General features: G+C 46.1%; 2 protein-coding genes across 6 annotated transcripts in view; one reads left to right on the top strand and one right to left on the bottom strand.

The window, feature by feature from the left end:
• The first annotated feature begins 44,784 nt into the window (after nucleotides 1–44,784).
• Nucleotides 44,785–103,822, top strand: PRR36 (proline rich 36). Of its 3 annotated transcripts, none has more exons than XM_075346325.1 (6): nucleotides 44,785–44,922; nucleotides 60,387–60,554; nucleotides 77,456–77,519; nucleotides 85,676–85,722; nucleotides 87,726–92,393; nucleotides 102,976–103,822. In XM_075346325.1, exons 2-6 carry the CDS (start codon nucleotides 60,398–60,400, stop codon nucleotides 103,293–103,295), a joined length of 5,256 nt encoding a protein of 1,751 aa, XP_075202440.1. In that variant the 5' UTR covers nucleotides 44,785–44,922; nucleotides 60,387–60,397; the 3' UTR covers nucleotides 103,296–103,822. The 3 variants fall into 3 exon arrangements, with proteins under 3 accessions (XP_075202440.1, XP_075202443.1, XP_075202442.1); XM_075346328.1 differs by lacking the exon at nucleotides 44,785–44,922 and adding an exon at nucleotides 59,022–59,106; XM_075346327.1 differs by lacking the exon at nucleotides 44,785–44,922 and adding an exon at nucleotides 59,328–59,431.
• Nucleotides 103,823–143,380: 39,558 nt separating this feature from the next.
• LOC142304190 (cAMP-dependent protein kinase catalytic subunit alpha) overlaps nucleotides 143,381–144,179 on the bottom strand; it is a 120,798-nt gene continuing 119,999 nt past the window's right edge. For all 3 annotated transcript variants that reach the window (XM_075346323.1, XM_075346324.1, XM_075346322.1), the window contains exon 11: nucleotides 143,381–144,179. This exon is cut by the window's right edge and continues 1,506 nt beyond it. The gene's annotated coding sequence lies outside the window, so the exon portion shown is untranslated.

Genomic DNA, 144,179 nt, shown 5'->3' with positions numbered 1-144,179 from the left:
TGAGCACCAGCACACATCAGCGCCGGTCGTCCCAGGACACAGCAGCGCCCGCTGCCGCAGCACAGCGCCGCAATGAGCATCTGGGCCCCACTATGCACCGTCCACAGCATTGACCTGCTCCACCACTGCCGCTGCCTCCTGTGACCCCCGCTCCTCCACCAATGCTGCTCCCCTCTGGTAAGACATCACCGGATTATAAAACGGACCATATATATTTTTTTAGCTGTAAATTTGGGGTGCGTCTTATAATCCGGTGTGTTTTATAAAACAAAAAATATAGTATATAACATTAAAAAAAATATGATGAATTAAAAGTACTTATACTACAAGTATCCAAAATGCGTCAGCACTTCACATATTCCTAAATTTTTCGCAATAACATGAAAAATCTAACCTGCTACTTTTGTGGTAGACATTTGATGGCAGTTGTGTAATTTATACTCAAGCATAAAAAGCTTTTTTATCTTTGTCCATAACAACAAAACAACCACAATGGGAATCTAGGTCTGGGGTTATTTGTCATAATGATACGAGTTCTGTTTAGTGGTTGTAGTCTCAGCCCAATCGTAATGATCAATTCTGTGCTTTTGTTTAATAATGGCTATTAACCCCTATGAAGGACAAAAGAAAACACATATAGGGACAGATGTGGCCAAGAGACTCTATATGATTAATGTGGCAAAGTATAGTGTTACTGGGTAGCATGTGTGTGCAGGCTGCACTTCCAGTAATTCCATCGATTAAGTTATGTGATAGATCAGTGTACGTTCAAAAAAGTCCCAGCCCATTCCAGTGATCGAAATTATATTTATTTTTATTAACGTTTGTGAAAACAATAATAAAAACTGAATTAACTGCATAAAATGAGACATTTTGTTCTTTCCACAATTATATTTCGCACGTTATAGGTCCATTAGAGAGAGTGTATAGCGACAGTAAGAAGGTCAAAATAGGAGAACAGTTCTGCTTCAAGTTTGTTCAATTCCCACAACGGACACGTAGACAAAAGGAGATCACTCTACCTCTCGCATTCTTTTAATCTAAACATACAGGCGTTTATCAGCAAATTAGAATATCATCAAAAAGTTAATTTATTTCAGTAATTCAATACAAAAGGTAAACATATATTATATAGAGTCATTACACACAGAGGAATTTTTCAAGTGTTTATTTCTGTTAATGTTGATGATTATGGTTTACAGCCAATGAAAACCAAAAAGTCATTACCTCAGAAAATTAGAATAATTACCACAAAACACCTGCAAAGGCTTCCTAAGCATTTAAAATGGTCCCTTAGTCTGGTTCAGTAGGCTACACAATCATGGGGAAGACTGCTGACTTGACAGATGTCCAGAAGGCAGTCATTGACACACTTCACGACGAGAGTATGTACCGCCCCGAACTCGGCTGCAGCCGAGCTGCTCGGATCCGGGTTCATTGGTGGGTGGCTCGAGCGCCTCCGGACCCGGGGTCACTTCGCTCTGAAAGGGTGCTGGCGCTACTTAGGGGGGAGGTAGGTAGGTGTATGGCCGGAGCAGTATTTGAGTTCATGACGCCACCCACGGGATGTGGTGAAGGTGTAGACACCACCGCTGCGGTTACAGAGCACCCGGGGGAGATGCTGATGCAGCAGGTGTGGCGCCCCTGAGGCTTCCGTCGCCACAGAGACATTGCACCTCAGCCAGAGGTGTGAGGTCCCATCCTGGGTAAGGACAAGGGTAAACGCCGGTTCACAGGCAAATTCTCACTGCACCTATTGTTAGGCATATATTGGGACCGGGGATAGTGGTGTGTCGCCCTGGGCAAGCCAGGGGACACAGGTCACAACACCACCACACCCCACACTCCAGGTAGACACATCACAGCTAACCACAAATCCTTGTTGCCTTCCTCCAGAGGTTGATGATGCACACCAGGGGGTGGGCCAGGCGGTTGGCTCCGCCCACCGATGAGCTCACAACACTGGAGGCAGGAAGAAACCAGGCAGTTAGCTCAGGGAGGAGCAGGAGTGAGGAGCTAAGTGAGAAAGTAAACAACTAAGTGAAAGTGAAGGAAGGAAAGTAGTAAAGGAGGAAAAGCAAGTAAAGTGACAGAAGAGAAAGACAGCCTGAAGGGTCCAGCTTTGTGAGGGCCAGAACAGCAAGGTCAGCAACGGCGGTGACTGTCTGGAGGGGGACCGTTTGGAAGTTCCTGGAAGGACCCCGTTGGCTGTGTGCCCGGTGGTCTGGAGCAGTGTTCCGAAGGACAGTCAGCACCAGGGCAGGGGCCTCTCGGACCCCGGCAAGGCTAGGAGTCGCCAGATTTGCCAAATCCGTCAGTGACGGGGACGCAGATCCCCCAACAACCAATTCCCGATTGAAGGCAACAGCCCAACCCGTATTGGAGAGACACTGCCACCGCCACGGCACCAGTTTCTCAGGGCCAGCGCCTGCGGGCAAAGTGTAGAGCTCCTCCGGCCCAGATTGCAGTCGGGGAGCGGGTAACCGGAGGGAATCCACCGCTACCATCAGTCAACATAGGTGCAAGGAAGAGAGACATCACCGTCACCTACCGGGAGTGCAGGTGCAGCCGTCTGTGGGACCGTCCTACCAGCCGTTGGTTTACTGTACAAACTGTGTCCGTGTGTCAGGCTGAGTGAGTACCATAGTGCCGCAAGGCACAGCGCTGCCCCCGCGTCCCTGCGCCCTCCAGGCCCTACACTTCACATCTCATCACCGGGCCCCGGGATCACCAACCCCTACCCACGGAGGGGCAACAACACCTGGCTGCTCCGCATCACCATCCCCGGGACCCCCACACTGAGCAGCGGTGGTGCAATCACCACAACCGTGGGTGGCGTCACGAACTATAACAATCCCTTCACCCAACAAACACCCCCTTTCACTCACGGGCGAGGAGTGTCGCTCGAGAAACCCCGGGATCCGGCCCACAGCTCGAGCCACCAGGAGCAGCTGCCGGACCCGAGCAGAAGGGGTGAGCGCGGTGTGCTGACACCCTCCTCCCCGCCCGCGACAACTTGGCGTCACGAACAGGATCTTACCGCTCTGCCGTCAGGTAGAGGTGCGCCTTGTTACCGCCGGAGGTATCCGGCAGAAAAATTTCAGAAGCCGCCATCTTTGGCGCGAAAAGTTCCCGCTCGAGCGTCTTCTCGAGCAGTAGAAGCGCGAAGGCCAAAACTCCGCCCCGAGAGAGGAGGGGCCGGAAAGAGCTAAGGGGGACGGAAACAAGATGTCTGCGCCCGACGGAGCCGCTGGAGGAGCGGTGGTCGCAGCCGCAGCGGCACCCGAGGATGGGAATGGGCCTGCCCAGATCCCGGTCGTACCGGCGGGAGGTGCCGCGGCCCCCGCGTTTGCTCAGGTCATGCCATTCTCCTTGCCCTATGCGCCCGGAGCTGCCTGGCTACCGCGGTATGACGGGAAACCGGATGCCCTACAGGCCTTCCGGAAAAAGCTTAACCCGTTGCTAGAGCTGTATCCCCTGACTGATAAGCAACGTGCAGCGATAGTGCTAGGCCAGTTAACCGGTGCGGCGGAGCAGGAGGCGGAGACCTGGGCCGAGGGGGACCGGCTCTCTGTAGCCACCATCTTCGAGAAGCTACAGACTGCCTTCGAGACCCGGACTGAAGCTGAGCTGAGGATGCAGTTTTACCAGTGCCGGCAACGAGCTGGAGATAGCATTCGGGACTATGCTCTACGTCTGCAGACCGCCCTCCGCACGCTGAAGCGGGTGAACTCTATTAACGAGGCGGATAGCAACAAGATGTTAGTGGAGCAATTTGCGCAGGGGATGAGGTCCCCTGAGGATCGTAAACAACTCCGGCTGTGGGCCCTGGAACACCCTGATGTGGACTTTGCTGTGTTAAAGGAGCGGGCTATCAAGGCACTACAGCCCCCAGCTGCTGAAGTCCTGGAACCCGTCCCGTGGCCCGTTGAGACAGCTCCCGTTGTGGCGACCCCGGCCAAACCAACCTCCTTAATACCTGCAGCCCCGAGCAGCACCGTGGAAGAGCTGGCAGCCCAGGTCCGTCGCCTGGACGGAGACCTTGCCAAGATCCTTGCTGCGCTACAACCTCTGACCAGATCTCAGCCTCCAGCGCAGATACAGCTTGCTGACAGTCCCGAAGATGTTCCCTGGATGCAGCGGAGAAGCGCTAACTACCCGCGGAGCAGACCTCCAATCTGCTACAAGTGCCGTAAGCCGGGCCATTATTACCGACAGTGCCCGTTAAACGAGCAACCCCTGGGGCCCCGGGCCAATCCTCAGGAGTAGAACACCGTGGCCCCCCGGACTGGCGAGACCGATATGTCGGGGCCCGCCCTATCATCCCTGTGGCTGTGGACGGCATACCAGTGATGGCTCTCTTGGACACTGGATCACAGGTAACTACCATACCGTACACGTTGTATCGGCAGTATTGGGCCACAGACGAGCTGGCGCCTCCAGACAATAGTATAAATTTGATTGCCGCTAATGGACTTCCATTGACCCAGGTGGGGTATAAACAAGTGGCTATGACAGTGGGGCAAGCTGAATTGCAACACCAGGGTATGATTGTGATCATGAATGAACCCAGTGATCATAACCCGAAAATAGTGCTGGGAACCAATGTGATGGAACACTGCATGGCTGATGTGTTGAACCTATTGCAACAGCTAGCCGCCACAGCGGCGGGGAGCCGGCAGAGGGCTGTGCAGCGTGAGATCCGCGCCCTGATGTACCGCCAGCATGTAAGCTCAACAGGAGGGGAGATTGGTGGAGTGAGAGTGATGGATGTTGCTCCATTGACTGTGCCCCCTAGGAGTGAGGTGATGATCTGGTGTAGGGCAGCAGTAGGGCCTCAGGGGCGTGACTACCCTGCGATGATGGAGCCCATGCCCTCCGAGCACTGGCCCACTGTAGTGGCCGCCCGAGGGGTGGTAGATGTGAAGAAAGGGAGAGTGCCCGTGAGAGTGTTGAACTGTGGGGAGGAAGAAGTCAGGCTCCCCCGGTATGCCACCATTGCCAAGCTGCTCACCCTGGACCCTCACACTATCCAGGAAGCCAGTCCATCCACACTCCCATCTACCCCCAGCACTTCCCCACCCCAGGGGGACACAAAGGAGTGGCACCAACAGCTCCATGTAGGCACTGATGATACCCCTACACATCACAGGGCCGGGGTACACAGGGTGGTGCAGGAGTACGAACAGGTTTTCAGTAAGCACCCCCTAGACTTTGGGCGGATCAAGGGGGTTCAACACCACATTCCCACAGGTGAACATCCCCCTATCAAAGAGAGGTATAGACCTATTCCCCCTGCACATTACCAGTGTGCCAAAGATATGTTGAGGAATATGAAGGAGGCAGGGGTTATTCGGGACAGCTGTAGTCCCTGGGCCGCTCCGTTGGTACTGGTCAAGAAAAAGGATGGTACCATGCGGATGTGTGTGGACTACCGGAAGATCAACCAGATAACCCATAAAGATGCCTATCCCTTACCCCGTATTGAAGAGTCTTTGGCTGCACTGAGAACCGCAAACTACTTCTCGACCCTTGACCTCACCAGCGGATACTGGCAAGTGGCCGTGGCCCCAGAGGACCGGGAGAAGACCGCCTTCACCACCCCGATGGGACTCTGCGAATTCAATAGCATGCCGTTTGGGCTGTGCAATGCCCCTGGGACCTTCCAACGGTTGATGGAGTGCTGTCTGGGACATTTAAACTTCGAGACCGTCCTGCTGTATTTGGATGATGTGATTGTTTATTCCCAGACGTATGAAGCCCATCTGGAGCACCTGGCCGAGGTGTTCGCGTCCCTTGCCCAGTACGGGATGAAGTTGAAGCCCTCAAAATGCCACCTGCTGAAACCCAGAGTGCAGTATCTAGGGCATGTGGTGAGTGCGGATGGTGTCGCCCCCGACCCTGAGAAGATTACTGCCATCCAGAGCTGGCCAAGACCAACTACAGTGAGGGAAGTAAGGCAGTTCCTGGGTCTGGTGGGGTACTATCGGCGCTTTATAAAGGGATACACGAAGATGGCTGCCCCCATGCAAGATCTCCTCGTGGGACAGACCAAAGGTGGTAGACCCATTGGGGCCCCACTGTCGTGGGAGGACAAGCATGAGGAGTCCTTTTGCCAGTTGAAGGCGGCCTTGACCGGAGAAGAGGTCCTGGCGTACCCTGACTATGGGAGCTCGTTCATCCTCCACACGGACGCCAGTAATGTGGGGCTAGGAGCGGTCCTATCCCAGGTCCAGGATGGAAAGGAGAAGGTGATTGCCTACGCTAGCCGAAAACTCCGGCCAACCGAAAGGAACCCTGAGAACTATAACTCCTTCAAGCTTGAGCTATTGGCGTTGGTGTGGGCTATCACGGAGCGGTTCCGCCACTACTTGGCGGCAGCCAAATTCACAGCGTTTACGGACAACAACCCGCTGACTCACCTGAACACGGCCAAGTTGGGCGCGCTGGAGCAGCGGTGGGTAGCCCGGCTAGCCAACTATGATTTCACCATAAAGTACCGAGCTGGTCGTGTCAACATAAATGCTGATGCACTCTCCCGGATGCCCCATTTGTCAGAAGAGGGGTGCGAGGATGACGACCTCGAGGAGATCGAGTTGCCTGCGTTTCACCAGCTGCCTACTGAGAGGGTACAAGTCTGTCAGCAAAGGGTGGATCTGGACCCGCGGCCCAGTCAAGAGTGGCAGGACGCCCAGGACCAAGCGCCGGCTGTCCGCCTAGTCAAGACTCTGGTGGAACAAGGTGCTATGGGAATAGACCCTGCCGCTCCAGCCGAAGCTCAACGCTTGTGGAAAGAACGAAAACGGCTTTACCTACACCAAGGGAGGCTGTACCGTGAGCTGATCAACCCGAAGACCCATGAGAAGATATGCCAGTTGATCGTTCCTCAATCTGAGGTCGCTACTGTCCTGCGGGCATACCATGATGGTGCTGGCCACTTCGGGTGGAAGAAGCTGGAGATGCTGTTGAGGGAGCGGTTCTATTGGAGTGGGATGCGTGAATCGGTGGAAGCCTGGTGTCGAGAGTGTGGTCCTTGTACACTGAGGAGAAAGGACGAGACTAGCCAGAGGGCACCGTTACATCCCATAGTCACCCATCAGCCGCTGGAGCTGGTCGCCCTGGACCATGTCAAGCTCGCCCCTAGCCGAAGTGGGTACACCTACGCATTGACCATGGTAGACCACTACTCAAGATTTATGGTGGTAGTCCCCGTTAAGGACCTAACTGGTCGAACCGCTGCTCGAGCGTTCCAGGCTTATTTCTGCCGACCCCATGGGTACCCCGAGAAGGTGCTGACTGACCAAGGCCCGGCTTTTGAAGCAGAGGTGTTTCACGAATTCTGCCAGTTGTACGGCTGCAAGAAGATCCGGACCACTCCGTACCACGCCCAAACCAACGGCATGTGCGAGAAAATGAATCACTTGGTCCTGGGGCTCCTCAAGGCGCTGCCGCTGGAAGAACGGAACATGTGGCCGGAAAAGCTACCTGATTTGGTCGACATGTATAATAATATCCCGTCCAGCTCGACGAAGTGCACCCCAGCGTATCTGATGAGGGCTCGGCCTGGCCGCCTGCCGGTGGATCTGGAGATGGGGTTGGAAGCCCCGGAAGCACTCCCCTCAACGGCAGAGTGGGAAAGTCGGAGGAGGGCACAGTACCGGCAAATCCAGGAGTATGTGGAGAAAAACCTCAGTCGAAGTCGAGAGCAGCAGGAGCACCGGTTCAACCAGAAGGCGCCCGCAGGTCCTTTCCAGCCAGGGGATGTGGTGCTGAAACGGAAGAGGAAAACCCACAAGCTGGATGATCAGTGGGAGCAAGTCCCTTATGTCATACAACCCACAGAATGGGGAGACGGGAAGACTTACCAGATCAGTCGTGACCAAGGGGACACCCTAGCCACAGTTTCCCGGGACCATCTAAAAAAATGCCCCCCAGCGCTGAAGGCAGAGGCTGAAGTACCGGTTCCTCCACCAGTGGAGAAGGCAGCAGAGGTAATCCACACTGTAATGGGTGACTTCCCAGCAGACTGGCCTACACAGGACGGCGCGGTGATTCTTCCAGTGATACTGTTCCCACAACCCGTGGATGAAGGAGTAGTGGAAGCGGTCAACCGTGAGCCAGAACCAGTGCCGGTGCCCAGGGATGAACCTGTACCCAGCCCCCCTGCACCTCCGCCTGCTCCACACTATAGCAGGGAGGAGGAACCGATTGTTCCCTCTACCCCACTGTTTATCACCACTGACACCGGGCCCCGAAGGTCCACCCGTTCCAACCTAGGTAGACCCCCACTTAGGTACAGGGAGACCGTTCTATGAATGAAAGGGGTCCGCAAATGTAAGAGCGTTGCTGTTTGTTTGAAAAGAATGATAAGTGAAATTATACCGAGTACTTCACCAGATTTGCTTTGTGATTTGCAACCGGCAGGAGCCGGCACCATTGTCCCCGTGGGGATCGTTTAAAGTTTATTTGCATGGGAACTATCCATGGACAAGCCCGTGAACTTGCAGGGCACCACAAACGTTAAGTGGCTTGTAAATATGTTGGGTACCGTTACCGTTTCCGCAATGCCGCCTCCGGAGAGGCAGGTTGGAGGGAGGGCCCTGAGCAGAGCAGGCTAGGGCCCAGCCACCAAAGGAACCGGTGGCCACCCTCTGGAGGGGAAGGACAGATCCCGCTCGGGTGACTTGTGCTGGACTGTGGGTCAAGGGGTGCTGCCTGGGTTTTAGGGGCAGCATCAGGGCCAGGTTGCTTGGGTGGGAGAGAGCGGAAACCGTGACCGTACACCGTTGCAACGTTTAAGTAAATGTGCCTCCCGTCTTGGGAAGAGTTATTAAAAATGTATTTATGTTTGCTTAACCCTGTTATCCCTTTTTTACAGAAAAATAAAACCGGTGTAGGACGGCAGCCCGCGGACGGTCTGCATTTTGCTAAGGGGGAATGTGTCGCCCTGGGCAAGCCAGGGGACACAGGTCACAACACCACCACACCCCACACTCCAGGTAGACACATCACAGCTAACCACAAATCCTTGTTGCCTTCCTCCAGAGGTTGATGATGCACACCAGGGGGTGGGCCAGGCGGTTGGCTCCGCCCACCGAGGAGCTCACAACACTGGAGGCAGGAAGAAACCAGGCAGTTAGCTCAGGGAGGAGCAGGAGTGAGGAGCTAAGTGAGAAAGTAAACAACTAAGTGAAAGTGAAGGAAGGAAAGTAGTAAAGGAGGAAAAGCAAGTAAAGTGACAGAAGAGAAAGACAGCCTGAAGGGTCCAGCTTTGTGAGGGCCAGAACAGCAAGGTCAGCAACGGCGGTGACTGTCTGGAGGGGGACCGTTTGGAAGTTCCTGGAAGGACCCCGTTGGCTGTGTGCCCGGTGGTCTGGAGCAGTGTTCCGAAGGACAGTCAGCACCAGGGCAGGGGCCTCTCGGACCCCGGCAAGGCTAGGAGTCGCCAGATTTGCCAAATCCGTCAGTGACGGGGACGCAGATCCCCCAACAACCAATTCCCGATTGAAGGCAACAGCCCAACCCGTATTGGAGAGACACTGCCACCGCCACGGCACCAGTTTCTCAGGGCCAGCGCCTGCGGGCAAAGTGTAGAGCTCCTCCGGCCCAGATTGCAGTCGGGGAGCGGGTAACCGGAGGGAATCCACCGCTACCATCAGTCAACATAGGTGCAAGGAAGAGAGACATCACCGTCACCTACCGGGAGTGCAGGTGCAGCCGTCTGTGGGACCGTCCTACCAGCCGTTGGTTTACTGTACAAACTGTGTCCGTGTGTCAGGCTGAGTGAGTACCATAGTGCCGCAAGGCACAGCGCTGCCCCCGCGTCCCTGCGCCCTCCAGGCCCTACACTTCACATCTCATCACCGGGCCCCGGGATCACCAACCCCTACCCACGGAGGGGCAACAACACCTGGCTGCTCCGCATCACCATCCCCGGGACCCCCACACTGAGCAGCGGTGGTGCAATCACCACAACCGTGGGTGGCGTCACGAACTATAACAATCCCTTCACCCAACAAACACCCCCTTTCACTCACGGGCGAGGAGTGTCGCTCGAGAAACCCCGGGATCCGGCCCACAGCTCGAGCCACCAGGAGCAGCTGCCGGACCCGAGCAGAAGGGGTGAGCGCGGTGTGCTGACACCCTCCTCCCCGCCCGCGACAACTTGGCGTCACGAACAGGATCTTACCGCTCTGCCGTCAGGTAGAGGTGCGCCTTGTTACCGCCGGAGGTATCCGGCAGAAAAATTTCAGAAGCCGCCATCTTTGGCGCGAAAAGTTCCCGCTCGAGCGTCTTCTCGAGCAGTAGAAGCGCGAAGGCCAAAACTCCGCCCCGAGAGAGGAGGGGCCGGAAAGAGCTAAGGGGGACGGAAACAAGATGTCTGCGCCCGACGGAGCCGCTGGAGGAGCGGTGGTCGCAGCCGCAGCGGCACCCGAGGATGGGAATGGGCCTGCCCAGATCCCGGTCGTACCGGCGGGAGGTGCCGCGGCCCCCGCGTTTGCTCAGGTCATGCCATTCTCCTTGCCCTATGCGCCCGGAGCTGCCTGGCTACCGCGGTATGACGGGAAACCGGATGCCCTACAGGCCTTCCGGAAAAAGCTTAACCCGTTGCTAGAGCTGTATCCCCTGACTGATAAGCAACGTGCAGCGATAGTGCTAGGCCAGTTAACCGGTGCGGCGGAGCAGGAGGCGGAGACCTGGGCCGAGGGGGACCGGCTCTCTGTAGCCACCATCTTCGAGAAGCTACAGACTGCCTTCGAGACCCGGACTGAAGCTGAGCTGAGGATGCAGTTTTACCAGTGCCGGCAACGAGCTGGAGATAGCATTCGGGACTATGCTCTACGTCTGCAGACCGCCCTCCGCACGCTGAAGCGGGTGAACTCTATTAACGAGGCGGATAGCAACAAGATGTTAGTGGAGCAATTTGCGCAGGGGATGAGGTCCCCTGAGGATCGTAAACAACTCCGGCTGTGGGCCCTGGAACACCCTGATGTGGACTTTGCTGTGTTAAAGGAGCGGGCTATCAAGGCACTACAGCCCCCAGCTGCTGAAGTCCTGGAACCCGTCCCGTGGCCCGTTGAGACAGCTCCCGTTGTGGCGACCCCGGCCAAACCAACCTCCTTAATACCTGCAGCCCCGAGCAGCACCGTGGAAGAGCTGGCAGCCCAGGTCCGTCGCCTGGACGGAGACCTTGCCAAGATCCTTGCTGCGCTACAACCTCTGACCAGATCTCAGCCTCCAGCGCAGATACAGCTTGCTGACAGTCCCGAAGATGTTCCCTGGATGCAGCGGAGAAGCGCTAACTACCCGCGGAGCAGACCTCCAATCTGCTACAAGTGCCGTAAGCCGGGCCATTATTACCGACAGTGCCCGTTAAACGAGCAACCCCTGGGGCCCCGGGCCAATCCTCAGGACTAGAACACCGTGGCCCCCCGGACTGGCGAGACCGATATGTCGGGGCCCGCCCTATCATCCCTGTGGCTGTGGACGGCATACCAGTGATGGCTCTCTTGGACACTGGATCACAGGTAACTACCATACCGTACACGTTGTATCGGCAGTATTGGGCCACAGACGAGCTGGCGCCTCCAGACAATAGTATAAATTTGATTGCCGCTAATGGACTTCCATTGACCCAGGTGGGGTATAAACAAGTGGCTATGACAGTGGGGCAAGCTGAATTGCAACACCAGGGTATGATTGTGATCATGAATGAACCCAGTGATCATAACCCGAAAATAGTGCTGGGAACCAATGTGATGGAACACTGCATGGCTGATGTGTTGAACCTATTGCAACAGCTAGCCGCCACAGCGGCGGGGAGCCGGCAGAGGGCTGTGCAGCGTGAGATCCGCGCCCTGATGTACCGCCAGCATGTAAGCTCAACAGGAGGGGAGATTGGTGGAGTGAGAGTGATGGATGTTGCTCCATTGACTGTGCCCCCTAGGAGTGAGGTGATGATCTGGTGTAGGGCAGCAGTAGGGCCTCAGGGGCGTGACTACCCTGCGATGATGGAGCCCATGCCCTCCGAGCACTGGCCCACTGTAGTGGCCGCCCGAGGGGTGGTAGATGTGAAGAAAGGGAGAGTGCCCGTGAGAGTGTTGAACTGTGGGGAGGAAGAAGTCAGGCTCCCCCGGTATGCCACCATTGCCAAGCTGCTCACCCTGGACCCTCACACTATCCAGGAAGCCAGTCCATCCACACTCCCATCTACCCCCAGCACTTCCCCACCCCAGGGGGACACAAAGGAGTGGCACCAACAGCTCCATGTAGGCACTGATGATACCCCTACACATCACAGGGCCGGGGTACACAGGGTGGTGCAGGAGTACGAACAGGTTTTCAGTAAGCACCCCCTAGACTTTGGGCGGATCAAGGGGGTTCAACACCACATTCCCACAGGTGAACATCCCCCTATCAAAGAGAGGTATAGACCTATTCCCCCTGCACATTACCAGTGTGCCAAAGATATGTTGAGGAATATGAAGGAGGCAGGGGTTATTCGGGACAGCTGTAGTCCCTGGGCCGCTCCGTTGGTACTGGTCAAGAAAAAGGATGGTACCATGCGGATGTGTGTGGACTACCGGAAGATCAACCAGATAACCCATAAAGATGCCTATCCCTTACCCCGTATTGAAGAGTCTTTGGCTGCACTGAGAACCGCAAACTACTTCTCGACCCTTGACCTCACCAGCGGATACTGGCAAGTGGCCGTGGCCCCAGAGGACCGGGAGAAGACCGCCTTCACCACCCCGATGGGACTCTGCGAATTCAATAGCATGCCGTTTGGGCTGTGCAATGCCCCTGGGACCTTCCAACGGTTGATGGAGTGCTGTCTGGGACATTTAAACTTCGAGACCGTCCTGCTGTATTTGGATGATGTGATTGTTTATTCCCAGACGTATGAAGCCCATCTGGAGCACCTGGCCGAGGTGTTCGCGTCCCTTGCCCAGTACGGGATGAAGTTGAAGCCCTCAAAATGCCACCTGCTGAAACCCAGAGTGCAGTATCTAGGGCATGTGGTGAGTGCGGATGGTGTCGCCCCCGACCCTGAGAAGATTACTGCCATCCAGAGCTGGCCAAGACCAACTACAGTGAGGGAAGTAAGGCAGTTCCTGGGTCTGGTGGGGTACTATCGGCGCTTTATAAAGGGATACACGAAGATGGCTGCCCCCATGCAAGATCTCCTCGTGGGACAGACCAAAGGTGGTAGACCCATTGGGGCCCCACTGTCGTGGGAGGACAAGCATGAGGAGTCCTTTTGCCAGTTGAAGGCGGCCTTGACCGGAGAAGAGGTCCTGGCGTACCCTGACTATGGGAGCCCGTTCATCCTCCACACGGACGCCAGTAATGTGGGGCTAGGAGCGGTCCTATCCCAGGTCCAGGATGGAAAGGAGAAGGTGATTGCCTACGCTAGCCGAAAACTCCGGCCAACCGAAAGGAACCCTGAGAACTATAACTCCTTCAAGCTTGAGCTATTGGCGTTGGTGTGGGCTATCACGGAGCGGTTCCGCCACTACTTGGCGGCAGCCAAATTCACAGCGTTTACGGACAACAACCCGCTGACTCACCTGAACACGGCCAAGTTGGGCGCGCTGGAGCAGCGGTGGGTAGCCCGGCTAGCCAACTATGATTTCACCATAAAGTACCGAGCTGGTCGTGTCAACATAAATGCTGATGCACTCTCCCGGATGCCCCATTTGTCAGAAGAGGGGTGCGAGGATGACGACCTCGAGGAGATCGAGTTGCCTGCGTTTCACCAGCTGCCTACTGAGAGGGTACAAGTCTGTCAGCAAAGGGTGGATCTGGACCCGCGGCCCAGTCAAGAGTGGCAGGACGCCCAGGACCAAGCGCCGGCTGTCCGCCTAGTCAAGACTCTGGTGGAACAAGGTGCTATGGGAATAGACCCTGCCGCTCCAGCCGAAGCTCAACGCTTGTGGAAAGAACGAAAACGGCTTTACCTACACCAAGGGAGGCTGTACCGTGAGCTGATCAACCCGAAGACCCATGAGAAGATATGCCAGTTGATCGTTCCTCAATCTGAGGTCGCTACTGTCCTGCGGGCATACCATGATGGTGCTGGCCACTTCGGGTGGAAGAAGCTGGAGATGCTGTTGAGGGAGCGGTTCTATTGGAGTGGGATGCGTGAATCGGTGGAAGCCTGGTGTCGAGAGTGTGGTCCTTGTACACTGAGGAGAAAGGACGAGACTAGCCAGAGGGCACCGTTACATCCCATAGTCACCCATCAGCCGCTGGAGCTGGTCGCCCTGGACCATGTCAAGCTCGCCCCTAGCCGAAGTGGGTACACCTACGCATTGACCATGGTAGACCACTACTCAAGATTTATGGTGGTAGTCCCCGTTAAGGACCTAACTGGTCGAACCGCTGCTCGAGCGTTCCAGGCTTATTTCTGCCGACCCCATGGGTACCCCGAGAAGGTGCTGACTGACCAAGGCCCGGCTTTTGAAGCAGAGGTGTTTCACGAATTCTGCCAGTTGTACGGCTGCAAGAAGATCCGGACCACTCCGTACCACGCCCAAACCAACGGCATGTGCGAGAAAATGAATCACTTGGTCCTGGGGCTCCTCAAGGCGCTGCCGCTGGAAGAACGGAACATGTGGCCGGAAAAGCTACCTGATTTGGTCGACATGTATAATAATATCCCGTCCAGCTCGACGAAGTGCACCCCAGCGTATCTGATGAGGGCTCGGCCTGGCCGCCTGCCGGTGGATCTGGAGATGGGGTTGGAAGCCCCGGAAGCACTCCCCTCAACGGCAGAGTGGGAAAGTCGGAGGAGGGCACAGTACCGGCAAATCCAGGAGTATGTGGAGAAAAACCTCAGTCGAAGTCGAGAGCAGCAGGAGCACCGGTTCAACCAGAAGGCGCCCGCAGGTCCTTTCCAGCCAGGGGATGTGGTGCTGAAACGGAAGAGGAAAACCCACAAGCTGGATGATCAGTGGGAGCAAGTCCCTTATGTCATACAACCCACAGAATGGGGAGACGGGAAGACTTACCAGATCAGTCGTGACCAAGGGGACACCCTAGCCACAGTTTCCCGGGACCATCTAAAAAAATGCCCCCCAGCGCTGAAGGCAGAGGCTGAAGTACCGGTTCCTCCACCAGTGGAGAAGGCAGCAGAGGTAATCCACACTGTAATGGGTGACTTCCCAGCAGACTGGCCTACACAGGACGGCGCGGTGATTCTTCCAGTGATACTGTTCCCACAACCCGTGGATGAAGGAGTAGTGGAAGCGGTCAACCGTGAGCCAGAACCAGTGCCGGTGCCCAGGGATGAACCTGTACCCAGCCCCCCTGCACCTCCGCCTGCTCCACACTATAGCAGGGAGGAGGAACCGATTGTTCCCTCTACCCCACTGTTTATCACCACTGACACCGGGCCCCGAAGGTCCACCCGTTCCAACCTAGGTAGACCCCCACTTAGGTACAGGGAGACCGTTCTATGAATGAAAGGGGTCCGCAAATGTAAGAGCGTTGCTGTTTGTTTGAAAAGAATGATAAGTGAAATTATACCGAGTACTTCACCAGATTTGCTTTGTGATTTGCAACCGGCAGGAGCCGGCACCATTGTCCCCGTGGGGATCGTTTAAAGTTTATTTGCATGGGAACTATCCATGGACAAGCCCGTGAACTTGCAGGGCACCACAAACGTTAAGTGGCTTGTAAATATGTTGGGTACCGTTACCGTTTCCGCAATGCCGCCTCCGGAGAGGCAGGTTGGAGGGAGGGCCCTGAGCAGAGCAGGCTAGGGCCCAGCCACCAAAGGAACCGGTGGCCACCCTCTGGAGGGGAAGGACAGATCCCGCTCGGGTGACTTGTGCTGGACTGTGGGTCAAGGGGTGCTGCCTGGGTTTTAGGGGCAGCATCAGGGCCAGGTTGCTTGGGTGGGAGAGAGCGGAAACCGTGACCGTACACCGTTGCAACGTTTAAGTAAATGTGCCTCCCGTCTTGGGAAGAGTTATTAAAAATGTATTTATGTTTGCTTAACCCTGTTATCCCCTTTTTACAGAAAAATAAAACCGGTGTAGGACGGCAGCCCGCGGACGGTCTGCATTTTGCTAAGGGGGAATGTGTCGCCCTGGGCAAGCCAGGGGACACAGGTCACAACACCACCACACCCCACACTCCAGGTAGACACATCACAGCTAACCACAAATCCTTGTTGCCTTCCTCCAGAGGTTGATGATGCACACCAGGGGGTGGGCCAGGCGGTTGGCTCCGCCCACCGAGGAGCTCACAACACTGGAGGCAGGAAGAAACCAGGCAGTTAGCTCAGGGAGGAGCAGGAGTGAGGAGCTAAGTGAGAAAGTAAACAACTAAGTGAAAGTGAAGGAAGGAAAGTAGTAAAGGAGGAAAAGCAAGTAAAGTGACAGAAGAGAAAGACAGCCTGAAGGGTCCAGCTTTGTGAGGGCCAGAACAGCAAGGTCAGCAACGGCGGTGACTGTCTGGAGGGGGACCGTTTGGAAGTTCCTGGAAGGACCCCGTTGGCTGTGTGCCCGGTGGTCTGGAGCAGTGTTCCGAAGGACAGTCAGCACCAGGGCAGGGGCCTCTCGGACCCCGGCAAGGCTAGGAGTCGCCAGATTTGCCAAATCCGTCAGTGACGGGGACGCAGATCCCCCAACAACCAAGTCCCGATTGAAGGCAACAGCCCAACCCGTATTGGAGAGACACCGCCACCGCCACGGCACCAGTTTCTCAGGGCCAGCGCCTGCGGGCAAAGTGTAGAGCTCCTCCGGCCCAGATTGCAGTCGGGGAGCGGGTAACCGGAGGGAATCCACCGCTACCATCAGTCAACATAGGTGCAAGGAAGAGAGACATCACCGTCACCTACCGGGAGTGCAGGTGCAGCCGTCTGTGGGACCGTCCTACCAGCCGTTGGTTTACCGTACAAACTGTGTCCGTGTGTCAGGCTGAGTGAGTACCATAGTGCCGCAAGGCACAGCGCTGCCCCCGCGTCCCTGCGCCCTCCAGGCCCTACACTTCACATCTCATCACCGGGCCCCGGGATCACCAACCCCTACCCACGGAGGGGCAACAACACCTGGCTGCTCCGCATCACCATCCCCGGGACCCCCACACTGAGCAGCGGTGGTGCAATCACCACAACCGTGGGTGGCGTCACGAACTATAACAATCCCTTCACCCAACAAACACCCCCTTTCACTCACGGGCGAGGAGTGTCGCTCGAGAAACCCCGGGATCCGGCCCACAGCTCGAGCCACCAGGAGCAGCTGCCGGACCCGAGCAGAAGGGGTGAGCGCGGTGTGCTGACACCCTCCTCCCCGCCCGCGACAGTGGCAGCTACCCCCATGCTGCATGCTGGGGGGCATGGGGGGCCATAAGTCCCATCTCTTTTCCCATAGAGTGGGGCCTAGCAACAGGGAAAGTGGGAGGAGCCAACAGAAAATAAGAGCCGATACAGGAAGTTCAAAGTTAGTTCAAAGTGACAGAGAGTGAAGCTTCCTGGTGGAGACCCTGGGGCCCAGCTAGGCCTAGGTGACACCACAGACAGTAAAGAAAGGATTCCAGGGCCACGGAAGGCTTTCAAGCTCGTGCTCTGTTCCACTAGAACATCGGGTGGAGGGATCAGGCTGCATCCAGGGACGGTCCCTAGAAACCAAGGGAAGAAAGACATTCCTAAATGTAAACACCGAAGGCCCAGGGTGGTTGCAAGCGCCCGGGGCCACAACCCACCGTAGCTCCCCTGGGAAGAGGGCAAGATTCCATCCAGGCAAGCCTTCTTGACCAGAACCTATGGTGGAGGCCGAGACGAGTTTATCTACAAAGGTCAAGGCTTTGAAACCAGTCTAGGAAGGAGACACAACTAAGGGTGCACCGGCATTTACTTTAAGAACTACCCGGGATCGGCGGAAGTCCCTGACAGGAGATCCCAGCGCACCAGTGGGCAACCAGTTTGCTGCAGCCCTGGAACAGTGAGTAAAACCTTGAAACTGCACCCCCTGGTGTTGCCTCCTTTATTTCGCCCTGCACCGCATCATTCACAAAACCACCATAGACTCCTACAAGCACCAACGGTGGCCCCGGGGTACCGCTCCACCTGTGGGGAGCAGAACCATCCCAGCTGCCATTACATCAGCCCCGGAGGCCCTATCCAGCAGTGGCGGCTCCATAGCCGCAATCCACAGGTGGCGTCACGAATATAATTCCCATAAACTTTATTATTGACCATCACCCCCACATCAGCCATATTAGTTGACCCCGCCAGGGTCACAGAGTCGGGCCCTGCCACCGCTGACTACCCCGGACTAGTCCGGCCTGGCACCGAGTGTGCGGCCAGATGGCACTGTGGTACTCACTGTTATTGACACACACAAGTCTGGTCCCCCAGCCGCTCGGATCCAGGCTGATTGGTGGGTGACTCGAGCGCCTCCGGACCCGGGGTCACTTCGCTCTGAAAGGATGCTGGCGCTACTTAGGGGGGTGGTAGGTAGGTGTACGGCCGGAGCCGTGTTTGAGTTCGTGACGCCACCCACGGGATGTGTGAAGGTGTAGACACCACCGCTGTGGTTACGGAGCACCCGGGGGAGATGATGATGCAGCAAGATGTTAAACCCTCCGTGGGCAGGGATGATGGCCCCGGGACCCGTTGTGGAGAGTAGCAGGGCGGTGCGCGGCCGGATGGCACTGTGGTACTCACTGTTATTGACACACACAAGTCTCTGGTAAACAAAGTTGATGGTGGTCGGTGCCCGCAGTCGGCTGCGTCTGGTCCCCCACTCGGTTCGGTGGTCTTTGCCTTTCTCCTGCACCGTGTAGTGTATGTGTAGACTGCTTGCGCTTCAGCGACGGGACTCCGCTCCCCGGCTTTGTGTATGTCGGAGGAGCCCGTTTGCCCGCAGACGCTGGCTTGTAGGATCTCTCTGCCTGTGCAGTGGCTTTCTATCCCCCTCGGTGGGCTGTTGTCTTCAGTCGGGACTTGGGTGGGAAAGGACCTATAGTCTAGACCGCAATCAGTAAATTAACTCAGTCCAGTCGGTTCTGGACCTCGTTTCAGGGTCTGAGTACCCCCCTGTGTGCTCCGGTTTCCGAGTCGGTACCGGTGGGCTACTACCCTGTCCCGGTTCCACCGAGCCGTCTTCCCGGCTCCTGTCGGCTAGGCCACCGTATGCCTCCTAGCCAAGGTACCAGGGCTCCGACCCCGGCACCTGTCAGACTGCTGCAGACCTGCTACACAGGCCTGCTTCCACTCACTACTGACAACTAAACTGAACTCCACTCAACTGACTGTTTCCTGCCTCAGGCCCTCTGAACCTGGCTCCGCCCCCTGGTGTGTCCATTAAGCACTGAGAGAGGTGACTAGGGTTTATGGTTTGGCTGGTGTTACCTTATGTGGGACTGGTGTTGTGCGGGGCGCTATCTGTGACTACCTGGCTAGTCCAGGGCGTCACAGGTAAGCCACAAAAAATAGGCCTAAAGTGAGGAACAGTACAAGTCAGGATATAAATTGTCTCATAATAGAAATCAGTCAGTAGTAAGAAAGCAGAACACTTTGATTTTCAACCTCTGATATCACACTGGATTTCAGCCAGTAGGTGTCAGTGCATACTAAGTTCTTCTCTCACCCAGGAAAATGCTAAAGACTCAACCCAGTAGCATGTAGAATGGACTTTTCCTATCTCAGGCTATGTGCGCATGCTGCATGTTTTTCTGAGTGCATCTTTTATCCTGTGGTTACAGAAACGCAGCTTGTGGCCTAAAAAACACTACGTTTTGCCACTTTTTTTAATGTGTTTTTAAAGATGAAACAAAACATGATAGAATAGGAAAATTGATAGAATAGATAGATAAATAGATATAAAGGATGGATAGATAGATTGATAGATAGAGGGATAGATAGATAGATAGATAGATAGATAGATAGATAGAGGGATAGATAGATAGAGGGATAGATAGATAGAGGGATAGATAGATAGAGGGATAGATAGATAGAGGGATAGATAGATAGAGGGATAGATAGATAGAGGGATAGATAGATAGATAGAGGGATAGATAGATAGATAGAACATATAGAAAAGTGTGAAATGCCGAGGGGAGAAGTATTAGAGAACAGGTATGTTTCTCCTCGGTTCATTTCATATGCCTCCATGTACTGATTTTGACAGAGTTCGGGCCCAGTTTTCTCCAGAGTAATCAATAGGAACAGCAGCGAGACTGGTTGCTCCCCGCTCCTCATTCAGTCCAGGTTTTGTATGCTGACATTTTGCACTGGACCAGGTGAAATAATCAGGAGAGCAGGCTAGGATGGGGTGAGAGGACACAAGACCACTTGCTTTGCTGAGGAGCCGACACAGTAAGGCGGCTTTCACACTACGTCTTTTTAACATGCGTCCTGAACGTTTTTTTAACGCAGAAACGGATCCAGTGCAAATGCATTTTCATTTCAATGCATTTGCAATGGACTCGCGTTAACATGCGTTCACCTGCGTTTGCGTGCGTTATAGTGAGGATCCAGCGACTTGCAGTTTTTTAACATCTTTCAAAAACACTACTTGTAGCGTTTTTGAGCTGCGTCCAACTTCTGCAAATTGCTGGATCCTGACTAAACAGCACGCAAACGCATGTGAACGCTGGCGTGCTGATAGGCAGGATCCTGCTTGCTCTACTGAGCATGCCCAGAAGCCAGCCTCCGTGATCAGTCTCTCTCTCTCTCCCCCTCTCTCTCCTCCCTCTCTCTCTGTCTCTCCCCCTCCCTCTCTGTCTCTCTCCCCCTCCCTCTCTGTCTCTCCCCCTCCCTCTCCCCCACCTGAGAGCTGCGGACGCTCGTAACCAAGGTAAATATCGGGTAACCACTTATCTTAGTTACCCGATGTTTACGTTGGTAACGTGTGCAGGGAGACCGGCTCCTAGCAGCTGCAGACGCTTGTAACCAAAGTAAATATCGGGTATCCAAGCAAGTATCCCCGATGTTTACCTTGGTTACGAGCCTCGCAGCTGTCAGATGCCGGCTCCCAGTCTGGCACGTTTAGTTCCCCTCACTCCCGATCACATGACTCCAATGCCCGCCCCTAAACATCCAGTGACAGGATCCTGCAAAATAAGACATGCGTTTGCATGCATTTTTTGCTGTAAAAGCAGGATCCGCTTTTGCAGCAAAAAACCGTTCAGGACGCATGTTGAAAAGACGTAGTGTGAAAGCAGCCTAAGATGTTACTGTTTGTTTGTTGGGTACGTGTTATTTTGTAGTCAGCAAACTAATATTAGTGGCCAGACAACCTTAAAGGGAACCAAACATCAGCATTTTCCTATATAAGATAAAGCCAGTGCAGTACTGGCACTATCGGGCACATTGTGTACATACCATTAGTGGGCAGCTCGGATGTGTATGCTGTGAAATCCAAGTTTATAAAGTCTGAAAATTCATCATCTTTTTGATTGACGTGCGCAACTCTGCTGCTAATGTCCGGGCGGGTTATGCACGTGTATCCCCGCCCCCCCCCGCCGCGTGTTCCTCCCTCCCTCTGGCTGTATGTAAATTTCTAATCTTCTGTTACAAGATGTTGGCGATAGCGCTTGCGCATAGCGTGTTTCTAAAGCCCACAGTATTATTGTGCATGAGAGGGCGGCGCATGCGCCCTCGCTTCTTCAGATCTGTTGTGACCGCGGGAGCGCGCGTGGTCACAACAGGACTGGAGAACAGCTGATCTTACCGATTAGCTGCAGCAGACAATATCGTAGCAGACGTCTGCTGCAGCTAATCGGGGTAAGATAAGCTGTTCTCCAGTCCTGTTGTGACCGCGCGCGCTCCCGCGATCACAAAAGATCTGAAGAAGCGAGGGCGCATGCGCCGCCCTCTCATGCACAATAATACTGTGGGCTTCAGAAACACGGCGCCGGAGATGAGCGCTATGCGCAGGAGCTAACTCCGACGCCGTGTAACAGAAGATTAGAAATTTACATACAGCCAGAGGGAGGGACGAACAGGCGGCGGGGGGCGGGAATCCACGTGCATAACCTGCCCGAACATTAGCAGCAGAGGTGCGCACGTCAATCAAAAAAATGATGAATTTTCAAACTTTATAAACTTGGATTTCACAGAAACACATCCGAGCTGCCCACTAATGGTATGTACACAATGTGCCCAATAGTGCCACTACTGCACTGGCTGCACCTTATATAGGAAAATGCTGATGTTTGGTCCCTTTAAGGCCCAGTCACACACAATGACTTACCAGCGATCCTGACAACGATATGACTTGATAAGGATCGCTGGTAAGTCGCTGGGAGGTCGCTGGTGAGATGTCACACAGTCAGACCTTACCAACAACGCAGTAACGATGAGCGACCTGTATAACGATCAAACACAGGCGTGAAACACAGCGGTGCGTCCTGCCCATCAGGACATCACCTTTGAAGAAAATGGTCCGAAGCATTCGGCAACGACTAGCGATCTCACAGCAGGGGCCTGATTGCTGGTAGGTGTCACACATAAGGAGATCCCTCGTGAGATCGTTGTTATGTCACAGAAACTGTGACTCATCAACAATCTCGTTAGCGATCCCGTTGTGTGTGATGGGGCCTTTAGACATTTATTTTCCTGTTTTGCATGTGTGACACAGAGATACTGTAAGTGTACACAATAAACACAGCCAAGGCCGTAACTGTATAGAGTCTGCCAGTCTGCCTCTGTTATCTGTGACTCCATAGCCACTTGCTTAGGGTACCTTCACACTTTAGCGATGCAGCAGCGATCCGACCAGCGATCTGACCTGGTCAGGATCGCTGCTGCATCGCTACATGGTCGCTGGTGAGCTGTCAAACAGGCAGATCTCACCAGCGACCAGTGACCAGCCCCCAGCCAGCAGCGACGTGCAAGCGACGCTGCGCTTGCACGGAGCCGGCGTCTGGAAGCTGCGGACACTGGTAACTAAGGTAAACATCGGGTATGGTTACCCGATGTTTACCTTAGTTACCAGCGCACACCGCTTAACTTAGCGTGTGCAGGGAGCAGGAGCCGGCACTGGCAGCGTGAGAGCTGCGGAGGCTGGTAACGAAGGTAAATATCAGGTAAGCACCTTGGTTACCCGATGTTTACCTTGGTTACAGCTTACCGCAGGCTGTCAGACGCCGGCTCCTGCTCCCTTCACATTCAGGATTGTTGCTCTCTCACTGTCACACACAGCGATGTGTGCTTATCAGCGGGAGAGCAACAATAAAAAAACGAACCAGCTCTGTGTGTAACGAGCAGCGATCTCACAGCAGGGGCCAGATCGCAGCTCAGTGTCACACACAGCGAGATCGCTAATGAGGTCACAAAAAACGTGACAGCAGCGATCTCAGTAGCGATCTCGCTGTGTGCGAAGTACCCCTTAGTCCAAAGCAAAGATACCAGATGAGCTATATCCCCCATTCCACAAAAAGAAAGAAACTAAGAAAGGATAGATAGAAATAACAGAATAGATAGATAGCTAGATAGAAGGATAGGTAGCTTGACCAGCTGTTTTTTGAATTATTTTTTTGGTAAAAAAAATGACGTTGGTTCCCCGCCATTTTTCACATCAGGCACAGGAATAGCAGCAGCTGCAGGCTGCTACCCTCAGTTGTCTGCTGACCCATGGTTGGTTATGAAAAATAGAGGAGATCCCATGCTTTTTTTTTTTTTTAAATTATTCGATTTAAAAAACAAAAAAAAAAACCCAAAAACTATCCATGGGGTCCCCCCTATTTTTCTAAAACCAGCCAAGGGTCAGTAGACAACTGGGGGCTGATATTATTAGGCTAGGAAGGGCCATGGTTATTTGACCCTTTCCAGCTTAACAATAGCAGCCCACAGACGCCCCAGAAGTAGCACATCCATTAGATGCACTAATTCTGGTGCAGGATTCGGCTCTTCCCGTTGTTCTGGTACAGTGGCAATTGGGGTAATAAAGAGTTAATGGCAGCCCACAGCTGCCAGTAAGCACTAGATTAATAATGGGAGGCATCTATGAGACCCCCCCATCACTGATCTGTAAGTGAATGAAAATAAACAAAAACACCACAAAAAATATTTAAAAGCAAGCGCATCTTACTGGCTCTGGCGCAGCTGCAACTGCTCCCACGGCCTCTTTTTTACTTCTTGGGTTGCTCATTATTGCTCATGTATATGCACTGCTTTCCTCGCCCACAGGCCTTCCTAGCGTTTGTGATTGGTTGCAGTCAGACTCGCCCCAAGCCTGTGTGACAGCGTCTGCCTGCAACCACTCACCAGCGTTGTCTGCAGGTCAGTATTGTGGTATAAAAAATAAAATATTTGGCGTAGGGTCCCCCTGTATTATAGACACCCAGCACAGATAAAGTATACAGCTGCAGGCTGCAGCCCCCCGCCGTGCGCTTATCTTGGCTGTGTATCAAAATAGGAGGAAACACATGCGGCTTTTTTATTTAATTACATACATAAATAAAAACGAGCCAATTCCCAATCATTAGTCCCCCCCCAATTTTGATACCCAGCCAAGATAAAGCCAGACAGCTGGGGGCTGTTATTATCAGACTGGGGAGGCCCATGGTTATTGGGCCACCCCCAGCCTAAAAATAGCAGCCTGAAGCCGCCCAGGATTGTCCCATCCATTAGATGCGACAAGCCCAGCACTTTACCCGTCTCTTCCCAATTGCCCTGGTGCGGTGGCAATTGGGGTAATATAACAGATTAAAGGCAGCCAACATCTGCTACTAAGCCCTAGATTAGTAATGACAGGCACCTATCAGACCCCCAGATTACTAACCCGTAAGTGAAAGTAAATAAACACAAAACACAAAAAAATCCTTCATTTGGAATAAAATACAAAATATACCCTCTTTCACCAACTTATTAACCCCCCAAAACACCCATGCTACATCTGAACTGACAGAGTGCGATCATGGAACATGACTGCCCACTGTGAGCTCCAGGGAGAGAACGAATGAACCGCAGCTATTAGTGGTGAAGTCACTCACGTTAGTTGCAGTCACAGCTGGAGTGCTCCACCTGTGACTGCAGGTAACCAGACCTCAAAAGACCTCAGGTGACCTCATTAAACTCAATGAACTCACCTGCATCTACTGGCAGAAAACCAAGGATTTTTTGCCAAGAGTTGCAGATTTGGTGCTTAAATTTTTATACCATATTCCTGCACCCATTCTACACCTCCTGGCAAAAAAAATCACATCACTACTGCATCATACTTTGACGCCCTGGCCGGGCCAGATAGTCACAAATAGGCCCCTGCACAACACCGTTCCCTCACAGGTGACATAAGCCAACCTTTAAAACCCTAGTCACCCCCCTCGGGGCTGAATAGACACACCAGGGGGTGGAACCAGGCGGTTGGAAGACGCCCACCAAGGAGTCTAGACAGCCTGAGGGTGGGAAAGTAAACAGTGTAGTGTTGGCGTTCAAGTTGGAGAGGAGTGTGGGCTGGAGCTGGGTGCAGCTCCAGCAGAGGCAAATACCCCAAATTGAACGGCGCCAGGGTAGGAGCCCTGGTGCCAGTGACTAGGAGGCAGATGGCGGTCTCCGTCTGCAGGAGCCGGGGCGGGGAAGACGGCTCGGTGGAACAGAGGTGGACCGGGACAGGGTAGTGGCCCGCTGGTACCGACACGGGGAACCGACTCGGAAACCGAAGCACACAGGGGGGTACTCGGACCCTGAAGCCAAGTCCAGAAGCTACTGGCACTGGTTAATTTAGTGAGAAGGAAAAAAAGTGATCCAGCTCAACTGGGGCAAAGTCCGACATGCAAGGATAACACTCTGGCAGTGCAAGGGTCCAATAGAAGAAAGAAAAATCCAGCTTTCGGAGTAGTAGTAAAACTGATGCAAAATTTTATTAAAGGACGTAAAAATTAATGTGATGACAAAAATAGAGAGCCCATATGCGGCGTAAGGCTACGCGTTTCGAACGCTGCTTGCGTTCTCTGTCAAGCCTGAGACTCAGTCTTGACAAAGAACGCAGGCAGCGTTCGAAACGCGTAACCTTACGCCGCATATGGGCTCCCTATTTTTGTCATCACATTAATTTTTACGTCCTGTAATAAAATTTTGCATCAGTTTTACTACTACTCCGGAAGCTGTTTTTTTCTTTCTTCTGCTGGTTAATTTACCGATTGAGGCCAGGACTAGAGAGGTCCTGTCCCACCCAAAGTCCCTATTAGAAGACAACAGCCCACCGAGGGGGACAGAAGGCCACCGCCAGGGCTCAGAGATCCCACGGGCCAGCGTCTGCGGGCAAGGGCTCCTTAGGCCATATCCAGCCGGGAGCGGACTCCTGAAGTTGCAAGCACAGGCAGTCCACCATTTCACAAAGGTGCAGGAGAAAGACAGAGACCACCAGCCAGGTGGGGGACCAGAACGCATCCGGCTGCGGGCACCGACCACCATCACCTTGGTTTACCAGAGACTCGTGTGTTTCCTTCAATAGTGAGTACACCAACACACTGCGGTCGCCCATCTCCCTGCACCAAAATGCCCCAACGGGTCCCGGGGCCACCATTCCTGCCCACGGAGGGGTTAACAACTTGCTGAATAACATCTCCCCTCTCCCCCGGGTGCCCCGCAACTGCAGCGGTGGTGTCCAACCTCACCACATACCATGGGTGGCGTCTGTTTGTGACAAACTTAATACGGCTCAGCCTGTACATATACGTCCTACATCCACCACTACTGTTTATTTACTTTCACTTACAGATTAGTAAGGGGGGGTCTCATAGACCTTCCCCATTACTAATCTAGGGCTTAATGACAGCTGTGGGCTGTTATTAACCCTTTATTACCCAGATTGCTACCGCACCAGGGCAATCAAGAAGAGCTGGGTAAAGAGCTGGGATTGACGCATCTAATGGATGTGACAATCCTGGGTGGCTCCACGCTGCTATTTTTAAGGCTGGGGGTGATCCAATGAGCATGGGCCTCTCCAGCCTGAGAATACCAGACCCCAGCTGTCTGGCTTTATGATGGCTGGATATCAAAATTGTGGGGACCGCATGACGTTTTTTTAAATGATTTATTTAAATAATAAAACAAAAAGCTGCATGCGGTTCCTCCTATTTTGATACACAGCAAAGGTAAGTGCATGGCTGAGGGCTGCAGTGTTATGATCCGGAACCATGGAAGACCACCATAAATCATTGGTAAAAGGTGACAAGAGCATTGGCAACTAATCTGGCCGCCATCCTCTTACTAACCATCAACACTAGAAGTAGCCGAGGGGTCAACTAACATCCTGTGCACCGCGAACCCAGCCGGAGAACTAGCTATCCTAAAGTAAGGAAAGATGAATAACTCTCTGCCTCAGAAAATAGATTGCCAAAGAATAGCAAGCCCCCCTGTCACAAACCACCGGGGGGGTCACTCAGAAATCCCCCGCGCTGGCTACCAGTACGTCACAATCGGGGGGTAACAAGTGGGGGTCACCCCTCCTTTATACCTCCCGACCGACAGACAGAGCACGTGACGCGCTCTCTAGCGCCCCTCTTATAGTCAGGCCAATTATGGAATTGCCCGACAATAAGCAAGGAGGCCGCTATACTACTTATGCCGATTATTGAAGGGTCCCCGGTGAGAGTAGGGTATATATTCCCCCGACCTCCGCGGGCGGAATATATAATATCTTCCCGAATCTCACTGGCCTCCCCACAATAATCCTTGGCACAACTCGCTGCCACCAACCGCTTCACGGTAACTATTAGCCGAACACACAGACATGGGATTCAAGATCGAGATAACAGAACAGCCCAAGATTAATTATATAATTTAATCAGCCTAAAGCACACTAGAAACTACAATATATACAATAGGGAATCTACAGAATATACATATGTCAGAGTACAGTTACAATCAAAGCATGGGTTACAAACAGGCATACACAGTTCCAGCAGTTACCTTGTTGCGTCTGGCCACAGGGGGGCGCTGTAGACCAGGTTTCCAGGAACTCCCTCACAGGTCTTTCCCAACCAGGCCCCCGAGCAGAAGAACACTGGAAAATGGCCGAAGTAGGGTTATCAACCTGGGCAGATCCAGGTCCCCTCCTACCTTAGTGACCTCACAGGGAAGCACTGCCACTCCCCCTGCATGGATCAGAATTATCCAGCAAAGGGGATATTGGCCATAACTTTGCCTGGGAGCGTCGTAGGCAGACGCCAATGCTCTCATTGTGACAGTTATGAATTTAGCTACAGAACGAGGGGACTCATGACCTGTCTGCCAGTTCCCCATTGGCTGATATCACGCCTGGGGCATTTCCCAATGTCCTGCTCCCATAAAAAGGGGGTGCCGGCATCGTCCACATGCGGAGACACCATTTTTATGGTTGCCATATTTATCGGAAATATGGCTTGCGAGATATGAACCATTTTTTACTGGAGTCGTTCTGTCTGGCTATTTCCATAGCCTTGCTAACTAGCTAGCAGCTCCTACTACAGGGTGACGGCAGGGAGTCATCCTGTGTCCATTGTCCTAAAGCCACCTAATTTCCATATCACAGGACATGGCCATGGGATTTGTTGCTAAACCAGTTGTGTGAAGGAAAGGGGGGTTGACACCAGGAGAGGGCTTCCTGACATACTTGAATATCATGATTTATCGTCATCTCTCCGGATTTACCTCACACCTCCCCCCTTTTGAGGGCGCTAGGGGGCAGCACACTCCGGTGTTCCCCCGTGTGCCCGCCCGCGACCTCTCCTTGTCGGGACAGCCCGTCTGCGTTACCGTGGTCACGGCCCCTTTTGTGGCGAATGGTGAAGTTGTATTGCTGGAGCGCAAGGCTCCATCGCAACAATCGCCCATTCGTCCCAGAGACTGTGTGCAACCAGCTGAGGGGATTGTGGTCCGTCTCCACGATGAAGTGGCGCCCGTATAGATAGGGTTGCAGACGCTGCAGGGCCCACACTATGGCCAGGCACTCCTTCTCCATCGTGGAATAGGCAACTTCCCTTGGTAACAGCTTCCTGCTCAGGTACAAGACCGGGTGCTCTTGGCTCGCAGAGTCCACCTGGCTGAGCACCGCACCGAGGCCGAAGTCACTGGCGTCGGTCTGTACTACAAACGGCCGCGTGAAGTCGGCTGCCTGTAGCACGGGCGGGCTGGACAGGGCGTCCTTTAGGGCCCGGAAGGCTGTCTCGCAGTCCATTGTCCAATCGACTGCAGAGGGCAGCTTCTTCTTGGTGAGGTCCGTCAAGGGCTTTGCCAGGCTACTATAGCATGGAACAAACCTCCTATAGTACCCAGCGGTCCCCAAGAAGGACATCACCTGCTTCTTGGTCCTGGGGGTGGGCCAGGATGCGATGGCCTCCACTTTCTCAGGCTCGGGCTTCAGCGTTCCCCCACCTACCCGGTGACCGAGGTACTGGACCTCGCTCATGGCCAGCTGACACTATCCCGGCTTGATGGTCAAACCTGCCCGGTGGATCCGCCTGAGCACCTGTGCTAGATGCTCTAGGTGGTCCTCCCAGGTGGGACTGAAGACGGCAATGTCATCCAGGTACGCGGCCGCGTACCCTTCAAGTCCCTTGAGCAGGGTGTTGACCATCCGCTGGAAAGTGGCAGGGGCATTCCTCATCCCGAATGGCATCACCGTGGACTCGTACAGTCCAAATGGGGTAATAAAGGCAGAGCGTTCCCTGGCCTTGCGAGTCAGGGGGATCTGCCAATATCCCCGGCTCAGATCCATGATGGTCAGGTACTGAGCCCCGGCCAACTGATCGAGCAGGTCATCGATGCGTGGCATTGGGTACGCATCGGCGACCGTGACCGCATTGAGCCCCCTGTAGTCCACGCAGAACCGAGTGGTTCGGTCCTTCTTAGGGACGAGGACTACAGGCGAGGCCCAAGCGCTGTTGGATGCCTGGATCACCCCCAGGTTCAGCATCTCGTCAATCTCCTGGCGCATGTGTTGCTGCACCTCCAGGGAGACCCGATATGCTGAACGCCGGATCGGGGGATGATCCCCAGTGTCCACGTGATGGACAGCCAAGTCAGTCCTTCCGGGCTGGTTGGTAAACAACCCCCGGAAGGGGTGTAGGGTGGCCCACAGCTGGGACCGTTGGTCCTCCAAGAGCTGGTGGCCAACCTCTACATCCTCAATGGATCCGCCTGCCCTAACCTGGGCTAGCATATCCAAGAGGGTTTCCGCTTCTCCCTCCTCGGGCAGGTTGCACACAGGGAGTGCACATGCCTCCCGCTCATGATGTGCCTTCATCATGTTCACATGGAAGGGCTTCCGCCTTCCACGGGCAGGGTCCAGGGTGACCAGGTACGTCACAGGGTTGAGCTGCTGGTACACGAGGTATGGGCCTTCCCAGGCTGCCTGAAGCTTGTCCTGTGGTACGGGGACCAGTACCCACACCTCTTGACCCACTTGGTAGGTCCTCTCACAAGCGTTCTGGTCGTACCAACGCTTCTGATCGGCCTGGGCTTGAGCCATATTGTCGTGTACCAGTTGCGTCAAGGCCTGCATTTTGTCCCGGAAGCGCATGACATACTCGATAACCGACACTCCAGGGGTGGCCAAATCCCCTTCCCAAGCCTCTTTCACCAGAGCCAGGGGGCCCCGCACACGTCGCCCGTACAGGAGCTCAAACGGTGAGAATCCTGTTGAGGCCTGTGGAACCTCCCGGTAAGCAAATAACAGGTGTGGGAGATACCGCTCCCAGTCACGCCCATGGGAGTCGACCAACATCTTAAGCATCTGCTTTAAGGTGCCATTGAACCGCTCGCACAGGCCATTAGTCTGTGGATGGTACGGGCTGGCCACCAGATGTCGCACCTGGACTTGCTTACAGAGGGCCTCCATCAGCTGGGACATGAATTGGGTCCCCCGGTCAGTGAGCATTTCCTGGGGAAAACCCACTCGGGAGAAAATCTCCAGCAATGCGGTGGCCACCTTGTCAGCCCGAATGGACGACAAGGCCACTGCTTCTGGGTACCGGGTGGCATAGTCCACTACCGTCAGTATGAAGCGTTTCCCGGAGCTGCTGGGGATGGCCAGCGGGCCGACCAGATCCACAGCCACCCTCCTGAAAGGCTCATCGATGATTGGCAGAGATACCAGTGGGGCTTTGGGGCGTGGCCCCGCCTTCCCCACTCTCTGACAGGTTTCACACGAACGGCAGTAGGCAGCCACATCGGCCCCCATTTTTGGCCAGTAGAAATGCTGGTTTAACCTGGCCTTGGTCTTAGCGATCCCTAGGTGTCCGGCCATCGGAATCTCATGTGCGATCCGCAACAACTCCGTCCGGAACGGATAGGGTACCACCAACTGTCGGTCCCTGGGCCACGCCTCCGGTGAACCCTGCTGGACCGTGGCCCGGTACAGCCGTCCTTGGTCCCAGACCACTCGCTCCGGGTCCGAGTCCGAGGGAGGCTGTGCCGCCTGCTCCTTTAGAGCTTTCAGGCTGTCGTCAGCTTCTAACGCTGCCTGAAACCCCTGACCAGATGTGGCCAGAATCGACGAGACTGTCACATCTTCGGTCAGTACCCCGGGACCTGTGTCCTGGCCTCCACCTGACTCGGCTGCCACTTGGTCAGAAGGGGAAGAGCTATCGGACCTCCGGGAGGCCCCTTGGCTTCCAGCACTCCCACTGCGGGTGACAGCGGCCACAGCCGCTGCGACCGTGGGTCGTGCCTGCTCCTCCTCCGTTCCTGACCAAGTCGCCGGTTCAGGCAGACCTACCTGGCTTCCTGACACCCCGGTTGTGGGGGAACCCTGCACCGAGATCTTACCTGGGAGCACTTCCGCTCCTGGACCGGCCCCAATCTCACCTGCCTGTTCCCCCCCTGCAGCAACAGAACCCCGCTGTGAAATCTCTGGGGACCCCACATTTGCTGTGGTAGCCCCCACCCCACACACTGGTCCTCCCCCTGCAGCACCCTGCTCTCTGCTTATCCCTGCAGAGGGCAGCAGATCCCAGCTCACAGGCTGGTTACTTGTAGAGGCATTGTCACACCTTTCTCTGACCCCCTCCCCTGTCACAGCTGCAGCTGTGTGTGTGTCTATGGTGTCTGTGCAAGCAGAAATATCAGAGTTCACTCCCCCCTCTCTCACATCATTCATAGATAACACATTAACATTGTCAGGAGTCATGTCAGTACTGGCTGAAGGTTCAGCCATTGGTTGGGGCCCGAACTGGGAGGTTATCTGCCCCAAATCTGTCCCAAGTAGCACGTTTGCAGGGATCCGATCAGTTACCCCCACCTCCCTCACCCCCCGCCCTGCGCCCCAGTCCACATAAATGTCAGCAACAGGCAGCGCCGGGTCAGTGCCTACAATCCCGGAGACAGCGAGGGTTTTTCCAGGGATCAAGTCTTGGGGGGACACCATCTCAGGCCGCACCAGAGTCACCTCCGAGGCGCTGTCTCGCAGTCCTATGGTCACAGACCGGCCGACGGTGACAGGTTGGAAGCTGTCCAGGGACCTACCACCACCCCCACCCACACAATACACCTTGGGCGGCCCTTGGGACGGGGACGGAGCCGGGGCCTTGGGACGCTGAGGGCACATGGCCTTGAAGTGTCCAGGTAGGTTGCACTGGTGGCACCGTCTTGGTTCCGCCACGGGCCTGGAGAGGGGAGTTGAGGGGGACACCCCCTGCAGTCTAGGGGCAGGTGGGGCAGTCGCAGAATTCATCTTACCCCCTCTCCAGGTGCTGCTGGTGGCCGCTCTCCTGGCCTCAGGGGCCCGGTTGTTGGTGTAGTCATCGGCAAGGGCAGCTGTAGCCGTGGACCCCTTTGGCTTCTGGTCTCGGATGAACTGGCGGAGATCCTCAGGGCAGTTCCACAAGAGTTGCTCCGTGATGAACAAGTCCAGGATCTCCGGTCCGGTGGAAAGCTGCAGGCCTTGGGTCCAGTGGTCGGCAGCTCGGGCAAGTGCCCGCCGGTGGTCAGCCCAGGAGTCCTTTGGTCCCTTCTGTAGGCTCCGGAACTTCTTGCGGTAGGACTCTGGAGTGAGGTTGTACTGTTGGATCAGGGCCCGCTTGATGGTGTCGTAGCCCTGATCTGCCTCAGCAGGCAAGTCCCCAAGGATATCCAGGGCCTTACCCCTTAAACGGGGGGTCAGGTATTTGGCCCACTGGTCCTTGTCCAGATGGTGCTGCAAGCAAGTCCGTTCAAAAGCAGTCAAGAAAGAGTCCAAGTCTCCATCCTTCTCCAGCACTGGGAAGTCCTCAACACGGACCTTTGGAAGTTTGGTGTCTCGAAGGTCACATGTGGCTGATGAGGGCCGGAGCTGAGCTAGCTGCAGCTGGTAGTCACGGTCTGCCTGTCGCTCTCGCTCTTCACGCGCTGCCTGCCGCTCTCGCTCCGCAGCCTCACGCTCTGCGTGCCGCTCTGCCCTGCGCTCTGCCAGGAGTTCCTTGTAGCCCTTCTGGTCTCCAGCCTGGAGAAGGGCCATAGCCATTTGAAGAAGGCTATCCGAGCCTCCCAGGCTCGGTGGAATGGCACGTGGTGATCTGCGGCACGCTGCGGAGCCTGGTGATTCACTGTCCCTTTCAGAGCGGAGGGCTGGCATCTGGCTCGTTGAGGAACCTTGGGTGAGCTCCTCCTCATCTTGTCCAGCAGTGCCAGGTTGCGCAATGTCCTCGGCAGAACGGTTTTCTGGCGTCGAGCTCCTGGAGGACTCGTGGGCAACCTCCTCATTGCTGTCCACAGCACCGTCCTCCCTCTCTTCGGCTCCTGCCTTAGCATTGGCCAGTTGCATAGCTCTGCTCCTGGTGCCATCAGCCATTCTTGCAGACTTTTGGTCACTGACACAGAACTGACACCTGATGCCTCCACACACCTTACAGTATCTGCACTCTGACACTCTAGTGTTGAGCTAGTCTGAAGACCCCAGCAGCCACAGCTGCTGCAGGCAGTCTTTAGTGTCTGGGAGTATGGGTCTCACACTCACACACACTATTATCTCGATCCCACCGCTATGCCACCAATATGTCACAAACCACCGGGGGGGTCACTCAGAAATCCCCCGCGCTGGCTACCAGTACGTCACAATCGGGGGGTAACAAGTGGGGGTCACCCCTCCTTTATACCTCCCGACCGACAGACAGAGCACGTGACGCGCTCTCTAGCGCCCCTCTTATAGTCAGGCCAATTATGGAATTGCCCGACAATAAGCAAGGAGGCCGCTATACTACTTATGCCGATTATTGAAGGGTCCCCGGTGAGAGTAGGGTATATATTCCCCCGACCTCCGCGGGCGGAATATATAATATCTTCCCGAATCTCACTGGCCTCCCCACAATAATCCTTGGCACAACTCGCTGCCACCAACCGCTTCACGGTAACTATTAGCCGAACACACAGACATGGGATTCAAGATCGAGATAACAGAACAGCCCAAGATTAATTATATAATTTAATCAGCCTAAAGCACACTAGAAACTACAATATATACAATAGGGAATCTACAGAATATACATATGTCAGAGTACAGTTACAATCAAAGCATGGGTTACAAACAGGCATACACAGTTCCAGCAGTTACCTTGTTGCGTCTGGCCACAGGGGGGCGCTGTAGACCAGGTTTCCAGGAACTCCCTCACAGGTCTTTCCCAACCAGGCCCCCGAGCAGAAGAACACTGGAAAATGGCCGAAGTAGGGTTATCAACCTGGGCAGATCCAGGTCCCCTCCTACCTTAGTGACCTCACAGGGAAGCACTGCCACTCCCCCTGCATGGATCAGAATTATCCAGCAAAGGGGATATTGGCCATAACTTTGCCTGGGAGCGTCGTAGGCAGACGCCAATGCTCTCATTGTGACAGTTATGAATTTAGCTACAGAACGAGGGGACTCATGACCTGTCTGCCAGTTCCCCATTGGCTGATATCACGCCTGGGGCATTTCCCAATGTCCTGCTCCCATAAAAAGGGGGTGCCGGCATCGTCCACATGCGGAGACACCATTTTTATGGTTGCCATATTTATCGGAAATATGGCTTGCGAGATATGAACCATTTTTTACTGGAGTCGTTCTGTCTGGCTATTTCCATAGCCTTGCTAACTAGCTAGCAGCTCCTACTACAGGGTGACGGCAGGGAGTCATCCTGTGTCCATTGTCCTAAAGCCACCTAATTTCCATATCACAGGACATGGCCATGGGATTTGTTGCTAAACCAGTTGTGTGAAGGAAAGGGGGGTTGACACCAGGAGAGGGCTTCCTGACATACTTGAATATCATGATTTATCGTCATCTCTCCGGATTTACCTCACACCCCCACATTCAAAGACTGCGGTGATATAGGAAAACACAATACACAGATGATAGGATTAGCAAACGTAAGGCCCTACTGACTAAATAGGGCAGGATAGGAAAGGGACTGATGGTGGCCAGAGAAAAACCCTACAAAAATCCAAAAACCTGATAGTACAAAAAGCCCTCAGATCGCTAGATCTGAACTCTGTCCTATACCAGGCGCTCTTGTCATAGCAATGAACAGAAAGCAGGAAACATACAAATTCAAGAAGCAACAAACACATGGACTTATAGGAGCAATACTCCAAACATAGCTGCAGGGAGCTTCCCAGCTAAGCAACTGAGAGGGAAGATTCCTGCATGCAAATAAACTGACAATAACCACAGTAAATGACAAACTCAGATAAGAGCAAAAAGAACCAAACAACAAATAAAGAGCCAAGCACTTATCTGGGGTAGATGTGGTCTGGAGCAGGATGAAGCAGGCTGGTGTACAAAGAACAACTGACATCCGGCATAGCCTGCTAGCAGACCAGGGTTTAAATAGGCTGAGAGTTAGCAATGGAAACGCCCATTGCTCAACACACCTGGTCTCTGTCCAAACCATTCCTGTCCACAAGAGGGAGCCTCACAGCAGCAAAAGCATAACTGACATTCACAACAGTACCCCTCCTTTGAGGAGGGGTCACCGAACCCTCACCAACGCCACCGGCTTGCTCAGGATGAGCATGATGGAAGGCGCGAACCAACCTGTCTGCATGAATGTTAAAAGCCACAACCCAAGAGTTATCCTCCTGCCCATAACCCTTCCATTTCACAAGGTACTGAAGCTTTTGCCTACTGTGACAGGAATCCAGAATTTTTTTAACCTCATACTCCAGATCCCCTTGAACCAAAACAGGGTCAGGAGGTACTGCTGCAGGAACTGTTGGCTCCACATGTCTCTTCAACAAGGACTTATGGAAGATATTGTGAATCTTAAATGACACAGGCAGAGTCAAACGGAAAGATACAGGGTTGATAATCTCTGAAATCTTATAAGGTCCAATAAATCTGGGCTTAAATTTAAGAGATGGAACTCTCATAGGAATATTTTTAGAGGACAACCACACCATGTCCCCCACTTTAAACGGGGGACCAACAGTCCGACGCCGGTTGGCAAATTTCTGGGCAGATTTTTGGGATTGAAAATTTATCCACTACCTGCCCCCAAATCTGCTGCATTGTATTTACCACCGAATCCACCCCTGGACAATCAGACGCCTCAAGCAGCCCCGAGAGAAACCTGGGGTGATACCCAAAATTGTAGAAAAATGGGGACAGCAATTTGGTAGAGCTAGCTCTATTGTTAAGGGCAAATTCAGCCAAAGGCAAAAACAAAACCCAGTCATCCTGATCCGCAGAAACAAAACACCGTAAATAAGTCTCCAGGGTCTGGTTAGCCCTTTCAGTCTGACCATTGGTCTGAGGAGGAAACGCCGAGGAGAAAGACAGCTGAACACCCAATTTGGAACAAAAAATCCTCAATCTGAATACAAACTGCACCCCTCTGTCAGAAACAATGTTTTCGGGAATACCATGCAAACGAACAACATGTTGGAAAAACAAAGGCACCAACTCTGATGAAGACGGCAACTTAGACAAGGGAAACAAGTGGACCATCTTGGAGAATCTATCACAGATCACCCAAATTACAGTCAGGTTCTGAGAGACGGGAAGTTCTGGTATAAAATCCATAGAGATGTGCGTCCAAGGTCTCTTAGGTACAGGCAAAAGCAATAATAGCCCACTAGAACGTGAACAACAGGGCTTGGACCTAGAACAAACTCCACACGACTGCACAAAACTACGGACATCCCGGGACAGGGAAGTCCACCAAAAAGAGCGGCTCAAAAGATCCCGAGTACCAAAAATGCCAGGATGACCTGCCAAAACAGAGCAATGAACCTCAGAGACAACTCTGTCTCTCCATTGGTCCAGGACAAACATTTTCCCCGTAGGACATCTCTCAGGCTTATCCCCCTGAAATTCCGCCAGTGCCAACCGCAGATCAGGCGAAATGGCCGAGAGAACTACACCCATCATTCAGGATAGTAGACGGCTCGAGAACCTCCGAGTCAGCACAGAAACTCCTGGAAAGGGCATCGGTCTTAACATTCTTGGTGCCTGGCAAAAAAGAGACCACAAAATTAAACCGGGTAAAAAACAAAGCCCACCTGGCCTGCTGAGGATTCAACCTCTTGGCAGATTCCAGATAGGTAAGATTCTTGTGGTCCGTAAGCACCACAACTTTATGTCTAGCCCCCTCCAACCAATGCCTCCACTCTTCAAATGCCCACTTCATAGCCAATAATTCCCGGTTCCTCACATCATAATTCCGTTCAGAAGGAGCAAACTTCCGAGAGAAAAAGGCACAGGGATTAAGTTTACCCGAAGTAGCGTCTCGTTGAGACAGAACAGCTCCTGCTCTGATCTCTGAGGCATTGATCTCAACCTGAAATGTGACCTGGTATCGAGCGTTGTTGGATGAGGCCCCGCCCCTTCTGGTCACATGGGTATAACCTCACACAGGTCCTGCAAGAGAAAGTGAATCGTTTGTATAATACTTATACTAATTCTAACAGGGGGAGGGGATAACTATGAATATATTATCTGCTCCAGTGCAACTGTCACTCAACAAGCAGCTAATTTTATAAACTTTACTGTTTTGGATTTCAAAACCTAAACATCCAAGCTGACCACTACAGGTATGTAGAGAATCAGCCTGATAGTGCCAGTACAGCACTGGCTTTAGGCTATATATGAAAATCCAGGTGATTGAGTATTTGCAGCCTTTTTTTCCCTCGGTTTTATTTGTGACGCCCCTGCGGTAACCAGGTGTCGCAAAAACAAAATAACAACACAGTAACAGTTCGGGTCCTACATGACTGTGCCAGTCAGTTCACACACTAGCACACCAGGACACTTACACTCATAACCAGGGCAGGAGACCCCCCTTAGAACCAGGGGACAGGGCTGGGCACTGTGAGATAACAGGCAGCCAACTGGGAAGGGAGGGACCAGACCTGGGGGAGGAGAGAGTGACCTGGGAAGGGTGGCTAGTATGCGGAAGACAGTGAGAGACAGAGGAAGGAGTTGAAGAGAGAGAAGTGAGCGGTAGTGTAGGGGGTGGGCAGACCCCTACAAAGGAGCCCGGAATGTTGTTGCGGTTTAATAAAAATGTTTTTATCATTGTTATATGTTTTAGTGGGATCCCCTAGTGGCCGGGTGGGACGGCTGTCACCACAGTGGAGAGGAGGAGCCGGCAGCAGAAGGGGGAGGGAGGAGAAGTGTTGTTAGGGAAAGTGTGAGATTGGAAGACAGTTGGTTGTGGGACAGGAGAGAAGAAGCAGAGCAGGGGCAGAGTGTGGGAGCTGGATAAAGGAGAAGCCGGAGAGTAAAGGAGCGGGCAGAATCTCAAGAGCGAAGCAGACCGGTGTGGGTCCGGTTTGTGGGTAGCCAATAGTGGGAGCCGGGTGAAGCAGAGTAGCCGGGCACATCCCCACTGGAGAGGACGTCAAGGGCAGGTTTCCCCCCAGCTACAGCAGTGTACCGCCATCTATATCTGCATGTCTGCCGGTTGTGTGAAGAAGCTGTGAACAATAAAGCTGCTTTCTGATTTCACTGGAACACGTCTGAAGAGTGCTTTATTACGACGGACAACAGTTGCACCACCACACTCTGCCCCACCATGACATCTCCTGTCCCCAAGTGACGGCGGAGCCAGGGGTAAGCCTGATTGCAAGGGCCACGACTACAACCCCGGAGGCCCCCCTGGCACCCCGTTACAGTAGTAAAAGGACAGGTGTCAAGACAAACAAAGGACTCTTGAGACACAGAGGAAGAAGTAAAGAACAGCGCAAAGATCTGAGTAGAAAGATCAGCCACTCAGAGGAGAAACGTAGCTGGAGAGCGAGAGAGCAAGCACCAAGGACAGAGGGAACCTGTGGGGTGGACATCCAGGGCTCCCAGTACTTTGCACGCATGGGGTGCAGATCCCAGAACAGACCAGGACTTCAAGTCATCTGTTAACTCTGCCAGTCGGGTGGGTTTCCAGGACTCATATGCCACCACTAATGTCCGAGGCATGAGCAGCAAAGCAAGGACCGGGACATACTCCCTTAAATAGTCCAAGCTGCCTGCGGCAGGACCCAGACACCAGGAGGACCGACAAATACACAAGAGTGCAACGGTGGAAGAGTGGCACCAGGTTGGCTGGCACAGTTATATAGGACATGGGCGAACCAGGGATCTAGCACGTCCCCAGGGCGTGAATCCAGTAAGTAAAGACAATCAAACTGCACTCCCTGTCTGGATTGACTCATTGCACTGCGCCTCCACGTTAACCCTTCACCTACCCCTGGGGAAAATCCCTGCTCGCTGAGGGCTCCATCATCCATGCTGCCACCATCCATCATCCCCAGTGGGAACCTGCAGCGGTGGCCCTATCATCCCTGGCCGCAAACCACGAGTGGCGTAGTTGGACTTTATTTTTCTTTTCATTTAAAACTGGTCGACAGTGCCCCCGGATCCGGTACCCCTTGAGCTACCGATCTTCTGGATCCAAGCATCCCGACTGCCCTGGGGCGCGACATATTTCTTCACAAAAAATTGCAGCGTTCAGTCATAATGAATGTAATTTCCAAAAATCTCATCCACATGCTGTATTTTTATTTTTTTTTTTAACCATTATTATATTTTTCAAAACTGAAGTGTCAATTCTTTCAGCGTTTTTGCAGTGTTTTTCACCCATTCAAATGAATGCCAATAAAAAGGCATAAAAGAAAGCATGAAAAACATGCATAATGTACACAGCCCTGTGTGAATGGGTCCTGAAGGTCGGACACTCACCGATCAGATTTGGATTTAATTTTTTTATTTAAGTAACTCATCCTTAAAAAAAACACATTTAAGCTAATTCTGGTGACTGCTGTTGCTCATTGGTGTTTGCTGGTGACCGCAGGATTTGTGAGCTGGGATGGGGTTATCCTGGTGATGGCGGTGCCCTGTGGTTTATGTGCATCCACCCTGCCGCCGCCTACTGGTATAACGACTCCTAATTGTGACTGTCACATTGTCCTCTGGGCATCGTCCTGCTGCCAAAAACTGGCAACATATTAGCTTTAATAGAGAATACCAGTGAGACTTGCAATACACAAGCAGCTGGCACAAAAAGACAATGTATACAATTACCACTGAAACCATGACCAGGGGCCTCGTCCTGCTGAGCCGCTGGATCTAATCCCATCAAGGACAACAGCAGAAAGTGCCCAACAGTACTGAGAAAAGGGGACTGAATTTACGTGATCATCATTTATCCTGATTTTAATTACCGTAGTACTGTTAATTAAACATTGCTTTTCCATAACATGTGGAAGAGAGAGATGCAGGTTAATTTGAGGTTCCCAGTCTTACTGGCCCTTTAAGGAATTTCAATAACATAAAAGTGAAAACACGTTTGTACAGTAACTTACCATTCAGTGATAAAATGTGCATGATATACTGCAGCACCGGACAATTATAGAAAATAGAGGATGGGACAAGATGTAGCTGAGCCAAGGTTCAAACGCTCAAAACACAAGATGTAGCAAAAAAGAAAAAAAGCAGCATAACTGTTCCTGTCACATGTAACAAAGCAGAGTTTGGCATTGAAACGCGTGCATGAGAGAGATTTCCATAAGTTGGTGGTGACGTCGGCTCATGGAAATCATGTTAACAGCCCACAGTGGCGTCATAACACAGAAAGAGGGCAGACTAGTCGGGATTAGTGTTGAGCGGACCCGAACTTTAAAAATTCGGATCCGCGCGGTTTCAGCGTCCAATCCGGGTCCAAGCCGGACCCGGGAATCCAGCTGCACGATCCGGATCCGGGATTTGTTTTGTTGTTTTTGTTTTTTTACTTTTCTCTCCCTCTCCCTCTCTCTCTCTCGTCCCCGGATCCGCAACCCATTCACTTATATAGATCGGATCCAGACTTCTTTGTCAACCCGCGGCTGATCCGCCGGACCCGGATTATTGTCAGTCCGCTCAACTCTAGTCGGGACGAAACAACGACCTTGCGACTAGTCACAGCCCTAATTAGCATAGGAAAAACGTAACTTATAAATCCTTTTTTTAAACATTGCTTTTACACAATATTATTAGACAGGGATAGTTAGGCAGGGATTTTTGGCCCACACATATCCCCTGCTGCTAGGTTAGAATGCATATGGGACCTGACAGGTTTCTTTTAAAGGGGTGGTTCACTAGTTAGCTTTACTGGCCACATCGTTAGAACGTTGAGAGACAAGGCTTCTCTAAAATACCTTGTGTTGCCAATAGTGCCTGTGAGCGGCGCCCACTCATCCCCATGCAGTGACTCCCCGCGCTCCGTGACCTGTGATGTCATGTCAACTTCCAGTTGACCTAACATCACCGCGGCCGGCCTCAGTCATCTTGAGTCACTGAGCTGTGTGCGGCGTTTCACTGTTCATCACAGCCCAGCATCTCCCTACTCCCTCCAGAGCACCACAAGCAGGAGCGATGCTGGGCTGTAACATGCGGTGAAACTCCGCTCACAGCCCAGTCATTCACGAGGACACTGGGTCTCGCATCGGTGATGTCAGGTCAACTGTAAGTTGACGTAACATCACCGGACATCAGAGGTCATAGAGCCCGAGGGTCACGCGGTGGGAGTGAGTGGACCGCAATAGCGCCGCTCACAGTCACTATTGCCAACACAAGGTATTTGAGAGAAGCCTTGTTTCTCAATGTTATATCGATGTGGCTTAGAAAAACTAAGTAGGAACCCCTCTTTAAACGTTTTTGCCTTTTTTTTGTTTGTAATGTTTTAAATCAAGTTGCTTTGTTTAAAATACTTCCTGATATTTGTCTTTAATAATAATTTATGGTTGGACTTTAATCATTTTTACCTGCGAATGTTCCGCATTGTATTGAAAAAATCCACACAAACCTCAGCGTACCCAGAAGAGACATTATGTTATGCATTTCAAAAGCACAGTGGCCATGAGATTTCTATATATCCTACCAACTTTTCTGAATCTGTAAGACACTGCATTGTTTGTTTTTTTCTTTTTTGCCCAACAACAATACACAGGGTCCAAAACTCATCAAAAATGTATCATGGGAATTTAACCTAAAAGTTTCATGTCAAAATCTCTCTTGAATGATATTTCACCACCCTGGAGCTGCCAACTACCAATACCAGACAAGCTAAAGTGCACTTCATAAATGAGAAGTGGGGGAAGGGATGTGACAACTGCTCTCTGAAAGTCCCCAGCTTAGAAAATTGGTTGCCACCATTAAAAAGTATAAGAAACTCTGTTATCATTATTACTGTAGAACTTACTGCTATAAAACTGCCTTCTATTGACCTGCTCCGGAGTAGAGGTCCAATGTAAACCATATATCTAATATATAAAGCTGAGTGTATGTATGTATGTATGTCTGCTAATGGAATCTGCACTGTCGCATTTACAATCACGAAATTTTAGCAAAAAAAAAAAAAGAGAAAAATTCTGTACAACGACCAGATTGTAAAAGGATTAAATTTTATTAATGAAATAGCATAAAAGCAAATAGACAATATAGGTATAAAATTGCAGAGACAGATGGTGAGTACCAGTAGATGGCGCCCTCACCCCACAATAGGTACATGGTGGCACATGTTAAAGACAAACACAGCACCTAAATGGCTAAAAAACCAGATAGTATACAAATAAAGTGTGCTGAAGATCATATAGTGCCTTTTTGAGAGCACAGATCCCCGACCTATAGGTTTCGGTGTGACTCCTTCTTCCGGGGGGAGGTCCAATGTAAACCATATATCTAATATATAAAGCTGAGTGTATGTATGTATGTATGTATGCCTGCTAATGGAATCTGCACTGTCGCATTTACAATCACGAAATTTTGCACAGACACCGCATGTGACTCAAGGGAACGTAATAGACTATGTTTTGATGGGAAAATTTAACCCTGCACTTTACAGTTACTCTCCAAAAAAACCTGCCTCCATTAAAGTCAATGTAGCTGCGAGCCACAGGTTATTAATAGCAGCTCTGATTGGTTGTTAAAAGAATGAAAGACATTCATAGTATAACAAGCTTATGTGTGACGTAATATGATGTCGGTGGGGAGACTGATAGAGACAGAGACAGACAGAACTAGGCACAGACAGAGTAAGAGGCAGACAGGGAAAAAGACAGACAAACAGAGAGACAGGGAATGATACAGAGAGAGAGAGAGACAGACAAAGAGACAGGGAGATAGATAGACAGGGAAAAAGAGAGAGAGAGACAGACGGGGAGAGAGACAGACGGGGAGAGAGACAGACGGGGAGAGAGACAGACGGGGAGAGAGACAGACGGGGAGAGAGACAGACGGGGAGAGAGACAGACGGGGAGAGAGACAGACGGGGAGAGAGACAGACGGGGAGAGAGACAGACGGGGAGAGAGACAGACGGGGAGAGAGACAGACGGGGAGAGAGACAGACGGGGAGAGAGACAGACGGGGAGAGAGAGACGGGGAGAGAGAGACAGACGGGGAGAGAGAGACAGACGGGGAGAGAGAGACAGACGGGGAGAGAGAGACAGACGGGGAGAGAGACAGACGGGGAGAGAGACAGACGGGGAGAGAGACAGACGGGGAGAGAGACAGACGGGGAGAGAGACAGACGGGGAGAGAGACAGACGGGGAGAGAGACAGACGGGGAGAGAGACAGACGGGGAGAGAGACAGACGGGGAGAGAGACAGACGGGGAGAGAGACAGACGGGGAGAGAGACAGACGGGGAGAGAGACAGACGGGGAGAGAGACAGACGGGGAGAGAGACAGACGGGGAGAGAGACAGACGGGGAGAGAGACAGACGGGGAGAGAGACAAACGGGGAACGAGAGACAGACACAGAGATAAAGAGAGACTGATACAGACAGAGCGATAGAAATAGACAGAGACATAGAAAGACAAGGAAAGAGACAGACAGAGAGACAGACAGACAGACAGAAACCGGGGGAGAGACAGTGACAGTTACTATCCCGGGCAACGCCTGGGTACTACAGCTAGCATATGTGTATATATTTTTATTAGTCTCTTAAGGGAGGATGGAGACGAACCCTAGTGCAATCTATTGGAAGTAGGAAATGTATATATACACACACATGTATCCATACACACATTCACATTATATATTGGCTAATGATTTACAAAAGTTTTTGGTTTCTGATCAGTTCCAGCGAAAATGCAGAACACATCATATATAGAAGTCTACTTTTCAATACAATTTTCACTGGTCACCTCAAAGAGGTTTCAGTGTAAATCAGGGTTCATGCACACTTGCAGATTTCTCCCTGGAGACTTATAAATTTCTCTTCTTTCCTCCTTATTTCCATGGAGATGGAGGTGGGGGTAGCACAGTACTCTGCAGGGGTTAATGACTACATCTGCAGAGAGCAGCGCTGCCACCTGGTGACCACATACGTGAATAGACATGCCATGTCACCTTGCGCAGGGAGGGACAGGGTCTATAGATTATAGGTTACTCCTGTGTGTGTCATTTTTGTCGCTGTATGATATAAATGCCAACATGATGTGACACGATTGTCTAGATGATCCTGTTGTGTGACCCAGTTCTGAGTACGAGGTGGAGCTGGGAGTGAGGGGAAGACGTACGCATTGTGCTCGCTGTACCTGAGCTGTATTTACCTGGAAGGTATTGCAATATATGAGGGGGAGCTGATGATAGGGTAGCAGTATATACATAGATGCTGTGTTTATGACTGCGGTGGGGGAGGGGGTTGAGATAACGTCTGTATGTGGTGGTGGCACCGGCGGTGTTGATGTGAGTGGGCGGTGGTTCTCCTGATGAGATGTGTTTTATTATACGGCATAATATTTGTCTAGATTGTATTGCTATACTGTGTAGGATTTTGTATTCCGCTATTACGTTTGGCCAATCTTCCCATCTGTATCCTCACCTCACACTGCTATATCTACAATACCTTTCTGTAGAAGAATCTACAAGGACACAAGTAGGGAGGTAATCAGAAGCAAATAGTCCTGATCTCATAGTGGGGTCCAGGTATCCATAATGCTATACATTTTGCTGTATACGTATGTGAATGCTTACATTAGCGTGCCCTATATACTGTGGTTCATTAGCGCCGTCCCTTTTTTGAGATTTAGGGTACCATGTTTTGGAGAGGATTGGTATAAAAGGAGTATATTTCTCCATTTGTACATTTTTTTCATTCAATTTTTGTGCAGCAATTTTTACGTAACTGTTTGTGTTATTAGTAAAATCTGTACCAAAACCCAAATGCGACAGGTGAAAGTCAGAGGTTCTCTTTGATCCCAAAAAAACATGTGCAGCACAAGTTTTCTGTTACCCCATCTGAGAACTGCGTAATATAAGGACAGAGACCCTGATTCCAATGATGTATCACTTACTGGGCTGCTTGTTGTAGTTTTGATAAAAATCGCACTTTTCTCTGTTACAGATCCATCAGTTCCCTGAATGCTGAGCTCTGTATCGCCCCGTCCTCACCACTAATTGGCAGCTTTAGGCTTGCGGTCATATGACCGTGGATTCTCTCATGTGAGAGAATAGGATCGATTATGCAAATGACACTCTGATCAGAGTTTGATCACAGTGTCAACTAAAGCGGGTTTTACACGCTACGATATATCTAACGAGATGTCGGCGGGATCACGTCGTAAGTGACGCACATCCGTCATCGTTAGTGATATCGTAGCGTGTGACAGCTATGAACGAGCAGAAATACTCACCTTCTCGTTCATCGCTGACACGTCGCTCATTTTGTAAAAATCGCACGTCCTGTTGTTCATTGTTCCCGAGGAATGAGGAACACAGCTTACCTGCGTCCCGCCGGCAATGCGGAAGGAAGAAGGTGGGCGGGATGTTTACATCCCGCTCATCTCCGCCCCTCCGCTTCTATTGGCCGGCCGCTGTGTGACGTCGCTGTGATGCCAAACGTCCCTCCCCCTTCAGGAAGTGGATGTTCGCCGCCCACAGCGAGGTCGTTTCGAAGGTAAGTACGTGTGACGGGGGGTTACAGCATTGTGCGACATGGGCAAGAAATTGCCTGTGCCGCACAAACGATGGGGGCGGGTGCGATCGCAAAACAAATTGCAACGTGTAAAGCAGGCTTTAGGGTGGTCCAATTCTGTCGTATGTGAGAATTTTAGCACAGGTCAGGAGAAGATGGAAAACATAATTCTCCATCTTCTCCATTCTGTGAGTCGGTGGAAATTGTACAGCAATCAAATGTCATCCACTGGTTTCCATGCGCCCATAGACTTGAATGGGTACACGCCATCCGATTTGCGCTACCACTCACAGCAGGCCGAACTGGCATGAGAACAAAAAAGCGCTGAACGGCACTACCCCATTGCTGATAAAACATGACATACCACTCTTCCAAGTTACAACTCATGTGATGCAGCCTTAGGCCTCACTCACATGTCAGTATTTTAGTATCAGTATTTGTATGCCAAAGCCAGGGGTGGAACTTCCAGAGAAACACTATAATTGAATGATTGACATCTGGTTTTGGCATCCAAATACGGATCAAAAATACTGATGTGTAAAAAGAGGCCTTATGTGTATACTGTGCATAGGCAGAAAGCACCTACTTAGCGGTGGGGGGGCAAAGTTGGACTACATGGCAGCAGGTTTACAAGTCCTCTAGTGATAATCTCCTGTAGATAAAACAATGATTTTATCAAAACTACAGCAAACAGCCCAGTAAGTGACATATTGCTGGAATCAGGGTCTCTGTCTCTACGTTATGCTGTTCTCAAATTAGATAGTAAAAATCTGGTGACAAATTCATTCTGACATATTACTGATACATAGACAATTGGCTAACATGGTACAAAGACATGTTTTACCTGTATCAGAGTAGAAAGGTAGCATTTGTATTAAAAAAAAAAAAAAGATTTTTTTCCTTAATTTTAGACAATCCTCTTTATATTAGTATGATATTGAAGAAAAAGCTGTCCATTTTCACAGTACACGTGCTACCATTCATTATAGTCATGCAAATTTTTACATTGGTCCCAATTATTGGATACCAAATGTTTTCAGACTAGAGACCGTCCAATGTCACTTTTTTTGGATATATTTACAACCGAGTCCTGTAGGCCAGTGTTTCCCAACTCCAGTCCTCAAGACCCACCAACAGTGCATGTTTTCTGGATTTCCTTAGTATTGCACAGGTCATGGAATTATCAACTGTGCAGGTAATTAAATTATCACCTGTGCAATACTAAGGGAATCCTGAAAACATGCACTGATGATGGGCCTTGAGGACTGGAATTGGGGAATACTGCGGTAGGCGATGGATACCAGCGCAATCTGTCACAGGCTTCTATTAAACATACATAACGACAGATTTCCCAAATTATTTGATTGATGGAGGTAAAATAGGAGAAAATGTATGGAGGGGACACACTACAGCTACACATTATGGCTTACCTCTGAGATTTTAATAAAGTCTGTGAGAACCTATTATGCTTGGGGAAGGTCCGGAGCCACAGCAAGGCACGATAAACAAGGGGTTCACCACAACAAACAAGGGCTATACCAGGGACACTTTAACTATGGTGGGCCCTGGCGCTAGGGAGGGGGGGTTATGGGATACCTCTTGCCCTAACCTGTATGGTCTTTACTGGGGGGCATGGATCACTGCATTCTCTGGGGGCTTTCTTCAGGCTGCTCTGCATAATTAACCAGTCAGCAACACCTCCATGGACAATCCATAAAAAATAAGAATACCTATATCGCTGGAACCATATGGCAAACTAAAAAAAAAAACACCAAATACCCCCCCAAAAAAACAGAAGAGCTGGAAAACTAAAATAAGATCAAAAGCTGCCCACTTTTGACCAGGTAACAGATCCTCTTTAAGGGACTATGACACAAGTCACTCTGGACAGATCAGATACACACCCTATAGGTTATTTTCATATTTCATACTTTTAAGCCTTTGTGATCTGTATATTGAGGGTTGGGTCTTACTGGTCTGTTCCCCAAGGATTCAACTCTAATAGTTTCCCTCCCATCCTTTATACAAACTACCATAACTACTGGCACTTGAGAGGTTCAGCAAAGGCATGAGTAATGGAGGCATCTTCACATAATATAGCATGGATCATCATGCTAACACCACTGAAGATGATTTAGGGTGTGGGCTGCAGCACAAAGGTTTTGTTTACATATTCTATTTCTTTTTTGTTTGTGCTAACCTGGAAAAAAAAAAAGTCTTGAAAATAAAATAATATTGTAGAGCTGAGCCCAAAGGTTAGTTAAAAAACACAGAATAACTCAACATACACTGTATATACCTATTACAAAAAAGGCAAAAAAATGACATTGTAAGTAAAAATGGGCAGACTCGCAGATAATCAGGACTGGCAGACCTAATTGGAATAAGCAAAAAAATTTTTAAAAAAATCCAATTTGGGTCTGGAATTGATCTTGGTTATCTGGCTGGACGCCAATCCTGATTTTAGTCTAAGGGGACCAGAATCCGGTTATTACAAAATGATGGAAGAAGGGATTGGGGGCTAGGAGCAAGTGGGCTGTACTTAGCAAGGCTCCGGCGCGGCTGTACACTGCTTCCGCGGCAGCTCAATCACTTCTGGAGCTGCTCATTTACCTTCAAGCATATGCAATGTTTTCCCCACCCACTGGCGTCTATGATTGGTTGCAGTCAGATGTGCCCCCACGCTGAGTGACAGCATGTCAGCTGACTGTTTCCAATCCCAGACGCTATGCACGTCTATCATGGTTTAAAAATAAATAAAATTGGCATAGGGCCCTCCCATATTATGGTACCAAGCATAGATAAAGCCCACGGCTAAAGGCTATAGGCCCCAGCGGTGTGCTTATCTTGGTTGTGAAACAAAATAAAAGGAACCGCATTTGGCATTATTTAAAGAAATAATTTTAAAAAACATCGTGCAGTCCCCTCCAATTTTGATACCCAGCCTGGTATTCTTTTTTTTGTTTTTAAAAACATATTTTATTTGATGTCAGCAAGCACATATCATCAACAAGAGAACATGTTGTTACATTCCATAAAATTTCTCTGGATCGTACAATGCTTCTGTTGATTCATTTGCAAAATGACTGCATCCTTTGGATCTTGGGTAAGATCTAAAAGGTAGGTATCCTCGGGTGTCTATTAAGGAGGCCAACAAACATCTTTCTATTGATAATCCCCTTTTCAAGGGCTCTCTCTAGGATTGTGGCGAGTTAACTGGAAAATCCAATCAGGGGACTTGAGGACAATTTTGTGTAGGTCTTCCTATCCCGCAATTGCCTCAATACCTCTCGCTCGTATTTCTCATATGGTAGCACCACTATGTTTCCCACCTTGTCTGCTGGTTTTATCACTATGTCCCTACAGTCCTGCAGTTCAGTAAGAGCCGTCCGCTGCAACTGGGTCAAATTGTCTCGTTTGCAGTTTCTTGGGACGTTTTTGAAGTCGTCACTTACCAACCGGGTAAATATCTCAACAGCAGGGCTGAGGGACAACGGGGGGAACTTTTTAGATTTTTGCATAAGGCTACCTGGAAACGTATCTGTTTAGGGGGTTTCCTGTTCTTGGAGTAGGTCCTCCAGATTCTGAATCTCCTCCCTTTCAGTCTGGCTGCCAGATGCACCATCCCGCTTATAAAAAAGTTTTTTTAGAATTAATTTTCTAGAAAACAGGTTGAGATCTTTTAAAGCCGTAAATAAATGGAAAGAATTAGAAAGGGAGAATGTGAGGCCCCGTGAAAGAACCTCCACCTGAGCATCAGTGAGCACACGTGTTGACAGGTTTATTACCTGCAGCTTGTTGTTCTGGCGTTTGTTTTTTCCATACGTGACAGGCTGACGAGCCCTTTGTTTCACACGTGCTCCAACCGTTTCTGCTGTAGCTGCTGAGCTTACCGATGCTCCGGATGAGGACCCAGCATCCGAGGTCTGTGACACCAATGAGGAAGATCTCGAACGTTGGTTATTTTTGGAATAGTTAAATGACCGTCCCTTCCCGGTGTCTACTCTCCACCTGTACGCCTTTCGAGTTGAATAATCCAAAATATCTCTATTCAACTTCTTAATTTTATAGGCTTTAATCTCCTGCTCCCATTTACCCAGCTCTTGGTCCATTAGGGAATTAAAGCGGCTCATTACAGCAGGTGTGCACCTCTCAGTGAGACTGTTTCAAGGGATTCTATATGGGTACGTTCCCATGATCAGTGTTATTTACATTCTGGATGTAGTGTACTTTTGGTGCATCCAAAACACTGTGTTTTAAAGTACAAGCAAAATGGATGGGATTACTAGATATCTCCTGCCCATTGTGCTTTGTTACGCTGTGTAAACTGACCAACAGTGCGGTTTTCTAAGCCGAATTATATCAATTTCTCTTGTGGGAACGTTCAGTTTTCTGTGCGGATGTTCCCCATAGACTTGCATTAGATAAGGAAAATCCGCAGGGTATAGGACACACATGAGTTTCTGGTGCATTTACGCTGCGGAAACACACCAGAAATGCATGTAATCCATACCTAATGATGTCAATACGTTTCAAAAACAAAACAGCTTTATTTAAAGGATGACACATTAAACACATTAAACGGAGCCAAACAATGCAGCTCCAAAAACGCAATAAAAATGCAGCATCAAAAACGCAAACTAAGGCCCCTTTCACACGTCAGTGATTCTGGTACGTTTGTGCTTTTTTTTTACTACGTACCAGAATCACTGACATACGCAGACCCATTATAATGAATGGGTCTGCTCACACGTCAGTGATTTTTCACTGCACGTGTCTCCGTGCAGCGTACCCGCGTGTGCGTGATTGCCGCACGGAGACATGTCCATTTTTTTCTGGCATCACTTATGTCCCATGGACCACGCAGTGGTGTGGTCCGTGAAACACGTGCCAGAAAAAAACGTGCATATAAAATAAAAATCATTTTTACTCACCCGGCTCCAGCGATGTCCTCTGCAGCCCGTGCAGCTTGCTACTTCTGAGCCGGCTCATTACTGTCACGCATAGTCATGATGCACGACACAGCTGACCCGGAAGCCGCTGCTGCGGGGGTCAGCGCCAGCCGGATGCTGCACAGCGGGAGCGATCAGCACCATGGAGAGCGGGAGCGCGCACAGGTGAGTTGATCTCTAAGTGCAATCACGGGCCACGGAGAACGGAGCCCGGATTGCACTTAGACAACCCACATGTGCCATGATTCACGGCACACGGAGGGACATGTGCGTGTTTTACACGCCAGTGAAAAACGTCAGTGTTTTTCACTGACGTGTGAAACGGGCCTAAGGTGTGGAGATGGTGCCGAAATTCTGCAACGTCAAAAACTCAACTGAACCTGAGAATGTGACCTAAGGCAGCCCAATAATGATGACCTGCTAGCTCATGCTACATGCTAGTACTTACATTAGCACAACACATATAGGTAGGCTGAGAGGAGCCCCTGTTCCTCATGCCGGGAAGGTGGCAGCTGTAGTGTCACCATGTAGGAGCACTGACGGGTAGTCAAGCTTTTAGTAGCAGAACTCTTAGATGAAGACGGGGCCTGACTTAAGGGGCACCTTACTTTGCTTTGTTTTGATTGCAGTTCTCTTTGACAGGTCAGCTCTCGGTTTATGACAAAAACCATGTTCTGCCAGAGAAGTTAGATATAGTCATAATGCCAATGTGATTTGCTCTGTTCATGGACCTCACTTTTTGGTGGAGCAGATACCCTAAAAAATAGCTAATTGCAATGGAATGGACCCAAAGTTCCTGTATTATATAGAGGCACACGTTGTCAACCTCCATAGATTTACATATGAGTGACATCAGCAGCTTGTCTTATAAATTTGCATCATTTTTCTAGTTGGATGGTTGGTGTCTCTTTAATTCAGAGCGGAATGGATAGCAGACACATCACCTCTAGAAGTACTACACTGCGCTCTCAATGACAGTATTGTCAGTTGCTTTGCATAACTAGCAACTTGCCAACCTCTGAGACGGGTGCTTTGCATGGCAGCTGCCTGTTCACACACATGTATTTGTAGCATCCAGTCCACAAAGGAAGTAAAATGCATCTATGTATGTGTCTCATAGACAAAAAGCTTATTATTCTCCTGCTGTGAGCTAATATGCTGTCTGAGGGATAATAAGCAAACGAATGGCAGGAGATGACATATTGTTTGGGGTGACATCATGGACATGTTCATATTTGTTCAGAGAACATGTCATTTTCCATAATTTCGACTCAATTGAAAAGATCTCCATTCGTGAGTTGTTGAAAAGGCAAAGCGTATAACATGGCAGAACACAATCCAATGTTTTAACAGATAGCATTCAGCCCAGTGTTATACTATGGGGCATTGCAGATCAGCAATTTGCAGATAACAGCATGTTGTGAGTGCATCCGAGTCAGATGATACGCACCCATACAAGTCTATGGGTGCATGGAAATGATCGTACTGCACTGATGTCATCTGAGTGCAGTCCGATATACACTGACACAGATAAGGGAGAAGATGGAGAAACGAAGGGGTACTTTGCACACTACGACATCGCAAGCCGATGGTAGCGATGTTGAGCGCGTTAGTCCCCGCCCCCATCGCAGCTGCGATATCTTGTGATTGCTGCCGTAGCGAACATTATCACTACGGCAGCTGCAAATGCACTTACCTGCCCTGCGACGTTGCTCTGGCCGGCGAACCGCCTCCTTCCTAAGGGGCCGGGTCGTGCGGCGTCACAGCGACGTCACACGGCAGGCGGACAATAGAAGCAGGGGGTCGGAGATGAGCGGGACGTAAACATCCCGCCCACCTCCTTCCTTCCTCATTGCAGCCGGGACGCAGGTAAGGAGATGTTCCTCGCTCCTGCGGCTTCACACACAGCGATGTGTGCTGCCGCAGGAACAAGGGACAACATCGTAATATTGGTCCTTCCGAAATTATGGAAATGACCGACGCTACACCGATCATACCATTTCTTCGCTTTTGCGCTTGTTAATCGTAGTAAAAAGGATTCACATACTCCGATGTCGACAGCGACGCCGGATGTGCGTCACTTTCGATTTGACCCCACAGACATCGCACCTGCGATGTCGTAGTGTGCAATGTACCCCGAAGTTCTCAGTCTCCTTTATACCTGTGTTCCGATTCTCTGTCTGTGAGAGAATCTGAGCACTATGAATGAAACTTGGCTCACACTCTGAATATCATTAGTATAATCGGCCCAACTCTTTTCCATGAGAGAAAAACGCCTATGTGACTCCAGCCTAACTTATTTACGGACACTTTTTTTGTTCAATTAAGTCAACGACTTGTTTTATACATCACTTGCGTGTTCTATTGATCGAACCTACTCAGATTGTGTTGACAATTGAGCTCTGCATTCAGAGATATCTAGTATTTCTAAGCATCGGTCTTGACTGATTATGGTGAAAAATTGCTCTTACTGTCACAATTCCTTTTATGTGTATTGAGTCAATAGTTGACTGCTGCAGATGTTCTGAGTTATCAGTATGCTGATTGATAGCTCAGTTGTCATATTTAGTGCAGGGGTGTACTGAGCTGTTATTGTGTTCAGTCACAGCTCAGCCGTTTAGTCTGAGAATGGGAGATTCTGAGTTTTCTAGATGTGCCCAGTTCGGTTTGTTTGCTCAGCTGTTTAGCTGAGCAGTCAGTCCCAGAAGGCTGCCAGTCCTAGTTTTCTGCTCAGTTGTGCTAGTTGGCCTCTTGTATCTATGCTCTGGGAATTGATCTTGAGCTTTTGCCTTGTCCCTCTGCTTTGATCCGCTTCCCTCCAGGCATACTGACTCCAGATCGATACTTGACTATGTCTCTGCCTATCCCCTTAAACTTGACATGATCTCCTAGTACCTGAACCTGGAACATTTGACTATCTTGCCTCACGACTAGCCTGTGTAGTGACTAGCATCAAACTTTGACCTTAGTGAGACCAGCTTACCATCTAATGTATAATGGGACCTTGTGACTTTCTCACATGCTGGATAAATGAAGAATTGAGCTTGTTGACTTTCAATGCCCAATCCTTCTTTTCCCTTCACAGTTGTCTGAAAACTGCATACTTAACCTTCACCATGGAAAACTTTATGTATGCTTTGTTATACAAATCTAGGGCTTGGTGGCAGCTGTGGGTTGCTATTAAACTCTTATATTACCCCGATTGCCACCGCACCATGGCAATCGGGAAGAGCCGAGTAAAGTGCTGAAATTGTCGCATCTAATGGATGTGACAATTCTGTGCTGCTACAGGCTGCTATTTTTAGGCTGAGGGGCTCCCAATAACCATGGGTCTTCTCAGTCTGAGAATACCAGGCTGAACATTCGCACAGTGTTAGCGGTACTAGATGGAACAAAAAGACCGGGCCTGATAAAGGGGAACCCTGCGTTGTTGGCCTTAGACGCGGAAAAGACCTTTAACAATGTAAATTGGCATTGGTTAGGGCTATTATTAGATAAATTTGGCATAATGGGTACTTTTCGGAACTATATGGAGGCACTTTACGCTACGCCTGAAGCTAGAATTTCCACAATGGGCTTTCTGTCAAAATCTTTTCAGCTACAGAAGGGGACTAGGCAGGGGTGCCCCCTGTCCCCTCTTCTGTTTGACTTGGCCCTTGAAGCACTAGCCCAATACTTAATAAAATCAGAAGATTTCTCAGGAATCAAGGTGGGGAATAGTGAGATAAAATTAACCTGTTTTTCAGACGATATGCTTTTATTTATGTCAGACCCAGACAACCATCTGAAGAACGTAATAGACAAACTGGCGTACTTTGGCTCTTTTTCAGGCTACAGGATAAATATCAGTAAAAGTCAGATTCTATATTTGACACCCCTGGGAAACAAGCAATGTGAGGGAATAGAAGTAGCCATAGCATTTTAATTCCTTGTGGGCTACATCACTTATTTAGGAATTAAAATAGGCAGAGACTCAATGTCATTATATAGACTTAACTATCCACATCTAATTGAAAAAATAACTAAAGAGCTAGATAGGTGGAAAAATCTTTCCCTGTCCCTGTTTGGCAGAGCACATCTGATAAAGATGATCAGCTTCTCCCGTTTGCTCTATCCTCTACAAACTATTCCCTTACTGCTGAAACACACCGATATCAACAAGTTGCAAAAAGCGTTTGTAAAATTTTTATGGCAGGGAAAGAGACCAAGAGTATCCTACTCAAAGCTGTGTCTACAAAAAAAGATGGTGGGGTACAAATGCCCATGATTAGATTGTACAACTTAGCGGCGCTTGCCAGACATATAAAAGACTGGATCAATGGGACAACCTTCTTTTCTAACGTTCAGCTGGAGAGGGAACTAACAAGCCCTTTTAACTTGGTAGCGGTATTACATATGAAGCTAGATAAAATACCAACGTACGTGAAACAGAGCTGTTTAATAAAGGACACGGTGGGGGCCTGGAGAGCACTGAGAAAACTGTATAGACTCCCTTATTGTCTTTCAAAATTTACCACGTTGTGGGAGGATCCAAATTTTATTCAAGGGTCTCAAAACAAATTATTTCAAGGATGGAAGCAGAGGGGGATTCGGAGGTTGGGTGATTTACTGAAAACGGAGGAGGGGAGAGTTCTGAGTTGGGCGGAGGTATCGGAAAAATTTAACATGGAAAATCACCATTACCTACAATATTTACAAATAACACATTACACATCAGTGGTAAAAGAGGTCGGGAAGGCTGAGAAGAAGGGGAGTTTTGATGTATTGATTGGTCAGGGAGCATGACATGAATCCCTTTCGATCATATACCAACGATTGAGAGATCAAGTACAGGGCCCCTGGAAAGAGCAAATATTTAAAACCTGGGAGACGGCTCTGGGCGATCCGGACATCTATGATAAAATTCTAAGGGGGTTGGAATATGTTAAGAAAGTAATGATAAACGAACAATGGAGGCAGATGCAATTTAAGCTAGTACACAACGCAAGTTACGCCTTTAATATACCACATAGCAACTTACAAGTGCATTTCTTGGACCATTGCCCTAAATGTGGACTCCATAAAGCAAAACTGTTTCTCTGCATATGGGAATGCCCACAAGTGAGGGGGGTATGGGAGGAAGCGGTGGCGTACATATTGAGGATTTGGAAAGTAGTTATACCCGTCACCCCTCAGGCCTGTTTGTTTCACTGTATAGAAGCCCCTACGGAAACTGACAGAGCAAGTGCTCACATTCCAGGTGTAATACACGTAGTATTGCGTGTAGAAAAGAAATGTCTACTTAGGAACTGGCTGATAAGACTCCGAGAAATCTGTCTGGCGCAGTGTGAAACCAAGTGGATCGTGACTCTGGACACCTTGGCTCCCAGGGGTCTAAATGAGGCAGTAAGTTATGCTTCATTCCTGTAGATCTCTATGGTTGTACCCTATTCCTTGTCCTTCCAATTTCGGTTTTATTTCTTTTTCCCTGTTTTTGAGTAATATGGTGGATTACCAGCCTTTGTTGTCTTAATAAAGGATATGTCCGTACTGGCAATTTTGTCATGGAATGTTGACGGAATATGCTGGGATTTGTCCTCATCTGGATTAGTTGTGTCATTTTCTTCCCCCCCCCTTTTTTATTCCCCTCCTTCCCTATCATCATTTTATATATTTTTGTTTTTTTAAATTTCCTCCAATCATGTCGGTAGTGTGACATACATGTATATATATTATATATATATATATATATATATATATATATATATATATATATATATTTTTTTTTTTTATTATTTTTATTTTGCTTGTAGATAATAAAGCACAATGATGAGAGACCAATAGTGAATGGAGAAGCCATGAACATCACATTACATGAAGATTTTTATGTATACTTATGTATATTTATGCTTGTGTATTTTTATCTTCATGTGCTATCCATAGGGTTAAAAATGTTATTGTCTTCCTATTGGTTTTTGCATTGTGCAGCCCCAAAGAAAGAAGGGTAGGGGAAAAAATAAATAAAATACATGTTTATTTAAATTATCCCGCCCTTCTTGAACATCTGATCTGCTCCTGGCTCTATTTTGCTTGAAGGCTGAGGCTGCATGACGGGCATGACGCGACGGCCGAAGTCTCGCAAGATGTGAGTAGGGAGCTGATGTGGGCGGGATGATGGTGTCCCTGAACACCTGTGGACACTGCACATAAAACCGGCAGTCTTAAAGGTTAGACTACCTCTCTATCCCCCTGATGAAGATTGGTGATCCCAATAATTGAAACGTACGTAGGGCGTTTCTGAGGTATTTTTTCCTGGTTGGTGATGTGTGCATGGGAATTACGGACTGGTTCATGCATTTTTATTAACAATGTAAAAAAGCTATTGTTCTATGTTATCAGCCCCAGCATAGGATTTTATGCTGTATCCTAGATTGTGTGCTGCAACCTATGTAAGTGTACACTAGGTCTATAAAAATTGTACTAATATGCAATGGTGGCACTCTGCGAGGATCATCATTAACCCTATACCATGTCATCTGCCGTCCAGTGAATTTGTAACATCTTTTAATTATTGATTTTATGGATTCTCATCACTTGTTTTCCAATAAATGTATTTGATTTTTTGCACCTTAAAAACTCGTTTTGTTTCTCCTTTAACCATATAGAATATTGTAAACCCCTATATAAAAAGTCAAAGTAAGTACAGGGCATTCCCAAATAACGAAAAACCTATATAAAAAGAATGGACCCAAAAATCCCCTTAAAATAGTAGACTTTTATGTCCTAATTCATCAAATAAACAACAAACCATATCCAATAAAAAACAATGTAGCATATAAATCTATACCAAAAGGGACCAAGCCCAATCCAGAATACAAACCAATTATACACAGAATGCTATAGCTGTCCAAAGTGCAGTTGACCACATAACTAATCAAGTATAATGAATGTTCATAGCCAAAAAGGTGTCTTACGGAATAAAAGATAGTGGGTAGGGAAATAAAAACTGAGTGGAAGTAGACGGAATCTCAATGAGTATGTTCACGTTAGCGTCTTCCAGGTATCCACGCCATCCACATGCAACCCTGACTGTGAGGTGCAGTTACTTTGGGGAGCACAAAAGCGTTAAGAACGCGAGATGTACTAATCATCGCCCAGTATAAAAAACAGATACAAAATGCAAATCCAGAATAAGGTCAGGGAAAGGTGACGAGTGGCGGACGATAATTTGCTTGTTTCTTGCTTTTTATGAGTCAGCACACAGACATACAGTAGGATGAGTGCGCTCGGAAGAGTGAGACTTGTACTAGAATTTGTATTGCTTGAGTGGAGCTTAGAAGTTTATATGTTTTGACCTGAATTGATACCTATATGTTATATATCTTCTTCCTTGCTCACTCATCCTATATGACTGTGTCCTGACTCATTGCCTACCCTTGGTATATTAGGGGTTGGATAACAAATACCCTTTATAATGAAAGGTGGAGGCAATCGTGGCCCATCTCCATGAATCCCAGTCATTGGCTGCCTGGATTGTGTACTTAGCATCATGTAATAATTACAGACGTTCTCATCTTCTCCTCAGTGCAAGGAATGAGCCTTTGTGCCAATTTGTATGACAAGAAATTAAGCTTCTATGTGAAATGCTAAAAGTAAGAGATGAAAGCCTCTTATTGTAAACAGACAGATGATTGTTGCCAGGCAGCCTGGCATTGGGGGTGGTGGTGGAGCAGCTTGCGGGGTGGGTAGCTTGGATATGGGGGCTATTCTGCGCTATGTTTCAGTGTAGATTGTGCGTTGTGCAGTGTTGCTGCTCGTGTTGGTGCAGACAGTGCCCCTCTATCTGGGCTCTGCACCGTTCCAGCGAGGCTGCTCCAGCTGCTGCTGCTCCTTTGAGTAAGTGCATGGGGTATTGTGGTGTCGTAGAGGAAGCTTTATTGATCTGCTCAGCCGTCTCTTTTGACGGATAATAGAAAGCGTTAATCTCCCCTTGGGAGGGTATGAATATTCACATCACCCCCCTTAACAAGGGAGAGTGGGGGGAGCATGTCCAGGAGCAGCTTACCAAAAGCTCTGCTCGCCTCCCATTGGACTCTTTCATTATCTGTGGTACCCTGTTCTCATCTATCTCTGCTTCTTCCCCCTGTGACACTTGTGAGCAGGGACAGAGGGAGTGACTAGCAGACACACTCAGACACACACACCCGAACAGCACAGAGAGGTACGTGCATTGGTACGGCGTTGTCTTGGAGAACATTATATATGTAATTATATATATGTATGCAGGGGCGGACATATCATTGGTGCAACCTGTGGTTAAAGAGCCACTTCTACCTCCAAAGCTTTATGATGAGATATTGGGCTGAAAAGAACCCATATACTGTTCTCGCACAGTCTGTATGCCAGTGTGTATCTGTGTCCGCCAGTATGTATGTGTGTGTCTGTGTCCGCCAGTGTGTTTGTGTATGTGTATGTATGTATTTATGCTCTCCTTTTGTATAATGTGCAACTATCTTAACACGTGCATGCTTAATTATGGATCTATCCATGTACTTTCACGTTGTCCTATCATCTTTTTGAGTCTCTGTTATTACATGGTGTAATTTTGCATTTAACCCTTGTGATGATCTTTATACTGAGTGCGTATGATGTCAGCGTATGAGGCAGCCTGGGAATCAAGGCTGTGTCCTATGTCCCAGGGTTTTGTGTTTGTGCTATGGGGGGATGGTTGCACCCATTCAAATGCAAACTACTTGAATTGAAATGAGGGTCCTGCTCCAGCCCTGACACTTGTGAATATGGGATTGTGTGAGTGCAGGCAGCGACCATGCCTTTCTTTGTACATTACAGACCTGTCATAAACATGTATCAGCAGAGATGAGGATGTAGGAGTAGGGATAGCTCAGCACATTGGTGACTGTGGGAAGTGTTTAGGAGGCTCAGGCAGCATCTGGCTTTCTCAGCATAATTAATACCTCAAGGACTAGAGAATACAACGGACCTGGGTTATTAAAAGGAAGATGAGATGCACAGTGTCTGAGAGTTAACCCTAAACCTCTAGGAACTGGTTAAACATAATTAGAAGGTCACATTTTATCCAAAGAGGAAAATCAGTCTAGAAGCCGATAGATGTCCTCCATGCTGTAGTTAATAACCAATATCTTCCCTCTCTGCAGGCTAAATCACAATGGACGCTTCCACCAGCGGGAAACCAAAGGGGGGAACCCCAAATAGGCCTCTAACTTCTAGACTCTCTTTGTCTAGAAGTACAAAAACCGGAAGCCCCACTCAGTCTCCAAAAGCAGCCACAGAAATCCCCAAGCCAGCAACCTCAAGGGGTGTAGGTGAGTAGCTGGCACAATCCATTATATCGCACTGAAATATAATATAACGAATATCTGTGATACTAAGAGATCGGATACGATCAACATAAATTGTATGGTTATGACATAGCAACATTTTAGTTTACTATAACAATGTTAATGTCATAAATGACAGTTCACTGAAAGGTACATTGAATGTTTAGATCAGAATTCTCCATCCCATGTGCTCACCACGTGTTTGGAGCTGAGCTGCAAAACCAGATACAACCCATAGACAGGTGAGGGGCTGTTTTCCCAAAAAAAAGTAGCAAAGGTTTTATCATTTTAAACAACCTCTTAAAGGGAATCTATCAGCAGGTTTGTGCTATGTAATCTGAAGACTGCATGCTGCAGGGTTTCACACAGATTTCAGAGATGCACCTCTTCACACTGTGTTGTGTTTACCTGCAATGTTTGTTTTTGCATCAGATTATCATTGCCAGACTAGGTCAGCTAGTCCGTCACGCCCCCTGCTGTAATTAGCAGCTCACTGTCTATATACCTTGTATATATAGAGCTCGGTGTGGGCGGGGCTGCTAAATAGAAGAACTCTTATTGTGTCAGAACCACTGCATGCAGTAATCTAAGTGATACATCAGTGGATGCAGGGTCTCTTTGCCTACATCATGCTGCATTCAGATGAGAATGCAAAAACCTGCTGACAGATTACCTTTTAAAACAGGATAGCCGTGAAAACGGTAACAAGAAATAGCGTATATTTGTGTCTGGAATTATACATGAGGGGCCTACACCTCACCTTGCAACAACATAAGTGAATGGCATAGCATTAGGGTAAAATGTTATCCAATTATGCAAGAGAGTTATTCATTACAGTTAAATTGATGAGTTCACACTGTACTAATGTATCCAAACACAGATACCTGACAGCTATTGCTCCAGACTCCCCTATATTTTAGTGTATTTTCAATGAGGAGAGAGGAATAATGACTCCCATACATATTCGATAGCTGTGGGCAAAACCATGCTTAAGCCAAATCAACTGACAGCCATCTCTCCCATATACAGGAGCGCTTGTTCCGCCAATTGCTCCTGCTTTCTCTATGAGAGAGCCACCGACAGACATCTCAGTTGGCGCACAAAGCGTCAACATCTCTTCCAACAACACAGGTCTGCAGGGGTAAAATTTGTTTGAAAAGAGATGGTTTTCATATACTTTCGATTGCTGAACTCCGTAGAAATATCAGAAAAATTCCATCATGTACAGTTTTTCCACAAACACTGACTCCATAGGCTTTTCCTTTTACCATACTTTGACCTCTTTGTGTGACCTTTGGTGGGTGATTTTGGTGTCATTAGATTGGCTAAAAATGGACGCTGCGCTGCGATTGGCTGCTGTGGGCAGAATAGATTTTCTTAACCCAGCCTCCAAAGAATGTGGTGGTGTCCATAGCATCCAACCAGAGAATAGCTTTCATTTTACCTCAGCAGTATTAGAAATAAAAGCTGCGCTGCTATTGGTTGGTATTGCCATAAAGGCAGATTTTCTTTTAGACAGAGTTCATAAGTGTCATGATTCGCCTCCCTATCCGCATGGCTAGGGGGCGGAGCCTTCTCTCGGGCCTCACTTCCGGCCCCTGGATGCCTTAAAAGCTGACACTTCCAGTGAACCAGCCCCGGCTATAAGCTTATCTCTGCTTTGCCTGTGATTGCTGGTCCTGTGAGTGATATCCTGATCTGTCTGTTCCTGTGCCCCCGTGCCCTTGTCTGTGTTTTGTCCCCTTGTCGTCCCTCCTGTCCTGTGTCCCCCCTCCTATTCCCCACTCGGTTGCTTCCTCCGGTACTGACCTTAGCCTGACTTTGACTTCGCTTCTGCTTGCTCCTCCGGTCCTGCTTCTGCCCGTACGGTGTTTGACCCAGCCTGTCTGACTATTCCTCACATACCCTGCAGTTCTGCCTCTCAGCTGTGCTGATTAGGCAGTGCATGAGAACGCTGTGCATTTCCTTCCTGGTTATCATTGCTCTGTGTAGTGTCGTCTGCTGCAGAGCTCTGGCACCCCCTGGTGGCAGCATTACAATAAGAGTGAGGTGCTGTGGTTACCACGATTCCTTTCAGTATTTAGTAGTTGTAGTGGATTAAGCTTCTGCTTCTAACAACGTGATCATAATGGCTACAAGGAGGTGTCGTAATTCACCCGACAATTTTTGCTACATTTGCGATTGTTTTGTAGTGAAGAAACAATGAAGGAACATAACGGTCTTCGTTAGAAAAGTGTATCATGCATACATTGGTGTAAAACTAGGTGATCTGGACAAGTCGTGGGCTCCACATGGAGTGTGTTCTGATTGTGTAGCACTGAAAGAGTGGTCAAAAGGGAAAAAAGAGCTTTTGTTTTGGTGTACCTATGATCTGGTGAGAACCGCAAAATCATAGTGATGACTGCTACTTGTGTACGTGCAACGTAAAGGGATTCAACTTTAAAAATAGGAAGGAAATTATATACCAAGACCTCCCATTAGCGCTTTGCTCCCTGCCACACAGTCCAGGGATACCGGTCCTTCACTTCCGGAGAAACTTGAAGACACACCTGATTCAGAAGATTCAGAACATGAAAAGCAGGATTCTTAAGAAGACTTTCACACTAGTCCCAATGAGATACAGATTTTTTTCACAGCTTTAATTAAAAGGATTTAGCCAGGGAGTTGGAACTTCCTAAACATTATGCAGAAATGTTAGGCTCTAGAGACTAAAGGAAAAGAACCTGCTAGCTACTGGTACCGGTTTTTCATGGTACAGAAGCAGAGAAAAGGAATGCCTTCCATACTTATCTCAAGATGCAAAACTGAAGAAAGAAATGTTTCCGTATATTTGAAAACGTGTGAAGGACAACATGTTCTAAACAAAAATGAAAGCTGTTCAGAAAAGGGCTTGGGATTCTTTTAAAGAAGTCATAAAGAAATTTCTAGGTAGCAACAAAATCCAAAATTAAAGTCCATTGTGAAGAACATGCTGAAACATTTCAAAGCCTTGGGTTGTCTGATGAATTTGATATTACATTTTTTACATTCCCATTTGGACTACTTTCCTGAAAAACTTGGTGCTGTTATCAAAAAGTAAGGAGAAAGATTTCATCATAATATCAAGGATATGGAATGACAATACCAAGATAGAGGATACATGAACATGATGGTGGACGACTGCTGGAGGCTTCACAGAGAAGATGCACAGCCTTCTATCAGAGAAAAGTGATCAAGAGAAGATTTCAAGATAAAAGGAAAAGGTGCAACAGTTAATTTCCAATAAAAATGCAGAATAAATATTCAGTACATTTTTATATATAAAATTGTGTACATTTTTGGCTAAAATACAGTTTTTGTTTTTTGTTCATCTTGCTTGTACATAATTCCACGTGCATTTCGTGCAAAGTCCATAGGTGATTGTTTAAAACAAGGTTTTTTTTGTATTTTTTTTAAATCAGAGCATAAGAAAATATAGAAATTGGTCATTGGAATTGAAAAATTTTCATAAACCCAAATTATGCATACCTGTGTAGGCACTTGACCGGCGGCCATATACACATTAGAGTCTAATGTGTATGGGGGCTTAAGGTGTATCTACTACAAGAACAAATTGGGCATGCTGAAATCTATTGTTGCACCCATGGGGCGGGGGGTTTAATACTAGTCACCGGGTCGGTGATGTCGGGTCAGGGGGATGTCAAGGGTGGCCCTGCCCGGCTTCGTGGCCGCGAGGTGTACAATAAAAGGGAGGAGAATGGAGGAGGGGATGATGGTGGGATGATGGAGGTTGAGGAGGTTGGGAGTTGTAGTTGTCTCGTGACGCCACCTGTAGTACACGGCCAGAGATTAGCCGCCGCTGCGTGTGATGTCCTCTGGGGCTGGGGGTGTCGCAGCAAGGATGGTTCTGCTCCCCACAGGTGGAGCAGGCCCCGGGGAGGATAATAAGGGCTGTAATGGCTGTTGGTGCCGAAGCGCGGGCAATAAGAGACTGGGTAAAAAAAAAAAAATAGACCTAGAACCGCAGCAGCTGACTAAGAGTTCAAGTGCTGTCCTCAGGGTACCAGTCTCTGATGTCATGGGCCCCAGCCGATCCCGGATAATTCGGAGGTCACCGCCAGTGTTCCCGTTGTGTCCTTTCTGGTAGGGGTCCCTCCAATCCTGCGGATGGAATGTGGAATGGGCTGCGTGTGTTTCCTGCATTCGCCGCAGACCCTGGAATTCCCGGTAGCTGTAGAGAACCCGGGCTGAGCTGCCTGCTCTAAGCCACGGGTCTTGTAATGTTCCCAGAGGTGTGAAGGTAGAGAGAATATGCTTGGACCGCTGCACTACCACTGCTGTTTCAGCCCATCCAGGACCAAAATCAGGCATCCTTTTCCTCATATCCCCACTCTGTCACAGCCTCCCTCCATCACTCTGACAAAGTATACTGCAAAATGTGATGCTCTCAACCTAACTTCAGTGACGGTTGTCCAAGGTGACGCATGCATCATAGCATCTTTACATTAAGCAACTACCTTGATAATGGTGTTACAACCGAAATGTTGGTGTTGCTACTGTCAGGGTTCACATTTTTGCAGTCTGTCAATAAAATACTTGCATGAAAATTATCCCTCTTCTTGTCCTTTGAGTGCTTAGGTTCTTGCTATTTTCTGGGCCTAAGTCCCGACTGTGCTCCTCACCCCAAGCTGTGCCCGGGGCTAACTATGTGTGAAGATGCTTCTTCCTTTTCCCCAAGTGGTGCCCCCCCCCCAGGTGGTTGTCCTAGTGACCGGGAAAGTCTCATGCCTTGTGATGGCCATACCCTGTCTAACCCAGGCCACTCCCAGTGGGAAAGCATCTGACTGTGTGGTTTGTGAATGTGAGAAACACCAGCAATTAACCTCTTCCCTACCCGGGATAAGTACCGCATGTTAAGTGAGCTGCAGTACGCTGTGGCGACTGAAGCCTCAGGGGCCCAACACTATCATGTCCAATACTTTTCCTCCATATCTGCTGTCAGTAGATTCCCTAACACACAAAAGATTATTTAGAGGTAACCGAATCTTTTGCTCCTCCAGAACTTTCCTGATCTGAACTGTACTTAAAATTCAGCTATAATTACACAGGAGCCAAGATTATATTAGCCAACCTGAGAAAATTATCTGTGACCCCCCAATAAGCTTGACATGGGTATAAAAACTATTTGAGGATCAACAGCAATCGCAGCTGAACTTTCACATTTTAATGGATCTACTATGTATTGCAAATGAAGGCAGTAGATAGTTTCAAACAGAACATATGGCAAATCATCCAGGCTATTTATATTGTAGACTCAAAATCTGGATACTGTCGTGAAAAACTCACTGGACATCAGAATGAAGAGATAATGTAATCAGATACTTCATTAACATCTGTTGTGCTCTCGTACACTGGATGTTGGCTGTTTAATGACTACAGGACAACTGCACTTAGCGAGATCGCTGCTGAGTCACAGGTTTTGTGACGCACCAGTGACATCAGTGATCTCGCTGTGTGTGGCACTAAGCAGCAACCTGGCCCCTGCTGTGAAATCGCTGATCGTTACACACTGTTCTGGTTCATTTTTTGCTCCCGCTGTGCAGCACACATCGGCATGTTTGACTGTGAGAGACCAACAAGCACCGACTCTGTAAGCAGCGTACGCTGGTAACCAGGGTAAATATCGGGTAACTAAGCAAAGCGTTTTGCTTAGTAACCCGATGTGTACCCTAGCTACGTATACAGGGAACCAGCGCTGGCAGCCTGTAAGCGGTGTACGCTGGTAACCAGGGTAAATATCGGGTAACCAAGCAAAGCGCTTTGCTTAGTTACCCGATATTTACCCTGCTGGTTACCAAGCACAGCATCGTTACATGAGTCGCTGGTGGCTGACTTGTGACAGCTCACTAGCAACCCTGTAACGACGTACTAACGATCCTGACCAGGTCGTATCGTGGTCAGAATCGCTGGTACGTCGTTTAGTGAGACGGTACCCTTACAATGGTTCTGTGAACAGGTCCTATTTACACAAGATGATGTGCTGGTGAGAACAATTAATTGTAAGCAAGTGTTTTGCTTGTTCTATGAGAGATTGGAAGCCGGTTTGCACTGGCTTATTATCAGGAACCAGTGTTCTGAGGAACGCTCATTCCTGACAATCGGCAAGTGTAAAGGCACCTGTTATAACTGAGCCCTATCACTCATACAGGTATGAACAACCCAGTAGAAACAGGACCTTCTTTGGATTTGGAGTAGACCTAAATTGGACCTTGATTTGTACCTTCCTGATCACGGACATTGGCACCCTAATAATACGTAATGGTGCCCTCACTCAATGTTGGCTGACCCTGAGTGTCCTTAACTGCACCCTTAACTGTAACACAAAACTGCACCCTTAAAGTGTAACACAAAACACCATAATCATAAAACAAGTGCATACAAGCAGAGGGTGAAACACAGAGCTAAGAATGTATTCACACAGTCATACAGATGCAACCTTATTGAGTGAGGCTGTGCCCTTCTAATTGGATTATGGCCGAGAGTCTGCGGATCCCGTACTCACGCCCACATGACCACTGTTCCCAGTTCTGACTTCAAAGAATTCTCAGGGCACAGTGTGGCAAAAAATCTGTGGTTACATGGAGTTATACATAGAGGGACTGCCGACATGTGGATTTAGAATGGAAAACCCCTTTAGGCCTCCTTCACACATCCGTGTCTCCGGTACATGTTTGGTCCATTTCCTCAAGTGTCGGAGACACGGGCACACGTAGAGCAATTAAAATCAATGGGTCTGCACTCACATGCATGTTTTGCCATGGACCCTGTGTCCGTGTGAAGCATATGTCACACCCTATTCAGGTAGTCACAGAGTACTGCACAAACTGCCCTTCCTGTGCAGTATTCAAATCCCTCATGGTTCTGGGTCCCCATCTTGCAGTGCTGCCTCCAGCAGCAAATCAAATCCTAAATACACCGTGTACCACACCCACCAGGCACACCAGGGAACGGCTTAAGCTGATTAGGGTCACCCACCTAGGGGTCAGTTAGGGGAGGTGAGGAATGTAGAAGAGAAGTGGGAAAGAAGAAGTGTGGTAGCCCTTGAGCTGGGAGGAGCTCAGAGGAAGCTGGGAGTAGTGGCTCCCAGGGGAAGCAGACTAGGGTGCAGACGGTGGTCTGGACCTAGAGGGGTCGGACCCCCGGTCACAGGGGATTGAGGTTAGGTGCCTGGGACCTGTCAAAGAGGATGGTCAGCAGCCCGGTCCTATCACTGGTCCGGGACTGAAGGCACGGTGGGGTACACGGACCCTAGGTCGGGGAGAAGCTTCAGGCAACCCGGTAATTAACCTGTGGAGAACGGAACCTTTATGGACTGTTCCCACTAGCTACAGAATCTGGGCACTAGCGCAATGAGGGGGATAGGGCCTTCCAAATAAGCAACCCACCGAAATCCTAAGCGTGAGCCCAGAGAGCAGGCTCTCTCACTTAGCCACAGTGGGGAGCGGGGCCCGGCAAGTTTCAAGCTACCGGACCACTACAGAGAATCTAAACTTTGTGCCAGGAGGCAGGTCACAGATCACCAGGCAGCACTGCAGGGGACAGGAACCCGGACAAGCTCCCCTTTGAGAGGCAGCGCCACCCTGAGACTTGGTTTACCCGGTTGTCAGCGTCTGCTTATTTGCTTAGTACCAAGAACCCCCCCCCCCTTCACGGCAACCCATAGCACTATCCAGAGTCCCAGGGCCTGCCCCTACCCGTGGAGGGCAACGACACCTTGCTGTCCCATTTCATCACCCCGGGTTCTCCCAACGGCAGCGGTGTTACTCCCAGTTACCGCACACCACGGGTGGTGTCACGAACTGTAACTTCCGTGTAAATACCCCCTTTCACTATAGAGTGTGGCCCTGAGCCCCCGGGTCCGGAGACCCTCGAGCCACGAACGGACACTGATCCCGGATCCGAGCGGTTCGATCCGCTGCCGGGGCGGCACACATACGTGTGCCAGTGTGCTTCACACATAGACATGTCCATTTTTCTCCGACATCACGGGTGCCACACGGACCGCACGGATGTGATCCGTTTGACATGAACGGGAGAAAACACATGTGTCTGTGAAATAAAAAGAATTTCTGTACTCACCTCCTCCAGCGCTGCTGTCTCTGCCACTACTGTCACTTGCTTCCAACCCCCGCTCATTATGCTCATCGCATATTCACTCCACTGTGGGCTGGAAGCAGCAGCAGCGGGGAGTTGGCAGGACTGGAGACCATAGATTAGCACCACGGACAGCAACGCCAGGGACAGGTGAGCACAAAGTTCCTGTTCTTCGTGTGCTATCCGTGATAACACCCGTGTGCCATAAACACGACACACGGAGGGCAATACGCACCTTTGACACGTCCGTGAAAAACGTACATGATTTTCACGGACGTGTGAAAGAGGCTTTAAGCAGAGAATGGATCTGGGGTTGGAAGTGCTGTGTCCCGCTTAAAGAACGTTTAAAGAGGGTGTTATGTGCCGCCCCGCGATAGCCGACGGGCTGCTCGGATCCGGAGTGGCTCGAGGGGTCTCCGGACCCCAGGTGGGGTCGCGCAGCCACTCGAAATGAAAAAGGGGGAAAAGATATTTACAAAAGGGGGTGAAAGGATTGGATAGTGTTCGTGACGCCACCCACGGGTCGTTGTAAGGTGGAATACCACCGCTGCTGCTTTTGGGGGAGAGCGCCCGGGAGCGATGGGATGGCAGCTTGTGATGTTAACCCCTCTATGAGCAGGGGGATAGAGGGGCACAACGTACTCACACAGTCCAGAGATGCTGACACCGACACCGGGTAAACCAAAGTCCTGAATGCCTTGCCACTTTTGGGTGAGCACGCTGGGTCTTTTGGCATTGCTGGTTGGTCTGAAGCCTTGTCCCTTGGCACGGTGTTTACTCTGTGTGGATCCCTTTTGCCTGAAACTACTCGGGTCCTGCTCACCTGCGTGGCTAGCAGGGTGAGCTTGCTCTCAGGGTTCACGCTTGGGATTTTCTGGACGGACTTGGGAAGTCCTATCCCCCTTGTTGCGCTAGTACCCCGATTTTGGAGCGGGTGGAGAACGGTTCGTGAAGATTCTGTCCTCGACGGGTGAATTACTGGGCTGCATAAAGCTCCTTCCCAGCCTAGGGTCCGTGTACCCCGTCGTGTCCTGGCCCCTGCCCGGTTGTAGCACAAGGCCGCCGATCTGCCCTCCGTGGCAGTACCATGCCCCCTGTCACTACCCCCTGTGACCAGGGTTCCAGCTCCTTCCAGGCCAGGCCAACGTCTGGCACCTGGGACGGGTACAGGAGCCCAGCTCCGCAGCGTGACCTTGTCCTGTCACGGCTCACTGACACTCTGACTACTCCTGACACTTCTGGCCCTCCTTCTACCATCCCTCCATCTGGGTGGCCCTATTCCCCTCAGGCCGCCCAATGGGTGTCTGGTGGGTGTGGTGCAGAGTGTTCCTCAGGATTTGTGTATACCTGTTCTTAACAAAACAAAAGGGACAGGACCCATAACCAAGGAGGAGCGGGTACCATGCAGAAGGGCAGATTGCACGGCACCTTTGTGACGACCTGATAGGCCAGGGCATCACAGTTACACGCAGTGATATCGCTTGCAATATCGCTAGCAAGCGTACCCGCCCCCGTCGGTTGTGCGTCACAGGCAAATCGCTGCCCGTGGTGCACAATATCGTTAGGAGCCGTCACACGTACTTACCTGCCTAGCGACGTCGCTGTTGCCGGCGAAACGTCTCCTAAGGGGGCGGTTCGTGCGGCGTCACTAAGCGGCCGCCTAATGGAAGCGGACGGGCGGAGATGAGCGGATGTAACATCCCGCCCACCTCCTTCCTTCCGCCTTGCCGGCGGCCGCAGGTAAGCTGTTGTTCATCGTTCCCGAGGTGTCACACGTAGCGATGTGTGCTGCCTCGGGAACGACGAACAACCTGCGTCCTCTACAATCAACGATTTTTGCAAAATGAACGTGTCAACGATGGACGATTTGGTGAGTATTTTCCATTGCTAACGGTCGTTCGTGCGTGTCACACGCAACAACGTCGCTAACGATGCTGGATGTGCGTCACGGAATCCGTGACCCTGGCGATATATCGTTAGATCCGTCGTTGCGTGTGATGGGGCCTTTTGAAACAAAGCAGCATTTTTGTTTAATAAAAGGTATGAAATCACTTGTGTTCTTCTAACCTACACAAATTAAGTTGGTTTGGGAAGATAGAATGAGATGACAGAGTTCCTTTAAGAAAAAAGGAATGACCTGTTGAATTCTTATAGATGTTTCTTCTTTTTCCTAACCTTTGCAAAGTTGAGACGTCATCATAAGAACTAAGATGGTTAGCTGACCCTTCTGAAATTTTTGGGATAAGCTGACATTCATCTAATATTTAAAGCTGCATTTACACTGAAAGATAATGGTGGACAAGCGTTCATTGTGCATCGCAAAAGATCATGGTTCTCTGCGGCCAGGCTCAGACAGACCCACAGGAGAGCAGGAGAATCCTCTGGTGGAACCCTTTGCAGTAGTAGGTCACTTACTCCCCCAACACTTGTTTCACTATCTAGAGATAAAGGAAGATTATCATCTTTTATTTTACAAACTACCCAGTATGTTTTTATTATATAGAAACTTAGGTAAATTTGTGAATATAATATTTGCATGGCATGTAGTTGATCAGTGGGCCCCCAGAGTCAATGTTACTGGTAGGCCCCTGGCGCCCCAATCTGACACTGTCTGCGGTTTATCATTCTGTATAAACAGGACACACACTGCTGATAACACTGGCAGCCAATGGGACCAGAGTGATATATTAAAGATCACTAGGTAAGCAGAGCCTAAGCCCACCTTTAGTAACCTGGAAGTGTGGGGGGCGATCAGTATGATCAGGGGCGGACATATCATTTGTGCAATCGGAGGCCCAAGAGGATGGGGGGGCCATTTCTCCCTCCAAAGAGTGGAATTTTGCATTATGATGAGTTTTAGAGCTACAAAGGACCCTTATAACGTTCTTGCACAGGGGCCCTATTCTGTCTCTGCCAGTGAGTACGATCACACCATAACTCTGTAATAGACCTCAGGGCAACTACTACTTTTTCTCATTTCAACTTTACCAGGCTCATAGCATCAATGTGCAGGCTATTTACTTAATCCATAGACCATACAATGAGAATTAATAAATTCCCTTTGTCGCCGTGCTGCACTATGCTATTACACCATCCAAGATCTACCATCAAATTATTCAACTGTGCCAGCCCCTGAGTAATGGCCTATTACAGAAAAATAGCGCCTCAATGTTATAATAACCCCATTATACATAAGTCTTACTATGCTTATGTTATTTAACTGCCAAATTGTTGCATCCTAATTTATCTATGGACATGACGTATTATTATAGTAAACAGTTAAAAAAAAAAATCCCATGTTTCATGTCCAATTTCTGACATGTTAGAAATACTGTATTATTCCATAATCTTTTATTAATTATGTAATATATATCATTACTGCAATTTAGAACCTTTTTATGTTAAAGTGTAAGTATCATTTTGTAAATCTTACTGTATATTACAGGCTTTGATTAGTCTTCCTGATAGGTGAGGTTCGCGTCCTGAGACCTCCACACATAGGTAAAACTTTTGCTCTGAGGTTCACAGCTACATGAGCTGCAGATTTATGGGTCTGAACATTTTTGCTCATAGATTACGACGGACCCTAACACCGTTCATGCAGGAATTGCACACTTCAGAGCTGAACTTTTCCTGAACATTATTACTCAGACACCGACTACACTACACCTATAACATAAAAAGCTTCATAAATCTGCACCCACTCTCCCCGGGTCACAGCTGCAGACTGCCGAGCAGCCAGCACAGCTCACACTGAACACTGTGCTGGCTGTCAGCTGCTCTGCACATGTGACCGGCCGGCGTCTGCTGTGAAGGAGGAGGGAGCCGCGGGGGATCAGCGCTGCGACCGGACAGGTATGTATGACACCGGGGGGAATTGGGGTGAACGGGCAGGGCCTGGGGGGCATTTTTCTGTCGCATGTGTTATTGCACATGCGACAGAAATCATAGGAGCAGGGCGGCCGATGCGCTACTGTGCGCGCGGCCATGTTGGATTTTCGGGAGGGGGGTCGGGGGTCGGGGCGGGCACTTTGGCGACACCGGGGGCTTTGCCAGGAAGTGAGGTCAACAGGAAACCTCTTGACCTCACTTCCAGGTAAATGCCTGCGTTCTGGCGTGCCGACAAAGGCCGCGGACCGCAACAAAAAAGCAGGTCCATGCGCTGTAGCTGCGTTCTGACCCCACATCATTGATTTCAATGGGGGAGAGAACGCAGCCACAACGCACAAAAGAAGTGACATGCTGCTTTTCTTTCCGCACCGATTTTTGGCATCCAAAACGCTGCGGAAAGAAACGCAGCGTGTGCACTGATTTTTCAGCTTTCCCATACACTTTGCTGGGAAAGCTGAACGCATGCAATTTGCCACTGAAACGCTGCGGTTCAAAACGCAGCGTTTCCGCGGTAAAAAACGCAACGTGTGCACACAGCCTAATACTATAGTTACACTTTAAAGTCCATATTTGAAGAGCTTTTCACTAAACAAAACCTATTTACATACACTCTATTAGTGAATTATGACGTAATCGTGGGGGATACCTTGTTGAGGATCATCATTTCATGGCCAAAAAAATACAGTGGTTATAAAGAGGGTATCGCACTTTAGGGGAGTTGTTCTGTTCAGTCCTACATTAAAAGAAAAATATGATTTAGATCTGTGAAATGCTTAATTTTCTGTGTGGTGGCGCTGCAAGAAAGCTGAACACTTACTGCAAGTTTTTTCAACAGGTAACATCTGATTAATGGGGATCTCAGAACAGGGACACCTTGTAATAGCTTATTGTCAAAGGACCCTATTAGCGGGGTTTCCCCTTTGAAAATAAGACCTATCCCAAAAGTAAGCCCTAACAGGATTTTGGCTTTTTGGGAATATACTTAAAATGTAAGCCCTACTTTAAAAATAAGCCTTAGTTGTGATTCATCATACTAATAACACCCTGAAATAGGGCTTGTGCAACCCTTTCACAATATGTACCTTTTATTGCTGTATGTTGCCCTGTTGTGCTGCTGTAAGCTCTGGAAGATGTATGTCATGCACCTGCTGTTAATGAAAAATGAATATTCACGGCTTCCTCAGCCTCTAATCTCGCTTACCCCTCTGCACCAGTATCAGTTATCGGTGCAGTCAGACTGCTGTTCTCACCTGCTGGTAATACAAAATGAATATTCACCCCTTCCCTGCACAACCCTCTTTGCTGGCGTTAGCGTTTGGGGCAGTCAGACTGCTGTTCTCGCCCACTGTTAATACAAAATTAATATTCACCCCTTCACATGCCCACCCTTCTGTGTCAGGGTCAGTGATTCAGTCAGATTACAGTATTCCTCACCCGACGATTGCATTGCAATCCTCGGACAGGCTGGCGGCTCTCCTGACCCGAGCATGACTGCATGTATTTCTATGCAGCTGTCAAGCTTGGGACAGGAAATCAACTGGTCAGTCCGAGAATTGCAATGTAATCAATGGATAAGGAATACAGCAGTCTGACTGAATCACTGATGGCACAGAGGGGGGGTGGGGGAAGAGGTGAATATTAATTTTTTACTAACAGCGGGCTACAGCAACACAATGGAACATTCAGCAATAAAAAAATATAAGACATCCCCTGAAAATAAGCCCTAGTGCATCTTTCGGAGCCAAAAACAATGTTTTTCAGAAAAATATGGTAACATGTAGGAATTATCTCTATTTTACTCCTCTACATCCCTTCCACACATGCATTTCAGTGTTATCCCAGCTCTGTACTTTTACCTTTTTTTCCCTTATCGATCCATAAATTGAACCCCTCTACACTAGGTAACCAATTGCTATACCCCTTATTCTGGATTTGAGCTTAGCAACAGCAACGCCTATATATAACCTGCATCAGACAATCCTATCTGTCATTTTGCAAAGGTAAATAAACTGCTCAAAGAAGCACAGACAGTATTGGAACTGTGTGGATGTCTGTGCTTATTTCAAAGGCGGCTATCATCATGAATGTGCTAAATAGGGGGACAAAATAATATGATGATTCATTCCCATACAGTTTGCATATTCTTGGTAGCACATCCTTTGTTTACAGAAGGGAATATGCTGTCAAAAATAAATTTTATGACTAATTAGAATATGGAAATAGGTGCAGAATATTACTGTCAGCACTACGGAATAAACCCTCTGGAGTACATTACTGAAAATATACTGTTTATCTTATTTTACAGGTTAGATCCTATATCGGATGTTATAACATGACAAAATAAAAGTCATATGCACCAGCCGATTAGGGTGGAATCTAATGTGTATGTCCCAACAGATTGCTTTGACGAGAATATAAGGAGATTGGACGGTTGGAAATTTATTATTGGATCCTCCTTGTTAAGTGATTGTGGCAGCGGTTCTCTCAGAGAGCCAAACCAATTATTCCTGTGTGTGGAGGAGATGGAAAGAGCTGTCGGCTGATCAATAGTTTGGCCAGCTTAAAGGCCTCCATATACATAAGGAGAGTCATGCCAATGCTTTCCCCAACGTTACATGTCTCTCATAAAGGTCGGGTAGTTTGGATTTTAAGGTCAGCCCTATTTGTTATTCAGGAAATAAGCCATTGTGAAGAGTCGATAATTCAGCATCTGCAGTAAAGATGGATAAAACTTCACATATATTTAGAAAAAATGAAAACACAATTATGTTAAAAACAACAGAACATGTCGGGAAAACACCAATTCTACGCGTTTCGAGCCCGTACTGGGCTCTTAACCATGATGAACATCCCAATATGTAGATTAAAAGTAAAATTGGCTCATTTTAATTATTTCTAAGTAAATGTGAAGTTTCATCTGTCGTTACTGCGGATGATGGATCTTTGCCTCTTCACTAGTCTGACTACATTGGCCAAGAGCCAGCTTGTCTGTGAATCACACCCTGAATGTCTTAGGATTTCCTATAATTGGTGACCTGATGAAAAAACTTTTTTCTTTTGATTGTCAAGACAGTCTGGTAGCGGCTTTTTGCCCTCTCCCCCTTAAAACTCTTGAACTCTGAGCATACTCAAATATTCATGTGTATGGCGGAGACCAGAGAGATAGCGGTTAGCTGAATGATTTACTGTGTATGGGCGAGACTGGAGAGACAGCAGTTAGCTGAATGATCTACTGTGTATGGGGGGTCTTTTTTCCAGAAAATATATGTGTCCAAAAAACACATACACATCGGAGTATAAATTTCCAAAAATGGAAATTGGAAATTTATACTCCGATGTGTATGTGTTTTTTGGACACATATATTTTCTGGAAAATTGCTGATGGAGTTGTTCCAGTTATGAATCCGTATATAAGGGAATTTAAGAAATTTTCACTAAAATGATACAGTATTTCTCCCTTTGGTCTTTGATCTTGTCCATTGTGTATGGGGGTCGTAAGACTAAGATGAAATGTTACTTCATGATAACACTGCACGACTTAGTGCCAACTAGTCACATTGATAATATCCTCTTAAAATTTCCTTCCCCTGAATGCCATTTAATCCTTTTAATATTCCTCAGACCCTAAGTATGCCTTAGGACAACATTCTAGCTCTCAAAAATACAAGCCCCCAGCCGTATTGTGCCGTCGCCAACCAACTTGTTAATAATGTATTACCTCTGTAACATCTTATTAGGTCTTTAGGGCATCTTATTAATGTAGCATGAGTGTCTCATTATTTCTGTAGTATCTTATTACATATTATTGATTTTATCTGTATTATGTAGTGGTGACCGTCATACTAGGTCAGCAGCCTGAAATGTGAACAGCACGCTGCATGGATTTGTCTTTAGTTATTTACCCAAATACCTAATAAACGAAGAAAAGTGCCGATCCTGTGGCAGCGTATGCTTGGGAACAGCCAATGAAGCAGTTCCAGGAAAATTTCTTGCACTGTAAATTTTGACTCCAGGATGATTTGTAGCACTTGCTACGACATCTATAAACTAGATTTTTCTCAGCAGGAGTGTACACTGTAGAACCCCATTACAAATCTCACAATGGGTCTGCATTATGCTCGTAAATGCAACTTGTTTTCTTTTTCTTAATATCTTAGTGCACACAAAAAAAATCAGAATATAGCTCTCTCCTGGTAGGATTCCATCTAGAGATGAGTGGACCTGCTGAAGTTTGGTTCTGTGGGTTTAACCGAACTTGAGATACAGCTCAACTCAGGACCCGGTCTTGACCTGAACCCCATTGGAAGTCACTAATTGGGCAGTAAGGTTCTCCACCCACATGCAGCCAGCTATTAACAGAGCACATCCAGGGAAGGGATGGTGCAGTTTTTTCCTTTATTTTCACACATTACATCCGGTAACGCTGATTTTTACCTCCAGTAAGAGCCAAACACTGCAAGTGGCTCGCACTGGGACGAGCACCAAGCGTACCCGAGCACAGCAATGCTCTCTTGAGTGTTTAGCATACGTAAAACACCCAAACTACAAACTCAATCAATTTTTTTTTGTTAAGTCCGTGTTTAGTACGAACACCGAACTTTACTGTCCAATTTGCGTTTTTATTCTATGGTCTTTTGTGTTCTTCCAATAAACAAAGAAAATAGATGTGTAAAAAAAAAACACGTGTAATTGCAATTATTTTTTTTTAGGAGAAATACTTCATTTTCTGTAACAATTTCAAGGGTGCCAACACTTTCAGCCATGACTGTATTGTATATATGTTCTAGTGTTATTCCTATAATAAGTTGCATACTTTTGTATGTAACATTCTATAACTCCTGTTTTATTGTGTTTTCCAACAGGGCCAATATCTAAAGTGGGCACACCTGTAAAGGAAGCAAATGCTGTAAAAACCAACAGCATCAGGTACGATCTTCTGTAAAACGTGATATAATTATACAATGGACCATCCATATTGGTAAATGGCTTCAGATCTGTAGCTCTATATCTGGCGTAAGTTGTGGGAGTAAAACCCACGATACACTTTAGATCTGCCTGCCATCTGTAGTATCATGGTTCGTTCATCCGGCAGTTATCTCTCCCAACTTTTCATACCCATTACTTCTGGGATGTACCCTCATTTATTAGCACATGACCCAAAATACACGGTCCAATAAAATTAGATAAAATATACTTTTTGATGTAAAAATGGCCACAGCTTTGATTTAAATTCACATGAGTATTCTTAGAGGCAGGTGAAATCCTTAGTAATTACATTCTGAGATATACAGATACAGAGAGATCCCTTTGATGTCTGCCATACAGCAATCGGCAGGCAACAATCCAGGGGTAACACGTGCTGACTTGCCACAGTAGCAAATCCAGTCCAATTCAAGAACACCAATGACCCTACCAGAGATCCTCATTCCTGTGCTTTACAGCTAAGCCTATAGATGACATTACCATTATTACAGCCATGAAGCTGGCCACCAAAGCTCAGCCATTCGCTGGGGCTGAGTACTCTAGTGTTCTCTATTAGAGAGCTTCTGGCAAACACTTTTAGTGGCGGCTTATCGCTTGTGGAAAAAAGGATCTGAAAGTCCGAAATCAAACGTTCTGATCTGTACCTCGATTGACAATCATCTGTTTGTAGGCACCTATACACATTAGACTGTCGGCGCAACCCATCAATATCAGTGGATTCGGCAAAGTTAGTCTAATTAGTATCTGGGCCTTAAAGGGGTGGTTCACCCATATTTTTTATTGTCTAGATCGATATTATATTGAGAAACAATGTTTCTCTCAAATACCTTATGTTGGCAATAGTGCCTGTGAGAGGCGCTACTGCAGACCGCTGTTCCCTGCTCCGTGACCTCGGGGATTCGGTGATGTCACGTCAAGTTCCTGACACCGCGGCCAGCCGCAGTGTCCTTGAGTGATGGGCTGTGGGCGGTGTTTCACCGCTCGTCACAGCCCATCAGCTCCCAGCTCCCTCACAGCAAAGTGCTGCAAGCAAGAGACACGCTGAGCTGTGACAAGTAGTGAAACACCGCCCACAGCCCAGTGAGTCAGGAAGACTGGGGCCGGCCGCATGGATGTGATGTGTCCGGAACTTGACGTGACGTCACCGGAGCGGGGAACAGCATCTGCAATAGCGCCTCTCACAGGCACTATTGCCAACATCAGGTATTTGAGAGAAACATTGTTTCTCAATATAATAGCGATCTAAAAAATAAAAATATGGCTAACTTAACATGGACAGATAATTCTGTACATTCAGAAAAATATCTGATTGAGATCTGTCTCATGTACCAGAACACTGATTTGATGTATATAAAAAGGTTGTCTACCAATCAAAATACTTGTAGAGTATAAACAGTATTTGAAATAAGTCGGAAAGACATGTTCATTACTAGAAATTATTATTATTATTATTGTTTATTTATAGAGCACCATTGATTCCATGGTGCTGTACATGAGGGGGTTACATACAGAATACATGTACACGTTACAATAGACAGACTAGCACAGGGGGAAGAGGGCCCTGCCCTTGCGGGCTTACATCCTAAAGGATTTTGGGGAGGAGACAGTAGGTGGGGTGTAGGTGGGGCGGCAGCTCCGCACGGTGGTGGGGCGGCAGCTCCGCACGGTGGTGGGGCGGCAGCTCCGCACGGTGGTGGGGCGGCAGCTCCGCACGGTGGTGGGGCGGCAGCTCCGCACGGTGGTGGGGCGGCAGCTCCGCACGGTGGTGGGGCGGCAGCTCCGCACGGTGGTGGGGCGGCAGCTCCGCACGGTGGTGAAGCAGTGAGGTCATTGAAGGTTATAGGCATTTCTGAACAGATGAGTCTTTAGGTTCCGTTTGAAGCTTGCGAGTGTAGTAGATAGTCTGACGCGTTGAGGCAGTGAGTTCCAGGAGACTGGGGATGCTCGGGAGAAGTCTTGGAGTCGGTTGCATGAGGAGCGAATGAGAGAGGAGGATAGAAGGAGATCTTGGGAGGACCGGAGGTTACGTTTTGGAGTGTAGCGAGAGATTAGTTCAGAGATATATGGAGGAGACAGATTATGGATAGCTTTGTAGGTCAGTGTTAGTAATTTGAATTGGATACGGTGGAAGATTGGGAGCCAGTGGAGGGACTTGCAGAGAGGAGAGGCGGGGTGGTATTGAGGAGAGAGGTGGATCAGTCGGGCAGCGGAGTTAAGGATGGACTGGAGAGGGGCGAGTGTGTTAGCAGGGAGACCACAGAGGAGGATGTTGCAGTAGTCGATGCGGGAGATTATGAGGGCGTGCACTAGAATTTTTGTAGATTGGGGATTGAGGAAAGGGCGGATTCTGGAGATATTTTTGAGTTGAAAACGGCAGGAGGTGGTGAGGGATTGGATGTGCGGTATGAAGGACAGGGCAGAGTCAAAGGTCACTCCGAGGCACCGAACTTTGGGTGCTGGGGAGAGCGTGATGTTATTAATTGTAATGGATAGATCAGGTGGAGAGTGCAGGGGAGATGGAGGAAAGATGATCAGTTCAGTTTTGGCCATATTGAGCTTTAGGAAGCGAGAGGAAAAGAAGGAAGATATAGCAGATAGGCACTCTGGGATTCTGGACAGCAGAGATGTGACATCTGGACCAGAGAGGTAGATCTGAGTGTCATCAGCATATAGGTGGTACTGGAAGCCATGGGACTTTATGAGTTGTCCCAGGCCAAATGTATAGATAGAAAAAAGTAAGGGTCCCAGGACAGAGCCTTGAGGGACACCAACAGAGAGAGAACGGGATGAAGAGGTTGTGTGGGAATGGGAGACACTAAAAGTGCGGTTGGAGAGGTATGAAGAGATCCAAGAGAGAGCGAGGTCTCTGACACCAAGGGAAGAGAGGATCTGTAGTAGCAGGGAGTGGTCAACAGTGTCAAAGGCTGAGGATAGGTCTAGAAGTAGGAGTACAGAGAAGTGGTTGTTAGCTTTGGCGGTAAGTAAGTCATTTGTGATTTTAGTCAGGGCAGTTTCAGTGGAATGATGTGGACGGAAGCCGGACTGTAGGTTGTCAAAGAGAGAGTTAGAGGAGAGGTGGGAGGAAAGTTCAGCATGGACATGCTGTTCCAGGAGTTTTGAGGCAAGTGGGAGTAGCGATATGGGTCGATAGCTGGTAGTAGAGGTTGGGTCGAGGGAAGGTTTCTTTAGGATAGGTGTGACTGTTGCATGCTTAAAGGCAGAAGGGAAGGTACCAGTTGTTAGAGATAGGTTGAAGAGATGGGATAAGGCGGGAATAAGGATAGTGGTGAGGTTGGGGAGGAGGTGGGATGGGATGGGGTCAAGTGCGCATGTAGTGAGGTGCGCTTTTGAGAGAAGATGTGCAAGCTCTCCTTCGGTGATAGTGGGGAGGAAGTTTATGGGGGAGGGGCAGTGGTCTGTTATATAAAGGGGTTGTGGTGGTTCAGCAGAAAAGACTTGTCTGGTTTGGTCGATCTTTTCTTTGAAATATGTGGCAAATTCTTCTGCGGAGATGAGGGAGGTTGGAGGGGGCAGCGGTGGGCGAAGGAGGGAGGTAAAAGTGTTAAATAGCTGTTTGGGGTTGTGTGTTAAAGAGGATATGAGGTTTTTGAAGTAATTCTGTTTAGCCGAGGTAAGGGCCAAGCGAAATGTGTGAATTGCATTTTTGAATGTGGTGAAGTCTTCCTGGGAGTGCGTTTTCTTCCAGCGCCGCTCTGCGGCTCTAGACACTTGCCGTAGTTTTTTAGTGAGGCTGTTGTGCCAGGGTTGTCTATTGATTCGTCTTGCTCTGCCGTTCACAAGAGGAGCGACTGAATCAATAGCTGATGTGAGAGTGGCGTTGTAGAAAATGGTGGCACTGTTTGTGTCGTGGAGTGAAGATATGGAGGACAGCGGTAGGATAGAGTCAGAAAGGGTGTGTATGTTGATGTGTGCAAGGTTTCTGCGGGGGTGTGATATGTGCTGGACAGGGGGGGCAGGTGAGGAGGACAGGGCTGAAAAGGTCAGCAGATGGTGGTCAGATAAGGGGAGAGGGGAGGTAGTGAGGTTAGATAGAGAGCAGAGACGGGTGAAGATAAGGTCTAGTGTGTGGCCATCTTTGTGGGTGGCAGAGGCGGACAACTGAGTTAGACCAAAAGATGAGGCGAGGGAGAGGAGTTTGGAGGCCGCTGACTGGCGGGTGTCAGTGGGGATGTTGAAGTCACCCATGATGATAGTGGGGATGTCAGCAGAGAGAAAGTGTAGAAGCCAGGCGGAGAACTGGTCGATAAAGGCAGTGGTTGGGCCCGGGGGTCTGTATATGACGGCCACTTGGAGGTTGGAGGGAGAGTAGATGCGGACAGAGTGCACTTCAAAGGAAGGCAGGACAAGGGAGGGTAGAGGTGGCATTGGGGTGAAGCTGCAGTTGTTAGAAAGGAGGAGGCCCACTCCTCCACCCTGTCTATTGCCAGGGCGAGGGGTGTGGGTGAAGTGGAGGCCGCCGTAGCACAGCGCAGCAGGGGAGGCAGTGTTGGATGGTGTCAGCCATGTTTCGGTGAGGGCCAGAAAGGATAGATTGCTAGAGATAAAGAGGTTGTGAATGAAGTGCAGTTTATTACAGATGGAACGGGCATTCCAGAGCGCTCCAGAGAGAGGGGGCTGCGGAGTGGCAGAGAGGGGAATGGATTTTATGTTGGAGAGGTTGCGGTAGTTACTACTAGATGGGGAGCGGTAGGGGGGTGATAAAGAGGAGTGTCCCATCTGTGGGGGTCCAGGATTGGGAGATATGTCACCAGCAGTGAGGAGAAGTAGAGAAAGGGAGAGCAGGTGGGAGAAGGAGAGTGGACGGCCTGGTCTGCGCGATACTAGAAGCGATCTGCGGTTTAGGAGCAGGTCAGCAGATGAGGACAGGTGGGGAGGTAAGAGGGAAGGGGAGATGAATATTTGTTTGGAGAGTGCTGGGGTTTGGGGATAGCGAAGGAGAGTGAGGAGGAGTGGAGCAAAGACTGTGAGGGCGTAAGTGAACATGGTGTGAATTGGGTTTTCAAGTGGGAATAAGGGGGAAGGAGCAAAATGCAAGTGAAAGACACAGTTAAAGAAGTAGAGTTCACCTTCTGGTCACTTCTGGGACATTTCTGGTATATTTCTGAGCACTTATGAAGCACTTGTAGAAGTACACAGACCAAGGTACACAGACCTAATGCCCTAAATTTATACCAGTCTCATTACACAAGATGAACAGCAGGTGAGCAAGAGAGAAGGAAGCAGATCAAAGAGTTACACCATGTATGGAAACAACTCACAGGAGAGAAGACAACACATAACTAATTACACAGCAGAGATAGGTCAGTTTAACATACCAATATCAGAAACAGCTTTAAGTGTGAAGACAGAGCATGAGAATAGATTAGGATCTGTGCAGGAAATTCAGAGGGTCAATTCAAATGAACAGTGTTCATACCTGTGAATGAGACAGATGGATTGTCAATATCATAGATGAATGATGACCATGGAGAAGTCACTCCACAGAATTACATCTCTGCTTTCTGGTATATTTCTGAGCACTGAGAAATAGAAATGAAGGACAATTATAACAGGTGAGGAAGATGAGAAATGGTTCCATCTTAGCAAAATATCTATATATCTACATCTCTCTCTCTAATATACAGTTATATATATATATATATATATATATATATATATATATATTTATATTTGGCTGGCTAATAGGAGGGTGTGCAAACAGGAATATACAGATTTTTTTTGGTTCAGGGATGCAGTGCTTATTTACTGGATGAGGCTGGGATAAGAGGAAAGTGTGATATTTGAAGTTGGTTTGGACTTAAAAACTTAAATGTAGTTCTCTGCTTTGGACAATGTCCGTTTGTTGGCAGTATCTCATGAACAAAAAAACCCCAAAACAAACATACAGTATAATATATATATATATATATATATATATATATATATATATATATATATAAAAGCCCCAGTCTCCTAAATACAGCATGAGCCCTACATAGCCTCTAATATACATTATGAGCCCACATAGCCTCCTATATATATATATTGTATGGCTGACATAGCCTCCTATATACATACAGAGCCTCCTATATACATACAGAGCCTCCTATATACATACAGAGCCTCCTATATACATACAGAGCCTCCTATATACATACAGAGCCTCCTAAATACAGCATGAGCCCCCACATAGCTTAATATATACTTTATGAGTGCCCCTTACCTTCTGAGCCCTGCTGTGCTCTCAAACAGTAGTTCTCCTGAACATATGGGGTATCCCTGTACTCAGGAGAAATTTCACAACAAATTGTATGGTCCAGTCTCTTCTATTACCCTTGTGAAAATGAAAAAAAAAAATGGGGTTAAAGCAATATTTTTGTGGTAAAAATGTTTTTTTTTTTTTTTTTTTTTTAATTTTCATAGTTAAACGCTATACAATTCTGTAAAGCATATGTGGGTTCAAGGTGCTCACCAAACATCAGGATACATTCCTTGAGGGGTGTAGTTTCCCAAATGGGATCACTTATGAGGGAGGTCTTCACTGTTTAGGCATGTCAGGGGCTCTGTGTAAACGTGACATGGCATCCGCTATTTATTCCAACCAATTTTACGCTTCAAAATTCAAATAACGCTCCTTCTCTTCCTAGCCCTGCTGTGTTCCCTAACAGTTTTTCACTACATATGGTGTATTTGAGTACTCGGGAGAAATGCCACAACATATTGTATAGTTCATTTTTCCCCATCAAACTTGTAAAAATTAAAAAATTAGGGCTAAAGCAATATATTTGTGGGAAAAAGTAACATTTTCATTTTTGTCCTTCCATATTGCTTTAATTCCGGTGAAGCACTGTAAAGGATTAATAAACTTCTTGAATGTGATTTTCAGCACCTTAATGGGTGCAGTTTTCAAAATGGTATCACTATTGGGTATTTTCTGTCACATAGGCCCTCAAAGTCACTTCAAATGTAATGTGGTCCCTAAAAAAAAAAAAGTTGGCTTTGTAAATTTTGTAGAATACATGAGAAATTGCTGATAACCTTTTAACCCCTCTAACTTCCTAACAAAAAAATATGTTTCAAAAATTGCGCTGATATAAAGTAGACATAAAGCAAATGTTATTTAAATTGAACAAAAATAGAAACACTTGTTTTTGCGCTTATTTTTCATGAGCTGAACTCAAATGATCTAAGACTTTTCTATGTACACAAAAGGCCTTTTTCTCTCGAATATTGTTCACAAATTTGTCTAAATCTGTGTTAGTTAGCTCTTCTCCTTTGCCGAGATAATTCATCCACCTCACAGGTGGGACAAATACCGTATTTTTCGGATTATAAAACGCACTTTTCCTCCCAAAAATTTGGGAGTAAAATGTGGGGTGCATATGCAGATGTAGCTCTCGGCTCAAGTTCTCATCTGCACAAACGCCGCCTCCGAGCCGTTGATCTCCCAGCAGTGGACTTAAGGAAAATAGTGTCCGGAGGTGGCGCATGCACAGATGAGATCTGGGCGTGTCATTGAGCAGATTGCTCAATCGGCGCATGCGCCACCTCTGGGCACCATTTCTTTGAAGCCTGCACCCCCGACAATTTCTGGATCTTCCTGCCTCACTGCACCCACAGCGAGCATCTGGGACACCTGCCGCACTGCCCGCAGCATCGCCCTACTCCACCACTGTCCCTGCTTCCTGTGACCCCACTACACCAACGCTGCCAAGCCCTCCCCTCCCTCCCCTCCCCATTCCCTCCCTGGTAAGACACCACCGGATTAGAAGGCGGACGCCATATTTTTCTTCTTAACCTTTTTTTTTTTTTTAAATTTGGGGTGCGTCTTATAATCCGGTATGTTTTATAAAATGAAAACTTAGATACATTATATATTTCTTAAAATATTCTCGTAATTGCACCAGGATATGATCAAAGGAGGGGATCATATTAAAATACATTTTCTAGATTTTTTTTTAGTTACACATTACACCATGACTCATATGACGCTCATCATGTGCAATTTAGGATGTATATGTACAGCACTACATGGTATTATATGGTATAGTATATGGTGTATATGTACAGCATTACATATTTTTTTTTCTGCGTTGCAGGACTGTAGCTGCTTCACCCATCAAATCGAAAACAGTTACACATAAAGGTAAGTTCACATAAACTGCAGCAAACAACTCCAGGGTTCAGGCTACATTAAGACTTCTAAAGTTGGTCACACATGGATCATATTTGTCCTGTAATATGAATAGGCCAATAACTGGGGTTAATCGGCACTTTTGAAGATTTCACATCTCTGAACAAATTAAGTTCCATTTAGGCTGCTTTCACACATCCGGCTTGAGCTCTGCGGCTCAATCCGGCTGTGCAAGCTATGCAACGGATGCGGTGAAAACACCGCATCCTTTGCATAAGTTTTTCCCATGCGGCCCGTCCGTTTTTTGCCGCTTGCGGCATGCTACTGAGCATGCGCAGTCGCAAAAACCGCATGTGGCGTCCGGATGCGTTTTTTGCCGCATCCGGCCGCCATAGGCATGCATTGAAAAATGCGCAGCATTGGCCGAATGCGGCGCGATGCGGGTTTTTTTGCCGCACGAAAAAACGTGCCAGGCAACGTTCCATCCGGCCGCCGCATCGGCTAAATCTGCCGCATGTGGCAAAAAACGGATGGAACGCAAGGCCTTGCGGCACAATGCGGCACTAATTAAAGTCTATGCAGAAAAAACGCAACCGGCAGCAAAAAAAAAACGGTTGCGATTTTCCTGCAAAGTGCTGGATTGTGCCGCATTGCAGAAACCGGAGGTGTGAAAGCAGCCTTATTAGAGGGCTGCGTTCTAATAAACAATCTATTCAAATAATGTCAGTCGACATTCATTTCCTAGCCCATTCACATAGGTTGACAACAATTTTCTTGGAATTAATGATCATTTTTCTCCATACAACATAATATTTTTGGCAGAACATCCCCGTTTACATGGGACATTGTGCTGTCAACCACAATGATTTTTATACCAGTATAAACGATACAATAAAGGGGGCTTTACACGCTACGACATCGCTAATGCGAAGTCGTTGGGGTCACGGAATTGGTGACGCACATCCGGCCGCATTAGCGATGCCGTTGCGTGTGACACCTATGAGCTATTTTGCATCGTCGCAAAATCGCTCATCGGTGACATGGGGGGTCCATTCTCAAATATCGTTACTGCAGCAGTAACGAAGTTGTTCCTCGTTCCTGTGGCAGCACACATCGCTCCGTGTGACACCGCAGGAACGAGGAAGCTCTCCTTACCTGCCTCCCGGCCGCTAGGCGGAAGGAAGGTGGTGGGCGGGATATTATGTCCCGCTCATCTCCGCCCCTCCGCTTCTATTGGGCGGCGGTTGAGTGACGCAGCTGTGACGTCGCTGTGACGCTGAACGAACCGCCCCCTTAGAAAGGAGGTGGTTCGCCGGTCACAGCGACGTCGCCGGGCAGGTAAGTAGTGTGACGGGTCTGGGCGATGTTGTGCGGCACGGGCAGCAATTTGCCCGTATCGCACAACAGATGGGGACGGGTACCCACGCTAGTGATATCGGTACCGATATCGCAGCATGTAAAGCCCGCTTTACTCAACGAATGGGCATTTTGCCTGGATGTGATTACAGCTGCCCCTTACAATGCACTGAGCAATGACTGAACATAGAACAGTAACACCCCTATGACTGAAAGCGTGGCTGCTGGGAAGAATAAAGTTAATCTCCTCCCAGTAGCCGGGTGCTCAGTGCTGCAGCCACAAAGGATCAGAACGCTATTAACCTGCAGATTAATCCCATATCTGCAGGTCAATAGTGTTGTTTCTTACAGAACAGATTTCCCTCAAAAGGTTATTCTTAATGCTGCATTCACGTATTGTGGTAGTGATGTGTTTTTTTTTTCCATTAGACTGCAGTATTACCACAGTGTCAAGGTGTGAATTTTGAAAATCATAGCAAAATAGTGCATTTTTTCCATGATTGTGGGAAAAAAAAAAAACACAATATGACTGCAAAGTGAGACTGTAGCCTAAGTAACATTTATATACTAAAAACATTTTGATAACAAAAAGTGCTATGTAACTTCATCCCAAATGTTTCTCTGCAAGTCATGTAACAATGTAATTGATTTCTTTTCAGATCCAGCATCTCCACTCAAACCACCAGCCAAGCAAACAACTCGCCCCCAGAGTGGAGAGAAAGAAGCTCAACAGACGGCATCTTTATTAGTCACAAAAAATGAAACTGCCAAGAAAACTGTCGAGGGAGTACTGCTAATTAAGCCTAAAGCTGGGCAGGAAGGAGGGATCACTACACCCTCAAAACGGACTGGAACTGTGAAAAAGGAAGTAGGCAAACTTCCGGAATATGGATCAGTGCCAAAAGATAAAACATTGTGCCTTCGACCAGAAAGCAGTGTATCAGTGCAATCCAAGCCACTAGCCACTGCATCCAGCCCAACTAAAACTTTAAAAGCAAGCTCAATGTCTCCTAAGTCGAAACAGATTGTGCCTCCACCAGAAAAGCCTGTTACTGCCATATCCTCATCAACAAAAGCAACCAAAAGCCCATTGGCATCTACAAGACAGGGTGCCATGACATCAACAACAGTCAAACCTGTTAGAACAGCATCTCCATTAGTTAAGGCTCCAAGACCTACACCAGTTTCAACCAAAGTTGCAAAAACACCTACATCTCCTATTAAGCCAGTGAATGCATCATCTGCTCCAATTGTGTCACGCAGCACTGTACCTATGAAACCACAAGGGAATACCCAAGTTAAACCAGGCAAGCGATCAATCACAATGAAAGCAACATCTGTGTCAGCTAAACAGGTAAATAATGTACCTACTCCAATCAAATCCATAAAATCGTCTACTGTTGCTTGTAAATCAGTAAAGGAAAACTGTACTGAAGCTACAACAGTTGTAAATGAAGTTACTCAAAATCTCCCAGAAATGGCTAACACAGAAATGAATACAAATGAAAAAGTAGCTGAATTGAAGAAGCCCCAAGAATCACAGATTGCAGAAGTGGTAGTAGCTCCACCTGTAAATAATGTCATAGAAAATGCCACAGTAAATGATGCAATGAATGGGGGAAAGCTGTTAGAGTCAAAGTTGCCTTTAGACAGAAATGAATCCTTATCACTGACTGAGAAAAATTCTGTAGAAAAACATTCACAAAATAATGAAACACAGCTATTACCATCTTTGACCCCAGAAGTAAAGTCACCTGCTAAGCAAGTTATACCTCTAGAGGAAGAAGTTAGTCACTTAGTCAACGAAGAACCTACTGCAGAATCTTCAACTGAATTAGCCAATCCTTTACGTGATGAGCAAAAAAGTAAAAAACCTTTTGAGGAACTACTCAATGATCCAAGGGAACATATACAGGAAAGAGCTTTGAGGGCTCCGTTAGGACAGACACATTTTATCATGGAGGAAACAAAACCTTTTAAGGAACAAACAAGTGATCCGATTGAACATTTGCGAGAAGAACTTGAGTCTAATCCTGAACTAGCCAAACCTTCAGACTATTCCATCAATAACATTAGTGAAGGAGTTCATGTTTCCAACAAAGCAGTAAGTGATGAACACGCATCGTCCATCCAACCCTCAAAGGAGACAGTGGAACTTTTAATGGAGAAAAACAGATCTATAGATAAAGATCAGATGGCTTATATGGATAAAGGCAACTATTTAAATCAATTGGAAAGCATGCCAATAAAACATTTGGATGAAGAAACATGTACAGCAGAATGCTTTGAACCATTAGAAGATGTAGTGACATCTTCTTTAGAGCAAGTAACGCCATTAGAAGAAGGTGTACTATCAGAAGATGATCTAGAACTTATGGAACAGAAAGATAAAATACTGAAAGTAGAACAAACAAATCCATCAGAGACTTCAAATAAACCTGAGACATTCCCAGTAGAACCACATAATCCATTGGAAATCATTACATCTTCAACTGAAGAATTAACACCTTCAGAAGAAGAAGAAGCAGTAGTTGTAAAGGATGAAAAACAAATGGTACATGAAATATCCTCAGCAGATCTAGATATTGATGAATTCAACTACAAAACAGATCTAGCCAAGACAACAGATAGAGAAACCTTTTCATTGGAACCAATCGTATATTCAAATGAAGAAATCAAAACTCTAAAGGAACCTTTTGGAGAGACTATAATAAATACAGAAAGTAAACATACAATGGAAGGAAACATTCAGTCATCAGATCTTTTACAGTCTTCAGCTGAAGAAGTCAGACTTTCAGAAGAACAAATCTCTGTGGAACCACTACTTTCTTCAGTGAATGATAAAATTACTCCTTGGGAAAATTTGACATCAGCAGAAGCCTTACAGACTTCAGTTGAAGGGGTAAAACTTTCAGAGAAGGAACCCTTGTTGTCAGTGGAGTCAGTTGAGTATTCAATCGAAACCATCAAAGTTCCAATTGAAGACCAAATATTGTCAGTGGAGCCATTACAAGATTTATTTGAAGGCATTAAATCTTCCCAAGAAGATACAATGTCAACAGTAGAACCTGTCCATACATCAGTAGATGAAGTCAAACTTTCAGAGGATTGCATAATGGTAGAACCACTACTGTCTTCAGTTGAAGCAGACAGATCTCTAGGTAGAGAAAATACATCATCACTGTTACTATTAAAGGCTTCATTAGAACCACTGAATCCTTTGGAGGAAAACTTAGTTTCTTCATTTGACCCACTAACAGAACCCGAAGAGAGTAGAACTTCACTCGGAAACTCAACTAGATTAATAAGGTCACAGTCTCCAGTACAATTGCAGAACCAAAGTCAATATCTTATGTCATTAGAAAACACTAAAGTGTCACATGAACTTACAGAAGAAGAACATAATGTTTCTTCAGAAAAGGAAGAAGAAAGCCCGTTAATGCAAGAACAAATACATCTAACAGACCAGTTTAATTCAATAATAGAAGCTACACAATATAATGCAGAAATCCTTGATGTTTCCATTGTAAAACCATCAGACAATGTGGAGCAAGGTATCAATTCTGCAAACATAGATCCAGTTGGGTTACAGTTGCTTGAAAAACCTTCAAATATGATGCATGATCTTGACCATGGACCTCCAAAGCATGTGACTACAGCAGAAAAAGTTGACCCAGCAGAAGAAGGGGTTGAGTATATATGTAATCCAATAAAACTATGTCAGTCTATACAGGAATCTGTACTGTTCCCAGAGGAACCATTAACATCTATACTGGATTTTAAAAGTACTTCTGTGGAAGCAGCTGCTTACCCAAAGAAGCCAATAAAATCTTCATTAGAAAAGGTCAATTGTGTACATAATGATGAAAAGGCTACAATACCATCAATACATGCATTAATGGGAGACTCTGAAGATATTACTACTTATCTACAAAAATCACTGGACACAGCTATATGTACACCATCAGAAAATATCGGTGTTTGCTCATCAATGCCAATACATATCACCAATTATGTATCAACTTTACCAAACTACCAGGAACATTTGGAAATATTAGAATCTACTATTCCTTTGACAGAAGATAATGCATTTGTAGAGACCTCAGTTGACCCACAAGTTAATAAGCCATTACTTCATGTCCTAACACCATTGGCTTCATTAGAAACAGTAGAAACACCAATAAAACATGAAATGCCGATAAAGCCTGCAGAACCTAAAGATGAAACAAATGTGGTGGCTCCAATAACAGAAGAAACAAATTATTCAGTACAAATAAACCAACCTGAAGAGTTAAATTCATTGATTTTAGAGAATCAACATAAAACAGTAACATTAGATCTGATTACAGATCTGGAAAACCCATTAGATTCAAATTTCTATGTGACTAAGGATCCAAGAGTAAAAATAAAGAACCTCTCCACAAAACAAGGCATAGAGGATGATGTAAAAACAAAGAAGCGACAAGCAGATGATGTTTTAAATGAACCAATTTCATTTACAGATGAAGAAACTTTAGAACCCTCAGATAATGCTACTATTATTGTAGAGCATACTATACCTTTCAAAGAAACAATGCCTGCAACAGAATTAATAGAAGTAGGGTTTTCAACTGATTCTACTAGAATTTCCCATACATTCACTCCAGCCACAAATACAATCTCGATGCTGCCAACAGAGCAAACTTTTGAGGTTCCAGACACAACTGGTTTATTTACACAACCACCGTACAAGGTAGACCCCTGTGATCATCCACAGGCAATAGACAAGGAACCATGGGTGATAGTGAAGAAGGAGGACTTATTAGACTTTAAGGAAGAGCCAGAAGAGAGACCACCAAGGCCAGCAAGTCTAAATCAAGATGCTGAGGTCCAAGATGAACAGAAGGCCGAAGAGGAGCAGGTGGAAAGGGCTTCAGTATGCAGCACATTAAGTGATCCCCAGCTGGCAGCAAAAAGTAGTAGTGAGACAAGTACTCCAGAAGAGCTGAGAACTTATGAAGATTCTAGTTCTGGTGTAGAATCCCATTCAGATGATGCTGTTACATCTCCACAAACCACCCTCACACCTGATCCAGATTTAGGTATCCACATGGGACAAGAAGAAGGGACAGATACTCCAGCAGGTACTCCAGCTTCAAACAACAAGGGGGTACCTCTGCCACTTCAGATTGTAGACACTGAAGGGCAATCTCACAGCACCTCTCTGTCTGGTATCTCTGACTCTTCAGAGAATAATCCAATTGTACGAAAAAAAGAAACGACAGCCTCTACTGAATCAAGAGATCATGATTATGAGCAGAGAGCAAAAGAAAAAGGAGCCCAAAGAGGTAATGATGACTGACTGTGTAGTGCTTGGAAAAACATAGTGTATTTACAATCAACATAAGCACGACTAGTTAGCGTAGGAAATTATGGACCATACCATTCTGCCACACCAACACGTGTGTTACAATACAATGTAACACTGAACAGTGCATATCATTAGCCACATATCACTTCATCTATCACTTTTTCCTTCAACATATTCCTCAACATATTTTCCCTCACAACCCTTCTCCCAACTCTAGTATGTTTTACCCTCTCCGTTAGATGTGTTTTTTTTTCTTTTACAAATATTATAATAAACATTGATTTATTTTGTACAACTGGTGACCTCTGTTTTTATTTAAGCATGTGTCATATGTGTCTGTCATTCACTGTATAACGTTAAGGTCATTCTCCATGTGTCTTTTGTGAGTAGTTTGTGTGTTGTGCAATATTTATGACTTGTGCATTACTAGATCATGTGGATGTGTTCTCGATATGTTTTCAAAACTTGTGCATAGCGACATTGTACCTCATCAACCCATAAGTTCAGAATGAATGTCTTACTTTATTTTCTACCACTCAACAGAACCTCATTTACAAATGCGCACAATCTTCATTTTCAGTGCAGCTTAATGCAATTGGTTGTCATTCATTACTAATGATTTTAGGCTGGCTTTTTTTTTTATTTATTTTTTTTTAGACTAAAGCTCAGATCTTCCCCCTCCTCTCATGATCAATACTTTTTCTCACCTAATAGGAGTTCTAAGAACTTTCAAAAACTTTCCAAGGTTCTGTAGATTTAGCATTTCAAAAATAGATATATTTACATAGATGTGTCCCATGTAGGGTTGACCGGGCACTACCATGCTCGGTACTCGTAACTAGTGATGAGCGGGCACTACCATGCTTGGGTGCTCGATAATTGTAACTAGTGATGAGCGGGCACTACCATGGTCGGGTGCTCGATACTCGTAACTAGTGATGAGCAAGCGCCATCATGCTCGGGTGCTCGATAATTGTAACTAGTGATGAGCGGGCACTACCATGATTGGGTGCTCGATACTCGTAACTAGTGATGAGCAAGCGCCATCATGCTCGGGTGCTCGATACTCGTAACTAGAGATGAGCAAGCGCCATCATGCTCGAGTGCTCGATACTCGTAACTAGAGATGAGCAAGCACTACCATGCTCGGGTGCTCAGAACTCATAACGAGTAGAGATGGGCGAATTTCAACTATTCATTATCAATGGGCAAAAGGAGCATTTTTCTTGCCGTGACAAATACTGGAATAGTACTTTGTATTCTGTAAGCATTTTCCGAACATAAATAGTTACTATTTGCCCATCACTAATAACGATTAGTGATGAATGAGCACTAACATGCTCAGGTGCTCAGTACTCATAACAAGCAGTCGGATGCTTGGATGGGCGCGACTCGTGTACCGAGTATAATGGAAGTTAATTGTGAACTCTACCATTTTTCTGACGTTTTACTCACTTTCTACTCAATTGACCTAAGAGAGTGGACACTTTTACGATCTTGACTATTTTCCTGATGCATCACCAAGATTTTCCCATCTTTCTGTACGTTAGTACAACTGAAATCGATGACAAATGTCTCTAGTTGACATCTCTGCTATTTTAATCTATAAATACAGTACATTAACTTTAGCAGGAGTCTAGGAGTAACTATACAATTTGAAGTTAAGAGACATAACATTGCTGCAGTTAGTGTGTTACATTGTAAATGAGGTCCACTGTATGCTTTTTCAATATTACTCATTGACATCTGAACTATCATTTTCTTGCATGCCTCTGCTACCTAGAATTATTATCCCAATCATGATTTCTTTCACCTATACCTTAAAGAAAACCTGGCACTCGATTCGTACTGCCCAAGCCACGAGCAGCATGAATCAGAGCCTGGCTGCACTTTGCATTCAAGTATGCTTTTTCGGAAACACTCCAGTTTTTCAAAACAAAACAGGTTGAATATCTGGCTGGAGATTAAAAGGGAGAAATTTAACTAGTTTGGTGCCGTTGCCAGACGGCTTCTCCCGATGCCAGTTGATTGACAGGTCTCTCCCTACCTGCCAATTAACCACAGCAGCGCGAGGAGAAGTCACCCAGGGATGTTTACAGAGTAGTCTTGTCTCCCTATATTCCTTGCCTGGTTGCAATCATGCAGCTAGATTCTAAGTGATAGTGCCTGGCTTTGTGTATTGAAAGTCAAGTGACAGGTTCTTTTTAAATTCCTTCAAGCACTACTATCTTATCCATATATCCAACCTTATAATCAAGGTCTTAACCACATTTACAATCTTGGAATAATTCCCTCAACTTTCATACAGTAGGAGAGTTATCCTTGTTTTATTATATCCACAATAATATTGCGATCATACCTCATTTTGTTGCTGACCTTGGTTACATGGTTTGATTTATAGAGCTAGTATGCTACTGCACCACCTTGTTACACTAATATCTAATACCATTCCTACTGTCTATTCCTATATATTCTCAAATCATCACCCTAACTCATTGACCCCCCACAATTCCATTGGTTTCTTTCTCCATTATTTTTGTAAACATTTTTTCCGTTCACTTCAGTGGTGTGAACCACAATTCTTTGGCTAAACAATGCTTTTTAGATGAGGTGTGGTCTGTGCTCACATGTTTCTGTGACATTTAAATATAGTACTTGTAAGAATTTTTCATAAAAATGAGTCCTAGATAGATTGAATGTGTGGGATGACTTACTCAGCATTTGATTGGAGTTGTATAGAAAGCAGTAGATTTATTCATGTATGATGAATAGTGGTGTGTGTGATGTGCTCATTCCATGGTAAATGCATAATATAAAATGTCTAAACCAACCCCATAGTATAAGCTTGTCCAATATCACTCTGCTTCCTTTTGGGGTCCCGTAAACCTTGAAAAACAGTTGTGTTAAATCACAGAACCTGCAGGATATACTGTATAAGTAGTCCGCTTAGGACTAATTCACAATATTGTATAGTAGTTTGTGTTATGCCTACAAATCCCAGCCTAACTGGGTTTTGTTCCCTAAACTAACAACCTCATATATGCCTGGAATTGCAATGATACTATGAACTAGAAAATTAATTTGGCAACCAGTTAGGTTAGACAGCCCTTACAAGAACACACACAGTGCCGGACTTGAGTAAACTAAACCCATGGACTATTTTCGATGATGCTACACATGTCCATTTAGCCAACATTTACACTCTAGTAAGCCTAATGTTAGACTCCTGACTAAGCATGTCTATCGACGTTTGCAGTCAGATTTAAATTACCCATTAGATTGTAAAAGTTATTGTATTGTTCATGATCACAAGATATAATTCTCCACATGCCATATACAGTAGCTTGAAAAATTATTCATACCCTCTGAACATTTCCACAATTTTTTCACGTTACATCCACAAACTTAAATGTATTATTGAGATTTTATATGATATACCAACACAAAGTAGCAAGTATCTTAAGTGTAAAGGAAATGATACATGGTTTTGTAAATATTTAAAAAAAAATAAAATCAGTTTTAAAATTGTGACTTGTATTTGTACTTAGCCCCCCGAGTCAATACTTTGTAGGATCATGGTTCGCTTCAATTACTGCTGCAAGTCTTTCGGAAGATATCTCTACCAGCTTTGCACATCTAGTGCTGAAATTTTTGCCCATTCTTCTTTGGAAACTACATTAGCTCTAGCTCAGTGAGATTGGATGTAGACAAGTCTTTTGTAGCCTCTAACAAATTTTCCCCCAGGATTGCCCTGTATTTAGCTCCATCCATCATTACATCAACTCTGACCAGTGTCCCTGTCCATGCTGAAAATAAGCCTCCCCGCAGCATGATCCTGCCACCGCATCTGATGGTGGGCATGGTGTTTTCAGGGTGATGTGTAGTGTTACTTTTCCACCACATATAGCATTTTGCAATTATGCCAAAAGTTCCACATTGAACTCATCTAATGGGAGCACCTTCTTACACATGCAAGCTGTGTCCCCTACATGGCTTTTTTCAAACACGACTTATGACTGTTTTAAAAATGGCTTTCTTGTCACTCCTCCATAAAAGGGCAGATTTGTGGAGTGCAAGACAAAAGGGGGCTTTACACACTGCGACATCGCTAGTGATGTCACTAGCGTTCACACCCGCCCCCGTCGTTTGAGTGTCACGGGCAAATTGTTGCCCGTGGCGGACAAACTCTCTGCTACCCGTCACACATACTTACCTTCCTAATGAAGTCGCTGTGGCCAGTTTACAGCCTCTTTTCTAAGGGGGCAATTCAAGCGGCGTCACAGCGACGTCACACGGCAGGCGTCCAATAGAAGCGGAGAGGTGGAGAGCAGCCGCAGGAAAGTCACGCCCACCTCGTTGCAGGAGGACACAGGTATGGTGTTGTTCGTCATTCCTGGGGTGTCACACGTAGCGATGTGTGCTGCCTCAGGAACGACGAACAACCTGCATCCAGAACAAGAAACGATATTTGGGAAATGGACGACATGTCAACAATCAACGATTTGGTGAGTATTTTACATAGTTAGCGGTCACTCGTATGTGTTACACGCAACGACGTCGCTAACGAGGCCGGATGTGCGTCACGAATTCCGTGACCCCAACGACATCTTGTTAGCGATGTCGTTGCGTGTAATGCCCCCTTAACAGTTGTCCTGTGGATAGATTCTCCCACCTGATCTGTGGATATCTGCAGCTCCTCCAGAGTGACCCTGGGCCTCCTGGCTGCTAATTAGTTTTTTCCTTGCTTGGCATGTAAGCTTAGGTGGACGGCCACCTTGGTAGGTTTGCAGTTGTGCCATACGCCTTCCATTTTGGAGGATAGATTGAACACAGCTATGTGAGATGTCCAGAGTTGAACTAATGTGTGTTATATATATATATATATATATATATATATATATATATATATATATATATATATATATATATATATATATATATATATATATATATATCCCTGTCTGGTGTGTCCCTTTGTTTTCATGATGCTGTTTGGTCCTTAATGTTCTCAAACAAACCTCTGAGGCCTTCACAGAACAGCTGTAGTTAAACTAAGAATAAATTACACAGAGATTGACTCAATTTACTAATTAGGCAATTGGTCGCTCAGGATTTTATTTAGGGGTATCAGACTAAAGGGGGCCGAATACAAATACACATCACAATTTCATTTCCTTTACAAATAATTGCTACTTTATGTTGCTATATTACATAAAATCACAATAAAATACATTTACGTTTATGGTTAAAATGTGAAAAAAATATGGAAAAGTTTACTGGGTATGGATATTTTTTCAAGGTACTATATGTTTGATTGGGTCAGATTGTATTTTCTTTGCTCAGAAAAAACCCTTTACCAAAACTGGCTTTCTCATGATGCCATCTATACTTTGACAAGTGTATACTATACCACCATACAATGATTATTTGATATTGACTATATTAAAAAGAAAGCTGTCATCAGAAAATGACCTATTGATTAAAGAGAACCTGCTACCATGAAAGTGGAGTAAAATCTACAGGCACGGTGTAGTAGACCAGGTGGAGCTGAGTAGATTGATATATAGTTTTGTGACAAAACATGTAGTATTACCTGAGTTTTAGGCTAGGGCCCCACTTTGCTTTTTACCTGCTTTTTCAACTGCAGTGTTTAATGCCAAAATGGATGTGTTCTGCTTTTCAAGCTTAGTCTATGGGAATTTGGGTTTCTAAACCCCATTATGCAATTCAAACTGCAGCCTTTTTGTGGCACAAATTTGGGCAAAAACTCTGCTTTGCAGTTCTAAACGCAAATGGCAAAAACAATTGCGTTTTGCACTGCAAAGCAGAGTTTTTGCCCAAATTTCTGCCACAAAAAGGCTGCAGTTTGAACTGCATAGTGGGGTTTAGAAACCCAAATTCCCATAAACTATGCTTGAAAAGCAGAACACATCCATTTTGGCATTAAACGCTGCAGTTGAAAAAGCAGGTAAAAAGCAGGTAAAAAGCAGGTAAAAAGCAAAGTGGGGCCCTAGCCTTACTCATTTAAACCTCTGTGCTTTCTGGGTTTTTTGGTCCAGTGGAATTTCCCATCAGTAACATACAGATTTCTTTGTATGGCTGTGTGCATACGCTGCGTTTTTATGACGCTGCGTTTTTGGCCGCTAAAAACGCACAAAAACGCACCCGCGGCAAAAAAAAGCGGCAAAAACGCATGCGTTTTTGCCGCGATTTGGTGCGTTTTTGGCTGCGTTTATCTCTGCGTTTTTCTAAAGCATTGCATGGTGGGAAAACGCAGAAAAACGCAGGAAAGAATTGATATGTCCATTTTTTTTTTAAGCTCAAAAACGCAGCTTAAAAAAAAAAGTTGTGTGCGGACAGCAAAAATGAAAACTCAGACTTTGCTGGTGAAGCAAAGTCATGCAGTTTTGAGACCAAAAACGCACCCGAAAAACACGCAAAAACGCACTGTGTGAACTTACCCTATATGTGTAAACCAGTTAAAAACTATAGACACACAAAAAAAAAAAAAAAAGAGCAAATAGGGTCTTATCTGGGTAATATATAAAGAGATCAAGGTAGATATGCTAACCTTGTGTGGTTGTCCAAGTCACAACTACTGTAATGCCATGAAAATGGCTGCTGCAGTCCCCACGTAGATGTAGACACTGAAGTGGAGAAGGGATTAATCTGCACTTCCGTGAGCTGAAGAACTGATAAGACCAGGATCCTAGATGAATGATTTAATGTTAATGTGGCGCCCCTGAGGATTCAGTCGCCACAGGGTACTGCACCTGACTTAAGGTGCAGTGCTCAACCCGGGTCCAGAGGATGTCAGTACCGGTTCCACTTAAACAACTCATACACACAACCAGGTTGCCCTCCTTACCGTGGACCGGGCTAGGTTTGGGTCAAAAGGGGTCACCAGCGTGGTTGGTTGGGTCTTTAGGATACAAACACATCTGGAATCCCCAATCCATTAGTGGCGGGACCTGGTACGGGAGGAGCAACCACCAGGGGGAGTGAGGAGCAACAAAAGTTAGCGAGTTCTCCATCAGGATAGGAAGAGAGCAGTCGGGTTTTAATAGTGGCTCTGGTGGGATGCAGGAGTCAACACTGTTGCGGAGGGGAGCGCTTTATTGCTCTATCAGGACCGGCACAGTGCAGGGTGCAGAATCTTAGGGTGGATAATACTTCAAGTTGTCCACCGAAATCTGCAGGCTAGGGGGATGGCACGTTCCTCTTGCCCCCACAGTCCCGGAGCACAGTGCCAGATAGGATCAGGGGTCGTGTTCCAAGGCAGACCCCACAATGGACCCGCAGCACCTGCATACGGGCAGGGAGTAAAACACTTTTCAAGAACTGGGGTCCCCAAGAGCTCCAAGCCACAGGGATCCAACATCTAGCGCAAGGAGGAATGGCCCATCGTTCACTGTACCGGTTCTGACCTCCAAAGGATCTGGGTTCGACGGGGCCTATCACAGCGAGTGACCAGTACTCCTTGGGTGAGAGGCATAACGGAGTCAAGACACTTGGAACCGCAGAGACTGTGTCCGCCGGGCATTCCCGGGGCCGCCGCCCCGCGCCTCAGCGCCTGCCATTACTACTCCTCTCATCATCTGCCCCGAGGCCCGCTCTGGGGAGCAGAAACATCTTAGCTGCTACCACCATCTGCCCCGGAGGACAGCGATATCAGCAGCGGCTAATTCCCTGGCCGCATACCGCAGGTGGAGTCACAAAATCAACCTCCATCTTTAACCATCACCTCCCCTTCCCTTCTCCGCGGACAACTCGGGGTCACGAAACCGGGCAGGGCCACCAGTGACATCCCCTGACCATCACCGGCCCGGTGACAAGTATCTTCACCAACCCCCTGGGGTGCTCCATTGGAGTGTTTCAGGGTTCATTTCTCTCAAAGCTATATGTCCATTTCCTGAGCTCTCTGTGCTCTGGTACATAGCCCAAAATGAGGAAAAAAATTCTAGCCCTTGTTTCAAAACTTTTTTCAGTGCTTTATTCCACCATATTTAAAAAGGATAGATTTACTTGACAAACAAACAGTTAAAAAGTGACATGTTAAAAAAAAAAAAAAGGCTTTTTGAAATGCATCGCCTTTTAACAATTTTGTTTGTCATACAAGTCTATCCTTTTTACATATATTGGAATAAAGCGCTGAAAAGATTTTTAAATGAGAAGTAGAAGTTTTTTTCCCTCATTATTGTCAAGTCTACGTTCAGTCACATGGTTTCTTCCCTGCTCCAGGTATGATGACGGCCGATGGTATTAGGTGAGCTGGTGTACACATTATTTATATGCATTTCTGTTACTTAGTGCCTGCAGATTGGATTTCAGTTTCATGGTGACAGGTTTACTTTCAATTATTATTTTATTCTTAAATGGCTTTATGACTTTTATCACCATCTATATTAAAATCACTGGCCAATAACCGTAAACTAGGCTTGCCCTTCCTGTTTTATACAGAAGACTTTTCAACACTCTTTTTGTCATTACAGGCAGTATTACAAGGAAAGATTACACCGCCATATACTGTGTCCAGAATTCATAATTACCCATCCACTGGCGAACACAGAGACAATAGGGTCCCTGTGCAAGAACAGTAATTGGGCCCTTTACAGGCCAATATCTCATCAGAATGCTTAACTATACCTACTTTAGAAGTAGTAATGGACCCCCTTACCTCTTGGGTCCTTGTGCTGCTGCAAAGGCTGCACCAGTAATATGTTTGCCCCTGCTCAGATCAGAGCAAGCCTTGAAAGCTCTCCTATAGAAAGAACAAGAGGCTAAACCCAGTTTAATCTAACATGTGTCTCTATGGGTGCTGTACATGGCAAGATTTGAGATTTTTTTTCTTTTTCTTAAAGGGAACCTGTCACCAGATTTGGTGACTATAAGCTGCGTCAATCACCAGTGGGCTCTTATATACAGGCCTCTGTGTAGAACGTAAAAATGACTTTATAATACTTACCTAAAGGTCGGTCCAGTACAGACTGGTCAGATGGGTGTCTCCATTCCCCAGTACTGGCACCTCCTCCTTCGGCCACCTTTGTCCTCCTTATTCTGAAGCCTGGGTGCATGATGCAGCCTACGTCATGCACACATGCTGGCACTGAGGTCCTCCACAGGTGCACTACAATGCTTTGATCTGCCCTGCTCAGGGCAGATCAAAGTGTGCCTGCTCATGACCTCAATGCCAGCCTGTGTGCAAGACGTAGGACGCATCATGCACCCAGGCTTCAGAAGAAGGAGGACAAAGATGGCTGAAAGAGGAGGTGCCGCACCCGGAGAACGGACACACCCATCTTACCATTCTGCACCGCATTGACTGTTTAGGTGAGTATTCTAAAGCCATTTTCATGTTCTACACAGCGGCCTGGGCTCTTATATACAGCATGTTAGAATGCTGTATATAAGAGCCCACTGGTGGTTGTCACAGCTTATGGTCGCCAAATCTAGTGACAGATTCCCTTTAATACAGTGATATGGAAAATAAAAAAAAATAAATTGGTATAAAGTATATTTACATCAAAGGATTTCAAAAATAGTTCATAATCTGCCTGAAATCAATGACCATTAGGCATTCAAGTCAATATACATGGAGCAATCACCTGAACAGTGACTGAATGATCATTGATGCATACAGTTTCATTATTGTTTTGGTCATAAAAACAGATGTGCTGCTTTGTGGTAGTAATATTTTAATGTCTGTAATTTAATTGCATCTGTTATGCAATCAAACACTTACATATTTGATCTGCAGACATCTACCCAGACCAGTGGTCAGAAACGAACATTGGTCTGGCTGATCAATGGTTCCTGACAGCAGATACTATCTATACAGGAGTCAAACAACTAAGAAAAAAAATATTCAATGATACTTAACCTAACAATCAATATCTCAAATTGTCCAGTGGTGCATCTGGGCAGTTATCTATGGGCCTATAAGTCTAACGGAGTCCTAAAATATCTTCACTTTTATTCAATAACACAAATTAAATTTTGCAAACAAAGCTTTTTGCCATTTTATTTCTTCAGTTCTAAAGAGATTTATTTTCACTACAAATTTCAGCTTATCAGTGGGGATTCTTACATCAACATAACGCTTTTTTCTAATCACAGCCTTTGCGTAATAACCTAACCTGCTGTGCCGGAGAACAAACCGAGAAAGTGGTAATGTTGTTCAATGCCACTCACAGATTGCAGGGTGCGCACCATGAAAGAACATTATGTACAAAAGAAAAAGGGCTAAAGATGTCAACGAGTCATTCTCTTTGCTTTGACAGCCACTACCTAATCAATGGGCTATGGAGACTATGTATGATAAGGCAAACTTATGACTCTATATTGTACAAAACCCTTGGAATGTGTACAAAATACTACTGACAAAGTCAATTTGTATTACTTGGCTTTTTTTTCAATCAAAAATAGGTATTCATTTAGAGGAAAAGGTGTCCAAAATCATCACAGTTTGAAATATTAAAAACCAACCATATACACACTTGAAGGTGGTAAAATCATCACAGTAAATAATTATATGCAGTTTTCCCTGCCCCTTTTTCTAGGTGAATCATTCCCATTTGCTACAACTTCAGATGGGTTATATACAATCTACGAAACAGAGCGTGGACCTCAAGAACGTAGCCCAAGAGGGGCAGAACTGGGGCTGGTGGAACAGATCATCGGAAGAACATTATTACTGGCGGCCTCAGAAGGGGGAATAAAGGGAGGTGTTGGGGGTGCGGAATTGGGAAAATGGGCAGAACTGTTGTCCCCAATGGATGAACCACGTGCTAGTATCACATCTGTAACCAGTTTTTCTCCAGAAGGTGATGTTTCTCCACAAGGTGACTGGACAGTTGTTGAGGTAGAAACGTTCCATTAAGTCAAGCAAACTCTTTGCAGGTAATGGTGTTGAATGTGAAATGCAAGGTTTCTGCAGGTGAAGTACATTATGCTATGTGTGTAGGACAGTGGCTCCGCCTATTTGACACACTTGAAGAAATGAAAGTCTTTGTGGTACCTGAGTGGTTGTGTGGCTCCACCGATGCAGAGCATTTTGTCTGAGACAATGGATCCACCCTATTTTCCTAAGTGAGACTGTGCCCCTGACCATACACAACATTTGCCTGGGAAAGATGGGGGCTCCCACATGTAGAAGCATTTTTCCTGTGTAGAACAGTGGTTCTATACATATAGGGTGCTGTGACAGTGGTTTGATATGTCTCAATGTGATGAATGTAAGTGGCAGTGGCTCTATGTATGAGGAGCAGTGTATGAGTAATGCAGGAGTAAACCATGTATTAATGTGCAATATGAGTCTATTGCGTCTGAGTGTGGAGCTTTGCACTATTGACAATTTCTTAAGATCTCATGGATCAATGTTTTTTCATATTAAAGCTTGGGATCATCCATATGAGTAACGTCATTTTGTGCAATGAAGAATACTTACAGAAATATTTGATATTGGTGAGTACTCATATTAGAGAAGATAGAACAGACAGTAAAAAGAGGTGGTCTCTTTATTAAACCAATACTTTGCGGTATGGTCTAATATTGATTCATTAGATAGCTAGAGTCCATATCCAGGTTTCAAAGACATGCAAAGACTTCTGGTAATCATCCTTAGCTTGAATATACCCAGATTACCAACAGCTATTACTTCTTACATCCCCAAATACACAGATAATAAACATAATGGTGAGTGCATGTGACCTCAATAAGAAATGAAGTCATCTCACATGTTTAGGGCAGATATGTATTGGTATTGGGACTGTGGCATAGGCAAGAACTGCAGTCATCATGTTTTGCTGAGGTTCTCAAATTGCCTATTAAGACATTTTTTGACTTTGCATGGGGAGCAGCTGTTTCACTAGCAAATTAATGCAACCAATTGTTATGGTTGAGCAATTTTGCAGGTAAAAAAGCCACTTCCCAATTTAAAGGATTGTTTAACACTAGAAGTCCCAGGAATTTCGATCTCCATAGGGTTCCAATGGTAGAAATGTTAAATGACACCTCTCTTGGACTTCTAGTGTTAATAGGCAATTTGAAAACCGTAACTGCATCTGACCTCTGTGGTTCATGGCTGCCTTAAAAAAATAAATTAAAAAGGCATGTTGATATTTTACATGGCCGACCCTTTTTTCCCCCCCTCATATAGGCTATCAGCGAAAAGTCAATATACTACCAAATACTTTAGATGGTCTGTCTGTGCTGCTAACATATTCAAATATGTATGGTTATGTAATAAAAAAACATTCAGAAGGGCTAAACAATCGGTAAGTCAAGTACCTGAAGAATCTTTAAGGAAATCTATGACTAGGTTTTTGCCACCTACTCTGAGAGCAGCATAATGTAGAGACAGAGATCCTGATTCCAGCGATGTGCCACTTACTAAGCTTCTTAGATAAAATCCATAATTAATTAGCAGTAGATTATCATTACATGACTACTTAGCGTGCTTCCAGGTAGTCCAGCATATTCATGAGCTCTGTATAACTGCTAGATCTGCAGCAGAAAAAACATGGATTTTATCAAAATAACAACAAACATTTTAGTAAGAGGCGCAATGCTGGAATCAGGGTCTCTGTCTTTACATTATGCTGCTATCAGATGAGGTAACAAAAACCTGGTGACAAATTCCCTTTAAACAAAAGGGTATTCTTTAGAAGCCTTTGGGACAGCTGAAATCTATGCAGTCTCCTTATGTTCTGGATTGTGGCAGGCCAGGGCACTACTCCGAGTGACAGTTCAGGTGAGCAGTAGAACTATAGTATTAGGGGTGCTTCACACACAGCGAGCTCGCTGCCGAGATCGCTGCTGAGTCACGCTTTTTGTGACGCAGCAGTGACCTCATTAGCGATCTCGCTGTGTGTGACACTGAGCAGCGATCTGGCCCCTGCTGCGAGATCGCTGCTCGTTACACACAGCCCTGGTTCGTTTTCTTCAAAGGCGCTCTCCCACTGTGACACACAGATCGCTGTGTGTGACAGCGAGAGAGCGACGAAATTAAGCGAGCAGGGAGCAGGAGCCGGCGTCTGGCAGCTGCGGTAAGCTGTAACCAAGATAAACATCGGGTAACCAAGGTGGTTACCCGATATTTACCTTAGTTACCAGCCTCCGCAGCTCTCACGCTGCCTGTGCTGCCGGCTCCGGCTCTCTGCACATGTAGCTGCTGTACACATCGGGTTAATTAACCCGATGTGTACTGTAGCTAGGAGAGCAAGGAGCCAGCGCTAAGCAGTGTGCGCGGCTCCCTGCTCTCTGCACATGTAGCTGCATTACACATCGGGTTAATTAACCCGATGTGTACTGTAGCTAGGAGAGCAAGGAAGCGGTGTGCGCTGGTAACTAATGTAAACATCGGGTAACCATACCCGATGTTTACCTTAGTTACCAGTGTCCACAGCTTCCAGACGCCGGCTCCGTGCAAGCGCAGCGTCGCTTGCACGTCGCTGCTGGCTGGGGGCTGGTCACTGGTCGCTGGTGAGATCTGCCTGTTTGACAGGTCACCAGCGACCATGTAGCGATGCAGCAGCGATCCTGACCAGGTCAGATCGCTGGTCGGATCGCTGCTGCATCGCTAAAGTGTGAAGGTACCCTTAGTAAAACTATAAAACTCAGCTTGTTCAGAGTCTACACTTATCACTGTATTTACACACAGAGATAAAGCAAATGAATAAGTATACAGCTTGGTGTAGTGGAGCTGCGATTAGGAGAACTATACTGGGCAAAACCAATACTGTGGGTTGGTGATTTTGCAAAATTTATAACAGCAGCTTGTCAGGAGCTGAGACAGAGTGGGGGAGGTGAACAGATAACTGCTGTATAGAAAACAATGGGCTAAAGAGAAGTAATTAGTATTTTAGGAGTTAACGCCTTTACTGGAATGTAACTATTGCACAGTTCAGGCAGGACTAGAAACAAAGTCGAAAAAAAAAGAATAATCCAGCAATCAATCGCAAAAAGGAATCTCCAATTTTTGAGCTATACACAAGATGAATTAATGGCTGCAGAGGAAAATAAAATGTTTGTTTTTAATTTTGCCTCTCCATTGCCAAGATATTAGCAATCAAAGTATTTGGCACCTAATGAGTTGACTTAAGTCCAAGTGGGTATCTCTTTATGATTCGCTATCTATAAATTATATGTACAAGTGGGTGTTAAATTATTATAATACAAATGCTTTGTTAGCCTCTCCGCAACAGAGTAGCAAAATAAAAATAAAAACATTTGATTCCATTCTGCAGGCACTATTACATAGTGTGTGAAGCTCAACATGACAAATTTAGGCCACACTGTATATGCATATAGGACCTGCAGATGTTTATTTGACAACAACCTCTATGAATCACATCACATAATCTTAAAGCAAGCCAATTCCATATGCAAAGCCTAGAGGGACTTTTAAGGCATTTGTTTTTTTAAATCAGGTTCATTTTTATTTAACATCAAAATTATACAACACATAAAATAATTCCCTCCATAGAAATATCACAGAAAGGGAAAAAACCTTTAGTCAATAAGAAAAACCACACAAATAACATAATAAACAATGCACCCGCAGTCCACGTCTCATTTCAATATGGGTCTCAAAGTGCATATTATTTCCCAATATATTCTCCATAGTATAGCTTACCCAGCATCATTATGACATTATATATATATATATACACATATACATACACGCACGCACGCACGCACACACATATACATGCACACACATATACATGCACACACATATACATGCACACACATATACATACACACACATTCCAGCAGTACGCATATCACCCTATTTGAGGAAATTTGTTAACCGGTCAGAAGGAGAAGGACCTGGTCGCTCGCACTGTCCTGCAGTAACGCCGAGGAGGGAAGGCCTGGGGTATCCAACCATGCCCCCCAGATCTTATAGAACTTTTTCAATGCATTTCTTTTAAGGTATACTCCTCTCTCCAGTCGAAGTATAGCGTTTACTCTTTCCCTAAAATCCCCGATGACCGGAGGCGCTGGGTCCAACCAGTGGTAGGCCAACAGTTTCCTAGCCTGGTACAAGAGACGTGTAATACCGACCATTACCGGCGAACTCAAGTCCACCCCCCCCTCCAGTAGACCCAGGATACATATAATAGGTCTTGGCTGTAGACGGATATTGAAAACTTGTCTAACCAAATCTAGTACTGCCCTCCAGTAATCTTCAATGTTCCCACAGGACCACATCATATGCATCAGATTCGCACCTTCCTGTCCGCACCTAGGACACAGATCATCCATCCTAACTCCCATCTTATGCAATAGACTAGGTGTCCTATATACTCTATGTAACAGGAATAGCTGTGACAGTCGTTGGCCTTCAGATACAGCAAGGCTTGGAGTCTGAGACAGGACCTCACCCCACTGTTCCTCTGTCATAGGGCCTAGGTCCCTCTCCCACTTCTCTCTAGCCTGCAAAGGGAATTTGTCGAGGTGTCTAGATAGCATCACTGTATACAACCTAGAAATAATACCATAGGAGCGATCAGATGTCAACAATTCAGTAAGAGTGTGATTCCGCTCTATCCTAATGTCCATACGACGTGTCTGTGTCTCATAGGCATGACGGAGCTGCAGGTATTGGTAAAAGGAACTGTGCGGTATCCCAAACTCAGCTTGAAGCTGGTCAAATCTTTTAAGTATATTATTCTGAAGAATCTGAGACACCTGATGCACCCCCCTGCTCACCCACATTCTCCAACCCGGGAGTCTCTGCAGCTCCGCCAGTCCACGATTATGCCATAAGGGCCAGTACTCAGTCATTCCTGATATTCCCAGCAACTGCTTCCCTCTATCCCACACCTTGTACATCAATGATAATGTTGGATATAATGTTCCTCCTCTGGGTGAGTATCCTGCATCCAAAAAAGCCACTGGGTGTCCCCATTCTGCAAGGCCCCTCACCAATTTGCCCCCAGCGTCATATGCCTCATCCTTTCCCCACCCCCTGAAGTGCTGCATCTGTGCCGCAACATAATAAACCCACGGGTTGGGGACTGCCAGACCCCCATCCTCCTTCCCTCTCTGCAGGGTCTCAAGGCGGATTCTAGCCTGCTGCTTTTGCCACAAGAGTTCCCGAAACAAAGTGTTGATTTTACGGAAAAATTTCCAGTGGATCCATATTGGGGCGTTGTGGAGAAGATACAGAAGTTTGGGCATCAGTACCATTTTTAGTAGATTAGCACGGCCAATAAGGGACAGTGGGAGTCGACACCAGGCATCTATCTTGTTCCTAAACTGAGCCAACACTGGTTCCAGATTTTGAGAGTAGTAATCACGCGGTCGGGCACTAACCACAATCCCCAGGTATTTAAATTTATCCACCGTCGGAATTGGCAGCCCCAGAGTACTAAAATTAGATGGGAGTGGATCTATAGGGAGCAGGGCCGATTTCTTCCAGTTTATTAGGAGTCCCGAGCGCCTACCAAATTCTATAATAATATTTATTGCTGGGCCCACCGATGTCCCCACCTCCCTGAGATACAGCAACAAATCGTCCGCATAGAGGGAAACCTTATGCTCCAGACCGCCTATCTCAAACCCCTTTACGCCAGCGGATGCACGAAGCATAGCCGCCAATGGCTCAATTGCCGCTGCAAATAGTAATGGAGAGAGAGGACAGCCCTGTCTCGTGCCCCTGGCCAAATTAAAAGACGAGGAGGTACAACGATTAACTCGAATCCTGGCCCGCGGAGAGGCATATAACAATTTGACCCAGCCAATAAATCTGGAGCCAAGACCCAATTTCTCCAAAACTACCCATAGGAAATTCCATTCAATACTGTCAAAGGCTTTGGCTGCATCTAATGACAGGACTGCTCTCTCCTTGTTTCTCCCCTCAGAACTTAGCTGTATCCCCAGGAATAAACGTCGCAAATTAATGGAAGTAGATTTATTGGGGATGAATCCAGTCTGATCCTCGTGGATCACTGACGTGATCACCCGGGACAATCTGTTAGCTAGAATTTTAGCAATTAATTTAATATCTAATGTAAGCAGCGAGATTGGGCGATAGGAGTCAGGCGCGGTCGGATCTTTCCCGGGTTTTAAAATCAGAACAATAATAGCCTCCCTCATGGATGCAGGGAGGGATCCCTTCTCCTCAGCATCTCTGAACACATCCAAGAGTCTTGGCAGCAGCAGATGGGTATATAATTTGTAGAATTCACCCGGGAGTCCGTCCGCACCTGGGGCCTTTTCATTTTGGATTTGACCGAGCGCCTCCTCCAGCTCCTCCAGGTCTATATCTCTATTCAGGGATTCTCTCTCACTATCTGACAGACTGGGGAGAGTGATCTCCTCCACAAAGTCCCGCAGTTCCTCATCCCCATAATGCGATTTAGAGGAGTATAATTGGGTGTAATACTGTTGCATGACCTCCACAATCCTCCCGCTGTCCCTCACCTCCTCTCCAGTGTCAAGTTTCAATTTGGTGATATAGGTCAATCCCTCCTGCGCCCTAGCAATTGTAGCCAAGAGATGTCCCACACTCTCCCCCTCCGTAAAGTACCGCTGCTTAAGGAAAAAGCGTTTGTTAGTGGCCAAGGAAGTCATATGGTCTCTCAGAGCTCTCTGTGCCCTCTCTAAGTCCCGCTTGGCATCATCTGTAGGGTTAGATATAAGAAGTCGTTCTGCATCACCTAACGTGTCCATCAGATACTTAGTGCGCTCTCTTGTTTTCGCCTTTCGGGTACAAATTTCCCTAATATATGTCCCACGAACATACGCCTTCATTGCGTCCCACACTATATGTTTAGATGCCGTACCATCATTTGTCACAAAATATTCCCGTATAGTGTCAGTCAGAGTGCCCCCTATCAGTTGTATCCAAAAAGGGTTGAGCCGCCAAGGTATCCCCGCCAGCCGGTCTGGGTACTTTTAAGGCATTTGTAAACTTTAGATGTGTGTTTATACTAAGAATTGGAGCAACAGCATTGATGTGTTAAAAGAACATAATGTTAATAATTCAGGAACGGTGCCAAAGTGTTGAAAAACAAATACAATCAAGTAAATCACAGAGGCAACCTCCTCCGCAAGCATAACCAGGCGCCGGCTGCTGATCAGAAGCCCAGACAGACCCCTGCAGAGATGGCATCATGTCTATTATTCTCCAGCTGGGCATCGTTCTTATTATCATTCAACCCCCCCCATCCAAAAGCAGCGGCCTGATAACCAGCTAAAGCGAGCATTCATGCTTAAACCATCATAGAATAATATTATACTTGACAACTGTAACATCTGTACAAGAAAATATGACCGTACAAGATTTCCATATAGAATAATAATTCATCACAACACCTCTATATAGAATATAATCTCAAAATATATACAGTATACATATATACTCTCACCATAAATCTACATAAAGGAACAATGCAACATCACGATACAGAAGTATAATCCAACCTCACAGGTTACAGGGCTAGTTACAGGGCTGGAACGCCTTAGCTGAAATCCACCTAGAAGTATAGCCAGCAAAGAAGACTGGTGCAAGGTGAGTGTAAAGAGCCCCACCAAAGCTGTGATAGGACAGAGGCAAAATAGGAAAATGAGAAACACTTGACTAGAATCACAGCAAGGGAAGAAAAGTAAATATAAGAGAACCATCAGCAAAGGAGGGACAAGGACCAACCAGTCTGTGGCTTAGCAGGGAAGGAAACCAACCATGCAGCAAGAGGTCACTGGATTGACTCCCAAAACCGAGGCATGATAATAGCATTTAGAAATTCCTCACATCTACGCAGGAGGGCAAGAAACCCTCATAACACATCTAAATTTCTGGTGGTCTAGTGATTAATATTCTGCATTCACTTACATCTACACCACAATGTGGAACCTTTTTTTTGGCTAGGAGCCATTTGGAAATTTCTACCATCATTTGGAGGCGGCACAAAATTATCACCTTGAAACTTACCCTGCTATGTTTGGTCAAACAATTAACTCACTGTGATGACAGGAGCTTCTTCTCTTTTCTGCACTTGTGATGTTGGTGGATATTAATCTTCTTGCTTCTCACAACTGCTTTTCCAGGTTTCTGTCGGCTGGGAATGCTATATATATATTAGATAGCAGACACTGAGGGCATATACATCACAGGAGACGCTGGGGGCATATACATCACAGGAGTCACTGGGGCATACACATCACAGGAGTCACTGGGGCATACACATCACAGGAGTCACTGGGGCATACACATCACAGGAGACAGTATGAGGCATACACATCACAGGAGACAGTATGAGGCATATACATCACAGGAGGGGCATATACATCACAGGAGGGGCATATACATCACAGGAGGGGCATATACATCACAGGAGGGGCATATACATCACAGGAGGGGCATATACATCACAGGAGGGGCATATACATCACAGGAGGGGCATATACATCACAGGAGTCGCTGGGGGAATATACATCACAAAAGGGGATGAGGCATATACATCACAGGAGACGCTATGGGGCACATACATCACAGGAGACGCTATGGGGCACATACCTCACAGGAGGGGCTGGGGGCACATACCTCACAGGAGGGGCTGGGGGCACATACCTCACAGGAGGGGCTGGGGGCACATACCTCACAGGAGGGGCTGGGGGCACATACCTCACAGGAGGGGCTGGGGGCACATACCTCACAGGAGGGGCTGGGGGCACATACCTCACAGGAGGGGCTGGGGGCACATACCTCACAGGAGGGGCTGGGGGCACATACCTCACAGGAGGGGCTGGGGGCACATACCTCACAGGAGGGGCTGGGGGCACATACCTCACAGGAGGGGCTGGGGGCACATACTTCACAGGAGGGGCTGGGGGCACATACCTCACAGGAGGGGCTGGGGGCACATACCTCACAGGAGGGGCTGGGGGCACATACCTCACAGGAGGGGCTGGGGGCACATACCTCACAGGAGGGGCTGGGGGCACATACCTCACAGGAGGGGCTGGGGGCACATACCTCACAGGAGGGGCTGGGGGCACATACCTCACAGGAGGGGCTGGGGGCACATACCTCACAGGAGGGGCTGGGGGCACATACCTCACAGGAGGGGCTGGGGGCACATACCTCACAGGAGGGGCTGGGGGCACATACCTCACAGGAGGGGCTGGGGGCACATACCTCACAGGAGGGGCTGGGGGCACATACCTCACAGGAGGGGCTGGGGGCACATACCTCACAGGAGGGGCTGGGGGCACATACCTCACAGGAGGGGCTGGGGGCACATACCTCACAGGAGGGGCTGGGGGCACATACCTCACAGGAGGGGCTGGGGGAATATACATCACAGGAAGGGCTGGGGGAATATACATCACAGGAAGGGATAGAGGCATATACATCACAGGAGACACGGGGCATATACATCACAGGAGATGGTGGGGGGCATTTAAATCACAGGAGACACTATGGAGCACATACATCACAGGAGACCGTATGGGGCATAAGGGGATGGGGATATACATCATGGGAGGGGATGAAGGCATATACCGCACAGGAGGGGCCTGGGGCATATCAAAAATTCAATTTGTTTCCACAAAAATGTTGCTTTAGCTCCAAATTTTTATTTTCTAAAAGGGTAAGAGGAGAAAATGGACCATTTAGTATGTTGTGCAATTTATCCTTAGTAAAGGGATACCCCATATGTGGTCAAAATCTACTCTATGGGCACACGGCCGGGCTTAAAATGGTAAGAGTGCCATTTGACTTTTGGAACGCAAATTTTTGCTAGAACAGATTGTGGATGCCATGTCACTTTAGGAGCGCCTTTAAGATGAGTTTTAGATTTAACTGCAATGGTTTGCGGGTGCCATACCACCATAAAGAGCTCCTGAGATACCAGAACAGCAGAATCCTCCCATAATTCAACACATTTTACAAACAACCCCTCAATGAATTAATTTAGGGAGGCATATTTCAAACGGCTAAGAAATTATCTTAGTGCCATAAACTGGGACAACGTCCTAAGAAATAAAAGTACACAAAGTAAATTGGACACTTTTATAAGCATCTTCAATAGGCCCTGTGCAGAATAAATACCCTTTAGGAATAAACAAGCTAGAAATAAGAGGAAACCACTATGTGTAAATAGAGATGTAAGGGGCACAATAAGTAAGAAAAAGGAGTGTAGTGACAAGGCTATAAAGGGAAAAAAAATAAATTGTGTAAAACGCAAACCAAGGCAGCAAAAAATGAGCCAGAGACACTCATTGCCAAAGAACATGAAAATAATCCAAAAATATTCTTAAACTACAAAAATAGTAAAAAACTCAAAAATTATAGGATTGCCCCCCTCAAAAATAGTCTGGGTGAAATGGTGAAAGAGGATAAAGGAAAGGTCAATCTGCTAAAAGCAATTATCTCTGCAGTCTTTTTACAAGAAAATCTTATAACAATTGACATGATCAAAGATACTAGAAATTCTCCAATAAATGTCACCTGTTTAAACCAGCAGGAAGTACGGTGCCGATTCAGAGTCCCTAAAGTAGACAAATCCCTAGGCCTGGATGGCATACACCTTCAAGTACTGCAGGAATTAAGTACAGTGATCGGCAGACCAATCTTTTAAATCTTCACTGCTTCCATAATAACAGGGGGCGCACCATAGGATGTGTGTATAACAAGTGTGGTGCCAATATTCAAAAAGGGGACAAAATTTGAGCCTGATAATTAAAGTCTGGTAATTTTAATCTGTAGTGTTAGTCAAATTCTTAAACGCTTCCTAATAGATGCTATCTGGAGTATCTCAATAAGAATAGCCTCATGACCCAGTATCAACATTGGTCTATGAGGGATTGGTCATGTCAAGCTAATCCAATCAGCTTCTACAAGGAGGTAGGTTCCAGAGTGGACTAGGGAAATGAAGTGCTTGATGCCTATAAGAACTTCTCAAAAACATTTGACACGGTGCCACACAAAAGGTTGGTACATAAAATGAGGATAATGGGACTATGGGAAAATGTGTAACATGGTTACTAACTGGCTCAGTGATAGGAAACATATTAGCTATTAAAAAGGAATCTGTTAGCAGATTTTGCTATTTAATGTGAAGACAGCATGCTGTAGGGATTAAAACAGATTTCAGCTTTGCCTCTCTTATCAAGGTCTGTGCTGTTTACTTGAAATGTTTGTTTTAGCACAAGTAAATTATCATTGCTGGACTACATTGACCCATGTCAGACATGCCCACTACTGTGATTAGCAGCTCACCATTTATAGATATTGTACATACACAGGCTTGGTGTGATATGGGCAGATTTCTCAGCTCTGCTACACTGCTAAATCTAAAAGTGATACAAGTGATACATCATTGGATTCTCGGTCTCAGACTACATCATGCTGCACCTTGATGAGGTAGCAAAACCTGCTGACAGAGTCTCTTTAATGGAATACACCCAGATTGGGTCACAGTTAACAGTAGGGTACTATAGGGATCAGTAATGGGCTCTCTTCTTTTTAACATAATAATGATCTTGTAAGGGGCATACACAGTAGAATTTCAATATTTGCAGATATTAAACTCTGCAGGTTAATCAACACAGACGATGATAATTTCATATTACAGAAGAATTTATGTAAGCTGAAGGCTTGGTCTGAGAAAGAGCAATTGAAGTTTAATATACGTAAATATAAGGTTCAGCACTTGGGCAGAGGAAATACAATTTATAATGTACTAAATTGTAAAACACTGGGAAACACTGTTACTTAAAAAGAGTTAGGCTATGTGCGCACGTAGCGTTCTGTCCCTGCAGAAATTTCTACAGCGATTTGAACAGCACACGTGCGCTTCAAATCGCTGCAGAAAGAGTCCGTAATGAGAAAAAAAAAAGCCAATTTCATGCGCTCTGAGTGCAGCCCCTCCCTTAGACAGGGCGGGGGCTGCAGGCAGAGCGCACGAAAGAAGTGACATGTCACTTCTTAGAACGCGCGCTTCGGGCAGCAGCCGAAGCGCTGCGCTCTAATACGCTACGTGCACACGGCTCCTGCATAATCTTCATAGATGCTGGGGACGCAGGACGCATGCAGTTACGCTGCAGTGCAGATCGCAGTGTAACTGCATGCTAATACGCAACGTGCACACACACCCTTAGGTGTATCGGTGGAGAACAAACTAAACTTTAGTGACCAGTTCCAAGCAGCTGCTGCCAAAGCTAATAAAATAATGGAATGCATTAAAAGAGGCATAGATACTCATGACAAGAACATTGGTTTGCCTCTATACAAGTCACTAATGCGGCCAAAGTTAGAATATTGTGCACAATTTTGGTCTACGACGTATAAGACAGACATAGCTGAATTAGTGCGGGAGGAGAGAAAAGCAACCAAGGTTATTAAGGGAATGGGTGGACTGCAATACTAAGATAGGATATTAATTTTTGTGTTATTAAGCTTGGAAAAATGAAGGCTTAGGCACAATCTTATTACATTGAACAAATATGCGGAGATTGTACTGAGCTCTCTTTAGTGATCTTTTTACAACTAGGCCCACGACAGGGACAAGGGGGCATCTTCTACGTCTAGATGAAAGAAAGTTTAATCACAGATGCAAATTCTTTATTATGAAACTCTTTGACACATGATGTTGTAATGGTTGATTCACTTCTAAAATTCAAAGGAGGGTCTGGATGCCTTTCTTGAAAATTATAGGCTATGGGCTCTAGATTCTGTGATGGGGTGTTGATCCAGGGAACTAGTCTGATTGCTATGACTACAGAAAGAATTTCCCCCCTAATATGGAGCTATAAACGTTTTCCCCATGGGGTTTTTGTTTTCCTCTGGATAAACATGTTAGGCTATAGGTTGAACTTGATGGACTTAAGGCTGCTTTCACACATCCGGTTTTTGCAGTGCAGCTCAAAAACCTATGCAACGGACGCGGCGAAAAAAACGGATCCGTTGCATAAGTTTTTCCATGCAGCCCGTCCGTTTTTTGACGGATGCGGCTTGATACTGAGTATGCGCAGTGCAAAAAACCATATCCGGCGACCGGATGCGATTTTTGCGGCAGGACGCCGCATCGGGCTTGCATTGTAAATCGCGCCAGATCCAGCGCGATGCGTTTTTTTCGCCGCACAAAAACGTGCCAGGCAATGTTCCATCCAGCTGCCGCATGGACTAAATATGCCGCATCCGGCAAAAACCGGGCGCAACGCAAGGCCATGCGGCATAATACGGCGCTAATGCAAGTCTATGCAGAAAAAAAAGCAACCGGCAGCAAAAAAAACGGTCGTATTGTGCCGCTCAGCAAAAACCAGATGTGTGAAAGCAGCCTAAGGCTATGTGCGTACGTGTGCGTATTGCATGCAGTTACGCTGCGTTCTGCACCGCAGCGTAACTGCATGCGTCCTGCGTCCCCTGCACAGTCTATGGAGATTGTGCAGGAGATGTGCGCACGTGGCATATTAGAACGCAGCGATTCGGCTGCTGCCCGAATCGCTGCGTTCTAAGAAGTGACATGTCACTTCTTCCGTGCGGTTTGCATGCTGTCTATAGGGAGAGGCAGCATGCAGAGCGCACGTTCTCTGCCGACACCATGCGCATCAGAACGGAGCTTTTCAGCTGCGCTCTGAAGCGCACTTTTTAGGTGCGGTGCAGAGCGCACACGTGCGTACATAGCCTAAGTCAACTGTAAAAAATATGAAACTATACTGACATCACAGGTGTTAAACAAAATTTAATACAATTGGGCGGTGAAGAAAAAAATAATTACACTTCTACCACTACAATGCTTTAGCCCCAGATTTTACATTTCCACAAGGGTAAATGGGTATAAATGAAACCAAAATGTCTACCAAAATTTTTCCTGAATTTAGCAATACCCTATATGTGGCTCTATAGTACTGTTAGATCACACAGCAGGGCTCCGGAGGGGAGAGTGCCATTTGACTTTGAGAGCGAAGATTTTCCTTCTATAGTGTGCAAAGCTCGGAAGTGACAAAACAGCAGATTCACCACCAAATGACCAGATGCTAACTTCAGTGTAAGCAAGCAGAAGTTAGTGGGACACTCCATTTTGGGAGTGCAGATGTTGCTGGATTTCTTTTATAGAGGAGACATGTCACTTTTCCAGAACTTTTATGCTACTAATAATGTGGAAACCTCCTATATTTCCATTAACACATGATAGACCTGAGTGGGGCTTGTTTTTTTTTTGTGTTGAGATGCAACTTTTATAGGTGTCATTTTTGCATACAAAACATTTTGGATCACTTTTAATGCATGGTTCACATTTATCCTGTGCTCTACACTGAGCACTTAAATTAGAGTTGTCATCTAAAGCACTGAATGATGAGATTCAAATGAAACCCTCAACAAATGCATTCAATATAATAATGCAACAGAGTTTATTGTATTTATTAAATATTTAGAAGTATTACGTTTTAGAGGAAATAAATCAGTTTGCTTTATTACCTCTATAATTATATATTCGGGTGTTGCCAATACAGCAGTTACCCTTCACTCTGAAAAAAAGGACACTGCTCAACAGAGGCCAAAAGGTACACAAAACTTGTCGTTGATCGCAATTTTTTGCTTGCCTAAAAAGACAGTCACCACTGGATCATAGGGCCAACAGAGTCCAAAGTGACTATTTGCCTCATTATAGAGAAACATCCATCGGGACTTTTGCCTAAAATCACATATTTCAAGGATTTACAGACACATCGATGTAAGTGTTCAGCGTAGAGCGGAATGGAAGGCAGAATGAAGAACTCAACAGCAGTTCAAGAATTGCATTTATTTTTTATGCAGTTTACAGTGCAGTATAAGTGATAAGATGGCTTTATTCCTCAGGTAAGTGTGATTACAGCAATGACCGCAATCACTTTTGCTACAATCGCACACCACTAAACCCCCCCTTTTTTTTTCTTTATAACAAGGGATGTGCGAACCCGAACTGTAAAGTTCGGGGTCCGTACCTAACACAAGGTGTTCGTGCACACGACCCCCAAACACAAGCTTTCTGGGACATTCATGTTACATTTCGGGTCCAGGGGCTGTTAAAAAAAAAAAAAAAAAAAGCACGTTATTAAAAGAACATTAAGATCATACTTACAGGTCCCGCAACGAGTCCTGCAGACTCTGTCTCCCAGCGCTTCTGCTTCCGTGTCCGTCCGATCTTTGCTGTGCCCCCCCCCCCCCCAAGCACCTCTGGCTAAAAAGGACCTGCTGTGACCGTGACGTCATACCCATGTGACCAGTCACATGTGAATGTTGTATTACCTCATTGGCTACAGACTGGTCACGTGAGTATGATGTCATCAAAGGTCATGGTGCGCCGTGATGTGTCATCGCATCACGGTGCACAATCTCTCGACAGCAGCAGGCCAGCTGCGTTTATTTCCATAGCTGAGGCACTCTTGTCGGGAGAGTGGGGTGATCCAATGCGAGACGTAAGTGCAATCATCCCCTCACTGTCAGCTTCTGCTTCATCGCTGTCCAGAGCGATGTAGCAGACCCGATATGGCTCTCTGTGCTTCTCACTGTGTATAGACACTGTCTGTGCACAGTGATGAAGCAGAGTTGACTTTGCTCTGCTGCATTTTCTATTGCTAGCTAAGGGTAATCCAAGCAGTTACTGGCTGCTAACCCCCACTGCTTGGTGTTACCTTCATTGGCAATAGAAAAGCCAAAGAAGCGTTTATTGTTTTTTTTTTTTTAACTCTTGCCAAAAAACTAAAAAATGACGTGGGCCTCGCCATATTTTTTGTATGCTAGCCAGGCACAGCAGGCAGGGGCAGGTATGGGCTGCCCCCAACCCCCAGCTGCCAATTTGTACCCAGCTGGGAACCAAAAATATAGGGAAGCCCTTTTTTTAATTATTTCATAAAATAATTAAACAAAACGACAAGGGCTTTGCCCAATTTTTGTGACCAGCCAGGTATAACTAAGCAGCTGGGGATTGGAATCCTCAGCGCAGGTTGGCCCAAGCTTTCTGGGCCCTCCTGCTGTGTATTGCAGTTCGCCCCAGAAAATGACGCTTTCATATATGCATACACTGCTGAAACCAGAAGTTTTTTTCACTATCTGACATTAAATCAGAATAAACCTTTCCTGTTTTAGATTAATGAGGTTTATCAAAATTATTTATATTTGCGAAATTCCAGAATAATATGAGAGAGAATGTTTTAAGGCATTTTTATTACTTTCAGCAAAGTCAAAAAGTTTACATACATTAAGAGTACTATTTAAACAATATGGGACAGTCCATATGAGGAGATTGTCTTTGGAAGTTTTTGATAAGTTTTTTGGCAACATCTGAGTTAATAAGAGACACACCTGTGGATGTATTTTAACGCACACATGAAACACACTGCTTCTTTGTGTAGCATCATGGGAAAGGCAAAATAAATCAGCCAAGATCTTAGGAAGAAAATTGTGGACTTGCACAAGTCTGGTTCATCCTTGCAATTTTCAGATACCTGAAGGTGGCTTGTTCATCTGTACAAACATTAATATGCAAGTACAAACAACATGGGAATGTTCAGCCATCTTACCATTCAGGAAGATGGGTTTTGTGTATCAGAGATGAACATGCTTTGGTCAGACGTGTGCATATCAACTCAAGAACAAAAGCAAAAGTCCTTGTGAAGATGCTGGTGGAAGCTGGTACTTATGTCAGTATCCACAATGAAAGGGGTACTGTAACAACATGGAGGATGGGGTGAAAGTTCACTCTGCTAGAAAAAGCAGTTACTCCAAAAGAAACACAAAAAAGCCAGATTAAGTTTTGCAAATGCACACAGGAACAAAGACCATAATTTTTGGAGACCTGTCCTGTGGTCTGACGAAACCAAAATTGAACTGTTTGGCCATAATGACCATCATTACGTTTGGAGGAAGAAGGGAGAAGCTTTGAAGCCTAAGAACACCATCCCAACAGTGAAACAAAGGGGTGGCAGCATCATGCTGTGGGGATGTTTTACTGCAGGAGGGACTGGTGCACTTCACAAAATAGATGGCATCAAGAGGAAAGATTATATGGCAATACTGAAACAACATCTCAAGACATCAACTTCCCAAAATTGAGGAAGAGCAGTGAAGAGCAGGTTCTGCATGACACTAAATTACAAGTACTGTGAGGATATAAAACGGCACTGTACATCTCATCTTTATAGTTTATGAGGGCAGGCTCAGGAGAATTTTTTTTGTTATCTCCCCAAAGTACCGCTTTACATTTTATGAGTCTGATCACTGGTTTAGTGCATTGCAATGCACATTTAATACAATGCATTAGAACTTGCTCTGGACGCCATTTCTACTATCGGGGCACCGCAATCACGTTGCAGTGGTGTCGATGGGTTGAAAGACCAACTCCCTCTCGCAACCTTCTAAATGCTGCGATCACTTCAATTTATGGGATTCAGTCCTGGCTGTTACAGCAGGAGCTTAGCTGTCCCTTAAGCCGAACTTACGGAGGTAAATCATGGGGACCCATAATCGTCATGAAATTCTTAGACGTCATGTGTCAGCAGATCACTGCAAAATATGATGTACTGATAATATGTTGGGAAGAAGTTAATCAATTCCAAAAGGTTTTTTAATCAGTCTAAAATTGATCCCTTTTATTTAGGAAGCAGGAACAGGTTAGCTATTTTCAAATTGAAGAACCAAAGGCTTGTTAACAAGCTGTGAAAAAAATCTCTATTTTGGGAGTGGTTTCATGTTTGTGTGTACTCATATAGTACACTTTACAGCAGCACTACAGTAAACACACTGGACAAGTGCAGGAGATGTGTGTGGGTGATTAAAGGCAGTAGCCACATTATATAGAAATATAATCGGGCAACCAAGGAGATATCTGGCAGTGTAATGACAGGCCCGACAGCAGCAATACAATAAAGTACTATAACATGCAGTTGCCAGCCAAGAGATCTGTGGATGGCATAGCTGCGCAGAGGCAGACGTTACATGATATAAGTCTATTAGGAGTATAGTATGGTGATATAAAAAACATGGTAAAAGCTGCACAGCATAAATGTTACGGTCAGTCAGGCATCTAAAAGTATAGGAACAGCAACAGTAGTCTCGACAGGACTGGTAAAGTATAGGCAATTTGATGGATAGGGAATAGATGCCCAACGACCGCATGTGGGCATCAACACTAGTGACAGAACAGTGTAGAAAACAGATGACAGACAGTACAGCTAATTTAATAATTGGCACAAGCCCAAGGTGAATTAAAGGCTCTACTGATCCATGCCTGATTCACTTTGACAAAGTTTTCCATACTCCTGGTCTGCTTGAGTGCGACTGAGGCTGGTTTCAGATCAGCGTTTTCCTGCCGCCCTCCAAGATCCGTAATAAGGGCAGTACAGTACAATACAGTTCACAGACAGTGCTGCAAGCCCCGTCACATGCTGTCACATGCTCTGGTCACATGACCGCATGTGCCCGGAGCTTGCCAGTGAACTGTATTGTACTGTACTGCCCTTGTGCCGGATCTTGGGAGTGCGGCAGGAAAACGCTGATCTGAAACCAGCCTAAGCTAGTGGCAGTGCTGAATACTCGCTCTGCCACCATACTGGAGGCTAGACATTATAGTATGACCAGTGGCAAATGGAGATAGTTTTTGCCACTCATTCAATCTGCTGAGCCAAAAGTCAATGGAATCATCCTTTTGGTTGATCTTAGCGATATGAGTCATCCCACAAGCATTCCAGCATAGTTTCCCAGCACAACTGAACCTCGCTAGTTCACTTTCCACACACCCACTGCAAAGGTTCGCTGTGAAGGCCAGTGTTGTCACTTACACTCTGTTTTGCAGCCTGCCTGTACTAACTCAATGTCCCCCTCCACATCTTGCTGCATACAACATGGACCTGAGGGTCACCAACAGCCACAGTATGGCAATAAACATGTACAAGTTGCTTTTCTTCCTCCATCCGGTAGCATTTTCCCCCCCCTAATATACATATGAGGGAGAATGTCATTTCCACAGATGTCCCCATTAACAAATTTTGTAATAATTATTTGCCTCAAAGAATGTTTTAGCTACACATCACCTCTGCTGCATATTGCCAAGGCCAACACTCTTCCCTTTTGATGACATCACCTCCTCAGCATCCGTAATGGATTCCCAGGCCTTGATCACCATAGAATCATAATTGTCTTCTTCCCTGACTCTGCTAACACTTGTTTCTGTTTGGAAAATGTTCCAAGCACTTTGCATCCTTGCAACAAGAGATTTGCCCTGGATCAGAATGCTATTATCAGTTTCTATGACCCTAAAACTCATGGCTCTCAGATCAAGCAACACAGCTTGGCAATTGAAATATCTCTTCTGTTCCCATGTCACCTGAGCGGAAAGGCTGATTTTTCATCTCTTCTAAATTATCTGTAAGTTGTTCTGGTTTAGTATCTTCCCTGGCACCTGCGACACTATGGGTTAGGGGGCTAAGCTACAGAAGAGAAACAGGCATCACTAATGGAATTGAAATTCATCAATGTATAACATTAAGAATTAGGATGGCAGAGGAGGTGTACTGAGCAGAACACTGACTCAAGCTGGTTGTGTCACTGTCAGAGGTGACATCATCCTACTGTGACCGAGACAACTGTTGAGACATATTCTAGGACGTCCTCCGCACTAACATGCTTGTCATAGGAGAGAAACTGTCTTACTTGGTACTATTACTGGCATGACAGCTGGTGCCATCAGTGATGGTGGTGTTGCTGTGTACACATTTTTTTCTGTTGTAGTTTTGTTGTGTGTCACAGTACCATGGCCAAAAAAGAATAACAAACCACCACCCTGCCCGTAATATGTGTGACATGTATATGTGTAAAATTTGACAATTTAAATATTTCTCAATCACAATATACAGTGAGTGAATGAAGTACTGAACACATCAACAAGTTTCTAAGTAAAATATATTCTAAAGGTGCTATTGACATGAATTTCTCACAAGATATCAGTAACAACCCATCCAATACACACAGGCAAAAAAATAAATATCAATCTATAGATGTCCATAAATTAAGCAGTGTGTAAAAATGAGAAATGACACAGGAAAAAAAAGTACTGAACACATGAAAGAGGTGCAAAAAGCTATATAAAGTCATGACACCAGCTGAAATGTATCATTAATTAGAACGAAATCCTGCTACTCAGTGAAAAATAGCTGTTTCAACAGTTGGCCTTTAAAAAGATGCCATTACCAAGGAGCGAAGCAAGAAACATCTGAGGTGGGTAAAAATAAGTTTTATGTCTTAAAATCATGGCAAACGTATTGTTGCAAAACAAACAGATGGCATTGTTTCCAGAAGATTTTCGAAACTACCTAAGGTTCCAGTGAGCACTGTTGGGCCCAAAAAAATGGAGGTGCAAAAAACATTTTACCATAAACCAGCCATGATCAGGTGCTCAAAGCAAGATTTCAGACAGATGAGAGAGGCGAATTATAAGAAGAGTCCAAGAGCCAAGTACCACTTGTGAAGAGCTACAGAAAGAGCTGAATCAGAAGGTACAATTGTTTCAAAGAAAACTATACACTGATGAGCAAAAGGGTAACAGTGTTTTGAATTCTTGATTTCAGGCTTCATATCTCACCATCCACTACAGCTTCACATGTGAGCCTACCTTCATTTTATAGACAGTCATCTTGGCTATCTCATACATAAAATTGATTGGCAACTATTTAGAATATGATTAGTAATGCAGATTCTTGTCATGTCACTGCCTTATTACAGTTTTGCTCCTGGTGGTGGAAAAATAATTTTCTTCCTGTTCAGTGTGCTATTAGGTTGATTCCCAAGCGAAAGGTCACTGGTTCTAATCAAGGAGCAGCCATAAAGAGTTTCCAAGAAAAAAGAAACCATATCATGCAACTCATTGATAGCGGTCTGTTGGCCAAGAAATTTGCCAAACTGCATCATGTAACTGAAGAGGGTAAAAAAAAAAAAAAAAAAAAAAAAAAAAAAGAGACTGGCATCTGGTTTTGAATGAATAAAATTCGTCCCATTTATTAACAAGGTACATACTACAAAGCCTAAGATGGCATTGCATGTAGCATCTCTAGAGGAGAAGAGAACTGAGGACCAAAATTATTGAAAAATAATCTCAAGGTTACGAGTCCATCACTAGAGATGTATATGTTGCTTTGTCCATGGTGCGCAACAAAATCAAGGAGTTAGAGCCAATGGCACTGTAGCTAATCTCCCTGTACATGGACGGTAGAGAAAGACTACTGAAAAGCAGCTCCAATTAATTTCCTAAGAAATTCAAGCTGTCCTGCAGGCCTAGAGTATGCTATGGTAGGAGACCCAAGGGGACCCCACTACCGTCACATAGAAAAAGCTAGACTGCAGTTTGGCAAAATGTACGTGAATAAGCCATAATCCTTCAGGCAGCCTTCTGGACAGATGAAACCAAGATAGAGATTTTTGGTAAAGCATATCATTCTACTGTTTACTAAAAACAGAATGAGGCCCACAAAGAAAGGAATACAGTACCTGCAGTCAAATGTCATGGAGGTTCAAAGATCTTTTGGGGTTGTTTTGCTGCCTCTGGCACTGGGTGCCTTGACTGTATGCAAAGTATCATGAAATCTGAAGATTATCAAAAGGATTTTGCGTCCCAATGTAGTGCCCAGTGTAGAAAGCTGGGTTTACGTTTTAAGTCATGGGTTTTTCAGCAGGACAATGACCCCAAATATACTTCAAGAAGCACCCAGAAATGGATGGAAACAAAGTGCTGGTGAGAACTGTAGTGGCTGTAAGGAGTCTGGATCTAAATCCTATAGAATATCTGTGGATAGATCTTAAAATTGCTGTTGGGAGAAGGCGCCTTCAAATATGAGAGAGCAGGGTAGTTCAAAATTCCAGTTGAGAGGTATAAGAAGCTTGTTGATGGTAATAGGAAGTGATTGATTGGCGTTATTTATTCTAAAGGGTACACTGTGAAACCAAATATTTAGTTAAGGGTGCCAAAAATTGGGTCTAATCCATTTTTGAGTTTTGCAGGAAATTATGCACGATTTGCATTTTTTCCCTGCTTTTTGTGTTGTTCAAATAAACAGATAGGAAATAAACTTTTATAACAAAACAAGTGTAATTGCAATAATTTTCTGGGAGAAATACTTCGTTTTCTGGAACAACATAAAGGGTGCCAACACTTTCTGCCATGACTAACTGAAGTAAAGAATGATTGGACAAATGAATCAAGACATTCTTGATAAAAATGTGCTGTCCTCTACCATGAAGATGAAACAAGGGTGGACCTTTCAGCAAGACAATGATCCCAAAAGCGCAGCAAGGAAACTCAATTGCTTTAAGAGAAAGAATATAAAAGCTGCAAGAATTACCCAGCCAATCAACTGACTTGAATCCAAATTTATGGAAAGAACTAAAGAGTTCATCAAAGAAGCTCACAAGACATTAAGGACTTGTGTGGAAGAACAGGCCAAAAATCACACCTGAAAAAATGCATGCGTCTAATTTCTCCATTCAGAGGCTATCATAACAAAGATTTTTGTACAAAGTATAACATAATTTCATTGTGTTCAATACTTTTTTTCCTGTTAGAAATTTATGGACATCTATGGTTTGATTTCTTTGCCTGTCTGGATTGGAGGGATTGTTATCGACATCTGGTGAGAAATTCATGTCAATAGCTCCTTTAAAAATATATTTACTTAGACAATTGGTGACGTGTTCAATACTTACACATACAGAGAGTTAAATTATTTATAATGGAATAAAGGGAATTAAACTGCCCTCATTTTACTTGTGCATTAGGAGTAAAAATTAAATTATATGTATATTTGTTATTAAGGCACTGTACTGCAGTATATCAAAGTATAACTATACAGATCGAGCAGTAAACCATCATTTGAATCTATTATCCACTGGCTGAAACTACCACTCCTATTTTATGTTGTTCAGTGCTGCAGTAGTATACCATACTCTGATTACACCTTTCTATCCATCCTTGCGTGTAATAGTGTCCTGACCAAAAGTGTTGGCACCCTTGAAATTGTTCCAGAAAATGAAGTATTTCTCCCCGAAAATTATTGCAATTACGCATGTTTTGTCATACACGTTTATTTGTTGTGTGTGTATTGGAAGAACACACCCACAAAAAAAGGCAGAATTTCACACAACCCCCCCAAATGGGGCCAAATTTGTTGGCACCTTTTACAAACTTTGTTTCAAGAATGTGATTCTCGTTGAAACTCACTGGTGGCAAGTAACAGATGTGGGCAATATGAAAATCACACCTGGAACTATATAAAGAAGAGAAGTTGACTCAATCTTTAGATTGTGTGTGCCACACTTAGCATTAAGAAGAGAAAGAGAACGGTCTGAGGACTTGAGAAATAAAATAGTTGAAGAAATCAACAATCTCAAATTTACAAGTCCAGCTCCAGATATCTTTATGTTCCTTTGTTCACGATGCACAACATAATCAATAAATATACAACACATGGCACTGTAGATAATTTCCCTGGATGTAGACGGAAGAGAAAAATTGAAAAAAGTTTATAAAGCAGAATTGTCCGAATGGTGGCTAAGCAGCATCAATTAAGTTTCAAAGAAATTCAAGCTGTCCTGCAGGCTCAGGGTGCATCAGTGTCAGCATAAACTATCCATCAACATTTGAATGAAATGAAACACTATGGCAGGAAACCCAGGAAGACCCCACTACTGACCGAGAGACATAGAAAAGAAAATTTGCATGTTTACCAAAATGTATGTAAGCCAATTTATTGGAAGGAATGTCATGTGCCAGTCCTTTGTATTGACCGCAAATGTATTTATACATATAAAGGACAATACTAAGGACCAGGAGGCATACATTGCGAGTGGAAGAAAAGCGATTCTGGCAGCTAAATAGGAAAGGGTTCTTTACAGTTACAGCAGTCAGACTGTTGAATTCCCTACCACAAGAGGTAGTAATGGCAGATACTATAACAGCTTTTAAAAAAGGGCTGGATGATTTCCTCAGTGCACACAACATTGTTGGTTATAAATGACTTAATGACAAAATGAATAATTGGTAGAGGAAGGTTGAACTAGATGGACCTAGGTTTTTTTTTCATCCTATGTAACTATGAGATCTCCTCAGATGTCTCTTTTCTAAACTAAACAAACAACTTTTTCAACCTCATTATAGGCCTTCTATTCCTTGCAGTAATCTAGATGCCCGCCTTTGAACTGACTCGAACATCTGAATATCCTTTTTAAAATATGGAGCCCAAAACTGGAACCCATGTTCCAGATGTGGACTTACAAGTAATTTATAGAGGTAACAATACATTGGGATCTTTCTTTTTATACACTCTAAAATCTTGTTTGCTTTTGAAGCTGCTGACTGACATTGAGTGCTGCTGCTCAGCTTACTTGTAACCAAAATACCCAAGTCCTTCTCCTATTCTGTAGTTGCGAGTTTACTTCCATTTAATGTATATGCAGCAAAAAGATTACTCCATCCTAAGTGCATTACTTTACATTTATCAACATTAAATCTCATTTGCCAAGTGTCTGCCCATTCCGACATCTTATCCAGATTGTTTTGTAATATTGTACTATCAAGGTTTGTTTTTAATATTCTACATAGTTTGGTGTCGTCATCGAAGACTGACACTTTACTCTCAATCCCATCAACAAGGTTGTTAATAAAGAGATTAAAAAGAATTGGACCTAGCACAGATCCCTGCGGTACCCACTAATTATAGCCCAATTTGTTTCCTATCTTTTAGCCAATTCCTTACCCATCTGCCTAGTCACTGCTTCTGGAACTTCATTACAAAACGTATGTGGCACAGTTAGTATCAAATACCTTTGCAAAGTCCAAATAAATCCCATCAGCTGCATTACCAATATCCAAATATGCTCTTACCTCCTCATAGAAGCCCAACATGTTGGTTAGACACGACTTATCTTTCATAAATCCCTGCTGATTATGAGTTATATTATTATCTCTAATATATCATTGCATGTCATCTCTTAAAATGCTCTAAAAGAAAAAAAAAAAAAAAACATGCACACCACTGATGTCAGACTTACCAGACGGTAGTTGCTTGGATACACCTTCTTACCTTTCTTAAATATAGGTACCATGTCAGCCAGCCATTTTCCAATCCTGAGGTACTAACCCTGTTACAAGACAGTCTAAGAAGATAAGATACAGTGGTCTGTCAATTACGGAGCTCAATTCCCTTAAATATCCGTGGATGAATGCCATCTGGCCCAGGTAATTTGTCAATGATAAATTCATGCAGATGCAGGAGTTCGTCTTCTTGTGTTAGGTTAGTTATATCAGTGAGGACTATGATTTGTGCCTTGTTGAATGATCCCTGGAACAGTCCGTTCCTTGGTGAACACCCATGAAACGTGCATGTTTAATATCTCGGCCTCTTCTTTGTCCTCTATAATTATCCGATTAAAATCTTATGGGGCAGATACCAACCTATTTTTTTTCCTTTTTGCATTGATGTATTTATAACAAAAAAACAATATTGGGGTTTATTTTAATGTCTTTGGCAATTTTAGTTTCAACCCAAGTGAATTACACCACAAACACAAATGACCCAACTATGAAGGGCACAAGTAGAAGAAACTACGAGCCAGGTACCAAATTGTCCCATGTTTATCAAATGTAGAGGCCACAGAGAATAACCACAGATATCACACAGGGCAATGAACTAGCTCTGGTAGTGCTATATACAGATGCAAATGATTACATTATTAAAGATGTGATAAGCCAAGATATTGCACACATTAAATTATAAATGAGAATATGAGGTCTGGTACGACCCTTATTGTATCACTCCCAATCAAACATGTCAAAGTTAGTTAACTACCGTTAAGGATACCTGAACCTTTTCTTTTTCCCCTGAGCCTTCTGATGATCCGTTGTAGGCCAGGAAACGCGTTGAGGCCGTGCTAACATTGCACAAACATAAAGGGAAGCATACCTTGCAGCAGAATGTAATTTTTTATAAAACAATCACCAAATACAATCTGCTAAATCCTCCTTTTTCTCTTTTGGGATATCAGTATGTGATGCCCCGGTTTTGGTGGTTCACTCAAAATGTATCTATCTGTGAAGGGACTTGATTTGTTGTAGTGTTGAACTATATTATGCTATCCCAGCTCATTGCAATGGGATGTTTCTTTGGTTGACTTATATATTGTTCTGGTAGGACGGCTTTTGACCCAGTTTTCCCTTTCTCCCGCCTTTTTTGATATCACCTAGGGGGGAATTTGTGTGGAACAGGTGAATTATCTTTGTGATGTTCCCGCACTTTTTCCTAACCCTTTGTATCACGGTATGGATCTTTGACATGTTTGATTGGGAGTGATGCAATAAGGGTCGTACCAGACCTCATATTTTCATTTATGATTTAATGAGTTAAATACCTTGGCTTATCACATCTTCAATATTAATAATTTGCATCTGTATAGAGCACTACCAGGGCGAGCCAGGGTAAGTTGACATGGAAGGGGGTGCCAAGCTAAGTTAGGGTGTCATATCCTCCGTGCTAGGTAGGGGCCCACCCCAAGGTAATAATTGGGCTACGCTAGTTCATAGCCCTGTATGATATCTGTGGTTATGCTCTGTGGCCTCTACATTTGATAATCCTGGGATAATTTGGTACCCGGCTCGTAGTTTTTTTCTACTTGTGCCCTTCATAGATGGGTCATTTGTGTTTGTGGTGAAATTCACTTGGGTTGTTTTTAAATTGACATTAATAAAATAAAAGGTTTTAAAGGGATTTTTGTTTTTGTTAACCCTGTTTGATGCTATCTCGTGACTATTGTTGTTGTTGATTTCCAATATTAGTTTCAAAAGCCAATTTTGTTAGCTTTTCTTTTTTAAATTTCCCATTTAGAATTTTATACTCTTGAAATGCTATTTCTGTAATATTCTCAGTCTTCAAGAATTTGAATGCCCTTTGTTTTATTATACTTTGTAATGTCTTATGTATCCAGTGTGGTTTTTTTTTCTTATTCCTTGACATTTTATTATCAGCAGGTATAAGTGTTTTTCTTACAGGACTCATAGTATATCTCTAAAATTGCCCCATTTATGTTCGGTACCCCCAGTTACCATGACATTGTCCCAATCTACACATATAAGCCTTTCCCTTAATTTGTTGAAATCAGCTTTCCTAAAATTCCAGGTTTTAGCAATTCCCCTTTCAAATGTTATATTAAATATTACATTGAAACTTACCATATTATGGTCATGCTGCCCAAGCGCTCCAGGACCTATATATCTGAAATTACATCTGGTCTATTTGACAGCACCAAATCCATCAAATTATCTCCTCTGGTTGATTCATCTACCATCTGAGAGATGTAATTGTCTTGAATTGTAGATAACTTGCAGCTTTTAGCACAACCCGAAGATTCTATGTCTCACTGAATGTCTGGATAGCTGAAATCCCCCATAAGGACCTGATTATTATTATTATTATTATTTGCTGCCTTTTCAATTTGTTGTAGCATTTCATCTTCTACCTGTTCAACTGTTAGGAGACTTATAGCAAAAAACAATTAGCAGCTTTCTATTATTGACTTCCTTGTGTACAGTTACCCATACTGACTTCTACATTGTTACAGCTCCACCCCAATGTCATCATTGAGCACAGGTCTTAAATTATATTTGATAAATTTACATACCCCTCCACCATTTTTCTTTCCTATCCAGCCTGTAATAGTGCTTCCTTCCACCCCCCATATTTTCTCTTTGTATGGTCTTGTTTTTCTGCCTCTTAGTATTCCAATTGGTCTAAGTAATACCATAGATTCTTAATGAATATAACACTGTTTAATGGGGATACAGGGAAAGATTTTGTTTTACTTAGTATATCTTAAGCTTGTCGATACAAGATCCCTCCTGGGTACTAACTTAGGCTAGTTTCACACTTGCGTTGGACGGGATCCGTAGCATTGTGTTGTGTGACGCATGCAACGGATGCGTTGCATATAGTGGCACAACGCATGCTACAGATCGTACAAAATAACGCAATCAGTTATAGTTTTTTTTTCCTTGACTTTACACATCTGAGCATGCGCAGTTGTGTAAAATCAGCTGCGTTAACGGAATCCGTCAAATGACGCATTCTAACGGAATCCGCCACCATAGGCGTCCATTATAAAAACAACGGACGCCTAACGGATTCCTGCAGGTTGCGTTTTTTTGACACTCCGCCAAGCGCAGAAAAACGTTACATGCTGCGTTCCATCCGCCCGACGCAGCGTCAAAATAACGACGCTGCGTTGTCCAGCGGATGCAACACAGACACTTGCGTTACAGTGCGTCGTCGATACAAGTTTATGGAGAATAGCGCAGTGCGTTAACGGACTGCGCTATTCTCCATAGTGACGGAATGCGCTGAACGCAAGTGTGAAACTAGCCTTAGTGTTGTGACAGTGGTATTAGATCTGTAATACTACTGGTGAGAATCTCTGTGAGACCCCACTACCTATATTGATACTATTTTGTTACAACAGTTTATTATAGAGTGATATGTGGGAGGGAGTAGGAGTTACTGTAAGCTGTCTTTTCAGATCTGTATGAACTCAGGGAGCCACTTTCAGAGCCCATAGGGGGACTTGAAGGCCCAGAATTTTTTCAAGAAAAAAAATGCCTAGGATCACAACCTTTTTAGAATGGAATGCTAGAGGGGTTCATACGAAACTTAGAGAGATTCAAAATTAACAAAACCTTTTCATCCAGCAATGCCTATAACAGAGCCATCTGACAAAGGACAAAACACATATGCTGAAAGCCCCCTGTATTGATCAGAGCTTTCATGCTACCTGCTCTGCCTACTCAAAGCAGAGCAGCTAGCCAATCCACCAAAATGTTCCCCTTTTCTGACAATCGGTTAAAATGTATACAGAAGGGAGGTATATATGCATTTTGAGCAGGTAGGTCTTGCATCATAGTTTCCGTTTATGTGCCAACCCCCGCCCCTTCCCCACAGTATCTATTAAAACCCTCCAGTGAGACAGGGTGATTTAAAAGGGGGCTAAATAACAGCTAGCGCAACATGTGTTAAAGGCAAAAGGCATGCAATTTTTTTCCCAAATAAAACTTTTGAGAAAGGGGAGAGGGCGGGACACCACTTTGCAGTCATATCCAAAGCTAACTGGGCACACTTATAAAGAAGGTAAGAGGAAAAGATCGGGCCTTAACACAAAAATTGGGTGAACATGTCAATTTTTTCTTTGAAGGGCTGTATCAATCTAAAGTTTCTCCCTGTAGAGAAGACCTTCAATCCTTTCTAGATCCATTAAGGTAAGTTTGACGGTGGAAGACTGAGCTGCTTGAGGCCCTTCTAAGTCTGGAAGAGCTTGAACAGGCTCTTTCCTCAATGACTAACACCACATTCCCAGGGACAGACGGCCTAATGAACGATGTATTTAAACAATACAGCGATAAATTGTTGCCCACAACTGCTAAATGTTTTTAACACAGTACTTAAAGAATGGAGACAACCCCCTTCTATGAATGAGGCCACTATAGTGGCAATCACTTATTAGGACTAACACCCTGTCCTCCTGGAATCAGATCTCCCAATATCTTTACTATGATACCTATAGACATTAAACTCCTAGCTAAGGTCCTAGCAAACCACATCTCCAGAGATATTACATCTATTATACAACCGGATTAAACGGGATTTATGCCAAATAAAGTCAAAGTAATCATCAGGTAGGACTATCTAAACTTAAAATTGCCCTTGGAGGAGACAACAAGGTGGTGGTCTCGTTAGACGCAACCAAAGCATTTGATAGTGTAGAATGGGAATACCTATGGATGGTGCTGGCAAATCTAGGTTTTAGTGGAAGATTCATCTCATGGACCCAATTATACTCAGCCCCACGGGCCAGGGTAAAAGTAAATGGTTCAATGTCAGACACTTCCCTTTGGACAGGGGGACAAGACAGGGGTACCCACTCTCCCCACTCCTATTCGCAATAGGAATCAAACCTTTGGTGGTAGCGCTGAGAATGTCTCAGGAAGTGCAAGGGTTTTTCACATGGTCCACAAACTAAAAAGATCATCCTTTATGCAAATTACATGCTATTTTTAAGTGATTGGCCGGACTCATTGAAAGAGGCAGTCTCTATTATTGATCACTTTGGAACTCTTTCAGGGCTATCAATTAATTGGGATAAATCTTCATTTATGACCCTTGGTACTCAGCCCCCCAATTATATGGAACTCTTCAGTCACAACAGATTAGTGAAATATTATAGACTATGAAGCACAGAATATTGTGCCATTACTAAAGAGGTTTCAACAAAAGACAACTGCATGGTGTAAGCTCCCTCTCGCTGTAGTAGGAATAGTCAACTTCATCAAAATGGTGCCTCAAGCCCTTTACATAATGCCCCAGTTTGGTTGCACAGACAAATCTTTCATAAGATTAACAGTATATTTTTGGCTTTGCTATAGAAGAAAGGGATAGAGAGGATTAAATTACAAACACAGCAACGGCCAAATCTGATAGAGGACTAGCAATTCCAGACCCTTTCCTGTAGTACATTGCATCACAACTATAACAGAAAAGGTTGGGGTGCAGTTAGTATGGGGTATTTGTCTTTCATGGCTATGTAGAAGTACTCACTTAAGGGAGAGCATTTGGTTCCAAAGTTAGACTGAATATTTTTGATGACCCTGACACCAATACCAGTCACTCTGAAATTAAGAAAATCTATAAAAAAAAAACTAAAAAAAATAGAGTTGAGCGAACTTGAAGTTCGGTACAAACGCTGTTTTCTTGGAAAAGTCTAAGTTCGGTTTGGAGAAAAACCCAGCCCACCCTCCGCCGTAAGTGTTCTGTATATGGCTGGCTGCATGTGGGCGGAGACCCAAAGCATCAGTAACTTCAAATGAGGTCCAAGTTAAGACTGGTTCCAAAACTGAACTTTAAAAAATATCAGCTGGACCAGCAGAACTCAAACTACCACAGGTCCACTCCTCTCTACTAAAGAGCTAACTAGGGTTTGAGGGGTTACTAATTACTTTTGATTTGGAGGAACTCAGGTTTACACAAACTGTTAGAATTTGAATTTTTGGAGAAAAAAAAAGTATTAATGGAATTACTATGTGATGAGGAAGGCTTTAAAACTTTTGAGATGTTCAGATGGGAATTTGATATACTGCACAAGGTTTTTGTTTTTTTTCAATATTTGTAACTTAGGCACGCCTATGAAACGCAAACCAACACTCAACACAAACTCCCCTTATATAGTGGTAGTAGACCGGGACAGAACTAGACCCTGCTCTACAAAGGAGAAATGGCAGACTGATGAGGTCCTATAACTATGGAGATGTGGGAAGAAATAGTACAAACTATACCTAAGTTATCTGTTAGTGAGTCACACAGACTTTCCCAGCTGTTTTTACCAAATTGTTTTGGTTTTTTTTTGTAGATTTTGTATGTTAAAAAATGTTTAATAAAAATATTCGATAAAAAAAAAAAAAAAAAAAAAAGTAAAGTATGAACAGCACGATAACATACACAATACACATAATGCATACACTTAATACACATGTAGATCCCAGGTGGTCTAGTGGTTAGGATTCAGAAATCTCTCATTTACACAAGACAACAACAAATCCTCACAACACGTCTACATCCCTGGTGGTCTAGTAGTGAGGATTTAGGTCTCTTGTCATATCTACACATGGAGGATAATACATCACTTAACATCTCTGCAGCTGGAAATTGAACACTCATTACGCATTTATACAAGACTATATAACCTCAAGACTAGCGATGAGCGAGCACTACCATGCTTGGGTGCTCTGTACTTGTAAATAGCAGTTGGATGCTCGGACGGGCTTTACTCATGTACAGAATATAATGGAAGATCTTCTGGGAAAAATTCTCAAGTACAGAATACTAGAAAATCACTACAGTTGTACAAAGAAAATAGTATAAATAGTATAACCTCACTACAACGACTTAGCAAGAAAAAAAAATAAAAATATATATAAACCAGAACAAAACACGCAAATTGTTTACACATGATGAAATATTTATGGAACATTCTTCTGAAAGAAGATATCTGCTTTTTGTTCGTACTGATTAGAAACACGATTGTTAAGAGCTAGAGGTTGTCTCAAAACTATAACCGGAAGTAAGGTGCTACTCACCGAGTGTCCTACCTAACATCATGCAATAGTGTTATGAAAATAAATCAATATAATATGACTTGATCCCCAGGAACTTACTCTTATCATAGCAATAGATACGTTACTCTATAGAAGGTTTGGATTGCCCATCAAAAGCTTGACATAGGCATAGTTCTTAGAGGTTTTATATAACACGTCATTTTTTTTGATAAAAAGCTTCAAATCCCCATTCTTCGATCTAGATTTAAAGGGGTTGCACCATGAACAGCATTTATCACCTATCCACAGGATAATAGATCATCAATAGAGGCTCGAACGCTGAAGCCACCATTGATCCCATGAAAGAGTCTTATATGTCCCGTATGAATGGAAAGGATAGAATATAAAAAGACCGGTGGTAACACTTGCGCATTAGCTCTCCATTTACCAAAGGGTTAGCTAAAACCCATTCTCACAATACGTTGGTATCCTCAAAATTGTAACCATTCATACAGCTATCATTCCTCATAAACGGAGAAGTGGTCATGCACATGTGCACCACTGCGCCATTCATTCAAGGGACAAAGTATGTGGAAAGGGGTCTTAGCAGTCGGACACCTATTGATCACACACTTTCATAAATCAAGTGATTAAGTGATAAATGCAGTTCACAGAATACCCCCTTTTAAAAGATGTAGGAAAAAACTGGGGAGCAATAACCCAGCAGAGTCTAATTCTGAGAAGAAGAAATAAAGGGTGCAGAGAACTGCACACCAAAGTTGTGTATAGGTACAATCACACTAATCAACATCGCTAGCAACATCGCTGCTGATGCACAACTTGCTAGCGATGTTGCTGTGTGTGACATCCAACAACAACCTGGCCCCTGCTGTGAGGTCGTTGGTTGTTGCTGAATGTCCTGGGCCATTTTTTAGTTGTTGCTCTCCCGCTGTGAAACACACATCGCTGTGTGTGACAGCGAGACAGCAACAACTAAATGTGCAGGCAGCAGGAGCCGGCATCTGCGGACGCTGGTAACCACAGTAAATATCGGGTAACCAAGAAGCCCTTACCTTGGTTACCCGATATTTACCTTTGTTACCAGCCTCTGCCGCTCTCAGCTGTCAGTGCCAGCTCCTGCTCTGTGCACATGTAGCTGCAGTACACATCGGGTAATTAACCCCATGTGTACTGTAGCTAGGAGAGCAGGGAGCCAGCGCTAAGCAGTGTGCGCGGCTCCCTGCTCTCTGCACATGTAGCTGCAGTACACATCGGGTAATTAACCCCATGTATACTGTGGCTAGGTGTGCGCTGGTAACCAAGGTAAATATCGGGTTGGTTACCCGATATTTACCTCAGTTACCAAGCGCAGCATGCTTCCACGTGTAGCGACGCTCCAGTGATCCCTGCCAGGTCAGGTTGCTGGTGGGATCGCTGAAGCGTCGCTTAGTGTGACATCTCACCAGCGACCTCCAAGCAACTTACCAGCGATCCCTATCAGGTTGTATCATTGTTGTGATCGCTGGTAAGTTGTTTAGTGTGACTGGGCCTTATGACACAACAAAGATACGGCTTAAATTATCAGCTGCTGAAGTGCAATAAAAAAACAACATTGAAATGCCAGAAAGAAAACAATAGCTGAGTTATCCATGCTGCTGATGGAGATTGGAAAGGATTGTTCTTGGATAGAAAGTAGAATTTATGTGGGTTTTATCATCAATGCATTTCTGACACTCCAGTCACACACGACTTAACAGCGATCCCGAAAACGATGCGACCTGATAGGGATCGCTGGTAAGTCGCTGGGAGGTCGCTGGTGAGATGTCACACAGTCAGACCTTACCAGCGATGCAGGAACGATACAGGTCGCAATAGCGACCTGTATAACGATCTCAGCAGTCACCGTGACCCTGTCACACAGTGTCAAACACAGCGATGTGTCCTGCCCAGCAGGACATCACCTTTGAAGAAAATGGCCTGGTCCATCCTGCAACGATTAGCGATCTCACAGCAGGGGCCTGATCGCTGGTAGGTGTCACACATAACGAGATCGCTAACAGGATCGCTACTGCGTCACAGAAACCGTGACTCAGCAGCGATCTCGCTAGCGATCTCGTTATGTGTGACGGTACTTTAAGTCTTCACACTTCTTCATCAGGATAAAACCACATATGTATGTATCCTGATAAAGAAGTCTGATGAATTTGAAACACGTCGATAAAAGCACATGAAATCCATGTATCCATGACCATTCTTTTGGATTTCCATGAGCAGCGCGGATAACCACCCTATTGTTAAAGGGAACTGTCACAAACCACCGGGGGGGTCACTCAGAAATCCCCCGCGCTGGCTACCAGTACGTCACAATCGGGGGGTAACAAGTGGGGGTCACCCCTCCTTTATACCTCCCGACCGACAGACAGAGCACGTGACGCGCTCTCTAGCGCCCCTCTTATAGTCAGGCCAATTATGGAATTGCCCGACAATAAGCAAGGAGGCCGCTATACTACTTATGCCGATTATTGAAGGGTCCCCAGTGAGAGTAGGGTATATATTCCCCCGACCTCCGCGGGCGGAATATATAAAACCTCCCCGAATCTCACTGGCCTCCCCACAATAATCCTTGGCACAAACTCGCTGCCACCAACCGATTTACGGTAACTATTAGCCGAACACACAGACGTGGGATTCAAGATCGAGATAACAGAACAGCCCAAGATTAATTATATAATTTAATCAGCCTAAAGCACACTAGAAACTACAATATATACAATAGGGAATCTACAGAATATACATATGTCAGAGTACAGTTACAGATAAAGCATGGTTTACAAACAGGTATGCAATTCAATCAGTTACCTTGTGCGTCTGGCCACAGGGGGGCGCTGTAGACCAGGTTTCTAGGAACTCCCACAGATGTTTCCTGCACGTGACCCCCAGCGAAAGAACACTGGAAAATGGCCGAAGTAGGGTTATCAACCTGGGCAAATCCAGGTCCCCTCCTACCTTCGTGACCTCAGAGGGAGCACTGCTCCACCCCTGGCTGGAGTTATGGACAAAATCCACAACATGGAATATGGCCATAACTTGGCCTGGGAGCGTCGTAGGCGGACGCCAATGCTCTCATTGTGACAGTTATGAATTTAGCTACAGAATGAGAGGACTCATGACTTGTCTACTAGTTCCCCATTGGCTGATATCACGCCTGGGGTATTTCCCAAGCTCCCGCTCCCATAAAAAGGGTGTGCCAGCATCGTCCGCATGCGGAGACACCATTTTTATGGTTGCCATATTTATCGGAAATATGGCTTGCGAGATATGAACCATTTTTTACTGGAGTCGTTCTGTCTGGATACTTCCATAGCCTTGCTAATTAGATAGCAGCCCCTACTACAGGGTCACGGCAGGGAGTCATCCTGTGTCCATTGTTCCCACATCATCTCATTTCCATATCACAGGAGATGGCTGTTGGAGGTGTAAGTGGGATGTGACACCTTCCCAGATGCTGGACATTGAGGACAAGAAGGGAGGGGGGCACTGCCAGGGAGTGATGAGCGATTATGACTGGAAGTCATAATTCATCTTCATATCCCGGGATTTGCCTCACAGGAACCTTTCAGGTCCTTTATGGCTTCCAACTCAGCAGCAATCACGTGTGTATGCCAAAATTCCCTACCTAACTAGCCCTGTATAAAGCCATTTACTAAAATAAATGATTTTAAAAAAGCATTTATAAAGTGCACTGTTCCTATGCTATTTAGGGCTTTGACTAGTTGGAGTTTTGTTTCTCCAGACTAGTTGGCCCTTGTTCCGTGTTATCACACCCGTGGGCTTATTAAGATGAACTCCAAGGGCCGGCGTTATCGAAATCTTGCCCGGCACATTTCGGGGCGCCGCCAAAGCCTTGTGTACACATCCTCCTGGCTTTGGAGAAGTGCACAGCACACAATAGTAAAAACAGCTTCTCTGAAGACAGGACGCATACTCCCGGCTTCAAAAGCATACCGATTGCCAAAATGAGCTAGGAGGATGCAAAAGATTTCCAGGAGCTGCAATGACGCCGGCTCTTGGAAATCACGCATCACAGGAGAGTGATAACTTGGACAGAGGGACGACTAGTCTGGGGAAACTAGTCCCCTTCAACTAGTCAGACATAATTAATATAGGAACAGCACACTTTATAAATGCTTTTTTCAGCATGGATTTTAGTATATGGCGTTATACAGGGCTCGTTAGGTAGGGAATTTTGGCATATACATGTGAATTCTGCTGGGTTGCAGGACATAGGGGACCTGACAGGTTCCCTTTATCTCATAAAAAGGGCCAGAAAAGTTAACATTCTGGCTGTCTTTAGCTGCCACTAAAGGGAATTTACTGCAACTGTCAATTTTCAGCAGAGCTCAAAAGGTTTCTATAACATACATTACTTACCCGTATCCTATGAACCATGAATATTATGCTGCATTGCTTTATGCATATTAACACAGTGGTTTTTTTTTTATTACAGCTATATCATATTCTGCCATGCAGTACTCAGGTAGCAATCACTTACCTCAGTTCCTGTCCCTGGTGAGGATCACAATGTTATGACATGGGGTGCTGGGACCAAAATTAGGGCGCTTTCATTCTGCGTTCTTCAGTGGTCCCGTCGGGACCGCCCCCCAAAACAGGATTCGGACTTATGCGCATCCGGGGGCCACTGACTATAATGGTGCAGATGGAGTCAACGTGTGCTGGGTCGTGCACCATTTTCAAGGGTATACACCTATTGGAGGCGGACACGTTAGTAGACTGCGTCTGTGTGCCTGCCTCCAGTAAGCTTATACCCTCAAAAATGGTGCACAACAGGTCACACGGTGACTCAATCTGCACCATTATAGTCAGTGGTCCTGTCGGCACATACGTCCAAATCCAGTTTTGTGGGACGTTTGTACGGAATGGGGAGAGGAACGTAGTGTGAAAGCACCCTTATAAAAATTCCATTTTCAACATTTCTTTAGTGTATAGAAATAAACAAAAAAAAAAACAAACCTGAAGTACACATAAGAACACATAGATATTGCCTGTGATCAGATTGTAAACCGGGGTCTTGTGCGGTTGACCATACCAAAATTTAAATAATGTTGGGAACTGCAAATAATTATTAAATTAATATATATAATTATTAACTTATATAGATGAATAATATTGGGTCTTGTCTATTTAGTCGCATTCAGTCGGTTTAGCCATTATGTCATTTTGTTCCATGAATTTCAATAGATTCAATGGTCACGGATCCCCTGCAGTGTAATCATTACTATAACTGCAATCTATGGAGGCCCGGGAATACCTTTTTGAATTTTGTTTCTACATGGAGATTTCTATTTTGGGTAGAAACATTATGATCTTCCTGACAATGCAGTAGCTAAGTTGATCTGAGGTCTGACAAGGCAACAATTGATCAGGAAGACATCTGTCTCTTCTGGTATTTTTCATTCTTCTTTTGATCCAACAAGACCAAAGCAAAACCCTTTAATTTCAGTTAATTAAGGCCCAAGTACATCCAGACTGGTGTGCCAAATGCTAGTGTGCTGGAGTAAGATGCATTAAAATTCATTAAGAGGCAAGCAACGCACAATGAATTTTGGGCATCTTTTAGCTACAGTGCGCCACAACATGAATTTTGGAGTCAATTTGTGTCGCTTTTCTTCATCTTCCTGGAGTAAAGTATGTTGAATTTACACCTCTCCTGACTAAGGGGTACTTTGCACACTACGACATCGCAGCTACGATGTCGGTGGGGTCAAATCGAAAGCGACGCACATCCGGCGTCGCTGTCTATATCGGAGTGTGTAAATCTTTTTTTATACGATTAATGAGTGCAAAAGCGTCGAAATCGTATCATCGGTGTAGCGTAGGTCATTTCCATAATTTCAGAAGGACCGATGTTACGATTTTGTTCCTCGTTCCTGCGGCAGCATACATCGCTGTGTGTGAAGCCGCAGGAGCGAGGAACATCTACCTGCGTCCTGCGGCTCACGCCGGCTATGCGGAAGGAAGTAGGTGGGCGGAATGTTTCCATCCCGCTCATCTCCACTTCTATTGGCCGCCTGCCGTGTGACGTTGCTGTGACGCCGCACGACACGCCCCCTTAGTAAGGAGGCGGATCGCCGGCCAGAGCGACGTTGCAGGGCAGGTAAGTGCGTGTGAAGCTGCCGTAGAGATAATGTTCGCTACGGCAGCTATCACAAGATATCGCAGCTGCGACGGGGGCGGGGACTATCGCGCTCGGCATCGCAAGCATCGGCTTGCGATGTCGTAGTGTGCAAAGTACCCCTAAGATCCGGCCATTTAGCAAAATGATGATTGGCAGAAACTCGAAGAGTCACAACACTTGCAACTGTGAGATGCCCAAAACTTTTGCAACAGTTTTACACCAGCTGTCTGTTAAAAAATGATGAATGGGCCTCTAAATGTCTATAAACGGATACAACTGCATTAGGCTAGGGTCACATAACATTTTACTGTACAGTCAGTGGCTTTCTCAAGGCTTATGTCTGAAGTCATGGAAAATGGGATTAAGGCTATGTGCCCACGCTGAGGAAAATTTAAGGAAGTCCTCATCCATTTCTATGACATTTGGGGAGTGCTGTGCCCATGCTGCGTTTTTTTCCACAGCGGAAGTAATGCGGATTTCCCTACGGAAAAATCTGCAGCATGCGAATTATTCCTGCGGATTTCTCCGCAGGGTCCCATACTTAACTGCCTTGATTGAAGACACCGGATTCACTTCCTCCGGTGCAGGGAGGGGGTCGGTGGGGCCTGCACGAGCTCAGGTCATGTGACAGCCGGAGCTAGTTCAGGCCCGCCCATCTCCTGCAATGTGCAGACAGACACAGCCGGAGAGTGAGGTGCTGCATGATGGAGGTGAGTATGAACTCCCCCGATCACTGCAGCACTTGTTCTGCATTGAGGATGCAGTGCCGAAGCCATGGTACTGTATCCTCAATGCAGAATGACCGCAGCATATCCGCAGGACATTCCGCAATAAAACCGCAGCAAGTAAACAGACAAAGTTGTGCTGCGGTTTTCTGGGAGCTCCTGCGGATATATCCGCAGAATACTTTCCCAGTGGGCACATAGCCTTAGACTTTAAATGAAGCAGACGGAGTCAACTATGATCTGCCACAAGTAATTTTCGGTAGTATGCGACTATTTCAGGAGGGCATCAAAACATAGTCAACTGTGTTTTTGTGCCAGTCTGAAATAAGCAAATTTTGTCAAAATTATGCCATTGGAGCACATCTTTACTCCTCCATCAGTAAAGTCAATGGCCCAGTCAGTGCAAGTGACTGAATCCCCTTTTAGGTGTTTCTGCAACTTTTCCAAGCACTAAAGGCTTATCCTACATCTGCAGGAATTAGAGCTTTGCTCATGGTGATCTGCCCAATTCACAAAGAGAATGTCAACCTTATGATTGTGTCTGTGTATTACAAAGAAAGTGAATCCGTCCGGGAGAACAGAAAATATGCACACAATCTTCTGTTGTGCAACTTCAACCAGAGCTCCCCCTTGTGGCCAACCAATGAAAAGCCTCAGTGCTTTAACACTATTTTTCTTTAATCTGCACTACTGCAAAGCAATTAACTTTTCTTCACTGCACTCACCCCTTAAAAAAAAAAAAAAAGTTTCTGCTTTTCTTCACTTTTCTTCTAAAATCTTGTCTAAAGCGAAACTTTTTGTCCCTCGATAAAATACAGAAAAATAAATATCAGATAACCTAGTATTACATTTATTAGAGCCTAAACTGCAAAGAAGGGGGGGGCAACAGCAAAAGAAAAAGCAAGACGGAGTTTTGACATCAGCTCTACAATCCAAATAAAACACCCATTATTTTATTTATTTTTTTTTTAAACAAAACTTTATTGGTAATTTTGTCTCAAATGTTTACAGTATAACACATGTAAGAAGTGAATGTGTGTGTGTATATATATATATATTTATATATATATAGAATTTATTTAAGTGAAAACGCAATAGAAATTCACAGATCTGCCCCCAAATTATCCCACTTGCCTCACCGTCAATGACTGTTCAAAAGCCAAAGCCCCATTTCATTTGCCATAATGTAACAGGTTGAAAAAGGAGCGACCCCATGATTCAGGTCTCAACCACCTTCATGCTGGATAAGAAAAAAAACAAAACGTTGTACCTCCGATTTGGGTGACAACTAGCAATGTACTGATCCAGAACACTAGTCTAATGGCCATGAAGAAAACCAGAGGTGATTCATGGTACACATCAAGATTTGGCATTTATTAATCTTTACGTTCTCTCCCACGTAGATTTCTTGTGGTAGGGTCCCCAAATCCAAATCTGAACCCTTTCCCTTTCAAGCCTATTTATAGAAGTTGCATAAGACAGGAAAAACGTGGCTGTTTTCTTAAAAAAAAAAACGAATCACACCTGTCCATGGAATAAGCCCGATATTGCAGCGCCACGCCTTTTTTTTTTAAAGTACCAGGCATTACCCCTGAATCATGGTGTTCCTGGCAGAAAGCAGCCAAGTTGATCCACCTTCACACCAACTACGCCCAACATCTATTTGGAAGGAGACAGCTTCCATGAAGAATCTAGCGTCTTGTAATCAACTCTGCAGGCCAAAAGTCCAAATATTT

This window comes from Anomaloglossus baeobatrachus, chromosome 4, assembly GCF_048569485.1.
Source record: "Anomaloglossus baeobatrachus isolate aAnoBae1 chromosome 4, aAnoBae1.hap1, whole genome shotgun sequence".
NCBI lineage: Eukaryota > Metazoa > Chordata > Amphibia > Anura > Aromobatidae > Anomaloglossus > Anomaloglossus baeobatrachus.
Note: the sequence above shows the minus strand (reverse complement) of the source record. Positions and strands in the feature narration are given on the sequence as shown.

Coding starts and splice junctions, on each gene's coding strand:
- PRR36 (XM_075346325.1), top strand. CDS start 60,398: ATGGACGCTTCCACCAGCGGGAAACCAAAGGGGGGAACCCCAAATAGG. Junction 60,555..77,455: donor AGCAACCTCAAGGGGTGTAG/GTGAGTAGCTGG, acceptor GTTTTCCAACAG/GGCCAATATCTAAAGTGGGC. Junction 92,394..102,975: donor AGAAAAAGGAGCCCAAAGAG/GTAATGATGACT, acceptor CCCTTTTTCTAG/GTGAATCATTCCCATTTGCT.